This window comes from Oncorhynchus clarkii, chromosome 4 (assembly GCF_045791955.1).
Source record: "Oncorhynchus clarkii lewisi isolate Uvic-CL-2024 chromosome 4, UVic_Ocla_1.0, whole genome shotgun sequence".
Classification (NCBI taxonomy): Eukaryota; Metazoa; Chordata; class Actinopteri; order Salmoniformes; family Salmonidae; genus Oncorhynchus; species Oncorhynchus clarkii.
This window is the reverse complement of record NC_092150.1, coordinates 54,383,837-54,520,435: the sequence shown is the minus strand read 5'-3', so window position 1 is coordinate 54,520,435 and position 136,599 is coordinate 54,383,837. Positions and strand designations below refer to the sequence as shown.

General features: G+C 43.7%; 2 protein-coding genes across 2 annotated transcripts; one reads left to right on the top strand and one right to left on the bottom strand.

The window, feature by feature from the left end:
• Window positions 1-40,766: 40,766 nt before the first annotated feature.
• On the bottom strand, window positions 40,767-92,070 carry LOC139406947 (prolyl endopeptidase-like). The gene is made up of 15 exons (XM_071150135.1): window positions 91,880-92,070; window positions 91,311-91,385; window positions 90,786-90,919; window positions 89,340-89,470; window positions 84,395-84,604; window positions 83,163-83,284; window positions 82,784-82,889; window positions 76,535-76,726; window positions 61,086-61,283; window positions 58,622-58,725; window positions 57,873-58,009; window positions 54,080-54,174; window positions 44,886-45,017; window positions 44,507-44,663; window positions 40,767-42,102 (listed from the first exon to the last, which is right to left on the bottom strand). Exons 1-15 carry the CDS (start codon window positions 92,015-92,017, stop codon window positions 41,808-41,810), a joined length of 2,226 nt encoding a protein of 741 aa, XP_071006236.1. The 5' UTR covers window positions 92,018-92,070; the 3' UTR covers window positions 40,767-41,807.
• Window positions 92,071-115,205: 23,135 nt separating this feature from the next.
• On the top strand, window positions 115,206-129,282 carry LOC139407727 (PR domain zinc finger protein 1-like). Its single transcript, XM_071151581.1, has 7 exons — window positions 115,206-115,232; window positions 117,259-117,537; window positions 121,213-121,332; window positions 122,411-122,663; window positions 125,725-126,761; window positions 128,360-128,488; window positions 128,717-129,282. Exons 1-7 carry the CDS (start codon window positions 115,206-115,208, stop codon window positions 129,197-129,199), a joined length of 2,328 nt encoding a protein of 775 aa, XP_071007682.1. The 3' UTR covers window positions 129,200-129,282.
• Window positions 129,283-136,599: the final 7,317 nt, after the last annotated feature.

Below are 136,599 nucleotides of genomic sequence, written 5' to 3'. Positions count from 1 at the left end.
GATGCAACAATTTCCGCCACTATTTACATGCTGGCTAGACCAGGTGCGGGGTGAGTCTGCTTGCGCCATCATGCACATGTTGATTTTGTCCATCCACACCAGACACGACCAGGACACACAGGTTGAAATATAAAAACAAACTCTGAACCAGCTAGGGGACAGGCACGAAAAGCATGAAACATTCATGGCATTTTAGCTAGCTAGCTTGCTGTTGCTAGCTAATTTGTCCTGGGATATAAGCATTGGGTTGTTATTTTACCTGAAATGCACAAGGTCCTCTACTCCGACATTTAATCCACAGATAAAAGGGTAAACCGAGTTTGTTTCTAGTCATCTCTCTTCCTTCAGGCTTCTTCTTTGGACTTCATATGGCAACCCACTTTAAGGTGCATTACCATCACCAACTGGACTGGAGTGTGGACCTTTCAATCACCCACATGGGTATATGCTCCTAAAAACCAGTGAGGAGATAGGAGAGGCAAGACCTGCAGAGTGTCATGCATCACAAATAGAACTAAGTTCTATTTTAGCGCCTGGCTACGCAGACGCTCGCTAGCAGTTTGGATGCAATGATTGAATAACATGTATGTGTACATTTATTTTGCGACGCTCGCACACGTAACACAAGCCTTGTATTCAGAATGTAAAAGCGTTGAAGCATGAGACTAAACGTCTGTGCTGTTTTGGTCCCGTAGCTACCACATTATAGTAGCGTGACGCGCACCTGTGCACATGCGCAGATACTCTGCGTGACTGTGTGAGAGGAAAGTCCTGCTTCAATATCTGCGGTGCGGTATCTCTATAGGGGAATTCTCAAGCAAAATTTAAACAAATCATTGTCAGAACTGAAGTCCCAGCTCCTGACACCTCAGAATTGTCACCATACCGGCCAACGAGCAATTGATACCCATACAATAAATGACCCCCATGTCACACAAAATATTAGTGTGCTAGCAGGTTGGAGATAAGGATTCAAGATTCACTGGGGTAATTGTTTAAAGAGACTTCCAACTCAAAGTCACTGCTCCAAAGTCTAATTAACATGTAAGTGAGGGTACTTCATCCTGCATGCTCCAATACAAATAGACCTTTAGTGTAGAATGCAGACTAAAACAATCAACATACAAAAACACTGTTATTGAAACACACATTCTTGAGGTTTCCTTACAGATTTTTTCACTTACGACTCTTTTGAGGTCTATGTCGGGTTCAGGTTAATTTATAGTCCATATAAGCACACAATAGTCTGAGCAAAATGACTGTCCTGTAGGGATGTGACAAATGAACATTTTCTTTAATGTTTAAACTGCCTTATTTTTATCGGTTTTCCATTAAAACTATTTGACAATTTCATAAAATTCCATGTGAAATCATATAGCGTGTTTTGACCACTAGGGGGCAATTAAGTTCTACCACAGTCATACAGTAAGTTTAGGAATCTGGAATCTGCCCAAACAGGCAGGTGAAATTTTGTCCCAAAGACAACAGTTAATTCACGCTGACTCTAGTGTTCCTTCCACTTGTTATATGCATTAGCGTCTTACAACAAAAAGTAACCTAGCCAAGTGATCACAGTTCTTCTCCCTGCATTCTCTTTTCCCTCCATTACATGTCTCTCATTGAATTTCATTCAAACCACTCCCTATACACACATGTGACCTGCGCACCCAAGCTCCCATTAGGCATACAGAAATGACTGCCTATAGAAACGTATCTAACCGATGGGGCACACAAACAAAACTGTAGAAAGGCGAAATTCCTTGCCAAATCACGACAGCTTTATCACAAATTCAAAATGGGCTGGTTGATTAAAGTAGGGAAATGTGTTCCAATCACAAGCTGCAGTTTAGGAATTACAGATGTGTCTCATCTATTTAGTTTTTTTTTGTTGCTTTAGTGTGAATTTCTAATGCTGTTAACTGTATGTCTCAACTCCCATTATAAAGGGAACAAGAACCTGTTGAAACTGGAGTAAACGGCAAACAGTGATATTGACGAGAAAGACCTGTTGCAGTCCTTCATTTGGCAAATATCCATGGCAAATCATTTGAAAGATGCATATCCCCTCTTACGAACATTACTAGATCTGCAGGCTCTGCCCTCAGTTGGTCAGCAGCCCACAGCCTCAGTTGGTAAACAGTCAGCTCCTTTAGTGTTACACTCCAAACCTCCTGCACTAGTTCCAAGCCCTGGATCTCCTGTTCAGCTAGGCTCAGAGCGAGCTGCTCGTCTAGGTCTGCAGTCCCTGCCCCTAGCCAGTTTTCAGTCTCCATTCTCTGCTAGCACCAAGTCGCCTGTCCTAGTGTTAGGCTACAAGTTCCCTGCTCAGCTAGGTTTGCAGCCTCCCGCCATACCTGGCTTGCAATCCTCAATCTTAGTAGTAGGTTCCAAGTCCCCTGCCCTGTTGGGGCCCTAGTTTCCTGCCCTGCTAGGCTCTCAAACCCCGTTCCTTGACCCGGGGGGTCCTCTGTCTCCAGTTCTGGGGGCCGCCTGCATCCTGCAATGGAAGACCCTCCGGCAATTGCACGTCTCTGGGACTCAGCCGGCCCCGCCTTTCAGATCCCTGATGAGCCTCGTACAGCAGTCCCAACCTGTCCACCATGGGAACCATCGCCTTCAGCAGTGGTGAGAAAGTCACCAACCCCAACAGCAGCCAGTGAGCTGCCAACAACAGTTGTGGCCGGCCTGCCACATTTCTACGCCGCAGTAGGCAAGCCACCCCCATCTGTGGCCAGCCTTCAAGTGGCCCTGTACCAGCTGAGTTAGAGGATCCTCCCCCATCCTTGTGGCATTCCATGGGGCGGCCAAGGACTGCTTTTGTTTTCCCTGTGCACCGCCCTGACGGGTCGGCCCCTAAGCCCATTGCATGCCCTTGAGCCGGCATCCTCCTGACCCCCATGGTCCTCTAAAGAGACCTTAGTAATCAGCTGCCCCTCTAGTTCGGCCAGATTCACAGTAGGACTGGACCCCACCTGGTCTGGTCCCTTCACTGCTCTGCCTCTCTTACCTGCCTGTCCTGCCAGGTAGAACTAGGCCCTTTCAGGACTAACCCCCCCACTGAGGCATTTAAAGATGGGTAGATTTCCACCAGAAATCCAGGGGCTGCTGTAAAAAAAAATCCATCCCTTTCAACCTGATTGGCCTGCAGCCCTGTCAATCACCCTTCAAGCGTCCACTCATTACAACCAATCAGCGCACTTGGACACACTCAAGGGCTCAGCCTCCTACCACTTCACATCAGTGCATAGCATCTGCTGTCTTGAGAAGAATCAAGTGTTGTGTTGCTGACAGACTTTTGACATACTGTTTCCTAACTGAAGTGCTGTGTTGCTGACAGACTTTTGACATGCTGTTTCCTAACTGAAGTGCTGTGTTGCTGACAGACTTTTGACATGCTGTTTCCTAACTGAAGTGCTGTGTTGCTGACAGACTTTTGACATGCTGTTTCCTAACTGAAGTGCTGTGTTGCTGACAGACTTTTGACATGCTGTTTCCTAACTGAAGTGTTGTGCGTCGATTGACAAGTGAGTGTTGGAAATGCTATATAATGGGTGTAATCTAAGTGAGTGTTGGTTATTTTACCATGTAATGTATCTTAATAAGTAAGAAGTTTGCGGGGATGTTTGCTAGCTCTTAGCTAATTGCTAGCTCTGGAGTATTGTTATCCATTGCAACATCATGTTCTGACTGGACAGCACTATAGTGGGCAGAACCAAAACCAATCAGCATTAAGTATGTGGCGGTGAGGGCATATCCAGCCAACCGCTCAGACAAGCTCCAGCTAGCTGTTTTTTCCATGGTCCTAGTTCTCGCCAGATTTAGTGACCAACAATTTTGTTCAGTAGCATATTGTGTTTTTGCATTACATGCGTACATAAACCAGGGCTGGCGTTATGGGAGGCCCGTGGCCCACCCTACTGTACCTCCTTGCCCGTCCAAATAAAATATTGAAATATTGATGATTTATTTGATCGAGACTGAAAGACGGTTTAATCTCAGTTAAATTTACAGTACACTATCGCTCAAATGTTTGGGGTCACTTAGGAATGTCCTTGTTTTAGAAGGAAAAGCACATTTTTTGTCCATTAAAATAACATCAAATAGATCAGAAATACAGTGTAGACATTGTTAATGTTGTAAATGACTATTGTAGCTGGAAACGACAGTTTCTTTATGGAATATCTGCATAGTCTACAGAGGCCCATTTTCAGCAATCATCACTCCTGTATTCCAATGGCATGTTGTGTTAGCTAATCCAAGTTTATCATTTTAAAAGGCTAATTGATCATTAGAAAACCCTTTTGCAATTATGTTTGCACAGCTGAAAACTGTTATTCTGATTAATAAAGAAGCAATAAAACTGGCCTTCTTTAGACTACTTGAGTATCTGGAGCATCAGCATTTGTGGGTTCGATTACAGGCTCAAAATGGCCAGAGACAAAGCACTTTCTTCTGAAATTTGTCACTCTATTTGTGTTCTGAGAAATGAAGGCTATTCCATGCAAGAAATAGCTAAGAAACTGAAGATCTCGTACAACGCTGTGTACTACTCCCTTCACAGAACAGCGCAAACTGCCTTTAACCAGAATAGAAAGAGGAGTGGGAGGCCCCGGTGCACAACTGAGCACAAGAGGACAAGTACATTAGAGTGTCTAGTTTGAGAAACAGGGGCCTCACAAGTAATCTAATGGCAGCTTCATTAAATAGTACCAGCAAAACACCAGTCTCAACGTCAACAATAAAGAGGAGGCTCCGGGATGCTGGCCTTCTAGGCAGAGTTCCTCTGTCCAGTGTCTGTGGTCTTTTGCCCATCTTAATCTTTTCTTTTTATTGGTTAGTCTGAGATATGGCTTTTTCTTTGCAACTGCATAGAAAGCCAGCATCCCGGAGTCGCCTCTTCACTGTTGATGTTGAGACAGGTGTTTTGCTGGTATTATTTAATGAAGCTGCCAGTTGAGGACTTTTGGTGAGAGTGAGCCCTCTTGCTTGCCTCTTCCTCTCTGCTGAAACTAAAGTATATCACCAGAGAAATAATCAGAGCGAGCAAAGTATGTGGAGACCATTTATCTGATGCTGTCTGGACCAAAAGAATAGGGCATTTCATACTATTTTGGCCAGACAGCATCAGATACATGGGCTACATATAGAGGATGCTGTTTTGCTCGCTCGGATGCTTTCTCCGGTGATATACTTTAGTTACAGCAGAGAGGAAGAGGCAAAGCAAGAGGGCTCACTCTCGCCATAATCTGTCTAGTATAAGCCCAATGCGTTTCTATGGGAATAATATGCAGACCTAAGCTGTTGCCTGCCTTGAAGCCTTTGGGACAATGACTCTCATTGTTAGGACTTAGACATGAGCATCTCGTAATTATATACAGATCTCTGGTTTCAGCCTCTTGCAAATTGGAAAGGAAAGTTGGCGGGTGCACAGTGCATTGCTAGGATGCTGGATTGCTCTAATGTAAATTAATGTTTCGCCAAAATTATCTAATTACTCCTGTCGAAATAAAATACTTCAAAATACTTCACCAGGGAGCATGACATAGCCACACAGGATCATTAGCTTCTTTAAAACGCAATAGCTGTGGAATGTTTCAAACAGTAAGTGTGTTTGGCAAGCCCGCAATTTGGGTAGTACGCGTGGCAATAGCTCTAGCTGATTGAGTTGCGGCTGTCAGTGAAAAGCATCTAAAATGACTGTGAAGATAATGTGTCTTGAGTAGAATTTAAAATGATGCATCACGAAGGGGAGAGAGCTGTGGCGAAGATATGGTGCGTCTCCAGAATGCATGCATATGTAGGAAAGTACTCATTTGGCAATGTCTTATTTCTGATTGTCTTAACTCACCAAGTACCCCACACATTTTTTCTCCGCTTCACACAAGTCAACAAAGTCCGTTTTTTAAATATCCATTGTGAATGATACTATTTGAAAAGTCTTTCCAGCACTCCCTGCCTCGATAATCACCAAGCCTGGGTGAGCAAAATAGAGAGCAACATATCATGATCTGATAAGCCCTTATACTGTATCGAGTAGAAACGTCATACAAAACAGCTTTCTGTTTCGAGCTCAATGGCACAAGAAACTTTGAAAGCCCGGAATAGGCTAGTTGATACAATGTTGCAAGTTCGTTAGTGACTGCTTCAGGCCGGACTCTGGGATACGTTGATACAATGTACAACTTCACTAGCAATAGCTCAAGTGAAGGCAGATAGAAAGGGAGGCAGACAAGCGTAGAAGAGATATGAATGTGTTTGAATGAACCAGAATTTTCATCAGGATATTTTCAACTGTTTTTATTTTGTCAGCTTTAGGCCTAACGTTAGCTAACAAACTTTTGTACATCGCTCTGTTCCGTACACTTGACCTTATTTTAGTGCCCCCAAAAACGTAATACTTCCATGTCAACTGTAATATGAATACCATTGTAAAGCACACTTTCTCCCCTTTCCAGCAAAATCAACGATGAGATCTTCATGCTGCCCATGATTGAAGAAGTCAATGGAGCTCCGCCTGGTCTTTTTAAAAATGGAGGGCAGGGAAGCGAAAGCTACAGAGTGATAGTGAAAGGGGGAGATATGCCGTGTGGGGAAACTGCTTTTTTCACCCGGTTTGTCCAACTTATCACCTCTAAAATGTAAATAAACACTATAAAGAGTTTATATAATGTCTCATTACATACCTATTTGAAGGTTTGTGTCGAATTTGAATAGGGTTTTTAGGGCGACGCTAAAGTTACCTTCACAAGTAAACTGCGGCTGTCACGGTTTTTGAGAGTCATGATGGCTCGCAGTGATGACGTAATTTTTTTAATACAATTGATTGAATTAACTATTGATGAACTCGCGAGTAATTAACTTTACACTCACCATTGATCATTTCTTGTTTTTAATCTGCGAGTGAGGCGCTACCCCTGGTGGAAAGAGACTGTACGGTCGTGACACATCACACTTTGACATACAGCATCAGAGGGGTCAGATTTTTCAACTTTTCTCAAATACTATTGGTCAATTACCATGTCAAACAACGCTGAAAAGAAACTTAGCTCACACCCCGGATTTTGATGCCAACACAGTCACTACAGTCCCATTAGTTTTCATTGCAGCCTCGTTTGAATGCCGCAGTTGCCCAAAATGTGTACGGAACGGTGTTAGCTAACGTTATGTATTTTACTTAGTTGATGATGGAAGTTACAGGCCTACTGCTGCATTGACCTATAGGCTATCTCTGAGTTCTATGTTCTAATTTCTTTAGCTGCCAATGGATCACAGTGTATCAATGTGTTCATCTGGCAGAGGCTAGTGCTCTATGTCACGTTCTGACCTTTATTTCCTTTGTTTTGTCATTATTTAGTATGGTCAGGGCGTGAGTTGGGGTGGGCAGTCTATGTTTGTTTCCATGTCTGTGTTTTTCACCACACGGTACTGTTTGGGGTTTCGTTCCTACCACGTTTATTGTTTTTGTATTCAGTTGTGTTCATGTTGAGTATTTCTTATTAAAATAACCGTGGACACTTACCATGCCGCATATTGGTCCTCCGATCCTTCTCGCCTCTCCTCTTCAGACGAAGAGGAGGAAAACCTTGACAGAATCACCCACCAACCAAGGACCAAGCGGCGTGGTGACAGACAGCGGCAGCAGGAGCAGCGCAAGGAGGAATGGACATGGGAGGACGAGTTGGACGGTAAAGGACCCTGGGCACAGCCAGGAGAATATCGCTGCCCCAAGGAAGAGCTGGAAGCAGCAAAGGCGGAGAGGCGCTGGTATGAGGAGGCAGCAGGGCGGCGCGGATGGAAGCCCGAGAGTCAGCCCCAAAAATTTCTTGGGGGTGGCACACAGTAAGCGGCGAAGCCAGGTAGGAGACCTGCGCCAACTTCCTGTGCTTACCGGAGGGCGAGAGAGACCGGGCAGGCACCGTGTTATGCTGTGGAGCGCACAGTGTCACCAGTGCGGGTGCATAGCCCGGTGTGGTACATGCCAGCTCCTCGCATCGTCCGGGCTACAGTGGGCATCGATCCAGGTGCCATGAAGCCGGCTCTACGCATCTGGTCTCCAGTGCCTCTCCTTGGGCCGGCGTACATGGCACCAGCCTTACGCATGGTGTCCCCGGTTCGCCAGCACAGCCCAGTATTCCACCTCGCCGCACTGGCAGGGCGACCGGGAGCATTCAACCAGGTAAGGTTGGGCAGGCTCGGTGCTCAAGAGCTCCAGTGCGCCTGCACGGTCCGGTCTATCCAGTACCACCTCCACGCACCAGACCTCCGGTGGCAGCCCCCCGCACCATGCTGTTTCTCCGTCTCATCCCTACAGGTGCTCCCGCCTGTCCAGTGCTGCCGGAGCCTTCCTCCTCTCCAGCGCTGCCGGAGTCTCCCGCCTGTCCGGCGCTGCCAGAGCTTCCGTCCCTCAGCCCAGAAGCACCAGAGCCCCTCAGTCCAGAGGCGCCAGAGCTACTCCGTCCAGCGCTGCCAAAGCTTTCCTCCTCTCCAGCCCTGCCGGAGTCTCCCGCCTGTCCAGCGCTGCCAGAGCTTTCCTCCTTTCCAGCCCTGCCGGAGTCTCCCGCCTGTCCGGCACTGCCAGAGCTTCCGCCCCTCAGTCCAGAGGCGCCAGAGCTCCTCCGTCCAGCACTGCCAGAGCCTTCCTCCTCTCCAGCGCTAGCGGAGTCTCCAGTCTGCCCAGCGCCGTCTGAGCTGGCCGTCTGCCCAGCGCCGCCTGAGCTGCCCATCTGCCCAGCGCCATCAGAGTCTCGCATCTGTCCTGAGCCGCCAGAGCCGCCAGTCTGCAAGGAGCCGCCAGAGCCGCCAGTCTGTAAGGAGCCGCCAGAGCCGGCAGTCTGCAAGGAGCCGCCAGAGCCGGCAGTCTGCAAGGGGCCGCCAGAGCCGCCAGTCTGCAAGGAGCCGCCAGAGCCGCCAGTCAGCCAGGATCCTCCAGAGCCGCCAGTCAGCCAGGATCCTCCAGAGCCGCCAGTCAGCCAGGATCCTCCAGAGCCGCCAGTCAGCCAGGATCCTCCAGAGCCGCCAGTCAGCCAGGATCTGCCAGAGCCGCCAGTCAGCCAGGATCAGCCAGAGCCGCCATTCAGCCAGGATCTGCCAGAGCCGCCAGTCAGCCAGGATCTGCCAGAGCCGCCAGTCAGCCAGGATCTGCCAGAGTCATCAGCCAGTCCGGAGCTGCCCCTCAGTACTGAGCTGCCCCTCAGTACTGAGCTGCCCCTCAGTCCCGAGCTGCCCCTCAGTCCGGAGCTGCCCCTCAGTCCGGAGCTGCCCCTCAGTCCGGAGCTGCCCCTCAGTCCGGAGCTGCCCCTCAGTCCGGAGCTGCCCCTCAGTCCGGAGCTGCCCCTCAGTCTCGAGCTGCCCCTCAGTCCAGTGGGGCCATTTAGAAGGGTCGCTGTGTTTAGGAGGCCACGGAGGCGGACAATGAGGCGGAGAAAGACTGTGTTGAAGTGGGGTCCACGTCCCGCGCCAGAGCCGCCACCGCGGACAGACGCCTACCCAGACCCTCCCCTATAGGTTAAGATTTTGCGTCCGGAGTCCGCACCTTTGGGGGGGGGGGGGGGGGGGGGGGGGGGGTACTGTCACGTTCTGAACTTCATTTCCTTTGTTTTGTCATTATTTAGTATGGTCAGGGCGTGAGTTGGGGTGGGCAGTCTATGTTTGTTTTTCTATGATTTTGGGATTTCTATGTTTCGGCCTAGTATGGTTCTCAATCAGAGGCAGGTGTCTCTGATTGAGAATCATACTTAGGTAGCCTGGGTTTCACTGTTTGTTTGTGGGTGATTGTCTATGTTAGTTACTTGTGTCTGCACAGTTCTTCTTAAAGCTTCACGGTCGTTATTTTGTTTATTTGGTTTTGTACAGTTTACTTCGTGTTTGTTGTCATCTATTAAATGATGCATTCACACCACACTGCGCTTTGGTCCGCTTCACCACCATGTAACAATGAGTTTAAGAAACTAAAACTTTATTATTGAATTAAACTGTTTAATGGAAATGTGCAAATATAAATATTCATAACTGGCACGCGGATGGGTAGAAATGGTAGGATAAATTCTAAGCTTCCCCACTCATGAACGGACTATGGTCTTTATTATTACACCCATTTAAAATCTGTGCAAGAGTGTGCGCACATAGGAGGTCCAGTGGAAAACAGGCCTACCAATGGAAATCAAATGCCCAACTGATTCGTTCTGGCGCAAACTATCAATTGGGGTCCACTCTAAGCACTTTGATAAACATTGTAAATATATGTGATTTAATCTTCATTCCCCCTCCCCCCAGAACCACATTTCTTTCAAGCTCTCTCTCTCTCTCCACTTTCTTAGAACGATACCTACACGTCTACTTTCCCTCCCCAGTATATGGAGCACATGCATTTCAAAACAAATCAGAACTGGTGCACTGAGAACTGATGGATTGACCAAAATAAAAACAGGGTCCACACAAATACATGTTCAAAGTTATTTTATGCTATTTTCTTCAGAGGCAACAAGAGCAAAAACAAATGTTTTGTCTAAATAAACAAAATAGCATTTTTGAGTGGACCCTTTAAAATGTAAATATACCTTAAGAATAATCACTTAACACAGCTAGGAATTTGATCAGCACATAAACTCAGCAAAAAAAGAAACGTTCCTTTTCAGGACTCTGTCTTTCAAAGATAATTCGTAAAAATCCAAATAACAGATAACTTCATTGTAAAGGGTTTAAACACCGTTTCCCATGCTTTTTCAATGAACCATAAACAATTAATGATCATGCACCTGTGGAACGGTTGTTAAGACACTAACAGCTTACAGACGGTAGGCAATTAAGGTCACAGTTATGAAAATGTAGGACACTAAAGAGGCCTTTCTACTGACTCTGAAAAACACCAAAATAAAGATGCCCAGGGTCCCTGCTCATCTGCGTGAACGTGCCTTAGGCATGCTGTAAGGAGGCATGAGGACTGCAGATGTGGCCAGGGCAATAAATTGCAATGTCCGTACTGTGAGACGCCTAAGACAGTGCTACAGGGAGACAGGACGAACAGCTGATTGTCCTCGCAGTGGCAGACCACGTGTAACAACACCTGCTCAGGATCGGTACATCTGAACATCACACTTGTGGGACAGGTACAGGATGGCAACAACAACTGCCCAAGTTACACCAGGAACGCACAATCCCTCCATCAGTGCTCAGACTGTCCGCAATAGGCTGAGAGAGGCTAGACTAAGGGCTTGTAGGCCTGTTGTAATGCAGGTCCACACCAGACATCACCGGCAACAACGGTGGGCACAAACCCACCGTCGCTGGACCAGACAGGACTGGCAAAAAGTGCTCTTCACTGACGAGTCGCGGTTTTGTCACACCAGGGGTGATGGTCGGATTTATCATTGAAAGAATGAGCGTTACACCGAGGCCTGTACTCTGGAGCGGGATCGATTTGGAGGTGGAGGGTCTGTCCGGTACCGCTTGCCGTGCGGTAGCAGAGAGAACTGTCTATGACTAGGGTGGCTGGAGTCTTTGATCATTTTTAAGGCCTTCCTCTGACACCGCCTGGTATAGGGGTCATGGATGGCAGGAAGCTTGGCCCCGTACGCATTACTCTCTGTAGTGCCTTGCGGTAGGAGGCCGAGCAATTGCCATACCAGGCAGTGATGCAACCAGTCAAGATGCTCTCGATGTTGCAGCTGAAGAACCTTTTGAGAATCTGAGGACCCATGCCAAATCTTTTCAGTCACCTGAGGGGGAATAGGCTTTGTTGTGCCCTCTTCATGACTGTCATGGTGTGTTTGGACCATTCTAGTTTGTTGGTGATGTGGACAAGCTTTCAACCTGCTCCACTACAGCCCCATCGATGGGAATGGGGCGTGCTCGGTCCTCTTTTTCCTGTAGTCGACTATCATCTCCTTTGTTTTGCTGTCATTAAAGGATAGGTTGTTGTCCTGGCACCACACGGCCAGGTCTCTGATATCCTCCCCATAGACTGTCCTGTCGTTGTCGGTAATCAAGCCTATCACTACCATCGGCAAACTTAATGATGGTGTTGGAGTCATGCCTGGCTGTGCAGTCATGGGTGAACAGGGAATACAGGAGGGGACTGAGCACACACCCCTGAGGGGCCCCTGTGTTGAGGATCAGCGTGGCAGACATGTTGTTACCTACCCTTACCACCTGGGTACGGCCCACCGGGAAGTCCAGGATGCAGTTGCAGAGGGAGGTGTTTAGTCCCAGGGTCCTTAGCTTAGTGATGAGCTTTGAGGGCACTATGTTGTAGAACGCTGAGCTGTAATTCAATGAATAGCATTCTCATGTAGGTGTTCCTTTTGTCAAGGTGGGAAAGGGCAGTGTGGAGTGCAATAGAGATTGCATCATCTCTGGATCTGTTGGGGCAGTATGCACATTTGAGTGGGTCTAGGGTTTCTGGGATAATGGTGTTGATGTGAGCCATGACCAGCCTTTCAAAGCACTTCATGGCTACAGACGTGAGTGCTACGGGTCGTTAGTCATTTAGGCAGGTTACCTTAGTGTTCTTGGGCACAGGAACTATGATGGTCTGTTTAAAACATGTTAGTATTACAAAGAGGTTGAAAATGTCAGTGAAGACACTTGCCAGTTGGTCAGTGCATGCTCGCAGTACACGTCCTTGTAATCCGTCTGGCCCTGCGGCCTTGTGAATCTTAACCTGTTTAAAGGTCTTACTCACATCGGCTGCGGAAAGCGTGATCACACAGTCTTCTGGAACAGCTGGTGCTCTCATGCATGTTTCAGTGTTATTTGCCTTGAAGCGAGCATAGAAGTAGTTTAGCTCGTCTGGTAGGCTCGTGTCACTAGGCATCTCTCGGCTGTTCTTCCCTTTGTAGTCTGTAATGGTTCGCAAGCCCTGCCACATCCGACAAGTTTCAGAGCCAGTGTTGTACGATTCGATCTTAGTCCTGTATTAACGCTTTGCCTGTTTGTTGGTTCATCAGAAGGCATAGCAGAATGTCTTATAAGCTTCCGGGTTAATAAGAGTCCCGTTCCTTGAAAGCGGCAGTTCTCGCCTTTAGCTCAGTGCGGATGTTGCCTATAATCCATGGCTTTTGATTGGGGTATGTACATATGGTCACTGTGGGGACGACGTCATCGATGAACTTATTGATGAAGCCAGTGACTGATGTGATGTGCTCCTCAGTGCCATCGGAAGAATCCCGGAACATATTCCAGTCTGTGCTAGCAAAACAGTCCTGTAGCTTAGCATCTGTGTCATTTGACCACTTCTTTATTGACAGAGTCATTTGTTTATGATGAAATGGTGCTGGAATAATGGAAGCAGCTCCTGTTTTCAGAGTGACTTGTGGTAACTCTCTGCGGTTCTAAATCAACAGTTGTTTAGTAATCCGAAAATGTCAGAAATATTAACTTGCTTGACCATGCTGTAGGTCATGTAACTGTTTTTTACATGCAACATGCTTTGTGCACTTCACTGGACAGAGTTTGCTCATTGTGATGAAACAAAGGTGTGGTTGAATTTATTCTACCACTGTGTCTTCTTGTCTCTGCCTTAGAGGTATACAGTATATCAAGGTCGCAAGGCATATGAACTAACAGGTTATAGAGAAAACAATGCAATTATCACAATACATTTTCTTGGCTTATCCAGTGATTTTACACACGCACTGCTACAGAAGCTAAGAAAGTTGTGGTGTAGCGTAGGCTGTATTGTAAATCACTTACAAAAAAAGATAGCAGTATTTGCAGAATACTGCAGTTATACTGCATTCTAACTATAGTTATACTACAGTGTACTGCAGTTATACTGCACTCTGACTGCAATATTTTTTCATAAGGAAGGCCTAGCGTAATTCTTTGCAAGCTGTTTTTAGTCCTATATAGACAGTTTTCCAGTCCATATCGAGTCCATATGGTGACATGCTTTTCTAAGTTTGTTTTTAAGATTATTTCCCCTGTTCAATTAAGTCTCAAAAAATGTAAGCCTCTCCTATAGCTGACAAGTTCAATGTTCACTTGTCGGTGACAAACAGAATGCATTGTTTACATGTTTGTCATAGGTTTTTTGGGTGGCATGCCCTGTCTTACCTTTTGTACTCGATTGATTGATACATTGTTCCATTTCTTGAACATGTCTTGATATCAGAACCCTCCTTTTTTTAGATACAACAAAGGACCGGATGAATTTAATATTTTATTATACTTCATGCGAACCTCTCACTCATCTCAAATTGCACTATGCTTTACCATCACCACCTCTCTCCACACAGGTTGAACGCTGATGAACGCCGAAAGCTGAACGAGAGACCTCGGTTTATTGTTTTTGTAAAGCTAACATTGTTTCTATATACTTTTCTTTTATTTTGGATTCTGTGGCTCTGTTGGGCTTAGTTGCTATGAGCATTGCTGTCTGTCCCGGGATCCCTCCAGATTCCGCAGAGAGACACCGAAGCCCAGCTAGCCTAGCTGGCTCGGCGGTCTCAAATGGAGGACGCTAATTGAACGTTTCCAGCGCTGCAGGAGCAGTGTTTAATTTTGCTTTGTTCCGGGACAATGTGGACCGTGCTGTCTTTCAATGTAGCAGCTGATTGCCTGCGGAGGACTACAGGGGCGAAGTGGCTACTCTTACCAAGCATGTAGCAAACCTTCACAAGCTACTGGCAAATCCACGCCGCCTACTTTTTATTTTTCTTCCACCCCAGTAGCCGGATGCCGCTCTGGTCTAGTGGAAGTGTCGCCGCTGTGTTGGCTCTCCACAGCCGACTGGCAGGTGCTCAGCAGGGTTCCATCCCCGAAGGGGTCTCCCCCTTCCCTGGAGAACGGAGCTGTTCTCGACCCAACCAACCAGCCATGGAGATACGAAACTCGCTGTGGAAGTCAAAGACAGCGTCCTCTGGCAACGGGAGTCTCCTTGGAGATGTTGAGCCAAGACCTGACAGGGACCAGAAACAGCTTTGCCGCCCTGGATCCAGAGGTTCCAGCCCCGCCTTCCTTGCAGGCTTACCATTCAAGATCGGATCCGGAGGTTCCTGCGTCTTCGTCCTCTGTTCTGTCTCCCTCTCTGGTGGCTTCAACCTCGGGTTCAGATCCTCAGAGATCCCACCCTCATCAGACCATGAGGCTGCCTGAGAGACCGGCCCATTCAACATCGCCAGCTGTCATCATAGGCAGCTCTATGGTGAGAAACATCTCAGTTCCCGAGGCAAAAACTCTGTGCTACCCAGGAGGACGAGTACAAGACATCACAAAGCAGCTTCTGACTTTTCTACGACAGATGCCGGGAGCTGGCACTGTCGTAGTCCATGTGGGATCAAGCGACATCAGGAGGGCTAGCTCGGAACATCTGAACATTTATTTTAAAGAACTGATTTTTGTATTACCATCGTACCATCGTTGGTACACATCTGGCACATCTGTACACATCTGGCTAAAATATTATTGTATCTCTGCTGTAGTCACTTTTATAGATAACTTTGACACCTTCTGGAAACAGGAGATACTCTTGGCTCCTGGACTCCTGTCCAAACAATGACTTATCAATGACCCAAGACCGCCTCAGCTAATCCCTACCATTGTGACAATGAGTCATCATAATGATGCAGCTAATGCACATTATCCTAGGGGTGATGGCAGACACAATGTAAGTAACTTCATTTATGTCCCCCTAATTGCCCTGAATACCTTTGTTAATCCTACAGCCATTGGATGCAATAATCATGAGCCTATGAACCAGAGTTACACTGTTACCACTGAGGCGGTGTGTCCTAGTAAGAAGACCACTTTGTGCAGCTCACCCTGAACTATCAAGTATACTCCTGATAAGCTTTCCAGTAAAGCACTAAAAACAATCAAGCAACAGTGGTAGTCTATCCATAATAAAGTGCTGATCTGCCTTCTTAACAACACTATCAACAAGGCAGGTCCTACAGGCCCTGGTTTTGTCGTGCCTGAACTACGTTTCAGTTGTGTTGTCAGGTGCCACAAAGAGGGACTTGGGAAATTGCAGTTGGCTCACAACAGGGCAGCACGGCTGGCTCTTAAAAGTACACGGAGAGCTAACATTAATGACATGCATGTCAATCTCTCATGGCTCAAAGTGGAAGAGAGATTGACTTCCTCATTACTTGTTTTTGTAAGAGGTGTTGACAAGCTGTAGGTACCGAGCTGTCTGTTTAAAATACTAGCACACAGCTCGGACACCCATTAATACCCCACAAGACATGCCACCAGAGGTCTCTTCACAGTCCCCAAGTCCAGAACAGACTATGGGAGGTGCACAGTACTACATAGAGCCATGACTACATGGAACTCTATTCCACATCAAATCAAATCACATTTTATTGGTCACATACACATGGTTAGCAGATGCTGATGCGAGTGTAGCGAAATGCTTGTGCTTCTAGTTCCGACCGTGCAGTAATATCTAACAAGTAATCTAACAATTTCACAACAACTACCTTATACACACAAGTGTAAAGGAATGAATATGTACATATAAATATATGGATGAGCGATGGCCGTGCGGTATAGGCAAGATGCAGTAGATGGTATAGAGTACAGTATATACATATGAGATGAGTAATGTAGGGTATGTAATCATTATATAAAGTGACATTGTTTAAAGTGACTAGTGATACATTTATTACATCCAATTTTTTATTATTAAAGTGGCTAGAGATTGAGTCAGTATGTTGGCAGCAGCCACTCAATGTTAGTGATGGCTGTTTAATAGTCTAATGTCCTTGAGAAGCTGTTTTTCAGTCTCGGTCCCAGCTTTGATGCACCTGTACTGACCTCGCCTTCTGGATGTTAGCGGGGTGAACAGGCAGTGGCTTCGGTGGTTGTTGTCCTTGATGATTTCTTTGGCTTTCCTGTGACATCAGGTGGTGTAGGGCAGGTAGTTTGCCCCTGGTGATGCGTTGTGCAGACCTCACTAAACTCTGGAGAGCATTGCGGTTGTGGGCGGAGGAGCTGCCGTACCAGGCGGTGATACAGCCCAACAGGATGCTCTCGATTGTGCATCTGTAAAAGTGTTTTTGGTGACAAGCCAAATTTCTTCAGCATCCTGAGGTTGAAGAGGCGCTGTTGCACCTTCTTCACCACGCTGTCTGTGTGGGTGGACCGTTTCAGTTTGTCCGTGATGTGTAGGCCAGGGAACTTAAAACTTTCCACCTTCTCCACTACTGTCCCGTCGATGTGGATGAGGGGTGCTCCCTCTGCTGTTTCCTGAAGTTCACGATCATCTCCTTTGTTTTCTTGATGTTGAGTGTGAGGTTATGTTTCTTAGGTGTGTTTTGGGTCATTGTCCTGTTGAAAAACAAGTGATAGTCCCACTAAGCACAAACCAGATGGGATGGCATATCGCTGTAGAATTCTAAGGTAGCCATGCCGGTTAAGTCTGATTCATGCAGTCTTCTCTGAACAGTTGATGCTGAGATGTGTCTGTTACTTGAACTCTGTGAAGCATTTATTTGGGCTGCAGTCTGAGGTGCAGTTAACTCTAATGAACTTATCCTCTGCAACAGAGGTAACTCTGGGTCTTCCTTTCCTGTGGTGGTCCTCATGAGAGCTGGTATCATCATAACACTTGATGGTCTTTGAGACTGCAAAGTTATTGACATTTTCTGCATTGACTGACCTTGTCTTAAAGTAATAATGGACTGTCATTTCTCTTTGCTTATTTGAGCTGTTCTTGCCATAATATGGACCTGGTCTTTTGCCAAATAGGGCCATCTTCTGTATGTTACAGCACAACTGATTGGCTCACAACACAACTGATTGGCTCACAACACAACTGATTGGCTCAAACGCATTAAGAAGAAAATAAATTCCACAAATGAACTTTTAACAAGGCACACCTTTTAATTGAAATGCATTCCAGGTGATTACTCCATGAAGCTGGTTGAGAGAATGCCAAGAGATTGAAAAGCTGTCATAAAGGCAAAGGGTGGCTACTTTGAAGAATCTCAAATATACAATATATTTTGTATTTGTTTAACACTTTTTTGGTTACTACAAAATTCCATACGTGTTTTTCATTCTTCACTATTATCCTACAATGTAGAATGTAGTAAAAACGTAAAGAAAAACCCTTGAATGTGGTGTGTCCAAACGTTTGACTGGTACTGTACATTGGAAATAGATAGGAATGACCAAAAACTTTGCATTTGAACCAAACACATTTTGGGCTATTTCTCATTTAGATCTTCTGATCTGGCATGCATCTCCCACAACAATCCATTCTATTATGTTCTCACTGTTCTGTAATGGGAGTAAAATATTAATGACAGAGAAAACATATGGGTGTAAAATATAGAACGGTGAGTGAAACATTATATCCCATCTCTTTGGTCAGTCCACAATTTCATGACCATCCAGGGTTGTGACGTTGATGGTGTTTTGACTAAGACGTTGTTGATATAGATGCAGTGACCATCATCCATGACTAATAGAAAATGTACTTTAAAAAACTGTAGTGTGCACAGCTAGTGCATTTCCAGGTAAATGGAGAAAAACACCTGTTTGAAAAGAAAGAAACTCCAGCACACTGGTAATCTGGCATAGTCTTAAAAGAAAAACTCAAGTAATCTCAGAAGAACACAAAAGGGTAGTTCTAATGTATTTGCTCTCAAAAGTTACAGTTTCAATCATTGTAGCTTTTTCATAATTGACATAATGTTTTGCACATTTTACATTTGAAAAGAAGTAAACGCCAAGCAACATTTCAGTCAACAGCGGTGTAATCATTAGTCCAAAAAGTTGCATTTGCAATGAAAACAAAAGTTTCAATAGGACAAATTCAGGTAGGTCCCTCCCTGTTTTGTTCTGTTTGCTTCCATTTAAGAAACATTTTGCAACTGAATCGGCGTAATGAATACACCGCAGATCTTCTTCAGGCTTTAAATGGATGCAGGGTCTATTGACCAAAATGTTGATTGGAATTTCTTAATTTTCAAACACAAAATGTAAAAAGTGTAGATGTACAGATAATACTGGAAGAGCATAAACTAATTGAAACTGGAAAGTTTTGAAGCCAAATATATGAGAACAGACAGAAGTCATAATAGATTGCTCCCTATCAGCCATTTTCCAAATTGGCTCCCTTCCTCTCTCCTCATCTCCTCCATCTACCCTGATGTGAAAACAGACTAGGTAAAATCATTACGGTCGAGTTCTACTAGGCATTTGCTTCCACTTATCCAGTTTTTTCACCTCGGATTCAGTGTACATGAGATGAACAGATGAAGCCATTTTAGACTGTGGCAATGCAGCCCACATCTCACGTACAGACAGTCACTTTCTATTCGTAGTGGAGGCTGCCCCCTTGTGAATGATCAGGAACAGTGACATTTTCAACTCCAGATACACTAGAGGCTGTATGTATCAAGGGTCTCAGAGTAGGAGTGCTGCACTAGGACCCTTGATACACCTGGCCCAGACTAATAACCCTGGGTAGTGTTCATTATGCACCAGACATAAGGAAACATACTGAAACAGGGAGGGAATGTGAACTTCTCCAATAAGAAACTCTTGTTTTCCTGAGCAAAATATTTGTCTATGGTCGACCCTAATGAATATGACCCTGGTTTTACCTGGGTCTGCCTTCGGTTTATTTTGGTATTCCCCAAATAACAAATCCACATTGTTTTACAGTGATTGGTAAATGTTCTAATATTATTGATAATATGATAAGGTTGTAGACTCATGTATCATAGATCTCTTGGGTGAGCGTGGTGCTGTACTGTTTGTAAAAACTACCATTAGGTGAGCTGTGTTGTGTTTGTCCCAATCATTTTACACTTCATACTGTAATGAATAACCAGTTGACAGTTTGATAGTTGCAAATTAATTACTTTTGATTAAAATTATATCATCTATCTTATCATCTATTTTATATTTATCAATATTATGTAGCGTACTAAAAGTCCTCAACTTCTATCCTCAAGAGGCATCTTGGTAAGAGTGTGCAGTACTGAGTTGCTCCCAGTTCCTGAGCTATGCCAGCTTGATCCTTTCATAGTGGTCTGGAGTTACCAGAGGAGAGGGAGGAGGACTCCCTGGTAAACAGTGGCAAGTCTTTTCCTGAGTGGACTATACTGGCTAAATAATTACAATGAAATGAATTAGGAGGGGACAAGGACTCATCCTGTGTTACTCAGCTGCAACCAGAGACATTGCTGTTGAGGGTGGAGGAGACGAGGGCCTCACCGGGGCTGGAGCCCTATTAGCAGGTGGCGAGATGTTTTCCACGCGAGCCGCTGGGATGGAATAGTGGTGGGATGGCGTGGCCGCGGCAAGCCTGCACACCTGGAGAAACCTGTGACGGTAGAGATGGTTGAAGTGGTCCAGAATCCGAGTAAGGCAGCGGTGCAGGAGAGGACCTCAGGTTGGATACATGGATCACCCTCTTCTCTCCAAGCGGACCTGCTGGAGTGACATTAGAGGCCCTCAGGTTGGATACGTGGATCACCCTCTTCTCTCCAAGCGGACCTGCTGGAGTGACAGGAGAGGAGAGAGAGGAAAAGGAGAAAGAGGAACAGGGGAGGGGAAAGGAGAGGAAAAATAGGAAAAATAAAAAAGGGGAGAGAAATGATCAGATCAAGACCTACAGCAAACACAAGGAGAGCGACACTTAAAAGAATCTATGATATTGTTTGCTCGCCCTTATTCTCACAAATGCCTGCTCGATCTCTGAGCAGACCACGAGGTTCAGGACATATCTCCCTTGATACCCCACACCCTACACTATAGTGCACTACTTTTGCCCAAAGCACGTACCGTAACACCAAACATCATAGACATTAGCAAGTTGACAAAAGTGTTGAAGTATTTGAGCAAAGTAACAAGTAGAAAGTGTCACATGATAACAGTCAGTAAGACATAATGTCTCATAAATGATAAAAACCATGCAGCGTACTATTTTGTATTTTCCAACATGATGATGCACTTTTCTCCACACAGCACAACAGCTGATCTGCTATGTCCCTGTGATCAGTGTGTGTCTACTGCCCTCTGGAGTAAACTTGAAGTCAGTGTGACAAGGCCCTGATTCTCATGTAGTCCATGCCAGCAACCCACAGCAGATGCCACAATCGAAGAGGAAAACACTGAAAGAAGTTATGGCATCAGTAACCTACTTCCTCATAAGCTAACTCAAGAAAAGCATTAAGTTATGAATTATTAATGTTCAGATTCCCTTCCATCTACTTTAAGATTCTACTAGAATAACACATGCCTGCCTACACCTGATTTTATTCCTTCCAGTTTTTCCCAGAGATGAGCAACTTTATAGCTAAACCCTTCTCATTTGTGATCTGCATACATCTAATCATAAGTATAATTTCATACAGTGCCTTCGGAAAGTATTCAGACCCCTTGAATTTGTCCATATTTTGTTATGTTACAGCCTTATTCTAAAATTGATTAAATAAAAACAAATCTTCAGCAATCTACACCTCATAATGACAAACATATTTTAGCAAATGTATGAAATATTAAAAACAGAAATACCTTATTTACATTAGTATTCAGACCCTTTGCTCAGGTGCATCCTGTTTCCATTGATCATCCTTGAGATGTTTCTACAACTTGACTGTAGTCCACCTGTGGAACATTTTATTGATTGGACATGATTTGGAAAGGCACACACCTGTCTATATAAGGTCCCACAGTTGACAGTGCACGTCAAAGCAAAAACCAAGCCATGAGGTCGAAGGAATTGTCCGTAGAGCTCTGAGACAAGATTGTGTTGAGGCACAGATGAAGGGTACCAAAACATGTCTGCAGCATTGAAGGTCCCCAAGAATACAGTGGCCTCCATCATTCTTATATGAAAGATGTTTGAAACCACCAAGACTCTTCCTAGAGCTGGCCGCCCGGCCAAACTGAGCAATCGGGGGAGAAGGGCCTTGGTCAGGGAGATGACCAAGAACCCAATAGTTTCTATGATGGAGGTCTAGAGTTCCTCTGTGGAGATGGGAGAACCTTCCAGAAGGACAACCATCTCTGCAGCACTCCACCAATCAGGCCTTTATGGTAGAGTGGCCAGACGGAAGCCACTCCTCAGTAAAAGCCACATGACAGCCCGCTTGGAGTTTGCCAAAAGGCACCTGATGACTTGCAGACCACGAGAAACAAGATTCTCTGGTCTGATGAAACCAAGATTGGCCTGAATGCCAAGCGTCACATCTAGAAACCTAGCAACATCCCTACGGTGAAGCGTGGTGGTTACAGCATCATACTACGTCGATGTTTTTCAACGGCAGGGACTGAGAGACAAGTGAGGATCGAGGCAATGATGAACATAGCAAAGTACAGACAGATATTTGATGAAAACCCCAGACTGGCCCAGCCAGAGCCCGGACTAGAACCTGATCGAACATCTCTGGAGAGACCTGAAAATAGCTGTGCAGCAATGCTCCCCATCCATCCTGACAATGCTTGAGAAGATCTGCAGAGAAGAATGGGAGAAACTCCCCAAATATTGGTGTGCCAAGCTTGTAGCATCATACCCAAGAAGACTCAATGCTGTAATTGCTGCCAAAGGTGCTTCAACAAAGTAAAGGCTATGAATACTTATGTAAATGTAAAATGTTATGTATTTATTTAAATTAGCAAACATTTCTAAAGAACAGTTTTTGCTTTGTCATTATGGGGTATTGAGTGTAGATTCATGAGGGAAAAAAACTATTTCATCAATTTTAGAATAGGGCTGCAATGTAACAAAATGTGTAAAAAGTCAAGGGGTCTGAATACATTCCAAAGGCACAGTATATATATACGTATATATATATATCATGTGTGTGTGTATATATACATATATATATATATATACACTGCTCAAAATAATAAAGGGAACACTTAAACAACAATGTAACTCCAAGTCAATCACACTTCTGTGAAATCAAACTGTCCACTTAGGAAGCAACACTGATTGACAATACATTTCACATGCTGTTGTGCAAATGAAATAGACAACAGGTGGAAATTATAGGCAATTAGCAAGACACCACCAATAAAGGAGTGGTTCTGCAGGTGGCGACCACAGACCACTTCTCAGTTCCTATACTTCCTGGCTGATGTTTTGGTCACTTTTGAATGCTGGTGGTTCTTTCACTCTAGTGGTAGCATGAGACGGAGTCTACAACCCACACAAGTGGCTCAGGTAGTGCAGCTCATCCAGGATGGCACATCAATGCGAGCTGTGGCAAGAAGGTTTGCTGTGTCTGTCAGCGTAGTGTCCAGAGCATGGAGGCGCTACCAGGAGACAGGCCAGTACATCAGAAGATGTGGAGGAGGCCGTAGGAGGGCAACAACCAAGCAGCAGGACCGCTACCTCCGCCTTTGTGCAAGGAGGAGCAGGAGGAGCACTGCCATAGCCCTCCAGCAGGCCACAAATGTGCATGTGTCTGCTCAAACGGTCAAAAACAGACTCCATGAGGGTGGTATGAGGGCCTGATGTCCACAGGTGGGGGTTGTGCTTACAGCCCAACACCGTGCACAAGGTTTGGCATTTGCCAGAGAAAACTAAGATTGGCAAATTCGCCACTGGCACCCTGTGCTCTTCACAGATGAAAGCAGGTTCGCGTGACAGACGTGACAGAGTCTGGAGACGCCGTGGAGAACATTCTGCTGCCTGCAACATCCTCCAGCATGACCGGTTTGGCGGTGGGTCAGTCATGGTGTGGGGTGGCATTTCTTTGGGGGGGGCACACAGCCCTCCATGTGCTCGCCAAAGGTAGCCTGACTGCCATTAGGTACCGAGATGAGATCCTCAGACCCCTTGTGAGACCATATGCTGGTGCGGTTGGCCCTGGGTTCCTCCTAATGCAAGACAATGCTAGACCTCATGTGGCTGGAGTGTGTCAGCAGTTCCTGCAAGAGGAAGGCATTGATGCTATGGACTGGCCTGCCCATTCCCCAGACCTGAATCCAATTGAGCGCATCTGGGACATCATGTCTCGCTCCATCCACCAATCCATTGCACCACAGACTGTCCAGGAGTTGGCGGATGCTTTAGTCCAGATCTGGGAGGAGATCCCTCAGGAGACCATCCGCCACCTCATTAGGAGCATGCCCAGGCGTTGTAGGGAGGTCATACAGGCACGTGGAGGCCACACATACTACTGAGCCTCATTTTGACTTGTTTTAAGGACATTACATCAAAGTTGGATCAGCCTGTAGTGTGGTTTTCCACTTTAATTTTGAGTGTGACTCCAAATCCAGACCTCCATCTGTTGATAAATTTGATTTCCATTCATCATTTTTGTGTGATTTTGTTGTCAGCACATTCAACTATGTAAAGAAAAAAGTATTTAATACGAATATTTCATTCATTCAGATCTAGGATGTGTTATTTTAGTGTTCCCTTTATTTTTTTGAGCAGTGTATATATACAGTGCCTTGCGAAAGTATTCGGCCCCCTTGAACTTTGCGACCTTTTGCCACATTTCAGACTTCAAACATGAAGATATAAAACTGTATTTTTTGTGTGAAGAATCAACAACAAGTGGGACACAATCATGAAGTGGAATGACATTTATTGGATATTTCAAACTTTTTTAACAAATCAAAAACTGAAAAATTGGGCATGCAAAATTATTCAGCCCCCTTAAGTTAATACTTTGTAGCGCCACCCTTTGCTGCGATTACAGCTGTAAGTCGCTTGGGGTATGTCTCTATCAGTTTTGCACATCGAGAGACTGAATTTTTTTCCCATTCCTCCTTGCAAAACAGCTCGAGCTCAGTGAGGTTGGATGGAGAGCATTTGTGACCAGCAGTTTTCAGTTCTTTCCACAGATTCTCGATTGGATTCAGGTCTGGACTTTGACTTGGCCATTCTAACACCTGGATATGTTTATTTTTGAACCATTCCATTGTAGATTTTGCTTTATGTTTTGGATCATTGTCTTGTTGGAAGACAAATCTCCGTCCCAGTCTCAGGTCTTTTGCAGACTCCATCAGGTTTTCTTCCAGAATGGTCCTGTATTTGGCTCCATCCATCTTCCCATCAATTTTAACCATCTTCCCTGTCCCTGCTGAAGAAAAGCAGGCCCAAACCATGATGCTGCCACCACCATGTTTGATAGTGGGGATGGTGTGTTCAGCTGTGTTGCTTTTACGCCAAACATAACATTTTGCATTGTTGCCAAAAAGTTCAATTTTGGTTTCATCTGACCAGAGCACCTTCTTCCACATGTTTGGTGTGTCTCCCAGGTGGCTTGTGGCAAACTTTAAGCAACGCTTTTTATGGATATCTTTAAGAAATGGCTTTATTCTTGCCACTCTTCAATAAATGCCAGATTTGTGCAATATACGACTGATTGTTGTCCTATGGACAGAGTCTCCCACCTCAGCTGTAGATCTCTGCAGTTCATCCAGAGTGATCATGGGCCTCTTGGCTGCATCTCTGATCAGTCTTCTCCTTGTATGAGCTGAAAGTTTAGAGAGACGGCCAGGTCTTGGTAGATTTGCAGTGGTCTGATACTCCTTCCATTTCAATATTATCCCTTGCACAGTGCTCCTTGCGATGTTTAAAGCTTGGGAAATCTTTTTGTATCCAAATCCGGCTTTAAACTTCTTCACAACAGTATCTCGGACCTGCCTGGTGTGTTCCTTGTTCTTCATGATGCTCTCTGCGCTTTTGACGGACCTCTGAGACTATCACAGTGCAGGTGCATTTATACGGAGACTTGATTACACACAGGTGGATTGTATTTATCATCATTAGTCATTTAGGTCAACATTGGATCATTCAGAGATCCTCACTGAACTGCTGGAGAGAGTTTGCTGCACTGAAAGTAAAGGGGCTGAATAATTTTGCACGCCCAATTTTTCAGTTTTTGATTTGTTAAAAAAGTTTGAAATATCCAATAAATGTCGTTCCACTTCATGATTGTGTCCCACTTGTTGTTGATTCTTCACAAAAAAATACAGTTTTATATCATTATGTTTGAAGCCTGAAATGTGGCAAAAGGTAGCAAAGTTCAAGGGGGCCGAATACTTTCGCAAGGCACTGTATATACACTACCATTCAAAAGTTTGGGGTCACTTAGAAATGTCCTTGTTTTTGAAAGAAAAGCAAATTGATCATAAATACAGTGTAGACATTGTTAATGTTGTAAATGACTATTGTAGCTGGAAGTGACACATTTTTTATGGAATATCTACATAGGCCCATTATCAGCAACCATCACTCCTGTGTTCCAATGGCACGTTGTGTTAGCTAATCCAAGTTTATCATTTTAAAAGGCTAATTAATCATTAGAAAACCCTTTTGCAATTATGTTAGCACAGCTGAAAACTGTTATACTGATTAAAGAAGCAATACAACTGGCCTTCTATAGACTAGTTGAGTATCTGGAGCATCAGCATTTGTGGGTTTGATTACAGGCTCAAAATGGCCAGAAACAAAGCACTTTCTTCTGAAACTCGTCAGTCTATTCTTGTTCTAAGAAATTAAGGCTATTCCATGCGAGAAATTGCCAAGAAACTGAAGATCTCGTACAATCCTGTGTACTACTCCCTTCACAGAACAGCGCAAACTGGCCCTAACCAGAATAGAAAGAGGAGTGGGAGGCCCTGGTCCACAACTGAGCAAGAGGACAAGTACATTAGAGTGTCTAGTTTGACAAACAGACGCATCATAAGTCCTCAACTGGCAGCTTCATCAAATAGGACCCGCAAAACACCAGTCTCAACGTCAACAGTGAAGAGGCAACTCCGGGATGCTGGCCTTCTAGGCAGAGTTCCTCTGTCCAACGTCTGCGTTCTTTTGCCCATCTTAATCTTTTATTTTTATTGGCCAGGCTGAGATATGACTTTTTCTTTGCAACAAGGCCAGCATCCCAGAGTCACCTCTTCACTGTTGACGTTGAGACTGTGAAATAACATATTTGGAATCATGTAGCAACCAAAAAAGTGGGACTATCATTTCTCTTTTTTTTTTTAACATGACAAGGACCCAATACACACCTCCAGGCTGTGTAAGGGCTATTTGACCAACGAGAGTGATGGAGTGCTGCATCAGATGACTTGGCCTCCACAATCACTCGACCTCAACCCAATTGAGATGGTTTGGGATGAGTTGGACCGCAGAGTGAAGGAAAAGCAGTCAACAAGTGCACAGCATATGTGGGAACTCCTTCAAGGTTGTTGTAAAAGCATTCCAGGTGAAGCTGGTTTAGAGAATGCCAAGGCTACTTTGAAGAATCTCAAATACAAAATATATTTGTATTTGTTTAACAGATTTTTGATTACTACATGATTCCATGTGTGTTATTTCATAGTTTTTGTGTCTTCACTATTATTCTACAATGTAGAAAACCCTTTAAGGAGTAGGTGTTAGAATACTTTTGACCGGTAGTGTATACACTATATATAGAAAGGTATGTGTACACCCCTTCATTAGTGGATTCGGCAATTTCAGCCACAGCTGTTGTTGACAGGTGTATGAAATCAAGCACATAGACATTCAATCTCCATAGACAAACATTGGCAGTAGAATGGCCTTAGTGAAGAGCTCAACGTGGCACCGTCATAGGATGCCACCTTTCCAACAAGTCAGTTCGTAAAATTTCTGCCCTGTTAGAGCATCCCCAGTCAACTGTGAGTGTTGTTATTGTGAAGTGGAATCATCTAGGAGCAACAATGGCTCAGCCACAAAGTGGTAGTCCACACAAGCTCACAGAACGGGATCGCCGAGGGCTGAAGCGTGTAGCGCGTAGAAATTGTCTGTCCTCGGTTGCAACACTCACTACTGAGTTCCAAACTGCCTCCGGAAGCAACGTCAGCACAATAACTGTTTATCGGGAGCTTCATGAAATGGGTTTCTAGAATCACACTTCACACTTCTGACGGACGAATCTGGGTTTGGCGGATGCCAGGAGAACCCTACCTGCCCAAATGCATAGTCCCAACTGTAACGTTTGGTGGAGGAGGAATAATGGTTTAGGGCTGATTTTCACGTTTCGGGCTAGGCCCCTTAGTTCCAGTGAAGGGAAATCTTAACGCTACAGCATACAATGATATTCCATAGGATACTGTGCTTCCAACTTTGTGGATACAGTTTGGGGAAGGCCCTTTCCTGTTTGAGCATGACAATGCCCCCGTGCACAAAGCGAGGTCCATACAGAAATGGTTTGTCTGACTCCCGAGTGGCGCAGTGGTCTAAGGCACTGCCTCACAATGCTAGCTGTGCCACTAGAGATCCTGGTTTGAGTCCAGTTTCTGTTCCAACCGGAAGACCCATGTGGCAGCGCACAATTGGCCCAGCGTCGTCTGGGTTAGTGGAAGGTTTGGCCGGCAGAGATGTCATTGTGCTCTAGCGACTCCTGTGGTGGGCCCGGCCATTTTGGCAAATCTGACCACAACTCCATCTTGCTCCTCCCGTCCTATAGGCAGAAACTCAAACAGGAAGTGCACGTGCTTTGTACTTTTCAACGCTAGTATGACCAATCGGAATCCAAGCTTCAGGATTGTTTTGATCACTGGGATATGTTCCGAGTAGCTTGTGGAAATAATCTAGACATATTCATGGATATGGTGACTGAGTTCATAAGTAAGTGTATAGGAGATGTAGTACCCACGGTGACTACTAAAACCTACCCTAACCAGAAACTGTGGAAAGCTGGTAGCATTCGCGCAAAACAGAAAGTGCGAACCACAGCATTTAACCAGGGCAAGGCAACTGGTATTATGGCAGAATATAAACAGTGTAGTTATTCACTCATCAAGGCATTTAAACGTCAGTATAGAGATAAATTGGAGTCGCAATTCAATGGCTCAGACACGAGATGTATGTGGCAGGTACTACAGACAATCACAGACTACAAAAGGAAAACCAGCCACGTCGCCAAAACCAATGTCTTGCTTCCGGATAGGCTAAACACATTCTTCTCACGCTTTGAGGATAACACAGTGCCACCGACGTGGCCCGCTACCAAGAACTGTGGGTTCTCCTTTGTCCACATGGCCGACGTGAGTAAAACTTTTAAACGTGTTAACCCTCACAAGTCTGCTGTCCACACATGTTTCAAGATGGCCACCATTGTCCTGGTACCCAAGAATGTAAAGGTAACTGAACTTAATGGCTATCGCCTCGTCCCACTCACGTCTGTCATCATGAAGTGCTGGTCAAGGATCATATCACCTCTACCTTAACTGCCAACCTAGACACACTTCAATTTGCTTACCACCCCAATTGATCCACATCACTCTGCGCACTGCCCTATCCCATCTGGACAAGAGGAATACCTATGCAAGAATGCTGTTTATTGACTATAGCTCAGAATTCAACACCATAGTACCCTCCAAGCTCATAATTAAGCTTGAGGCCCTGGGTCTGAACCCAGCCCTGTGCATCTGAGTCCTGGACTTCCTGATGGGCCGCTCCCTGGTGGTGAAGTTAGGAAACATCACCTCCATTCTGCTGATCCTCAACATTGGGGCCCCAAAAGGGTGAGTACTCAGCCCCCTCCTGTACTCCCTGTTCACCCATGACTGCGTGGCCAAGCACACCTCCAACTCAATCATGAAGTTTCAGGTGAACCAACAGTAGAACCTTGCTGTTTGGCGCCGACAGCGATGGCCACCTCGCTTCGCGTTCCTAGGAAACTATGCAGTATTTTGTTTTTTTATGTGTAATTTCTTACAATGTTACCCCAGAAATTATTAGGTTTTATTACATACAGTCAGGAGGAACTATTAGATATAAGAGCAACTTCAACTCACCAACATTACGACCAGGAATACGACTTTCCCGAAGCGGATCCTTTGTTTGGCCTTCCGCCCAGGACAATGGATCGGATCCCAGCCGGCGACCCAAAACAACGGCGCTGTAGAAGTGGCAGACGGAGCGGTCTTCTGGTCAAAATCAGTAGACTGGCACACCGCGCACATCGCGCACATAGCACACCGCCGTGCACATCGCGCACACCGCCGTGCACATCGCGCACACCGCACACACATCGCGCACACCACGCACACATCGCGCACACCGCACACATCACGCACATCGCGCATCTGACACATCGACGGCCCTGAAACAACTTCATTCGACTCTATGTAAACTGGAAACCACATATAATGAGGCTGCATTTATTGTAGCTGGGGATTTTAACAAGGCTAATCTGAAAACTAGACTCCCCAAATTCTATCAGCATATTGATTGTGCTACCAGGGCTAGCAAAACCCTAGATCACTGTTATTCTAACTTCCAAGATGCATATAAGGCCCTCCCCTGCTCTCCCTTCGGAAAATCTGACCACGACCCCATTTTATTGCTCCCAGCCTACAGACAGAAACTAAAACAGGAAGCACCCGCGCTCAGGTCTGTTCAATGCTGGTCCGACCAATCGGATTCCATGCTTCAAGATTGCTTCGAACACGTGGACTGGGATATGTTCCACATTGCGGCGAACAACAACATTGATGAATACGCTGAATCAGTGAGTGAGTTTATTAGCAAGTGCATCGGTGATGTTGTACCCACAGCGTTTATTAAAACATTCCCCAACCAGAAACCGTGGATTGATGGCAGCATTCGCGCAAAACTGAAAGTGTGATTGTGATTGTGGATTGGTTCTCTATGTCCTGCTGTCTCCTCCCATTGCCCGGTCTCCCTACAGCCCTACAGGCTGTGGAGGCATTATTCTTAACTGTTTTAAAGTCACCATTGACCTCATGGTGAAATCCCTGAGCAGTTTCCTTCCTCTCTGGCAACTGAGTTATGAAGGACACATGTATCTTTGTAGTGACTGGGTGTATTGATATATAATTTAAAGTGTAATTAATAACTTCACCATTCTCAAAGGCATATTTAATGTCTGCTTAAAAAAAATCCCCATCTAACAATAGGTGCCCTTCTTTGCAAGACATTGGAAAGCCTCGCTGGTCTTTATGGTTGAATCTGTGTTTTGAAATGCACTGCTCGACTGAGGGACCTTACAGATAATTGTATGTGTGGGGTACAGAGATGAGGCAGTTATTTAAAAATCATGTTAAACACTATTAGTGAGTCCATGCTACTTATTATGTGACCTGTTAAGGAAATGTTTACTCCTGAACTTGAGACTTCCCATAACAAAAGGGATTGAATACTTATTGACTCAAGATTTTCAGCTTTTCATTTAGTATTCAATTGTAACAATGTCTAAAAATATGATTCCACTTTGACAAACTGAAATAGTCCACCCACACAGACAGTGTGGTGAAGAAGGCGCAACAGTGCCTCTTCAACCTCAGGAGGCTAAAGACATTTGGCTTAACACCTAAAACCCTCACTTTTACAGAAACACAATTGAGACCATCCTGTGGGGCTGTATCACCGCCTGGTACTGCAACTGCACCACCCACAACCGCAAAGCTCTCCAGAGGGTTGTACGGTCTGCCCAACGCATTACCAGGGGCAAACTTCCCACCCTCCTGGACACCTTACAGCACCCGATGCCATAGGAAGGCCAAAAAGATCATTAAGGACATCAACCACCCGAGCCACTGCCTGTTCACACCGCTACCATCCAGAAGGAGAGGTCAGTACAGGTGCATCAAAGCTGGGACCTAGAGACTGGAAAACGTCTATCTCAAGGCCATCAGACTGTAAACAGCCATCACTAACACAGAAAGGCTGCTGCCTACATACAGACTTGAAATCATTGGCCACTTTAATAAATGGATCACTAGTCACTTTAATAATGCCACTTTAACGTTCACAGTTCTTGCATCACTTATCTCATATGTATATACTGTATTTTAAACCATCTATTGCATCTTGCCTATGCCGCTCTGCTCATCCATATATTTATATGTACAGTTGAAGTCGGTAGTTTAGCCTTAGCCAAATACATTTAAACTCAGTTTTTCACAATTCCTGACATTTAAACCTACTAAAAAGTCCCTGTCTTAGGTCAGTTAGGATCACCACTTTATGTGAAGAATGTGAAATGTCAGAATAATAGTAGAGAGAATGATTTATTTCAGCTTTTATTTCTTTCATCACATTCCCAGTGGGTCAGAAGTTTACATACATTCAATTAGTATTTGGTAGCATTGCCTTTTAATTGTTTAACTTGGGTCAAATGTTTCGGGTAGCCTTCCAGAAGCTTCCCACAATAAGTTGAATTTTGGCCCATTCCTCCTGACAGAGCTGGTGTAACTGTGTCAGGTTTGTTGGCCTCCTTGCTCGCACACACTTCTTCAGTTCTGCCCAAATTTTCTATGGGATTGAGGTCAGGGCTTTGTGATGACTCCAACACCTTGACTTGGTTGTCCTTAAGCCATTTTGCCCAAGTATGCTTGGGGTCATTGTCCATTTGGAAGACCCATTTGCAACCAAGCTTTAACTTCCTGACTGATGTCTTGAGATGTTGCTTCAATATATCCACATCATTTTCTTTCCTCATGATACCATCTATTTTGTGAAGTGCACCAGTCCCTCCTGCAGCAAAGCACCCCACAACATGATGCTGCCACCCCCCTGCTTCACAGTTGGGATGGTGTTCTTTGGCTTGCAAGCCTCCCCCATTTTCCTCCAAACATAACGATGGTCATTATTGCCAAACAGTTCTATTTTTGTTTCATCAGACCACAGGACATTTCTCCAAAAAGTACGAACTTTGTCCCCATGTGCAGTTGCAAACCGTAGTCTGGCTTTTTTATGGCGGTTTTGGAGCAGTGGCTTATTCCTTGCTGAGCGGCCTTTCAGGTTATGTCGATATAGGACTCGTTTTACTGTGGATATCGATACTTTTGTACCTGTTTCCTCCAGCATCTTCACAAGGTCCTTTGCTGTTTTTCTGGGATTGATTAGCACTTTTCGTACCAAAGTACGTTCATCTCTGGGAGACAGAATGCGTCTCCTTCCTGAGTGGTATGACGGCTGCATGGTCCCATGGTGTATATACTTGCGTACTATTGTTTGTACAGATGAACGTGGTACCTTCAGGTGTTTGGAAATTGCTCCCAACGATGAACCAATTTTTTTTCTGAGGTCTTGGCTGATTTCTTTTGATTTTCCCATGATGTCAAGCAAAGAGGCACTGAGTTTGAAGGTAGGTCTTGAAATACATCCACAGGTACACCTCCAATTGACTCAAATGATGTCAATTAGCCTATCAGAAGCTTCTAAAGCCATTACATAATTTTCTGAAATTTTCCAAGCTGTTTAAAGACACAGTCAACTAAGTGTATGTAAACTTCTGACCCACTGGAATTGTGATACAGTGAATTATAAGTGAAATAATCTGTCTGTAAACAGTTGTTGGAAAAATTACTTGTGTCATGCACAAAGTAGATGTCCTTACCGACTTGCCAAAACTATAGTTTGTTAACAAGAAATGTGTGGAGTGTTTGAAAAACGAGTTTTAATGACTCCAACCTAAGTGTAAACTTGTAAACTTCCGACTTCAGCTGTATATATTCTTATCCCATTCCTTTATATAGATTTGTGTGTTTTAGGTAGTTGTTGTGGAATTGTTACATTACATGTTAGATATTGCTGCATGGTTGGAACTAGAAGCACAAGCATTTCGCTACACTCGCAATAACATCTGCTAAAAATATGTATGTGACCAATACAATTTTATTTTATTTGACAATGATGGGGTATTTTGTTTAGGCCAGTGACACAAAATCTCTATTTAATCCATTTAAAATCAGGCAGTAACACAACAAAATCTGGAAAAAGTCAAGGGGTGTGAATACTTTTTGTAGGCACCTAAACAAATTACAGAAAGCATTGAGTCTTACATATGATATGGAAAGACATACAATATAACATTATTAAACCAACCATTATTTATACAAATACTTTTATTGAAAGAATAAGGTTAGGGGAATAGATTCTCATTGAAACTGAAAACAAAGTGCAAGTTACATCACTGTCATAACCATAACATTATACACAACCTGTTGCCCTTGCATTCAGGTGCCAAACAAGCAAACCACATCATATTCTCTTTTCTATATGTCCTGTAACCAAGCCAACCATTTCTACAGTAGGTCTCAAGTACATTGAAGCTTCACTCTATCTGTTCTGACAATCAGCCAAATGTTATCTTGGTCTTTGATCTGTTTGTGCTATACAGCCAGTTGTGTACAAAGTACCCAATCGTCATACTTGAGTAAAAGTATAGATACCTTAATAGAAAGTTACTCATGTAAAAGTGAAAGTCAGACAGTAAAATACTACTTGAGTAAAAGTTTTAAAGTATTTGGTTTTAAATATACTTAAGTATCAAAAGTAAAAGTATAAATCATTAAAAAATCATTAAATTAAGCAAAGCAGACAGCACAATTTTCTTGTTTTTAAAATGTACGGATAGCCAGGGGCACACTCCAACACACATTATTTACAAAAGACGCATTTGTGTTTAGTGAGTCCGCCAGCCCAGAGGCAGTAGGGATGACCACGTGTTCTCTTGATACGTGCGGGAATTTGACAATTTTTCTGTCCTGCTAAGCATTCAAAATTAAATGAGTACTTTTGGTTGTCAGGGAAATTTTATGGACTAAAAAATACAATATTTTTTTTAGGAATGTAGTGAAGTGTCAAAAATATAAATAATAAAGTACAGATACCCCAAAAAACGACTTAAGTAGTACTTCAAAGTATTTTTATTTAAGTACTTTACACCACTGTATACAGCCAACTCCTATGTATAGCCAAGCCAACTGCTACTATGGTAACATGGCATGACAACTATCATACATTAGGAGTTAGCAAGACCGTGTAAACAGATATAGGACCAGGCTATATAATTTCTACGACCTGCACCACCAGCTCGGTATGTATAGCAGTCACCACCAGCATCAACCTAGGAAGTTTAGGGAGGAAACCAGTTCATCTGTCTCATACTCCTCACAAAGTAGCTCCTCATCAAAAGCATCTTCCTCCAAGAAGTCCATGACCTCATGGTCCTCCTCATCCTTTAGCACATAATGGGATCATGAATGGAAGGACTGTGTAGCTGCTACAAGTTATCAACCTGTTGGCAAGGTGACAAAGATACATTTTATAATTCTAAAGTTTTGACTCTGACATTTGAGAAACATAATTTCATTTCTCATAGATATGGGTTATACATTAATTATTGCGTTCTCAGCCAGAAGGCTTACTATTTGTTAGGAGTCATTACACAGATAAACATACAACTAATGAGATATCTAGCTAGCTAGGTAGCTAATAATCATAATAGCTACCCTCTCTCTTCTGGCTGGTAGGCTAGTAGCTAAAAATCCAATCACAAGCCAGCTTATTTTAGCACTAATACCTAATAACATATACTTTCAAATTGTAAATTTGAGCAATTGATTTTGTACAGTCATCAAAGAAAACAAACATAAAAAAGATGACAAGTTAAAACAAGTAGCAGGGTTCTCCCCAGGATTTTTTGAACAAGGTGGGAGGGATTTTTTGAACACTTGTAACTGCCATTTCCTGCCATCTAGATTCCCAGCGCCTCTTGTACATTCTTTGGGGAGAAACTGTTAGAGTTGCGTCAATTCGAATCTGGTATCAGGATAAATATGACAATGAGTCACCGATTGTATACTATGTATTTTTTTATTAGCTAAGCAATAAGTGGTAAATGCAATTTTCGTATATACGGGCTCTCTGTCCCACCTCGCAGGGCAAACAGAGAACTGACAGGATGTATGTAAACAGTATTCTTTATACTGTGATAGACATAGTTCCAACCCGTCTGTTGGCCTATCACAGTAGAGGCTGGGCGTGGTTTAAACTTGCTCAGCCTATTGCAGGCGCTCAGGCAGGTCCCCGCCTCTTAGCGCTTCAGTTGATAGATGTAACTGTTGCTGTGAAGAACATCCATGCACTCATGCTCGATACCGTTATCTCGCACCTGGCTCCTGTTATCTAACAAAAGACAGCTTGTTCTAGCAACTCCACGCTCTGAATGTGCCCCCCCCAACTCATTCTCATTGCACAGTTCCTGTCTTCATGCTACTCTCTATTTTTCCATCCCGAGAAAGGCCCATGGCCCTGAAACTGTTAACAATGTTTCAAGTCAGCTATGTTGCATAACACATACATACATCCACACAAGCCAACAGCAGATAATATTCAATCACATATATGGTAATGGGCTATAGTGCATAACACAGAATCCTCATAAAACCGAAGTAGGCTACCTTGGTCCGTTTTGGGTGACTGACTGCAGCTTGAACAACAGTCAACAGGCGAGCTGCCATTAATTACCTCACAGACTGGTAGCAGGCAATCTAGTTAACATCTGAGGAGACCTATAGTGGACTGGAAATACGATGACATTACTGAAGCAGGCAAGTAATTAGAAGAAAACAACTTTGCCATTGTTTATCATATTGTCAAATTAACTTTAGAGAAATGGCAATCGCCATAGCTAGAAAAGTTTGTCAAATATTGCTAGCTAGCAATGCTAACGTTAGCTAGCTAAAATCCGGTCCAGTCCCGCAATCTTAACTAGCTAGCTAAAGTTATATTTAATCTAAAGTCAATCTTGCGACATCACAGTGATGGCAAAGGGTTGTCCTACTAATGATTTGCAGCTCAGAGAATGCTATTAAGTAACTAGAATCAGTCCTCAAGAGAACATTCAAAACAATATTGTGACAAAGCATGCAACCCATAGCATGTCATTTACTTATAATATAAACATTACTATAGTAATGTAGCAATGTGATGTTGTTCCCCTAGATTATGCACCAAGGACCAGTTCGAATAGGCCAGGTCAAGAGGGGATGTTAATAATTTGATAATAATAATTCAGTGTTTTTTAATTTAATTACAGCTGCATAACTAATTTTATTTTTGTGTACAAACACTTTTTCATATCTATATTGTAAATACACTTGATTGTAAAAGTTTAGTATATTTTGGTTTGGCCCATCGCAGGTTCTGTTTTTCCGTACCCCCTTATTGTTCTCTTTTGCCTGACCTTCAGCTAGCGAGGTGACTGAGCCAAGGGTTAACATATTGTGCCTTGTCTCTTCGTGTGCAGGGCAAATAAAAATCCAACAAGCAGACCTCCAGTTGTGGCAGTATCCTAATTATTTCACAACGCAGAACGAACCACGCTACATTAACAATTCATGAATGGTTGCTGCTGCTGCCGATTTCAAGATCCATGCGATGCTTGGAGCTGCTGGGAAATCCACGTGTACCTAGCCTCATTTGCAAAGTGTGCTGTACATGAGGTTCGACTGGACTTCTCTGGCAGGTGATTAGGATTTTTTTTTAAATCGCAGCCAAATCAGACAAAGTGATTGTTCGGAAAACACTGCAAAGGTAGCCATACTGCACAGTCTCTCTTGCTTTTGGGCGGGACCAGCACCAAAACTAGGGGGGAATATTCAAATAAACAAAGATTAATTGGTCTATTATAACCCGATCGCAGGTGACGTTATGCGGTGAGTGTCACGCCCTGATCTAAGAGAGACTGTAACGGCTTTCTTCGGTAGAAGGAGAGTCGGACCAAAATGCAGCGTGGCTATTACGATCCATGTTTATTTAACAATGATGAAACATGAACTGTACAAAAACAATAAACGTAATGTGAAAACCAAAACAGCCTAAACTGGTGCAAACTAACACAGAGGACACTAAGGACAATCACCCACGAAACACCCAAAGAATATGGCTGCCTAAATATGGTTCCCGATCAGAGACAACGATAAACACCTGCCTCTGATTGAGAACCACTTCAGACAGCCATAGACTTCACTAGAACACCCCACTAAGCTACAAACCCAACACACCACATACAAAAACCCATGCCACACCCTGGCCTGACCAAATAAATGAAAATAAACACAAAATACTTCGACCAGGGCGTGACAGAACCCCCCCCCCCCCCCCCAAGGTGCGGACTCCCGGACGCACACCAAAAACCATAGGGGAGGGTCCGGGTGGGCGTCTGTCCATGGTGGCGGCTCCGGCGCGGGACGTGGACCCCACTCTATCAAAGTCTTAGTCCCTCCTCCTCGCGTCCCTGGATAGTCCACCCTCACCGCCGACCATGGCCTAGTAGTCCTCACCCAGAACCCCACTGGACTGAGGGGCAGCTCGGGACTGAGGGGCAGCTCGGGACTGAGGGGCAGCTCGGGACTGAGGGGTAGCTCGGGACTGAGGGGTAGCTCGGGACTGAGGGGTAGCTCGGGACTGAGAGGAAGCTCAGCACTGAGAGGAAGCTCAGGCAGGTAGTTGGATCCGGCAGATCCTGGCTGGCTGGCGGTTCTGGCAGATCCTGGCTGACTGGCGGATCTGGAAGAGTCTGGCTGACTGGCAGATCTGGAAGAGTCTGGCTGACTAGCAGATCTGGAAGAGTCTGGCTGACTAGCAGATCTGGAAGAGTCTGGCTGACTGGCAGATCTGGAAGAGTCTGGCTGACTGGCAGATCTGGAAGAGTCTGGTTGACTGGCAGATCTGGAAGAGTCTGGCTGACTGGCAGATCTGGAAGAGTCTGGCTGACTGGCAGATCTGGAAGAGTCTGGCTGACTGGCAGATCTGGAAGAGTCTGGCTGACTGGCAGATCTGGAAGAGTCTGGCTGACTGGCCGTTCTGGCTGCTCCATGCTGACTGGCTGCTCTGGCTTCTCCATGCTGACTGGCTGCTCCATGCTGACTGGCAGCTCTGGCTGCTCCATGCTGACTGGCTGCTCTGGCTGCTCCATGCTGACTGGCTGCTCCATGCTGACTGGCTGCTCTGGCTGCTCCATGCTGACTGGCGGCCCTGGCTGCTCCATGCTGACTGCCGGCTCTGGCTGCTCCATGCTGAATGGCGGCTCTGGCTGCTCCATGCTGACTGGCGGCTCTGGCTGCTCCATGCTGACTGGCGGCTCGGGCTGCTCCATGCTGACTGGCGGCTCTGGCTGCTCCATGCTGACTGGCGGCTGTGGCTGCTCCATGCTGACTGGCAGCTCTGGCGGCTCCATGCAGACTGGCAGCTCTGGCGGCTCCATGCAGACTGGCAGCTCTGGCGGCTCCTTGCAGACTGGCAGCTCCTTGCAGACTGGCAGCTCCTTGCAGACTGGCAGCTCCTTGCAGACTGGCAGCTCCTTGCAGACTGGCAGCTCCTTGCAGACTGGCAGTTCTGAACAGGCGGGAGACTCCGGCAGCGCTGTAGAGGCGGAAGGCTCTGACAGCGCTAGATAGGCGGGAGACTCCGGCAGCGCTGGAGAGGAGGAAGGCTCTGACAGCGCTGGACAGGCGAGGCGCACTGTAGGCCTGATGCATGGTGCTGGCACTGGTGGTACTGGGCCGAGAACACGCGCAGGAAGCCTGGTGCGGGGAGCTGCTACCGGAGGGCTGGGGTGTGGAGGTGGTACTGGGTAGACCGGACCGTGCAGGCGCACTGGAGTGCGGCGAGGTGGAATAGCCCGCACTGGGCTATGCAGGCGAACCGGAGACACCGAGCGCAAGGCTGGTGCCATGTAAGCCGGCCCAAGGAGACGCACTGGGGACCAGATGCGTAGAGCTGGCTTCATGGCACTTGGCTCGACGCTCACTCTAGCCCGGCCGATACGCGGAGCTGGAATGTACCGCACCGGGCTATGCACCCGCACTGGAGACACCGTGCGCACCACAGCATAACACGGTGCCTGCCCGGTCTCTCTAGCCCCCCGGTAAGCACAGGGAGTTTGCGCAGGTCTCCTACCTGGCGTAGCCATACTCCAAAGAAGTTAGCCCCCCCCCAAAGAAATTTTAGGGGCTGACTCTCGGGCTTCCGTCCGCGCCGCCGTGCTTGCGTCGCCAACTCCATTCGTCTATACCCCTCTTCGCACTGCTCCAGCGAATCCCAGGCGGGCTCCGGCACTCCTCCTGTGTCGACCGCCCACCTGTCTATTTCCTCCCAAGTAGTATAGTCCATAACGTCCTCCCATGTCCTTTCCTCCTTTCGCTGCTGTTGCCCGTTACCACGCCGCTTGGTCCTGTTGTGGTGGGTGATTCTGTAACGGCTTTCTTCAGTAGAAGGAGAGTACAAAAACAATAAACGTAATGTGAAAACCAAAACAGCCTAAACTGGTGCAAATTGACACAGAGGACAATCACCCACGAAACACCCAAAGAATATGGCTGCCTAAATATGGTTCCCAATCAGAGACAACGATAAACACCTGCCTCTGATTGAGAACCACTTCAGACAGCCATAGACTTCACTAGAACACCCCACTAAGCTACAAACCCAACACACCACATACAAAAACCCATGCCACACCCTGGCCTGACCAAATAAATGAAAATAAACACAAAATACTTCGACCAGGGCGTGACAGAGACATTTTATTTCTCTATTTGGTTAGGTCAGGGTGTGACTAGGGTGGGCATTCTAGTTTTCTATTTCTTTGTTTTTGGCCGAGTATGGTTCCAATCAGAGGCAGCTGTTAACGTTGTCTCTGATTGGGAATCATACTGAGGTAGCCTTTTTCCCACCTGTGTTTTGTGGGTAGTTATTTTCTGTTTTGTCTCTTATCTGACAGAACTGTTCGCTTATGTTTTGTCACTTTGTTCAAGTGTTTTTTTGATAATAAAAATAAATCATTAACACTTTTCACACTGTGCTTTGGTCCACTCCTTCCGACGACAGGCGTTACAGTGGGACAAAATTATATCCCACCAGAAAAGGCTGAAATTCCCAGTGATTTTTCAAAAAACAGCCTACACAAAAAGGGTATTATCATAATTTCTGATTGTTATTTCTACCTCAGTGTGGAAATATGAAAAAAACAGGACGAATGCCTTTTTACCTGCCCTTTAAGAGTTTATTGGCTACATATTAGGTAACGAGAGTCACACAATGGACAAAAAAGCACTGTTCAAAATGTTTTTTATTGAAGTTGTGGCATTGCAGTTAGTTGTTTATATCCCTTTAATTGATAAACAATCAGCACATGTCAAGAGGTAGAAATTAACATCAGTCTGAGAGGATATGTGGACACACACGAACACACACTTTCTTACTGCATTACACTCCTCCTGGCCACAGAACAACAAAATAACCTAAATCTAAACCCATTCACGCCAACACTGTGAAGAGTTAAAATCCTAAATGCTAAAATAATTTACCTAGTGATTTTACTGAGCAACAGCCTTCCAAATGCACTCCAAATGATAAATACATACAATTGTCTGTATTGTGTAGGGGGTTGCACCAATTAGGGGCTGTTTCATTTTATGACCGCCTACTGATGACATTTGCAGCCTTAACCTTTGACCTTTAGGCTGATAACTAAGTGTTTTAAGTCCTTCCCTGTATCACCTATCTCTCGACAGAACCAAAATACACATGGAGTATAATACAGAGGAGGATGACAAATAAGAGGAAGAGCTATGAGGGGGATTATGTGCCGGGGCTGGCGCCTGCGGGGTAGGGTACTGGGGACAGAAGGATGAGGGATGGAGACAGGGCGGTAATTGTATACTTCTGCTGTCCTGGTGTGCATCCCCAAAACAAGCACACGCGTGGAGAGGGGGAAAGTGAGGGGAGAGACAAGAGAAAGAGGACATAGAAAATTAGCATGTATGAAGTGAGGGGTGGTTAATACATATTTGTGAAACAGAGCGGGAGAGAAACAGACCAGAAACACAGGTTCAAGTGTGTTGACATTGGTTACAGCTCAAGTCAGAGATATACAAAGAAAGAGGATGAGAGGAGGGAACAGTTGAATAAAAACTTAGTGATAAAGACAACAAGACAACCAGTGAAATAAGAAAGATACTTTCAGGAAGAGTTCCACAAAGAAAGAGAGAAGGGGGAACTAGAACCACAGCGCTCCATGGACCTCATTTGACCCAGGAGATGTTGAGGCAGTGGGCGATGAAGGCGTATGTGTCGGAGGTCTTCCACCACCTCATTTGACCCAGGAGATGTTGAGGCAGCGGGCGATGAATGCATATGTGTCGGCCACCTCCTGGATGACCTTGCTGGTGGGCTTGCCGGCACCGTGGCCCGACTTGGTGTCCACGTGGATGAACAACGGGTTACTCTGGCCCGCCCAGCGGCCCACCACGTGCTGCAGTGTGGCGATATACTTGAGGGAGTGCAGGGGGACAACGCGGTCATCGTGGTCACCTGTGAGGAGGAGGACTGAGGGGTACTGGACACCTTCGCCCTCGGGAACGTGGATGTTGTGCAGCGGGGAGTATCTGGCGGGAGCGGAGAGAGACATCAGGGGACAGAAAAGGGAATTGGGGCATTGGTCAAAGTCAATGCACATTTACATGTGGGTGACCATCATTTAACAGGCAAAAAATAGGGATGTGAACAGAACAACATATCTGAACAAAAATTAGATTGGCTTGGCCAAAGGTACATTTCAACGATGTATCATGTATGATTAGAAGGTTTTGTCAGAAAAACAGGGGTTCCTGACCAATGAGGAAAAATTATACCCATAAAAAGACAGTGTGCTTGATTCTATGTTTGAGCTAAAATACACTCAGATAAACTTTATCAAGGACAAAGTAACTGAGACTGCACAAACATTTTCACACTAACACATGACAACCCCTATTGTGAGATTATACACTGAGTATACAAAACATTAAGAACACCTGCTCTTTCCCTGACAGACTGGTGAAAACAGGTCAAACCAGTTTAAAGCTATTAAAACTTGTTAACTTCATTGAGATAGGGGGCAGCATTTTCACTTTTGGATGAAAAGCGTGCCCAGAGTAAAATACCTGCTACTCAGTCCCAGATGCTAATATATGCATATTATTAGTAGGATTGGATAGAAAACACTGAAGTTTCTAAAATGGTTTGAATGATGTCTGTGAGTATAACAGAACTCATATGGCAGGCAAAAACCTGAGAAAAAATCCAACCAGGAAGTGGGAAATCTGAGGTTTGTAGTTTTTCAACTCAGCCCCTATTGAAGATACAGTGGGATATTGGTCATCTTGCACTTCCTAAGGCTTCCACTAGATGTCAACAGTCTTTAGAACGTTGTTTCAGGCTTCTACTGTGAAGGAGGGGGGAAGGAGAGGGGAATGAGTCAGAGGTCTGCCAGAGAGCCATGAGTTGGTCAAGCGCATTCACATGAGAGGTAGCTTGTCCCCAGTTGGGACATTATTGAAGATTTATGTTAAAAACATCCTAAAGATTGATTCTATACTTCGTTTGATATGTTTCTACGACCAGTAATGTAACATTTTGGACTTTTCGTCCGACCTTTCCGCTGGACTTGCACGCGCGTTTGGATTTGTTTACCAAACGCCCTAACAAAAGGAGGTATATGGACATAAATGATTAACTTTATCGAACAAATCAAACATTTATTGTGGAGCTGAGATTCCTGGGAGTGCATTCTGATGAAGATCATCAAAGGTAAGTGAATATTTATAATGCTATTTCTGACTTCTGTTGACTATACAACATGGCGGATAGTTCTTTGGCTGGTTTGGCCTCTGAGCGCCGTACTCAGATTATTGCATGGTGTGCTTTTTCCGTAAAGTTTAAAAAAAATCTGACACAGCGGTTGCATTAAGGAGAAGTTTATCTTAAGTTCCATGTATAATAGTTGTATCTATTATCAATGTTTATTATGAGTATTTCTGTGAATTGATGTGGCTTTCTGCAAAATCACCGCATGTTTTGGAACTACTGAACATAACATGCCAATGTAAAATTAGATTTTTGGATATAAATATGCACTTTATCGAACAAAACATACATGTATTGTGTAACATGAAGTCCTTTGAGTGTCATCTGATGAAGATCATCAAAGGTTAGTGATTCATTTTATCTATATTTCTGCTTTTTGTGACTCCTCTCTTTGGTTGGAAAAATGGCTGTGTTTTTCTGTGACTTGGTGGTGACCTAACATAATCGTTTGTGGAGCTTTCGCTGTAAAGCGTTTTTGAAATCAGACACTGTGGCTGGATTAACGAGAATTTTATCTTTAAAATGGTGCCTAATACTTGTATATTTGAGAAATTTGATTTGTGAGATTTCTGTTGTTTGAATTTGGCGCCCTGCAATTTCACTGGCTGTTGGCGCCAGCGGAACCCCGTTCCCAGACAGGTTAAATCCACTTAAATCAGTTTAGATGAAGGGGAGGAGACCGGTTAAAGAAGGATTTTTAAGCCGTTAGACAATTGAGACATGGATTGTATGTGTGCCATTCAGAGGGTGAATGGGCAAGACAAAAGATTTAAGTGCCTTGGAACGGGGTATGGCAGCCGGTTTGTGTCAATAACTGCAACACTGACCAGGTTTTTCCATGCTCAACAGTTTCCCGTTTGTATCAAGAACGGTCCACCACCCAAAGGACATCCAGCCAAAGTGACACAATGGTGGGAACCATTGGAGCCAACATGGGACCGCATCCCTGTAGAACAATTTTGACACCCTGTAGAGTCCATGCCTAGACAAACTGAGGCTGTTCTGAGGGCAAGGGGGGGTGAAACTCAATATTACGAAGGTGTTCCTAATGTTTGGTACACACCAATTTATGAATGGTATAATTGCATGATATGATAGCCTTTTGCAAACCTAATTCCCCTGTCGCCCCAAGATGAATGGTTTTGAGCGAGGAGGAGCACTCACTTGATGAGCCAGTCAAACTGTTCCTTGACATCGCAGCAGCCGAAGTCGGTGGTCCAGGCGTGGCCAATAGTGAACTTGTGGAACTTGAGCATGTCCATGACGCCCACCTGGGCCACGGCACAGCCAAACAGCTCCGGCCTCTGGTTCACACACGCCGCTGGGGGACAGAAAGGGATTGACAGACACACACACACACACAGGTGAGAAGTTTGACACGCACCAAAAAGGTTAGCAGGCAGCAAGAGACATGCACACACACAGGTGAGGAAGATCTCAACAGGTTAGGGTAGTGCCAGGGTTAGTTTTCAGACTGGGCGTGAGCTCACTGTCTAAACGCATCAGCAACAAACAATAGTGATGCTATCATTGCGGGCCCTACCTACGAGCAGGCCCCCGTTGGACCCTCCATTGATGGTGAGTTTGGAGGGGGATGAGTAGCCCTCCTTGATTAGGTACTCTGCTGCACACTGGAAGTCTGTGAAGCAGTTCTGCTTGTTGGCCAGCATGCCCGCTAAAGAAGGAAAGAAAGACACACACACACACACAGAGAGACAGAACGGGTGAGTGTGTGAAGTTCAGGAATCAGAATTTCAGACCTGCCAACCCTGTCCAACTTTTTAGAGTATCAGACGCGCGTGGCAAATTAGAGATTTAGCACTCGCCGAATTTGGGTTTTCTTTCCCCCCGCTGTTTGTGAGTCTGATCGCAATTATAGAATTGTACCAAATCAAGTCTATAAAAGGTTGGAATACTTTCTTTCTTGACAGCATTCCATTTGCACATATGGTAAAATTCACTCACAAGATGTAATTAGAAAGAACACACAAAGGGCCTTTATTCTTGGAGTTTTTTATTTTATTAAACACACGTTAGTTTATTAACACAAGTTATTTAGGCACAAAATGTACAAACGTCTTATCCACGATAACTTAAAAAAAAAACTCTGATATGATAAGAACAAATGTTTGAAGCAGAGCATCAGTATCATATAAACATGTTCTCCATAATAAAAACCCAAAAGCTATGACAGGAAACAGGGGGTGAGAACAAATCTTATGGACACCTTTACATGTTCAGGAAGTCATTTCCTAGACAGATTTGCCTGGTAGTTAGCAGATTCAGCCTTACGCAGCAGGGCATCAGGGTAGACTTTTCTGTGGGAAACGGTACCTCTGGCAATCATTGAAACCTTGGTAACGAGGGCACTCAGCATGTCTGTACTGAGGGAGGCTCTGTACTGGGTTTTGTTCTTGGAAACGAGACTGAATATTCATTCGCAGTATGACCAATATCCCCAGCATCACAGCCGGAAGGTGGAAGTAGACCAGGCTGCTCCCCCTTTTCATTGTGCCAATTTCTCTCCAGGCCTGTTCCGTGCGCATGTTGACCAGACTCTGCTTAAAAGGTTGTTGCCTGATAGAGTCTAAACTCATCTTCCACCAGATCAACAGAGGTTCCCCTCAGGAACAACGCAGGGAAAGAGAGCCATGAACAAGTTACGGGATGAGAACTTGGCAGTCTGCCTGCTGGCAATGTCAGCGACCACTGCATGCTGGAGGAGCACATCTCCAAATGGAAATATCAGCAACATGTAGTCTGCTGCAGAAGAAAATACGTTTCTGACATCAAGATAGAAGGTCTGCAGATCCAGCTTGCCTTGGCTTCCTATGTAGGTGGGGGTGTCCTGGCCAATGGACAACTCCTTGTCAGGAAGCTGGTTTTGTCTCTCCAGGTAGAGTGTAGGCTTGACACCACTACTCGTTTCTGCCATCATGGTAGTAACAGTGTCTGGCTTGCAGACGGACAACACTAGTTTCTGCAGTTGAATCTTTAAAGTTGACTTTGCTTCCAGAGGAGCCAGGTGAGGGCTTGGAGGATCCAGGTGAGGGCTCGGAGGAGCCCGTGGAAGCACCAGGTGAGGGCTTGGAGGAGCCAGATGGGGGCTCGGAGGCACCAGGTGAGGGCTCGGAGGAGCCAGATGGGGGCTCGGAGGAGCCAGGTGGGGGCTTCGTAGAGTCAGCTGGGGGCTTGAGCAGTGGTGTTGGCAATGTGGTGGTGGAGGAGGAGGAAAAACTCTTGGGCTGCCTAGCAGAGGGCTCAAGTGAGGACGAGGAGGAGGATGTGGCTGTTGTGGTGGAGCTTGGGGGCACAGTGGTCTTGTTTCCCAATACCTCATCGGCAAAGAACAGTGAGAGGATCCCATTGCTGCAGAAGGCGGTTGATACACTGGCCAAGGGACAAATATCTAGTAGATACCAGCTTCAAAATATTCCTGACATCAGTGTCACATAGGATCTGTAGGTCACGCAGAGAAGTCTTCCTCTTGCTACTCTTGTCAAGATAGTAAAAGATGGTTTACAAGAAAGTCTTCAGTATTAACACAGAGCTGCCTCGACACACTCTCTGCAGCTATGTGTATCAAATGGCAGGCACAACCAACCAAGTACACATTTTCATTTCTGGTCTTTAGAAATGCTGCCACTCCTTTTCCCAGACCTTGCATGACATTATCCACTGCAAAACTCACACAATTGAATCACAGAATGCTCCTCTTCTTCATTTCAGTGTCAATTATGTCAAATATAGCTCTTCTTGTGACTCTCTCGATTCACATAGCTTAAGCAATAACACTACTACCTTGCCAATACTTGCATCGAAGAGCCGTACTACAATCGGATACATTTTGACATCCTCCATGTCGGTACTGCCATCGGTAGCCAGGCTGAAAGGACACCTCTTCATTGCCTCTGTGATTCATTGCTCAGTTTGGATTAGAGGTCGGCATGGCTGATTAATAAGGGTTAATTTAATTTTTTCATAACAATCGGTAATCTGCATTTTTGGACGCCGATTATGGCCGATTACACTGCAATTCACAAGGAGACTGCGTGGCAGGCTGACCACCTGTTACGCGAGTGCAGCAAGGAGCCAAGGTAAGTTGCTAGCTAGCATTAAACTTATCTTATAAAAAACAATGAATCTTAACATAATCACTAGTTGACTACACATGGTTGATGATATTGCTAGTTTAACTAGCTTGTCCTGCGTTGCATATAATCAATGCGGTGCCTGTTAATTTATCATCGAATCACAGCCTACTTCGCCAAACGGGTGATTTAACAAAAGCACATTCGCGAAAAAAGCACTTTCGTTGCACCAATGAAGCCTAACAATGAACATCAATGCCTTTCTTAAACCTGCATATTCAGTTAAAATAAATTCATGTTAGCAGGCAATATTAAGTAGAGAAATTGTGTCACTTCTCTTGCGTTCCAGTGCAAGCAGAGTCAGGATATATGCAGCAGTTTGGGCCGCCTGGCTCGTTGCGAACTGTGTGAAGACCATTTCTTCCTAACAAAGACCGTAATTAATTTGCCAGAATTTTACATAATTATGACATAACATTTAAAGTTGTGCAATGTAATAGCAATATTTAGATTCAGGGTTGCCACCCATTCGATAAAATACGTAACGGTTCCGTATTTCACTGGAAGAATAAATGTTTAAATTGAATAAATGTTTTGTTTTCGAAATTATATTACTATATTCTTATTCTTATTATATTATATATATTATTAGATTATATTCGAGATGATAGTTTCCGGATTTGACCATATTAATGACCTAAGGCTCGTATTTCTGTGTGTTTATTATATTATAATTAAGTCTATGATTTGATATTTGATAGAGCAGTCTAACTGAGCAGTGGTAGGCAGCAGGCTTGTAAGCATTCATTCAAACAGCACTTTCCTGCTTTTGCCAGCAGCTCTTCGCAATGCCTGAAGCACAGCGCTGTTTATGACTTCAAACCTATCAACTCCCGAGATTAGGCTGGCAATACTATAGTGTCTACAAGAACATCCAATTGTCAAAGATATACGAAATACAAATGGTATAGAGAGAAATAATCCTATAATTCCTATAATGACTACAACCTAAAACTTCTTAACTGGGAATATTGAAGACTCATGTTAAAAGGAACCACCAGCTTTCATATGTTCTCATGTTCTGAGCAAGGAACTTAAACGTTGGCTTTTTTACATGGCAAATATTGCACTTTTACTTTCTTCTCCAACACTGTGTTTTTGCATTATTTAAACCAAATTGAACATGTTTCATTATTTATTTGAGACTAAATTGATTTTATTTATGCATTATATTAAGTTCAAATAAAAGTGTTCATTATTCATTCAGTATCGTTGTAATTGTCATAACTACAAATATATACACTGCTCAAAAAAATAAAGGGAACACTAAAATAACACATCCTAGATCTGAATGAATTAAATATTCTTATTAAATACTTTTTTCTTTACATATTTGAATGTGCTGACAACAAAATCACACAAAAATTATCAATGGAAATCAAATTTATCAACCCATGGAGGTCTGGATTTGGAGTGACACTCAAAATTAAAGTGGAAAACCACACTACAGGCTGATCCAACTTTGATGTAATGTCCTTAAAACAAGTCAAAATGAGGCTCAGTAGTGTGTGTGGCCTCCACGTGCCTGTATGACCTCCTTACAACGCCTGGGCATGCTCCTGATGAGGTGGCGGATGATCTCCTGAGGGATCTCCTCCCAGACCTGGACTAAAGCATCCGCCAACTCCTGGACAGTCTGTGGTGCGTTGGTGGATGGAGCGAGACATGATGTCCCAGATGTGCTCAATTGGATTCAGGTCTGGGGAACGGGCGGGCCAGTCCATAGCATCAATGCCTTCCTCTTGCAGGAACTGCTGACACACTCCAGTCACATGAGGTCTAGCATGGTCTTGCATTAGGAGGAACCCAGGGCCAACCGCACCAGCAAGGGGTCTGAGGATCTCATCTCGGTACCTAATGGCAGTCAGGCTACCTCTGGCGAGCACATGGAAGGCTGTGCGCTCCCCCCAAAGAAATGCCACCCCACACCATGACTGACCCACCGCCAAACCGGTCATGCTGGAGAATGTTGCAGGCAGCAGAACGTTCTCCACGGCGTCTCCAGACTCTGTCACGTGCTCAGTGTGAACCTACTTTAATCTGTGAAGAGCACAGGGCGCCAGTGGCGAATTTGCCAATTTTGGTGTTCTCTGGCAAATGCCAAACGTCCTGCACGGTGTTGGGCTGTAAGCACAACCTCCACCTGTGGACGTCGGGCCCTCATACCACCCTCATGGAGTCTGTTTCTGACCGTTTGAGCAGACACATGCACATTTGTGACCTGCTGGAGGTCATTTTGCAGGGCTCTGGCAGTGCTCCTCCTTGCACAAAGGCGGAGGTAGCGGTCCTGCTGCTGGGTTGTTGCCCTCCTACGGCCTCCTCCATGTCTCCTGATGTACTGGCCTGTCTGCTGGTAGCGCCTCCATGCTCTGGACACTACGCTGACAGACACAGCAAACCTTCTTGCCACAGCTCGCATTGATGTACCATCCTGGATGAGCTGCACTACCTGAGCCACTTGTGTGGGATGTAGACTCCGTCTCATGCTACCACTAGAGTGAAAGCACCACCAGCATTCAAAAGTGACCAAAACATCAGCCAGGAAGCATAGGAACTGAGAAGTGGTCTGTGGTCGCCACCTGCAGAACCACTCCTTTATTGGGGGTGTCTTGCTAATTGCCTATAATTTCCACCTGTTGTCTATTCCATTTGCACAACAGCATGTGAAATGTATTGTCAATCAGTGTTGCTTCCTAAGTGGACAGTTTGATTTCACAGAAGTGTGATTGACTTGGAGTTACATTGTGTTGTTTAAGTGTTCCCTTTATTTTTTTGAGCAGTGTATATATACAGTGGGGCAAAAAAGTCTTTAGTCAGCCACCAATTGTGCAAGTTCTCCCACTTAAAAAGATGAGAGAGGCCTGTAATTTTCATCATAGGTACACTTCAACTATGACAGACAAAATGAGAAAAAAAATCCAGAAAATCACATTGTAGGATTTTTTATTAATTTATTTGCAAATGATGGTGGAAAATAAGTATTTGGTCACCTACAAACAAGCAAGATTTCTGCCTCTCACAGACCTGTAACTTCTTCTTTTAGAGGCTCCTCTGTCCTCCACTCGTCAATTAACTTCTGGGCCACATCCTGACTGAAGGCAGCCCATACTTGCATAATCAATGCTTGGAGTTTGTCAGAATTTGTGGCTTTTTGTTTGTCCACCCGCCTCTTGAGGATTGACCACAAGATCTCAATGGGATTAAGGTGTGGGGAGTTTCCTGGCCATGGACCCAAAATATTGATGTTTTGTTCCCAGAGCCACTTAGTTATCACTTTTGCCTTATGGCAAGGTGCTCCATCATGCTGGAAAAGGCATTGTTCGTCACCAAACTGTTCCTGGATGGTTGGGAGAAGTTGCTCTCGGAGGATGTGTTGGCACCATTCTTTATTCATGGCTGTGTTCTTAGGCAAAATTGTGAGTGAGCCCACTCCCTTGGCTGAGAAGCAACTCCACACATGAATGGTCTCAGGATGCTTCACTGTTGGCATTACACAGGACTGATGGTAGCACTCACCTTGTCCTCTCCGGACAAGCTTTTTTCCGGATGCCCCAAACAATCGGAAAGGAGATTCATCAGAGAAAATGACTTTACATCAGTCCTCAGCAGTCCAGTCCCTGTACCTTTTGCAGAATATCAGTCTGTCCCTGATATTTTTGTACTGTACTGGTGGTGCCCCAATCCCGCAGCTGAATCAACTTTAGAAGACGGTCCTGGCGCTTGCTGGACTTTCTTGGGCGCCCTGAAGCCGCCTTCACAACAATTGAACCGCTCTCCTTGAAGTTCTTGATGATCTGATAAATGGTTGATTTAGGTGCAATCCTACTGGCACCAATATCCTTGCCTGTGAAGTCCTTTCTGTGCAAAGCAATGATGACGGCACGTGTTTACCATGGTTGACAGAGGAAGAACAATGATCCCAAGCACCACCCTCATTTTGAAGCTTCCAGTCTGTTATTTGAACTCAATCAGCATGACTGAGTGATCTCCAGCCTTGTCCTAATCAACAATCACACCTGTGTTAACGAGAGAATCACTGACATAATGTCAGCTGGTCCTTTTGTGGCAGGGCTGAAATGCAGTGGAATTTTTTGGGGGGGATTCTTTGCATGGCAAAGAGGGACTTTGCAATTAATTGCAATTCATCTGATCACTCTTCATAACATTCTGGAGTATATGCAAATTGCCATTATACAAACTGAGACAGCAGACTTTGTGAAAATGAATATTTGTGTCATTCTCAAAACTTTTGGCCACGACTGTATAGTTTGTCAACAAGAAATGTGTGGCGTGGTTGAAAAATAAGTTTTAATGACTCCAACCTAAGTGTATGTAAACTTCCGACTTCAACTGTATATCTTAGGATCAAATAATTTAGCATCCTTATATGTAAGTACTTACCTGAGCTTCCTTGATGACTAATGTCAACATCATACTTGCACAAAGTACAATATGCATGATATGATAGCTTGGATTGCATTAAGCATGACCACTTCTCCTGGTATCGAGGAAGGAACTTTGAGACACATGCACTCTACTTTGTAGGGTTCGGGGTTACTGCTGCTGCTCTGTCTGTTTCTCTCAGTTCCCTCACTCTCATCGTCTGACATCGCTTTACTGACTGGCTGCAATAACAATGATTTGCTAAATTAGCTGCTCATTTTGTTATTGCATGGGACCTATGCTAACTTGTTTTTCATCAGGACATGTGCTTAGACAAACATTTTGGATCACACCTGGTTCAGTCCTCTGAAAAGGTATTTACAAAACATTAATAAAAGACTACAGAACATTTCAAATAAATATATGTTTTGTGGAATTAGCACAGATTGCCTGTATGTTTATTCTATTACATGTACAGTGTAGAATGGAGATAATTATCTATAAAAAATGTCTTAGCACATGCCCCCAAGTCTCTATAGTAGAGGAACGCTTGTCACCTCTCAAACAGGGCCAATCACTAGGGCCAATCACTAGGGCCAGCTCACAAGTATTGTCTTTTTAGACACGGTTCCTAATCAACACTAAAAACAAAATCATTTTGAAAACATAAAAACAAAAACAAATGATTGCATCGACACAGACAGCAAACTGGCTACACAGAGCTTAAGTAGGCTAGCGCAAAGGGAATCTGAACGCTGTTCAGTAGGCTAGCGCAAAGGGAATCTGAACGCTGTTCAGTAGGCTACCGCAAATGGAATCTGAACGCTGTTCAGTAGACTAGCGCAAAGAGAATCTGAACGCTGTTCAGTAGGCTAGCGCAAAGGGAATCTGAACGCTGTTCAGTAGGCTACCGCAAAGGGAATCTGAACGCTGTTCAGTAGGCTAGCGCAAAGGGAATCTGAACGCTGTTCAGTAGGCTAGCGCAAAGGGAATCTGAACGCTGTTCAGTAGACTACCTCAAAGGGAATCTGAACGCTGTTCAGTAGGCTAGTGCAAAGGGAATCTGAACGCTGTTCAGTAGGCTAGCGCAAAGGGAATCTGAACGCTGTTCAGTAGGCTAGCGCAAAGGGAATCTGAATGCTGTTCAGTAGGCTAGCGCAAAGGGAATCTGAACGCTGTTCAGTAGGCTAGCGCAAAGGGAATCTGAACGCTGTTCAGTAGGCTAGCGCAAAGGGAATCTGGACGCTGTTCAGTAGGCTAGCGCAAAGGGAATCTGAACGCTGTTCAGTAGGCTAGCGCAAAGGGAATCTGAACGCTGATCGCTGGAAGAGTCCGGTGTTTCAGCCTATGTAAAGGTGCCTATTGTATTTCTTTGCAGTGCATTCATCATTTCAGAATTTTTGAAATGGATAAAATCTCAAATCTAGTGCAAAGCCATTTTAGAAGCATTGCTTCTATAGCTAATACCGGACACTCATTCATTCTCCATCACACAGTCTTCTAAACTCCCAACTTATTTTTTATTATACTTTTGTAATGCTTTTTGTGACGTGGTTCACAACTACAGTTACAGTCTATCAGGTTGCGTGATCGTTGTAATGTTACGTGGAAAATACAACTAATGGGACGCAGAATTAAATGTATATCACACTTACACAAATGCGACCATATTTGCATTTCATTTCTTTCACTAGCAAATGCAAGTGAACTGCTGGCACTTTAGAGCCCACTGAATGTCCATCTTATGTTCGCTAATGTTAGCTTGAAACAATTAAACAACAACCTTTCCACAACACACAGAGTCGAAAAGGGATTTGTCCATGTGTTTACGCATAGCTGACAGTCGGCAAACTCAGCATCACATCAAACAGGAGGCGGGGCAGACGGGGTAGCTACGTCCAATAATGATGTATTAATCTCCATGTCCTTTGACACAAACTCCGTACATGTCTGTGTGTTGCAGCTCGAGAATTGGGATGTTAGATTTACTCAGCGGATTAATTTTTTCTTAAAATAAAAAAATCAGGCCCTATTAATTTCTGCGTACTTTTATCTCGGATCGCGTACCTGCATAAATGGACAGAGCGTAGTTGGTAGGCAAAATTGCGTAGTTGGTAGGCAAAATTAGTGCATGTTGGCAGGTCTGGAATTTATAACCAGAGTCCTCTTCTCTCAAGTGACTGGCAACCTGTGTCTGTGTTACCTTTGTGCCAGGTCTCTCCATACTCCCCTCCTCCTCTGATGTTGGCTACCGCCAGGACTCCTCCCATGTGTCGGACAAAGATCAGCCGTGATACACTGGAAAAAACAACATTTAACATCCTGTTACTTAATTTACTCTGTCTAAACAAGTCAAGGTAGATAGAAAGCATTGTGTAGAAGGGCCAAGATATGATACTCCTCAAAAAGGCGGTAAATGGAAACATTGCTTGCAAATAATGTTACCTTAAACAGCCTTACATGTCAACAATACATCTGTACTAGTCAAGGTATTGCTGAACGATTAACCAAAATGCTGTATGTGGACACACCTTCAAACTAGTGCATTCAGCTATTTCTGGAAGGCCACAGAAAGGGACCACCGAGTGATGAAGTGTGTATCGCAGATAAAATCATCTAAAACTACCAAGTTTCAAACTGCCTTTGGGAGCAACGTCAGCACAATAACTGTTCGTCGGGAGCTTCATGAAATGTGTGGCTAGCAGTGTCACATGTGGTTGTACCTGTAGCTACCAGTATAACAGCCAAATAGAAAAAGTAGCCAACCAGTGAGTTCTAGGGGGAAAAGATTGCAGAACAAGCTCTAATTTAGTGGCCTCTGGTTCATTCTAATGCCTTGATTCCATCCGAAATACACAGCTAAATTATTGAATACTTTCACAACTTTAGCTCCCAGATTGGTAAAATGAGTTGAGGTATTGAACAGAAAAACATGACTTTCCAATTCAAATGACTGAAAATGTTATGTTTTCAGTGTGTTAGTTGTTTTGGATATCGCCTAGGCCTATACGATCAGGACTATTTTCTAAGTAAGATAACCTTTTTTTTAACATTAAACCTGTCTCTTGAGATGCAGTAAACTGTAAATATGACTTGTAAGGTATGAATTGCAACAATAATGTTTGTTCTTCAAATTATGTATTTTATTGGCTCTGCTGCTGTTTTTGCTTGATCTGAAAATGTGGTCGGAGGCTCAGTATGGAGGGTGTGACGCAATTGTGGAGCCTCCAGAGGCATGCAGAGGCCAAATTGAGCTCTGTACTGCATCGCTGTACACCTCCCAAATGTCATAACAATGCGGAAGGCTCCATATAGCTCCGCATTGACATGATTGGGTGACGGTAGATGGGGGCGGAAGGTCCAGTATAAACACAAACTCACTTCCTTGACAACTTCCTTCAAATCAGCTCTGTGCTGCTCTGTGAAGGCCATATCACCGTAAACGCTGCACGGCCAATGCAGACGTCGGATTGACCACGCAGCCAGCCGCATTTTAGGGTAAGGAAACCATTGTGTAATTTTGTCATTTGGGTCAACCAACCTTTTAACAGTTTGGCCTGTCAATCAATTGCTGTGGGTGGGAGGGGGCAGGACATTTGTGAGTCACAGATTTGGTAGGGTTTCAAACCTGTCAATAAATAACTGTGGGTAGGACTTTGAGGGAAGGTGGTAGATTACTAATCTAGTCAGAAAAAGTAGTCTAGTCTACCCTTTTACTACATCTATTATGGCAAATATTAACTCTAGCCTGCTATTTCAATTTAGTTTATTATGGGAAGAAACTAAGAAAAAAGGTTGTGTTCTGTCAAGTAAACATAGATTCCCTGTTGAGAACCAATATAGAATTGTAGGAAAATGGTTTTAAAAATTCTAGCATTTTCAGGGGAGGACCCCCTGACCCCTGACAGATTGTGCACCTCCAATTTTATCAGGCGCCCATGAATAGACCTACAGGTATGATTGAAGAATGAAGCAGGTGCTTTGATACACATACAGCAGCTTTTAACTACTCCATTGTCAATACTAATCAAATCAGTAGGCCTATATCAATATATTTTAATTAAGAGTCTATTGAAGCACCCATGCGACAATCTAATTAACAAAATCTGTCAGTTTGTTTTTTGCGACTCAATCCACCGCATCCGCCTATATCGGCCTTCCGCATCTGCCGTGGAAAGTGGCAGAGCGACAGCTCTGTTAGTCAGACCAGCAGGAATCCCAAAAATCGGTCTTCTCACAAAAAATGTCTGTAATGCCGAGCGGTTTGGCCACTAAGGAAAGATGAGACTCTCACAAACAAAATGGCGTATTCCGTTTTGCTCTACAACCCTCACAACAGTCACAGAACTCGTCTGAAGGTAACCCGGTACTGTTTTTTTAAATGAATGGAAGTATGGAAGTAGTTTTCTGCCAACAACAACCAAATATTTCCTAAGCTTTATTATATGTGACCTGTTTCAAGAACCTAGGTGTATGTCGCACGTTACTACTTCACAGGAGAGGCATTTTAACTTAAACATTTTTTTCATCAAAATGTGCTTTTGGGCAGAAATGCCTTCTGGAACATGTGCGAATACAATTGTTAAATTACATACCTAGTTGGTTTAGCCAACAAAAAAGTCAGGAACCTTCCCGCTAGCCATGATTGGATGAGAGAATGGATGGGCTGGACATGCTGAGAGATGAGTTCAGATTGGTCTGCCATGTAGCATCTTATGTCTTTAACATGAGCTTCTCATATGTGTAGATAATCCTTGCTAACGTGGCTTTTTTGAAAGATGAGGAGAACTGCAAGTGTTGCTACTGCTCTCAATAACATTGCTGCCCTAAATTTATCAGGCGCTATCGACAAAGGTCAGTGGGGAAAAGTTGTGATGGACTACTTTCTGGAGGACGATCGTGCCATGCTGACTCTCTCGGACTCCGAAAATGAATTAGACGATGAGGAAATCCCTGATTAAGTAAAAAATATATATATTTGAATCAGACATTGTAGTCTTCTGATGACAGTAATGGGGAATAAACAATGATCAACAGTGTTGTTCTCATGGAAGAAGTCGACTCAGTTTCGAAATCTGTGGAATTTCCTACTTTCGTCAGAAACTCTTTTTCATTGAAAAGTTATAGCGTACAATTCCATTTGAATTGCTATTTATAGCCTAATATTAGCTAGCTAACTAACATCGAACATAGTTGGTTAGCGTGAGCTACCTGCAGATTCATACAGCATTTCATGCATGGTGGCTGGCTATGACAATCACTTTGTATTGCTAGTACCGTATGGGTTGGGATTTATGGTTCATTGTTTAGCTAGCTTGCTAACTTACATGTCTAAACAGAAGACTCCACTTCTGCAGATGATTACATGACCCATCAAGTTAGCCAGGTGAGTCCGGGGGTGATGACGGATATCTGTTGTATTTCATGAACATGTGACCAGGTCTAAACAATAGAGACCCATCTACTTAGCTAGATGTGGCTATAGCATTTCTTTCACATGACTCATCAAGTTAGCCAAGTGTGTCTGGGGGTGATGACGGACATCTGTTGTATTTCATGAACATGTGACCAGGTCTAAACAATAGAGACCCATCTACTTAGCTAGATGTGGCTATAGCATTTCTTTCACATGACCCATCAATTTACAATGGGTCACATATCACTCCTAGATATAGGACAGACACTTTAATACCTAGTTTAATTTTTTTTAGAGACTGTCTGTTTTTACATTTATGAATGTGTTATTCAACGCATTTCTATGGGCTATAGTAATAAAGCCCAAATTCAAAATTGTATCAAATCATTTTTTACATATTTTGGTATGACCATCTTAATGAAGTGGAAAAAGTAGCCAGCAGAGCAATGAGTCTGTTATCGTCTATTTAGCCGACGAATGGCGCATATGGGAAACACAGGTATTACTTGTGGTTGTACCTGTAGATATCAGTGTGACTTGTGGTTTTACCTGTGGCTAACAGTATGACTTGTGGTTGTACCTGTAGCTGGGAGTGATGGAGATGTTGAACCCTCCGTAGCCGTAGAGGAAGGCTGGGTGAGAGCCGTCCAGCTTCAGGCCCTTCTTATGGACAATAAACATGGGGATCTCTGTGCCATCCTTACTGGGGTAGAATACCTGGAGACAGATACACACTGAGTGCAGAAAACATCCTCTTTCCATGACAGATTGTCCCGGTAAATCCAGGAGAACGCTATGATCCCATGAATCCACTTCAATCAGTGTAGAAGGGTAGGAGAAAGGTTAAAGAAAGATTTTAAGCTATGAAACAATTGAGACATGGATTGTATATGTGTGCCATTCAGAGGGTGAATGAGCAAGACAAAATATTTAAGTGCCTTTGAATGGAGTATGGTAGTAGGTGCCAGGAGCACCGGTTTGAGTGTGTCAAGAACTGCAACACTGCTGGATTTTTCACACTCAAGATTTTTCCGTGCTTATCAAGAATGGTCAACCACCCAAAGGACATCCAGCTAACACCTTGTAGTCCATGCCTCGACGAATTTAGGCTGTTTTGAGGGCAAAACGAGGTGCAATGCAATATTAGGTGTTCCTAATGTTTTGTACACTCCGTGTATACACATTCGGGTGGATATATTTGACCAACGTTTCATCTTTAGCCGAAATGTTGGTCAATTAAATCCACTTTCTTTTTCATTGGCACAGTATGTGAAAGGATACCATCCTTTGAGGGGTCATCATGTACATGTAATATGGTAGGTATCTCACCTGAGTGGTCTGGTAGTCAGAGGGGTCAAAGCCCTTGACGGTGACTTCCCGGAACACGTGGGGATGCAGGGGCTCCTTGGTCAGGTCACAGTGATAGATAACGGCTGGACGGAACAGAGAGGAGGGACAGGTCATTTCATCTTTTTCAGATTCAGTTTATTTGTAGAAAAATCACATGTGAATTACATTTGTACATTACAAGAGACAAGAGAGAGGAAGGGGGTGAAATAGTAGAAAGTGTGTGTGTGTGTGTGGGGGGGGTGTTATCTGGCAAGAGGAAGGAGGTGAAGCAGTAGAACATCTGTGCGCGTGTATGTGCGCGTGTATGCATGTGTATGGGTCTCTAACTAAGAATTGAGGGAAATATGATAGCCTAGCGAGGAAGGAGGTGAAGCAGCATTTCATTTATTTATTTTATTTAACCTTTATTTAGTTAGGCAAATCAGTTAAGAACAAATTCTTATTTACAATGACGACCTACCTCGGCCAAACCCTAACAACGCTGGGCCAATTGTGCGCCGCCCTATGGGACTCCCAATCACAGCTGGTTTCGAACCAGGGTCTGTAATGGCGCCTCTAGCACTGAGATGCAGTAGAAGATCTCAGAGTCCTTATTGCATCTGCTGAAGCCCACCACAGTGTGTGTGTGTGTGTGTGTGTGTGTGTGTGTGTGTGTGTGTGTGTGTGTGTGTGTTTTTGTCTGTCTGTGTCTGATTCACTGGTGGCACCAACTTTTTCAGTTGACGGCACCAGCACATGATTTGGTCGAACCAATTTTGTGCCGCTGCGCAGCGATAATGTCCTGACCTGTGTCCCATAATGTGCCTGGATTCATTCCAAACCAGGCTAAAATTGACAAACCATTTTTTTTATAAAAAGGGTGTCATTTTTTAGGGATTTTGAAGTCACTCTACAGTTGTAGTACACTATGAAAGCAGTTTTATCTTTTGGTAAATTTAGTTTTCCTGGTTTTGTTTTTCTAGGTTTCAGAGTTTTTATTCGGGGGGGGTTCTAAGCTAACATATGGAATTGTTTTAAGATGGTCATACCAAGCATCATTTAGATATTTGATTTTGAATTTTAAGAAATCTTACGGTATCAAAAAAATAGATACACAAAATATGGAATGGAAATATTGAATTTGGCATTACTGGTATTAGCCCATACAAACGTATTGCATAACGTATTCACTACATGGAACAACAGACAGCCCCCCCCAAAAAAGCTGAAGGAAGTTTGTTCTGAAGTGTCTGTCCTATATCTGAGAGATATAAGAAAGATCAGCCAGAGCATGGACTTAAACCCATTCAAATATCTCTGGAGATCTGTAAATAGCTGTGCAGCGACACTCCCCATCCAACCTGACAGAGCTTGATAGGATCTGCAGAGAAGAATGGGAGAAACTCCCCAAATACAGGTTTGCCAAGCTTGTTGCGTCATACCCAAGAAGACTTGAGGCTGTAGTCGCTGCCAAAGGTCCTTCAACAAAGTACTGAGTAAAGGATCAGAATACTTGTGTAAATGTGATTTCAATTATTTACTTTTATTTTTATTAAAACTATTCTAAAAACCAATTTTTGCTTTGCATTATGGGGTATTGTGTGTAGATTGATGGGACAAAAACGATTTAATACATTTTAGAATAAGGCTGTAACGTAACAAAATGTGGAAAAGTCAAGGGGTCTGAATACTGTCCGAATGCACTGTAGTTCCATTCATTTTTTAACTGGCCAAAATGGAAAACCATTGTGTTTGTGAGTCAGCTTTCAATAGAGTGTTCATAATAGTTTGTCGGCCAAACCTTTTGGACGCTACTGACGTTTTTGTGAGAAGACCGAGTTTCAGGATGTCTCATGGTCTGATAAACACTGCTCTAGCTCTGCCACCTTGCACCACAGATGCGGAAGGACGACATCGGCGGATGTGGTGGATTGAGACGCAGCCCATTGAGACGCAGCCCAGGTTAAAGCACATTTGAGGTCTGAGAACAATCAAAATATTTTTGGGCGGGAGCGTCCAAGAACACGTTGTGTTTGGCTAGCAGTGTTTTTGTACTATACAGTGTAGGCTACATGTGATGGCAGAGTTTCCAAAACAAATGCGCTGTCATTGAAACAAATAATCATGATATCAGTCTGCCAGGTAGGCCTACTCTTTCGTCAACATTTAACTGAGAAGGTTTTTTGGGATGCCTTTAGAAATGTATATTCAAACAGTGCACGGTGACAAGATTCAACCAAGACTTCAGATTTCATTTCATTTTTTAAATTCGGCCTCCTGGTCTGCATATCCATTGTGTTTGAATACATCTTGATAAGAAAAGCACATTGTAAACCAAAAACTAACATGAACAAAAACAACACTTATTTTCTCCACTGGCACCCTAGCGACCAATTAAGAATAGGTGTTGCACAAATGTGAGTGCTTGGGTCGCAGTTTTGAGCCCTGGTCTTTGATAGCCTACCTGGCGAGAGGAAGGAGGTGAAGTAGTAGAAGATCTCAGAGTCCCTCTTGCGTCCGGTGAAGCCCACCACAGAGCCCACGTCCAGGGGGAAGGTCCTGAGCTCCTCCCCCGAGCTCAGACGGTACATCTTAAGGACGTTCTTCACATCGTGCAGGAAACACACGAACAGGAGGCTGGAGTAGGTACAGGTGGCAAACACTGGGAGAGGGAGTGAATGAGAGAGAGCGCAAGAAGGGTTAGTCAAACAATCTACATTTTAAAAAACCATGATCATGTGGATAACAGAATACTCCTAGAGAGTATATAGCATTTGTTATTTACTGAGGACCTGATCAAAACCAATAGAGACTGACTGTCGGTCTGGTAGTGCTCCAGTCCTCCCTGTCATAATTAGCAACAGAGGACATGGAACGCATATTATGTCCCGTAGTGTGGTTAATGTAAATCACTTAATTTATGTTCCTTTAACTCCCCTGAATACCTCTGTCAATCTGGCAGCTACCCATGTCAAGATTGGTTTATTGAATGTAAGATATCTAAATAATAAGTAATTTGGCATTACTGGTATTAGCCCATACAAACGTATTGCATAACATTCACTACATGGAACAACAGACAGCCCCCCCCCCCAAAAAAAAAAGCTGAAGGAAGTTTGTTCTGAAGTGTCTGTCCTATATCTGAGAGATATAAGAAAGATCAGCCAGAGCATGGACTTGAACCCATTAATTTATGTTCCTTTAGTTCATATGCAATGATTTTATTATTTCCACTGACATTGACAGTGTTTTCCACAAGCACATGGAGTAGCCAGCCAAATAGAAAAAGTAGCCAGCCTGGTTCCCCCGGGCATTTTTTTTGTTGCAGAACAGGCACTATTTTGGTGGCCTCTGGTACATTGAAATGCTAGATTGTATTTTCAACCAGCAACTATCAGGAAATAACACTGATTACACATTTTCACTTTTACAGTGTTAGTTTAATCAGCTGTTGTACAATTTGTTGTACAAAGCAAATTAGGGAGCCGAATGAACAGCTCTTACCGATGCAATTCAGTAGGCTACTGACGATTCACTCACTTTAACGCCACTGTCTGGCAAGTCCTGTTGGACTTCATATCGAAAATACAAACGAGATCTTTGCTTTATATACGATACCATGAATATATAACTATGTTGTATGATTTATGACTGGAAAGGATATACGAGATCGACTTTATTCAGTCAGTTCGATACCTGGCTACATATGAAACACGCCAGAGTCCAACATTAACTTTTCTCACTGGCTCAGTCGGCCAAAACTCTACTGGCCCGAACAGAATTTCTACTGGTCTGGAAAAGGTGTAGTTCTTAAATGCAGGACCTATAGCAGAGGTAGGCAACCCTGGAAGACCAGGTGTTTTATTTTTAAATTTGATTTATTTCACCTTTATTTAATAACCAGGTAGGAGAGTTGAGAACAAGTTCTCATTTACAATTGCGACCTGGCCAAGATAAAGCAAAGCAGTTCGACACATACAACAACAGAGTTACACATGGAGTAAACAAACATACAGTCAATAATACAGTATAAACAAGTCTATATACGATGTGAGCAAATGAGGTGAGATAAGGGCGGTAAAGAAAAAAAAAGGCCATGGTGGCAAAGTAAATACAATATAGCAAGTAAAACACTGGAATGGTAGATTTGCAGTGGAAGAATGTGCAAAGTAGAAATAAAAATAATGGGGTGCAAAGGGGTGACCAGAGAGATATACCTGCTGGAGTGTGTGCTACAGGTGGGTGATGCTATGGTGAAAAGCGAGCTGAGATAAGGGGGGACTTTACCTAGCAGGGTCTTGTAGATGACATGGAGCCAGTGGGTTTGGCGAAGAGTATGAAGCGAGGTCCAGCCAACGAGAGCGTACAGGTCGCAATGGTGGGTAGTATATGGGGCTTTGGTGACAAAACAGATGGCACTGTGATAGACTGCATCCAAATTGTTGAGTAGGGTATTGGAGGCTATTTTGTAAATGACATCACCGAAGTCGAGGATTGGTAGGATGGTCAGTTTTACAAGGGTATGTTTGGCAGCATGAGTGAAGGATGCTTGCGAAATAGGAAGCCAATTCTAGATTTAACTTTGGATTGGAGATGTTTGGGTCTGGAAGGAGAGTTTACAGTCTAACCAGACACCTAGGTATTTGTTGTTGTCCACATATTCTAAGTCAGAGCCGCCCAGAGTAGTGATGTTAGACAGGCGGGCAGGTGCAGGCAGCGATCGGTTGAAGAGCATGCATTTAGTTTAGTTTAGGTGTGTTGAATTTAGGAAATCACTGAACTGACGCATTAACTAAGTAGCTCAATGTGGTTCCTAGTTGGGACAAAATCCTGCAGTACCTACTGCACTCCCGGAACAGGGTTGCCTACCTTCTCTCTATATTCAGCAATTAATAGGCTACATTTGGTTATAATGATATGTATTAAAAAGCTGTGTAATATAATTTAGCAATGCAAGTCATTACTATATTCTTTAGAATTGCATTGTATTAATTGCATTCATTTTTGTTTCTAAAGCATGTCATTTTGAGAACATTTAAAAATGGGACGCTGCTCCTTTAAGACAAATGTTCCAAGAGATATCTCCATGGCTAAAGTAGGTTAGCCAAGACAAATGTTAGGTCTTTTTGTAGCCTTCTTTCTGCAGGCCATCAACAGTAGCCAGCATATTGCTAGTAGGTTCACTATTGAAGGTTTACTTTTGTAAATAACTTTCCTTAAAATAAAGATGACATGCGCATATTTTCGCTCGGGGGGTTCCTGCAGATGCAGGAATGCCCACATGTAGGAACGCCCCGAATTGCAGGCCGCAATTGCACCCTTCTCGGCCAACGGGCCATCGTTAATGTAGGACCCTGCACGCAAAAGAAAATATATGTGCCAGCAAAGTGGATTTCGAATCCTAGTTACCACATTATATAGGACTTGCAAATGTATGCTCTCTCCCTCCGTGTAAAGAAATTTGATCATGACCACAGCACACGCCCCAGGTACCAAGAGGCGGGACATATGGCAGACTGTCAAACCAGCAGTGTTCCTTGTTATCGCTCACTTTGTGACGGTCAGGTACCTGTCCTATCAATAGGTCGCTAAAAGATGCATGTAGTTTATTCTAAAGGTGGAGGGCTCGGCTGACTTTTCTGACTAGTGAATTGAAAAGTAGCCTAGTTAATTGAAGTGGAAAAAGTATCCAGCTAAAAATGAGTCTAAATAGCTGTATAGCCGACAGCCGGCGCAAGTGGAAAAGGTGGTGGTAAGGTAGCATTCATTTATAGGGACAAGTATAAGTAGCTCTGCGTCTTGGCGAACTTTCGTCATTTGAAAGCCTTATCTTTTGCTTGAACAAGAAACAGCAAACCTTGTATATTTTTAATGTACTACCCTCCTAAACCAAGTACTTTTTTCATTGCAGAATTATCTGACCTGCTATCTTCGGTTATGCCTAAATCTACCATTCAAACGTTTGAAGTCACTTAGAAATGTCCTTGTTTTTTAAAGAAAAACACATTTTTTGTCCATTAAAATAACACCAAATTGATCAGAAATAGGGTGTAGACATTGTTAATGTTGTAAATGACTATTGTAGCTGGAAATGGCTGATATTTTAAATGAAATATCTACATAGGCCCATTATCAGCAACCATCACTCCTGTGTTCCAATGGCACGTTATAGGACAGAGCAAACTGCCTTTAACCAGAATAGAAAAAGGAGTGGGAGGTCCCGGTGCACAACTGAGCAAGAGGACAAGTACATTAGTGTGTCTAGTTTGTGAAACAGACGCCCCACAAGTCCTCAACTGGCAGCTTCATTAAATAGTACCCGCAAAACACCAGTCTTAACATCAACAGTGAAGAGGCGACTACGGGATGCTGGCCTTCTAGGCAGAGTTGCAAAGAAAAAGCCATATCTCAGACTGGCCAATAAAAATAAAAGATTTAAGATGGGCAAAAGAACAGACACTGGACAGAGGAAGATTGGAAAAAAGTGTTATGGACAAACAAATATAAGTTTGAGGTGTTCAGACCACAAAGAAAAACATTTGTGAGACGCAGAAAAAATGAAAAGATGCTGGAGAAGTGCTTGACGCCATCCTTCAAGCATGGTGGAGGCAATGTGATGGTCTGGGGGTGCTTTGGTGGTGGTAAAGTGGGAGATTTCAAATCAAATCGGTCACATACACATGGTTAATGCAGATGTTAATGCGAGTGTTACGACAGTGCAGTGATATCTAACAATTTCACAACCAATACCTTATACACACAAGTGTAAAGGAATGAATAAGAATATGTACATATAAATATATGGATGAGCGATGGCCGTGCAGTATAGGCAAGATGCAGTAGATGGTATAGAGTACAGTATATACATATGAGATGAGTAATGTAGGGTATGTAAACATATAAAGTGGCAATGTTTAAAGTGACAAGTGATACATTTATTACATCCCATTTAATTATTAAAGTGTCTAGAAATTTGAGTCAGTATGTTGGCCGCAGCCACTTAATGTTAGTGATGGCTGTTTAACAGTCTGATGGCCTTGAGATAGAAGCTGTTTTTCAGTCTCTCGGATGTGTACAGGGTATCTTGAAGAAGGAAGACTATCACTCCATTTTGCAACGCCATGCCATACTCTGTTGGAGCCAATTTCTCCTAGAATAGGACAATGACCCAAAGCTCCAAACTATACAATAACTATTTAGGGAAGAATCGGTCAGCAATTATTCTGTTTATAATGGTGTGGCTCGTGCAGTCACCGGATCTCAACCCTATTGAGCTGTTGTGGGAGCAGCTTGACCGTATGGTACGTAAGAAGTGTCCACCAAGCCAATCCAACTTGTGGGAGGTGCTTCAGGAAGCATGGGGTGAAATCTCTTCAGATTACTTCAACAAATTGACAACTAGAATGCCAAAGGTCTGCAAGGCTGTAATTGCTGAAAATGTAGGATTCTTTGACGAAAGCAAAGTTTGAAGGACACTATTATTATTTCATTTAAAAATCATTATTTATAACCTTGTCAACGTATCGACTATATTTCCTATTCATTTTGCAACTCATTTCATGTATGTTTTCATGGAAAACAAGGGCATTTCTAAGTGACCCCAAACTTTTTAACGGTAGTGTACACAAGATGAATGCCTTGAAATGAGTGATGAGAACTACGTAACACTGGAAAGAGAAACTAAAAAGCGGAAGGGTACCATCAAAGTTAACGAACCTGACATTAATTAACTTAAGAGAATAAGTTGTTGAGCAGATCACTACTTGATATACAGACTAGATCAATGCACGGAAATCTGGTGCTTAATGGAAATAGAGGATGAAGGTGAAGATCCAGAGAGAATGGGGAAAGAATTCATGGTTAAAGCAGATCCCAGGCGGCACGGTTTACCAATTTAAACTCTAACTCTAGAGGACAGCGATATGAGAGCCCAATCGTTGCCAAATATACATCCTTTTAGTGCTGTCCCCGACTAAATTAAATCTTGGTCAACCGAAAGTAATCTGTTCTTTCGACCAATTGATTGGTGGAAATGTTTAAACATGTATTTTTCCATATATAGACACACGTAAGGTGTTTTAATAAAATCAACTACATGCATTGAACTTGTCTGATGATTTAAGCTTCCTGTTTTGATGAAATGAGACACATGTACCCCTTTTTCCTCCCCAATTTTGTAATATCCAAATAGGTAGTTACAGTCTTGACTGTACAGGAGTTGCAGTGATGGGACTCGGGAGAGGTGAAGTTCGAGAGCCACACGTCCTCCGAAACACGACCCTGCCAAGCCGCACTGCTTCTTGACACACTGCCCGTTTATCCCAGAAGCACCAATGTGCTGGAGGAAACACCGTACTACTGGCTACCGAAGTCAGCGTGCATGCGCCCGGCCCGCCACAGGGAGTCGCTAGAGCGCGATGGGACAAGGACATCCTGGCCGCCCAAACCCTCCCCTAACCTTGACGATGCTGGGCCAATTGTGCTCCGTGGCTTCCGTCTGGCCTCTCTACCATAAAAGCCTGATCGGTGAAATGCTGCAGATGGTTATCCTGTTTTCTCATTTCCACAGAGGTACTCTGGAGCTGTGTCAGAGTGACCATCAGGTTCTTGGTCACCTCCCTGACCAAGGCCCTTCTCACCCGATTGCTCAGTTTGGCCGGGCGGACAGCTTTAGGAAGAGTCTTGGTGGTTCCAAGCGTCTTCCACTTAAGAGTGATGGAGGCCACGGTGTTCTTGGGGACCTTCAATGCTGCAGAAGTGCCGACACAATCCCGTTTCAGAGCTCTACGGACAATTCCTTCAACCTCATGGCTTGGTTTTTGCACTGTAAACTGTGGGACCTTATATAGACAAGTGTGTGACTTTCCAAAGCATGTCCAATCAATTGAATTTACCACAGATGGACTCGAATCAAGTAAAACCATCAAGGATTAATGGAAACAGGATGCACCTGAGCTCAGTCGAGTCTCAGAGCAAAGGGTCTGAATACTTATGTAAACAATAAATGTTTCTAAAAAAACAGTTTTTGCTTTGTCATTTTTTTAATTTAATTCATTTTAGAACAAGGCTGCAATGTAACAAAATGTGGAAAAAGTCAAAGGTTCTGAATACTTTCCCGAATGCAGTGTATAATAGGCGAAACACAGAGAAGATGCCCGCTACAGGTTCACAATGGTGTATGTTGGTGCATAAAGCCGAGAGAGCTATGGGAGTGTTAAGAGTTATTTTGAGTCCAAACTGTTGCAGAAGACTCTTTATTTACCCCCGCCAGCTGTCCTGCTAGGCACCACAATGCCAAGTCCTCATATTTTCCTCAGAGATTAAGCTTTTCCCCTACATGAGAACCTCACTCGAGAACCCTTATCCAGGTATGTTGAGAATGTTGGAATAAATTTCACTTTTCTGTTTCTAATTTCCTTTGTTACTGCATACATGCACACACATGCCATTTTATCAAGGCTTTTGGATCCTGGAAAATTGTATATTTTTTTGTTTACCTAATATGACTTTCTCTTGGACACCTTCTGAATGACAGGTAACATCTCAATAAACCTGGGCACACCTGGAACTACCCCCTCTCGTTGTCGGAGAGTTAGAGTATGCATTCGGCATCATCTTCAAGGATGATGGATGCACACTTAGTTCTTTTGAGTGCACTGTAACCAGTAGTTTTAAATCTTGTTAATAAAATTCAACCCGATTGTGGGACGCCTCAGTGTGCAGTAATTTAGATTAGACCGAACTACACCACAAGCCTGTAAAGTCGTTGTCAGCAATTGATGTTCAAATATAATCCATTGAAACAACTTGTATTGAAATGAAGAAATGTCAGTGCTTTTTCAGCACACGAATAAACCTTTATTCTTGCTTCTGAACATATACCACAATACTAAAGTGTCTGCTGAGAACAGACATGTAAAACAAGTGTCTATGGAATAAAATGTGTCAAAGTGTAGTTACAAATATTTCTGAACAATAGTTCAACAGTGTCTGCTATGAACAGACATGTAAACAACAAAAGGGTCAAATATAGTGTCAAGAGTGTAGATATAAATATTTAACAGCAATATAAATATTTCAGAACAATAGTAAAACAGACATGTAAATAACAAAAGTGCGTATGGAATCAAATTAAAGTGTCTAGTGTCTGACTTCTGAGATATCTGAACAGAACAAGTTGTTCATTTCACTGTGGTCCCAGTCGTCGTGGTACATATTCGTCATGCGAACTCATGCAGCTGGTGATCGAATTCCTCCCAGAGTTTTGGCGAGAGTTCACCCATAGGTGCCAGGACCCTGTGGGGAGGATGAGAAGAGGGGGGAAATTAGGAGTGTCTGGAGAGTGTGCATGGTGAAGAGGGAAAAATAAAACAGAAGAGAGGAAAGGAGATCAGAGTAAAGTCTGACATTTTTATTTATTTACCTCTGGGACAAGCTGGTGGCATGGAGCATGATGTTGTCCAGACGGAGTCTGCAGCCCTTTTCTCCATTCTTCTCACACCCCTGCTACTACTGCTGCTGCTCTGTGGCGTCGGTGAGGAGCAAGCCAGTGGAGTAGTTCTCGGAGGTAGGCCCAGGATAGAGTTGCCCAAGTCCTGCATGGAGATTGTTCCTAATTCTGCACTGCAACTCAGTGCGGGAGATGGGCTGGGGGCCGGTCACCAGTTAGTACTGGGGACAGAGGTCGTGCTTGGGGCCGGTGAACAGGAAGTGCTGGGGTGCAGAGAACAAAACCAGGTGCCGTCTCCATTCACTGGTGTTTGTTCCTTGAAAATAAAAGTAGAGGGCTATTTAGTACACTTTTCAAAACATTAATTAACATCAAATATCATTAAACGAGACAACAATAGACTATATAATGTTGCAAACGTTTGAGCAGAGTTGAGTAGGGCTGGCCTAGCTACTCAACTCTGCTCAAATGTTTGCAACATTTTGACTAGCTGGACCTTGCTACCAAACATCGACTTTGGGAAGCTTATGTTTTTCTTTCTATGACAAAATTGTTTAATCAAAAGTTGAAAAGATCTTTAGTTAAGTTGGTTGGCTTGCTTCCCCTGCACGACTAGCCATTAGCTAGCACTAGCTAGCACAAGCTGGCTCGCTATTGTTGGCAAAACATGGCTACCCTTTTCGTTAACTACAATAAAAAAATACAACATACCCCATCCTTTGGTGAAGATGACATGTTGCTTCACCTGCCGTAAAAGCCAGCAACATTCCTGGAGAAGCCTTTCCACCAGCATCTCCACTGCGGCCCTTGTTTCTTTTCTTTGCCTTGAACTGGTTTCGAACACTTTTTTTTAAAACAAGTGGTCGAGTCGGACTCCAGCGTCTCCGCAATCTCCCTCCATGAATTGGCATTTACATGGTAGTGTTTATATAATGCATGGCTAGAATCGTATCAGTCAATCGATGCATGACGTTGTCATTCACCATGCTGAATCCACACGGAGTTTCGGGCTGAATCGAAAAGAAGCACCCCTGCAGTTGACCAATCACAGACAGAGGCGTTGAGAAAAAAAATGTGCGCCCAAATAGCCGACAAAACCCGAACCATAATCCAAAACGTTAAAAATATGCAAACTGTACCGAACTGTTTCGGGTGGGAAGCATGCGGCTGCCTTAACAGGGACATGCTCGCATTACCTTATCTCTGCAATTTTTTAAACAATTCTTTACAGAAAATATAGAAAATATTAGAACTCCGATTGACAGTAGCTGACACCATACCAGCATTTCTGATCAGGAAGCACGTACGGCAACTCCATGTACGTGAACCCTACTAGACTACTAAAAGAGGTTATGCCTACTGTTTATGCCTACTGTTGGCCCCAACATTCTGTTTATTGTAAATAGCTTCCTGACCTCTGGCTCCTTTCCAGCCTATTTCAGCATGGCGCTGTATTGAATGGCCACCGTTTTGCAAGCTCTGGCCCAACTTCGCTATTTTGTGAAAAATCGTGTGTTTATTTTTAGTCTACTTACACATAATCTATCCTCTATTATTTCTTACAACCGACAAGAACTCTTGAACATCAGATCTTTAGTTACTTACCCCTATTCTGGCTTCTACATCAGCTAATCTGCCCTGGGCTCTCTCTGTAATTCCAACCCAATTTTCAGGCTACCGAAGAGGAAACCCTGGCGTTACAGAGGCAAGAGAGGGGGGTTCTTGGTGAGATTGAGTCAAAGGGAAACCCTCCATTCTACTGGCACAAGTACTTGATAATAAAATGAATTTGCTACCAATGAGACTCTCGGAATTGCAATATTCTTTGCTTTTCAGAAACATGGCTCTCAGACAAGATACCCCCCACGGCTATTCAACTCGGATTCTCAAGGGCCGCACTGGACAGTGGAGTCGGGGAAATCGAGGGGGGAGGGAGGCGTTTGCCTCCTCATCAACTCCAACTGGTGTGGTAATTCCAACACGATGGAAGTGTCAACCCACTGTTCACCCGTCTTGGAATACCTTATGGTCAAATACCGGCCCTTCTACCTCCCGAGGTAGTTTTCAGCTGTTATCGGGACTGCTGTAAACATTTCACCACAGGACAATAAAAAGAATAAGCTGGCGCTTAAACTGTGCAAGGCTACAAACTATCTGCTATTTTAAGTCGGCATCAATAAGACACTTGATGCCCAACTTTCATCAACACGTCTCCAAAACACTAGGGGCGATTAAATCTTAGACCACTGCTATTGTACCCACAAGCAAGCATACAAGAACCTCCCTCGTCCTCCATTCTGCAAATCAGATCACGACGCCGTACTTTTACTTCCTGTTTACAAGCAAAAGCTGAAACAGGAAGTACCCGCGATTCGCTCCGTTGAGAAATGGCCACCAGAATCAGAGGGTATGCTTTGCTAGTGCTGATTGGAATATGTTTAATGACTCCACCGATAATGTTGAAGAGTGAACCACCTCAGTCACCGGCTTCAATAGAAAATGCATCGGCTGAGCAAGGGTCATAACACTGCATTGCTTGAGGCAAAACTACAGACCCGGGTTTGATCCCAGGTTGTGTCAAAGCCAGCCGTGACCGGGAGGCCCATGAGGCGGCGCACAATTGTCTCAGCTTTGTACGAATTAGGGGAGGGATTGGCCGGCCAGGAATTCCTTGTCCCATCGCGTTCGGCTCGGGCGATTGTGGAGGCCAGGTCATCTGATGCAGCACTCGATCACTCTCCTTCTTGGTCAAATAGCCCTCAAACAGCCTGGAGGTGTGTTGGGTCATTGTCCTGTTGAAAAACAAATCAGTCCAACTAAGCCCAAACCAGATGGGATGGCGTCTCGCTGCAGAATGCTGTGGTAGCCATGCTGGTTAAGTGTGCCTTGAATTCTCAATAAATCACAGACAGCGTCAACAGCAAAGCACCCCCACACAATCACAGCACCTCCTCCATGCTTCACAGTGGGAACCACACATGCGGAGAGCATCCATTCACCTACACTACGTCTCACAAAGACATGGCAGTTGGAATGTAAAAATCGAATTCGGACTCAGACCAAAAGGACAGATTTACACCAGTCTAATGTTCATTGCTCATGTTTCTTGGCCCAAGCAAGTCTCTTCTTCTAGTAGTGGTTTCTTTGCAGCAATTCGACCATGACGGCCTGATTCACCCAGTCTCCTCTGAACAGTTGATGTTGAGATGTGTCTGTTACTTGAACTCTGTGAAGCAATTATTTGGGCTGCCATTTCTGAGGCTGGTAACTCTAATGAACTTATCCTCTGCAGCAGAGATAACTTTGGGACTTCCTTTCATGTGGCGGTCCTCTTCCTTTCCTATGTCCAGTTTCATCATCGCGCTTGATGGTTTTTACGACTGCACTTGAAGAATCTTTCAAAGTTCTTGATATTTTCTGTATTGACTGACCTTCATGTCTTAAAGTAATGGACTGTCATTTCTCTTTGCTTACTTGAGCCGTTCTTGCCATAATATGGACTTGATATTTCACCAAATAGGGCTATATTCTATATACCCCACCTACTTTGTCACAACAAAACTGATTGGCTAAAATGCATTAAGGAAAGAAATTCCACAAATTAACTTAAGGCACACCTGTTCATTGAAATTCATTCCAGGTGACTACCTCATGAGGCTGGTTTAGAGAATTCCAAGAGTGTGCAAAGCTGTCATCAAGGCAACAGCTGGCTACTTTGAAGAATCTCAAATATAACATATATTTTGATTTGTTTAACATGTTTTTGGTTCCTACATGATTCCATGTGTTATTTAATCGTTCTGATGTCTTCACTATTATTCTATAATGTAGAAAATAGCAAAAATAATGAAAAACCCCCAAACTTGAATCGTATAGGGTGTGTGTGTGATATATATAACACACAGAGCTATCGTAGAAAACACTGATGCTACAGCCAAAGACAGCAATAAGTACACGAAGGCCCGCTATGACCCAGGGCTCTGTAGATCATTCCAAAGTCTAGATTGAAAACTAAAGGAGACTGGGCATTTGCCATTAGGACCCTTAGACTTTGGAATGATCTGCTAGAGGAGATCAGACTTGAAGATTCAGTGCCTCTTAAAACCGTGCTGAAGACACACTTATAAAGATGCTTTTAATGTATTATTTAAAATTCTCCTTCATCCGGTCTTTGTTAGTACTTTTATTTTAATATTTTATGATGTATTGAAAACACTATACAAATATTTATGATTATTTTTTTTTAAAGTTATGTGTCATCACTGTTGGCTGCAGCCAAAAAGTGTTTGGTAAAAACCTAAAGTGCATTCGATAAGTATTCAGACCCCTTGACTTTTTCAACATTGTTAAATTAAAGCTTTATTCTACATTGGATTAAATCCCCCCCCCCCCCCCAATAAAAAAACTGATATTTACAAAATTATTCAGACTCTTTACTCAGTACTTTGTTGAAGCACCTTTGGCAGCGATTACAGAGTCTTCTTGGTCATGACGCTACAAGCTTGGCACATCTGTATTCGGGGAGTTTCTCCCATTCGTCTTCTCAGATCCTCACAAGCGCTGTCCGGTTGTATGGGGAGCGTTGCTACACAGTTATTTTCAGGTCTTTCCAGAGGTGTTCGATTGCGTTCAAGTCCAGGCTCTGGCTGGGCCACTCAAGGACATTCAGACATATCCTGAAGGCACTCCTGCGTTGTCTTGGCTGTGTAGTTAGGGTCAATGTCCTGTTGGAAGGCGAACCTTCGCCCAAGTCTGAGGTCCTGAGCACTCTGTAGCAGGTTTTCATCAAATACCTCTTTACTTTGCTCCGTTAACAATTCCCTCGTCTCCCAGTCCCTGCAGTTGAAAAACATCCCCACAGCATTATGCTGCCACCACCATGCTTCACTGTAGGGATGGTGCCAGGTTCTTCCAGAATGCTTGGCATTCAGGCCAAAGAGTTCAATATTAGTGTCATCAGACCAGAGAATATTGTTTCTCTTTTAGAGGTCGACCGATTATGATTTTTCAACACCAATAATTGGAGGACCAAAAAATATAAAAATTGGCCGATTTAAAAATGTTTTTGTTGTAATAATGACAATTACAACAATACTGAATGAACACTTATTTTAACTTAATATAATTTAGCCTCAATATAATTTATCCTTATTTGAACCTCAAGTAAATAATGAAACATGTTCAATTTGGTTTAAATAATGCAAAAACAAAGTGTTGGAGAAGAACGTAAAAGTGCAATATGTGCTATTTAAGAAAGCTAACGTTTCAGTTCCTTGCTCAGAACATATAAAAGCTGGTGGTTCCTTTTAACATGAGTCTTCAATATTCCCAGGTAAGAAGTTTTAGGTTGTAGTTATTATAGGAATTATAGGACTATTTCCCTCTATACCATTTGTATTTCATTAACCTTTGACTATTGGATGTTCTTAGGCACTTTAGTATTGCCAGTGTAACAGTATAGCTTCCGTCCCTCTAGTTAGCGCGCGCTAACTAGCTAGCCATTTCACTTCGGTTACACCATCCTAATCTCGGGAGTTGATAGGCTTGAAGTCATAAACAGCGCAATGCTTGACGCACAACGAAGAGCTGCTGGCAAAACGCACTAAAGTGCTGTTTGAATGAATGTTTACGTGCCTGCTTCTGCCTACCACCGCTCAGTCAGATACTTAGATACTTACTTGTATGCTCAATCAGATTATATGCAACGCAGGACACGCTAGATAATATCTAGTAATATCATCAACCATGTGTAGTTAACTAGTGATTATGATTGATTATTTTTTATAAGATAAGTTTAATGCTAGCTAGCAACTTACCTTGGCTTACTGCATTCGCGTAACAGGCAGTCTCCTTGTGGAGTGATACGAGAGAGAGGCAGGTCGTTATTGCGTTGGACTAGTTAACTGTAAGGTTGCAAGATTGGGTGCCCCGAGCTGACAAGGTGAAAATCTGTCGTTCTGCCCCTGAACAAGTCAGTTAACCTCTTGAAGCTAGGGGGCACTATTTTTATGTTTGGAAAAATAACGTTCCCAAAGTAAACGGCCTATTTCTCAGGACCAGAATATGCATATAATTGACAGATTAGGATAGAAAACACTAAAGTTTCCAAAACTGTCAAAATATTGTCTGTGAGTAAAACAGAACTGATATTGCAGGCGAAACCCTGAGAAAAATCAAACCTGGAAGTGGCTTCTATTTTGACAAAATCATGTTCCATAGCCTCCCATTGCGCCATTTAAAGGGATATCAACCAGATTCCTTTTCCTATCGCTTCCTCAAGGTGTCAGTCTTCAGACATAGTTTCAGGCTTTTATTTTGAAGAATGAGCGTGAACGACCACATTGCGTAAGTGGATAGGTGGGGGCTCTCAGAGTGAATTGTGCACAAAAGAGAAAGGCAGCCATTGTTACTCCCGGTCCTAGTGAAAAGCCAACTGTCCCGGTTGATATATTATCGAATAGATATTTGAAAAACACCCTGAGGATTGATTATAAAAAACGTCTGACATGTTTCTGTGGACATTATGGATATAATTTGCAATTTTTGTCTGCGTTGTCGTGACCGCTCTTTCCGGTGGATTCCTGGGCATAACGCACCAAACTAACGGAGGTATTTGGATACAAAAAATATCTTTATGGAACAAAAGGAACATTTGTTGTCTAACTAGGAGTCTCGTGAGTGAAAACATCTGAAGATCAAAGGTAAACGATTAATTTGATTGCTTTTCTGATTTTCGTGACCAAGTTACCTGATGCTAAGTGTACTTATTGGTTTGTCGAGCAATCGATAAACTTACACAAACGCTTGTATTGCTTTCGCTGTAAAGTATAATTTCAAAATCTGAGACAGGTGGATTAACAAAAGGCTAAGCCTTTTTTTTCCCCTCATCGGCAAATCGGCGCCCAAAAATACCGATTTCCGATTGTTATGAAAACTTGAAATCGGCCCTAATTAATCGGCAATTCCGATTAATCGGTCAACCTCTGAGATAGTTGCAGAGATAGTTGTTCTTCTGGAAGGTTCTCCCATCCCCACATTGGAACTCTAGAGCTCTGTCAGAGTGACCATCGGGTTCTTGGTCACCTCCCTGACCAAGTCCCTTCTCCCCCGATTGCTCAGTTTGGCCGGGCAGCCAGCTCTATGAAGAGTCTTGGTGTTTCCAAACTTCTTCCTTTTAATAATTATGGAGGCCACTGTGACCTTGGGGACCTTCAATGCTGCAGAAATGTTTTGGTACCCTTCACCAGATCAGTGCCTCAACACAATCCTGTCTCGGAGCTCTACGGACAATTCCTTCGACCTAATCAAAACATCTTCATTAGGCTGCCTTTTAAAGATCACTTGTTGGTAGTAGCAAGCAGTGAATGGAAATAATTTTTTCCTCTTTAGTATATATTTTTGTCTAGCTTCTGTATAAAGTATATTATTTGCGTAAAACTGTCTTTTCATTGTCTGTGACCTACCGATGACGTCCTTGTCGTGCTGGGGGATAAGCTCCTTCCAGTTGGCCTGGGCAGGCTGGGCAAAGTTTATGTTGATGAGGCGGTAGCGCGGGGCCTCTAGGTTGGTCTTGAAGGTGAACACTGTGCCCTCATTGGTCACGTACTCGTACTCCGCATCAAAGTTGTCTATCAGCTTCACCCACGGCAACAGGCCTGGAGAAGAAAGAGATACAAGGGGATACAATGAGTGATCTAATGCGATGCACACAGAGGGCCAATCAAAAGATCTGCTTATGGATGGATTTTGCCCATTTAACCAGGTTTTCCCATTGAGCTCAAATTAAGAATATATATATATATTTTTTTTAGCATGTCGACCATCACACCATGTGTGAATTAATTGTCACGTGTGCATACCATGATGCAGGCCCGGGACCCTCCAGTCTTCAGGGGGCCTGATTGGCGTCACACTTTTGCCCCAGCTAACACACCTGACTCCAATACTCAACTAAACATATTCAGTTAAAAATTGCAATTGCTTTAAAATCAGGTGCGTTTGCTAGGGATGGGGGAAAAGTGACACCAAATCAAATCAGGCCCCGGAGGAATGGAATTGTCCAGGCCTGAATCTAACATAATTAACCAATTAGTCCAAAATAAATTCCCAACCATGTAGATTGACTTCAAATTAAAATGTTTGCTGACAATTATTCACATCAGCAGCCTATGCTTTAGCCTAATGCTCTTCTTTTTTTTTTTACTAGAAAATTATCATGATCCATTGGGTAATTTGTCACTTTCAATGATTAAAATAAACACAGTATGTCAGATTGCATTTTACACCCCCTCCACCCGTCGCCTCAAGATTCATGTTTTGGTTCATAGCACTAGCTGCACCACTGAAGTTTAAAATGAAAAGGACATTTTAAAATGTATTTTTGTTGTACTGTTAGATTTCTATCGCTGTTTCAAGTCCAATGGAGTTTGAGCTGCGTGAACCACGAGCAAATTATTTTGATAATTTCATGTTCCCTGTAAGAACCCTGTATAGCAGACCGACGCTGTCATCAACCTACCAAAGGTTGCACCTTAGCAGAAACCTGCATGTCTGGTAGCTTGCCAGCGGTCAATGGGGACCTCGTAAGCAGTTTTACAAGCATTTAACAATTTTTGCCATCTATTTTCCAAACTTCAAATAGGTTAAATCACATTGTTAAAATGTTTTAATTCAGTTCCAAAAGCAACAGTCCTGGCTGAGCCCCACAGGCTATGCACACCATGGCCGCTTCATGGTTACAATTTAGCCAAGAAGTGTCGGTATGCAAGCAAATGAGAAAGCACATGATATAAAACAGATCTGCTTGCGGGCCCGGCTCCACGAGGGGGACAAAAAGGAGCTTAGCCACCTGTGTGCCAACTCAGTTTTAGTTTTATGTCCCAATATAAAAATAGCAAAAAAGTTCAAATGATTGAGTGACTGGGCAGGGGTGCAACCATGGGTGGGCCTGTGAGAGAATTGGGCCACCCACTTGGGAGCAGGGCCCACCCACCACGGAGCCAGGCCCCGCCAATCAGAATAAATGTTTCACTACAAAAGGGCTTTATTACAGACAGAAATACTCCCCAATACTCCCCATCTAATGTCCAGGTGGCTGGTCTTACACAATCCCGCAGGTAAAGAAGCCAGATGTGAAGGTCCTGGGCTGGCGTGGTTACACGAGGTCAGAGGTTGTGAGGCCGGTTGGACGTATCGCCAAATTCTCTAAAACGACGTTGGAGGCAGCTTATTGTAGAGAAATTAACATTCAATTCTCTGGTAACAGCTTGGGTGGACATTCCTGCATTGCACTGTCCTATCCCATCTGGACAAGAGCAATACCTATGTAAGAATGCTGTTCATTGACTATAGCTCAGCATTCAACACCATAGTACCCTCCAAGCACATCATTAAGCTCGAGGCCCTGGGTATTAGGTCCTGGACTTCCTAACGGGCCACCCCCAGGTGGTGAAGCTAGGAAACAACATCTCCACTTCGCTGATCCTCAACACTGAGGCCCCACAAGGGTGCATGCTCAGCCCCCTCCTGTAATTCCTGTTCACCCATGACTGCATGGCCATGCACGCCTACAACTCAGACGACACAAAAGGAGTAGGCTTGACTACCAACAACGAGACAGCCTGCAGGGAGGAGGGGAGGGCTCTGGGAGTGTGGTGTCAGGAAAATAACCTCACTCATCAACAAAACTAAGATGATTGTGGACTTCAGGAAACAGCAGATGGAGCACCCCCTATCCACAGACAGGACAGCAGTGGAGAAGGTGGAAAGTTAAGTTCCTCTGCGTACATATCACTGACAAACTGAAATGGTCCACCCACACAGACAGTGTGGTGACGGCACAACCACTCCTCTTCAATCTCAGGAGCCCGAAGAAATTTGGCTCGTCACCCAAAACCCTCACACTTTTACAGATGCACAATTGAGAGCATCCTGTCGGGCTGTATCACCGCCTAGTACGGCAACTACACCGCCCACAACCACAAGGCTCACAAGAGGGTGGTGCGGTCTGGACAACGCATGACCGGGGGCAAACTACCCACTCTCCAGGACACCTACAGTACCCGATGTCACAGGAAGGCCACTGCCTGTTCACCCCGCCATCATCCAGAAGGTGAGGTCAGTACAGCTGGGACAGAGACTGAAAAACAGCTTATATCTCAAGGCCATCAGACTATTAAACAGCCATCACTAACACAGAGGCTGCTAATTAGAGATGTATACAAAGCTCTCCCGCGCCCTCCATTTGGCAAATCTGAACATAATTCTATCCTCCCGATTCCTGTTGCAGACAAACAAAAACTAAAGCAGGAAGTACTAGCGACTCGCTCAATATGGAAGTGATCAGATGATGCGGAATCTAAGCTACAGGAGTGTTTTGCTAGCACAGACTGGAGTATGTTCCAGGATTCATCCAATTGCATTGAGGAGTATATCACCTCAGTCGCCGGCTTCATCAATAGGCAGATCAAAGACGTCGTCCCCACAGTGATCGTACATACATATCCCAACCAGAAGCCGTGGATTACAGGCAACATCCGCACCGAGCTAAAGGCTAGAGCTGCTGCTTTCAAGGAGCGGGACACTAATCCGGACGCTTTTAAGAAAACCCACTATGCCCTCAGACAAACCATCAAACAGGCAAAACATCAATCCTACTACACCGGCTCTGACGCTCATCAGAAGTGGCTGGGAAAGGGACAAAGGGAAGCACAGTCGTGAGCTGCCCAGTGCCGTAAGCCTATCAGACGAGCTAAATGCCTTTTATGCTAGCTTCGAGGTAAACAACACTGAAGCATGCATGAGAGCCCTAGCTGTTCTGGATGACTGCGTGATCAAGCTCTTCGTAGCTGATGTGAGCAAGACCTTTAAAACAGGACAACATTCACAAGGTCGCAGGGCCAATCTCACTCCACACTGCTCTTTCCCACATGGACAAAAGCAACACCTATGTAAGTGTGCGGTTCATTGACTGCAGCTCAGTGTTCAACACCACAGTGCCCACAAAGCTCATCACTAAGCTAAGGATCCTAGGACTAAACACTTCCCTGTGACGGGCCGCCCCCAGGTGGTAAGGGTAGGCAAGAACACATCTGCCATGTTGATCCTCAACACTGGAGACCCTCAGGGGTGCGTGCTTAGTTCTCTCCTGTCCTCCCTATTCACCCACGACTGCGTGGCCAAGCACAACTCCAACACCATCATTACATTTACTAACTACACAACAGACCTGATCACCGACAACAATGAGACAGCCTATAGGGAGGTGGTCAGAGACCTGGTGTCAGGACAACAACCTCTCCCTCAACGTGAGTAAGACGAAGGAGCTGATGGTGTACTACAGGAAAAGGAAAGCCGAATACACTCCCATTCACATCAATGTGGAAGCAGTGGAGCCGGTCGAGAGTTAAGTTCCTTGGTGTCCACATCACCAACAACTATAATGGTCCAAACTAGAGGTCGACCGATGATTTTTCAACGCCGACACCGATTATTGGAGGACCAAAAAAGCCGATACCGATTAATCTGCCATTTTTTTTTTATTTGTAATGGGTACAATTACAACAATACTGAATTAACACTTATTTTAACTTAATATAAAACATCAATAAAATCAATTTAGCCTCAAATAAATAATGAAACATGTTAAATTTGGTTTAAATAATGCAAAAACAAAGTGTTGGAGAAGAAAGTAATATGTGCCATGTAAAAATGTGTGCCATGTAAAAAAGATAACGTTTAAGTTCCTTGCTCAGAACATGAGAACATATGAAAGTTGGTGCTTCATTTTAACATGAGACTTCAATAATCGAAGGTAAGAGGTTTTAGGTTGTAGTTAATATAGTATTTATAGGACTCTCTCTCTCTCTCTCTATACCATTTGTATTTTATATACCTTTGACTTATAGGCACTATTGTATTGCCAGTGTAACAGTATAGCTTCCGTCCCCCTCCTCGCCCCTACCTGGGCTCGAACCAGGAACACGTCGACAACAGCCACACTCGAAGCATCGTTACCCATCGCTCCACAAAAGCCACGGCCCTTGCAGCGCAAGGGGAATAACTACTACAAATCTAAAAGCGAGTGACGTTTGAAACAGTATTAGCGCACACCCAGCTAAACTAGCTAGCCATTTAACATGGGTTACACCAGCCATTAGGCGGATAGGCTTGAAGTCATAAACAGCACTGTGCTTGCGAAGAGCTGCTGGCAAAATGCACGAAAGTGCTGTTTGAATGAATGATTACGGGCCTGCTGCTGCTCAGTCAGACTGCTCTATCAAATCAGACTTAATTATAACACACAGAAATACGAGCCTTTGGTCATTAATATGATCGAATCCGGAAACTATCATTTTTAAAACAAAACGTTTATTATTTCAGTGAAATACGGAACCGTTCGGTATTTTATCTAACGGGTGGCATCCCTAAGTCTAAATATTCTTGTTACATTGCACAACCATTAATGTATGTCATAATTACATACAATTCTGGCAAATTAGTTCGCAATGAGCCAGGCAGCCCAAACTGTTGCATTTACCCTGACTCTACGTGCAATGAACTCAAGAGAAATGACACAATTTCACCTGGTTAATATTGCCTGCTAAACTGGATTAGTAGTTATATCTAGTGATTATGATTGATTGTTTTTATAAGTTTAATGCTAGCTAGCAATTTACCTTGGCTTCTACTGCATTTGCCTAACAGGCTGCCTACTCATGGAGTGCAATGGTTAAAGCGTTGGACTAGTTAACTGTGCGGTTGCAAGATTGGAACCCCTGAGCTGACACGGTGAAAATCTGTCGTTCTGCCCCTGAACAAGGCAGTTAACCCACAGTTTATAGGCAGTCATTGAAAATAAGAATGTGTTCTTAACTGACTTGCCTAGTCAAATAAAAAGGTATAAAAAATACCGATTTCCGATTGTTATGAAAACTTGAAATCGTCCCTAATTAATCGGCCATTCCGATTAATCGGTCGACCTCTAGTCCAAACACACCCAGACAGTTGTGAAGAGGGCACGAAAACTCATTTTCCCCCTCAGGAGACTGAAAAGATTTGGCGTGTGTCCCCAGATCCTAAAAAAGTTCTACAGCTGCATCAGAGAGCATCCTGACCGGTCGCATCACCGCCTGGTATGGTGACACTGCTCGGCATCTGACTACAAGGTGCTACAGAGGGTAGTGCGTACGGCCAAGTACATCACTGGGGCCAACCTTCCTGCCATTCAGGACCTATATACCAGGCGGTGTCAGAGGAAGGCCCTAAAAATTGTCAAAGACTCCAGAGGCCCTAGTCATAGACTGTTCTCTCTGCTACCACATGGAAAGCAGGCTCCTTAACAGCTTCTATCCTGAAGCCATAAGACTGATAAACAATTAATCAAATTGCTACCCAGACTATTTGCATTGACCCGTTTTTTTACGCTGCTGCTACTCGCTGTTTATTATCTATGCATAGTCACTTCACCCCTACCTACATGTACAAATGACCTCAACTAACCTGTACCCCCGCACGACTCTGTACCAGTACCCCATGTATATAGCCTCGTTGTTATTGTATTGTTACTTTTTATTTAAAAAATGTACTTTAGTTTTATTTAGTAAATATTTTCATAACTATTTCTTGAACTGCATTGTTGGTTAAGGAAGCTACAGAAAGCTTCCGGGGAACCATCGTTTTGGGCGAGGGTACTTGTGATTATTAAGGGGTACCTGTGATGCCCTGAGGAGTGGTTTGGAGGTCGCAGTACCACAGCCGGTTGACCGGGTCACAGCCCTCCCTGATGGACAGCAGCACATAGCGTCCGTCATCGGACACCTGGAGAGAGCGACACTGGTCAAGCACTCTGACCACAAAAGTCTTCCGCTAACCCAAATAAAATACCAGAGAAATTGCTAACAGCAAAATTGTGTGTAGAGGGGAAAAGGATTGGCATAGATGTGAAATGAACAGAAAATATTACTTACATTAAAGATAACGACATTACTCAAATAATGTCATTTCTGCTTCAGTGCCTATTAAAGCTTAGAACCAAGTCAAGCACCCACCTGTCTGTTGAGGAGCGTTTAAGTAATAGTGACTCCATCCTACCTCGACACCGCTCATCCACTTGGGGTGGTCGGAGAACTCAGCACATAGGCAGTCCTGGGACTGGGGGGTCCCCAGCACGTGAAAGTAGAGCTTCTGGTGCAGGTTGGTGGACGTCTCCGTGCCTAGAGGAGAGAGAGACGTTAATGTACCATGTCTGCCCCATTGTGGCAATGGGAGATCCCTAACATATTATAAAACACGCAACGATTTTACTGAGTTACAGTTCTTGTAAGGAAATCAGTCAATTGAAAATAATTAATTAGGCCCTAATCACGACTGGGAATACAGATACGCATCTGTTGTTCACAGATCACAGATTGAGGCTTGGATCAGAAAACCAGTCAGTATCTAGTGTGACCATTTACTTCATGCAGCGTGACATCTCCTTCCCATAGAGTTGATCAGGCTGTTGATTGTGGCCCACTCCTCTTCAAATGCTGTGCAAAGTTGCTGGATATTAACGGGAACTGGAACACGCTGTCGTACACGTGACCTATTGAGCATGTTTGGGATTCTCTGGATCGACATCTGGTGATTATGCAGCCAAAGGAAGAAATGTGACATTTTCAGCTTCCAGGAGTTGTGTACAGATCCTTCCGACATGGGGCCGTGCATTATAATGCTGAGTCATGAGTTGATGACTGCGAATGAATGGTAAGACAATGAGCCTTAGGACTTTGTTGCGTATCTCCGTGCATTTAAATTGTCATCACTAAAATGCAATTGTGTTCATTGTCTGTAGCTTACGCCTGCCCATACCCCCACCGCGGGGCACTCTGTTCACAACGTTGACATCAGCAAATCGCGCGCCCACACGAGGCCATACAAGTGGTCTGCGATTGTAAGGCCAGTTGGATGTACTGCCAAACAAAAAAACGGAGGCGGCTTATGGTAGAGAAATGAACATTCAAGTCTCTGGCAACAGCTTGGGTGGACATTACTGCAGTCAGCATACCAATTGCATGCTCCCACATTTTAGTGGCCTTTTATTGTCCCAACACAAGGTGCTGTTTAAATCAGCTTCTCAGGTGGATGGATTACCTTGGCAAAGGATAAATGCTCACTAACTGGGATGTAAACTAATTTGTGCATAAAAATGGAGAGAAATTGGCTTTGTGCATTTTGAACATTTCTGCGATCTTCAATTTCAAGTCAAGATACATGGGACCCACACTTTACATGTTGCGTTTATATTTTTGTTCAGTGTGCGTCTACGTAGCCAAGATGCTCACCGTCGCTCTTGCCCTCCTGCATGGGGTAAGAGTTGTAGAAGAGGCCCTTGCCGTCGTGGGTCCAGGACATGCAGCTGAACTTAACCCTCTCTAGTTTGTCCTTGAGGGCGACAGCCCCCTCCACCTGCAGGAAGTGCATCTCCACCCAGTCCGAGCCGCTGGCGCTGGTACCATACGCCAGGTATTCGCCATCCTCCGAGAACGCATAGCCTGAGGATTGACAGAACCTGATTTAAAGCCTTTATTTAACCAAGTAAGACTTTTGTAGTGAAGACATAACAGGAGACACTGGAAAGCAGGGTCACAATGAGTTAACCTATGCCAGGATTCCCCGACGTATGGTCCACAGACAAAATTTGGTCGACAGGTGAAGTTCTCTCGACATACAGTACCAGTCAGAAGTTTGGACACACCTACTCATTACAGGGTTTCTTTACTTCTACAATGTAGAATAATAGTGAAGATATCAACACTATGAAACATATGGAATCATGTAGTAAACAAAAAAGTGTTAAATCAAAGTATTTGTATCTTTTTTTTTTTATCTTCAAAGTAGCCACCCTTTGCCTTGATGTCAGCTTTGCAGACTTGGCACTCTCTCAACCAGCTTCATGAGGTCGTCACCTGGAACGCATTTCAATTAAGAGTGTGCCTTGTTAAAATTACATTTGTGGAATTTCTTTCCTTAATGTGTTTGAGCCAAATCAGTTGTGTTGTGACAAGGTAGGGTAGTATACAGAAGAAGTCCAAATTTAGGCAAGAACAGCTCAAATAAGCAAAGATAAAGGACAGTCAAGCATTGCTTTAAGACATTAAAGGTCAGTCAATCTGGAAAATTAAGAACTTTGAAAGTTTCTTCAAGTGCAGTCGCAAAAACCATCAAGCGCTATGAAACTGGCTCTCATGAGGACTGCCACAGGAAAGGAAGACAGAGTTACCTCATTAGAGTTGCCAGCCTCAGAAATCAAAGCCCAAATAATTGCTTCACAGAGTTCAAGTAACAGACACAACATCAACTGTTCAGAGGAGACTGCATGAAATCAGGCCTTCATGGTTGAATTGCTGCAAAGAAACCACTACTAAAGGACACCAATAAGAAGAAGAGAGCTGCCTGGGCCAAGACACATGAGCAATGGATATTACACTGGTGGAAATCTGTCCTTTGTTCTGATGAGTCCAAATTTGATTTTAGGTTCCAACCGCCATGTCTTTCTGAGACACAGAGTAGTTGAACGGATGATCTCCGCATGTGTGGTTCCACCGTGAAGCATGGAGGTGGTGGTGTGATGGCGTGTGGGTGATTTGCTGGTGGAACTGTCAGTGATTGATTTAGAATTCAAGGCACACTTAACCAGCATTGCTACCACAGCATTCTGCATCGATACGTCATCCCATCTGGCTTGCGCTTATCATTTGTTTTACAACAGGACAATGACCAAACACACCTCCAGGCTGTGTAAGGGCTATTTGACCAAGAAGGAGAGTGATGAAGTGCTGCATCAGATGACCTGGCCTCCACAATCACCCAAATTCAACCCAATTGAGATGGTTTGGGATGAGTTGGACCGCAGAGTGAAGGAACCGCAGAGTGAAGGAAAAGCATTCCAAGTGAGGCTGGTTGAGAAAATGCCAAGAGTGTGCTAAGCTGTCATCAAGGCAAAGGGTGGCTACTTTGAAGGAACTTAAACAAATAAATATTTTACATTTAACAGTTTTTTTGGTTACTACATGATTCCATGTGTTATTTCATAGTTAATGTCGTAACTGTTATTCTACAATGTTAAAAATGGTTAAAATAAATTAAAAACCTGGAATGAGTAGGTGTCCAAACCTTTGACTGGTACTATAACACACACACACACACACACACACACACACACACACACTGCATTCAGAAAGTATTTAGACCCTTGGCTTTTTCCACTTTGTTATATTATAGCCATATTCTAAAATTAATTAAATGTTTTCCTCGTCACACTAGACACAATACCCCATAATGACAAAGTGAACAGGTTTAGATATTATTGCAAATGTTTTAAATTTAAAAAACAGAAATAACTTATTTACATAAGTATTCATACCCTTTGGTATGAGTATCAAATTTGAGCTGAGGTGAGCTCAAATATCGATGTTTTGTTCCCCGAGCCACTTAGTTATCACTTTTGCCTTATGGCAAGGTGCTCCATCATGCTGGAAAAAGCTTTGTTCGTCACCAAACTGTTCCTGGATGGTTGGGAGAAGTTGGTCTCGGAGGATGTGTTGGTAACATTCTTTATTCATTGCTGTGTTCTTAGGCAAAATTGTGATTGAGCCCACTCCCTTGGCTGAGAAGCAACCCCACACATGAACGGTCTCAGGATGCTTTACTGTTGGCATGACACAGGACTGATGGTAGCACTCACCTCGTCTTCTCCGGACAAGCTTTTTTCCGGATGCCCCAAACAATTGAGAAAATGACTTTACCCCAGTACTCAGCAGTCCAATCCCTGTACCTTTTGCAAAATATCAGTCTTTCCATTATGTTTATCCTGCAGAGAAGTGGCTTCTTTGCTGCCCTTCATGACACCAGGCCATCCTCCAAAATGTTTCACCTCACTGTGCGTGCAGATGCACTCACACCTGCCTGCTGCCATTCCTGAGCAAGCTCTGTTCAGGTGGAGGCCCAATCCAGCAGCTGAATCAACTTCAGGAGACGGTCCTGGCGCTTGCTGGACTTTCTTGGGTGCACTGAAGCCTTCTTCACAACAATTGAACTGCTCTCCTTGAAGTTCTTGATGATCCGATAAATGGTTGATTTAGGTGCAATCTTACTGGCAGCAATATCCTTGCCTGTGAAGCCCTTTCTGTGCAAAGCAATGATGACGGCACGTGTTTCCTTGCAGGTGCAAGGTAACCTGCAAGGTAACCTGCAAAGAACAGAGATTCCAAGCACCACCCTCCTTTTGAAGCTTCCAGTCTGTTATTCGAACTCAATCAGCATGACAGAGTGATCTCCAGTCTTGTCCTCATCAACACTCACACCTGTGTTAATGAGAGAATCACTGACATAATGTCAGCTGGTCTTTTTGTGGCAGGGCTGAAATGCAGTGGAAACGTTTTTTGGGGATTCAGTTCATTTGCATGAAAAAGAGGGACTTTGCAATTAATTGCAATGAATTTGATCACTCTTCATAACATTCTGGAATATATGCAAATTGTCATCATACAAACTGAGGCAGCAGATTTTGTGAAAATGAATATTTGTGTCATTCTCAAAACTTTTGGCCACGACTGTACACACAGTACCATATAACGAAGTGAAAACACTTTTTTTTTTTTTTTTTTTTACAAATGTCGCAAATCTATTACATAAAATACAGAAATCTAATTTACGTAACTATTCACACCCCTGAGCCAATACTTCATATAAGCTTATAAGCATATAAACTTTGGCAGTGAATATAGCTGTTAGGCTATAATTTTTTAGTCCAAGAGATTTCCACACCTGGATTGTGCAACATTTGCCCATTATTATTTTCAAAATACTCAAAGCTCTGTCAAATTGGTTGTTGATCATTGCTAGACAACCATTTTCAGGTCATTCCAAAGATTTCAGAAGATTTAAGTCAGAATTGTAACTCAGCCACTCAGGAACATTCAGGGTCTTGTGGTAAGCAACTCCAGTGTATATTTGGCCTTGTGTTTTAGGTTATTGTCCTGCTGAAAGGTGAATACATATCCCACTGTCTGGTGAAAAGCAGACAACCAGGTTTTCCTTTAGGATTTTGCCTGTGCTTAGCTCCATTCTGAAAAACTCCCTAGTCCTTAATGATTACAAGCACACCCATAATATGATGCAGCTACCACAACTCTTGAAAATATGGAGAGTGGTACTCAGTAACATGTTCTATTGGATTTGCCCCAAACATAACACTTTGTATTCAGGACAAAAAGTTCATTGCTTTGCCACATATTTTGCAGTATTACTTTCAGTGCCTTGCTGTAAACAGGATGCTTTGGAATATGTTTAATTCTGTACAGGCTCTCTTTTCACTGTCAATTAGGTTAGTATTGTGGAGCAATTACAATGTTGTTGATCCATCTTCAGTTTTATCCCATCACAGCCATTAAACTCTGTTTTAAAGTCAGCATTGGCCAAACTGAAATCCATGAGCAGTTTCCTTCCTCCCTGGCAACTGAGTTAGGAAGGACGCCTGTATCTTTGTATTGACTGGGTGTATTGATACATCATCCAACGTGTAATTAATATTTCACAATACTCAACGGGATGTTCAATGTCTTTTTCCCCCCTTTTTACACACACATCTACCAATAGGTGCCCTTCTTTGTAAGGCATTGGAAAACCTCCCTGGTCTATGTGGTTGAATCTGTGTTTGAAATTCACTGCTCAAATGAGGGACCTTACATAATTTAGTGTGTTGGGTACAGAGATGAGGTAGTGATTAAAAGAAAATGTTAAACACAATTACTGCACAAATACTGAGTCCATGCAACGTATGACTTTAGGCAGTGTTTACTCCTGAAGTTATATAAGCCTGCCATAACAAAAGGGGTTGAATACTTATTAACTCAAGAGATTTCAGCTTTTCATTTTTAATTAACTTGTAAAAATGTCCAAAAACATAATTCCACTTTTGACATTATGGGGTATTGTGTGTAGGCCAGTGACAAATCTCAAATGAATCCATTTTAAATTTAAATTCAGGCTGTAGCAAAACAAAATGTGGAAAAAGTCAAGGGGTGTGAATACTTTCTGAATACACATCATATAGCCTTGCATGTCCGACTAGACAACATGGTACACAGTCAGCGACACACATTGATTGTTAATAAAGAATATATCATGAAGACAATGGCCATCTGTATAGTATTGTCAATAAAGAAAGTATTCTACACAAATGTGTTTTAAATATTAATATTGTTTGTACACATTTCAGTCCCCCACCTTGTAAAGCAACAGTCCCATCCTCAGAGAAAGTGTTTGGGTCCAGAAAGACTGTGGGCTCTGCCTCCAGGCTCTCCTGAACATACATCACACTCTGGTTCTGGAGACCAGTGTTGTAGAAGTGGAAATACCTGCAGAGGGGGCCAGGAATGTGAGCCAGACATCAATAGAACCGCACTACCCAGTATTCCAAGAGACAAGTCCCCCTGAGCCTCTCAGGGCGTTGTCACACAGTTGAGCTACAGTTCGAATCAGAGATTGCCTATTTGTTATTATTTACATTTTAGTTTGGTAGGTTTCACAAAATGTCAAACAAACTAAAATTTATAAACAACACCACGTGTCCATGCATGTCTTTTGTTAAATCCATTTATGATTATCATGAAGCATCACTTGTGTGTCCCAATCTTCATATTACTTTCACTTTGATCTTTCAACATGCAGCAGGAAACAGAGAAAGATGCTCTAACTCCGACGTGAATAGGCTACATTCAAAAGCCTATAACCCCGGTATAGCCCTCGTCTCCCCTAATCTGCATAGGATGCTCTCAAATGCGCTGCTACTCACAGAATGTTTCAGGGATCTCAAGTTATGATGCTGTGTGCATTTAGTCAAATGCTCGCAGTCAAACAACCAATAATAGCGCTCGACTCTGGTCATTTTTCTTTCTCCCCAGCAGCGAACTGCACCAGGGTTCGAATTGAATCGGACCACTACTACCCTTTTTGAGCGAACCATGGTGGGTTGTTTAGTGCGTTTCTGAGTGCAGTGTTCACACCAGTCCAAACAAAGCAAAATAAGGGGGTAAGAGCTCTGAAAAAAAATGCACCAAACCAATTTGATGGAAAGCCACCTTCAAGGAGCAGCTAGATCGTGTTCACAAGAAACCAAACTGGGAGGGCCTACTTGGGGTGTAGTCATTATTTTTAACAACAAACATTTTGAAGCAGAATCATTTTTCTATTTGACAAATGCAGCTAGGTCCCTGCGCCATTTGATAGTTTGCGTCTGTTGGGTTTCTAGTGAATAAACCTCTGGAGCTGTCCAATAAGAAATGCTCATTTTTATTTTTCTGTTGCAGAACATTTAAGACATGTTCTGTTACATGCCCTAATGAACATGACCCTGTGTTTTTGGGTGCAGCAAAAGTCCTCAAAACTCCCACACCTTGACCTAGACAGCAGATCCGACCTGCTTGCTTACAGATGCACTAGGGTCGGAATGACTGCCGTGGACATTGTTCCAGAAAACTAACAGTCATTCAATATTCTCAGTGTACCAGTTGGGATAATGGGACACCTTTCTCACCCCTGGAATGAGGGACATTTCCCAAGCCATATCTGCAGTTTCTTAATTTACAAAGGATGGCTGTCTGACCCTAGTGTAGCTGTAAGCAAGCGGGTCAAATGTGCTCGCTAACCTTGACCCAACCCTACTCCTCTCACCTACTCCCCCTCTTGAAGGGGCAGCTGTATTTGGGGTAGTCGTAGAGCTCCGTCATGCGCTCCTTGAACAGGTCTCGCACCTCACAGCGCTCCAAGTAGGGCAGTGTCAGCTGGTTCTGAGCATTGACAAAAGCCTGGGAAGAAACAAGACATATCAACATCAATGCAATGACCACTAATTCACAGGTGGTGGTGCTGGTTGCAACCTTACCTACTGTGTCAGTAGCCTATGTCAATACCTGCTGGACATTTTTGGTAGATGTGCTGAGTTGGTGACTCAAATTTAATTTCATTTTTTCCCCCCCTTGATTGTGGGGGGGGGGGTTGGCAGTGGCACATTCTACAGTGACCAACTCAGCTAACTTTACTATACCTTGATAAAAGTAATAACATACAAATGAATGTGAATTTCATCAGAATTGAAAATATTGACCCCGACTAAGGACTCCCTGACCGAAATCAACTGGTAACGTTGTGATAACATTCCTTCAACCAGTGTTGAATGAATGGCAAATGGGCGTTTACCTGCGTCTTTTCGCTGTCTGGGTCTTCCAGCCAACTGTACGGGTCTGGAATCTTATTGCCATGGTAGTCGTCCACCTGTGAGAAATAACAAGCAGGTGAAATCCATAATGTGCGGCAGCAGTCACCCAACAACTTTGATCATTTGCTGCTGGATGTTATGCGATAACATGACAGCGCTAAGGTTAGCTTGCTAGCTAGCCAGCCTATGCAAAAGCTTTGCTAGCAGCTAGCTAACATGAGACAAAGCCAACAAAAGGCGAACGAAGCCGAGCTAACGTTAGCTGGCTGGCTGACTCATTCATTCATTTGAGGTTTGGTTATCCATGCCGATAACATTAGCCTACAAGCTAACAGTTAGCTAGCCGATGTTCATTTGTTAGCTCGCGAACTCGGTTCATAGCTAGCAATGTGCATGTGTTCAAATGCCAACTAATTTTAGTAGCCTCAAACTATCTAAATAAACAAAGAGCGCTAGCTAGTTAGCATGTACCGGTACATGGCAAGCTAGCAAGTGGCTAGCTCCTCCCCATTGCCTTGGAAGCGACATGACAAGCTAGCCTGTTACTTACAACTGCCTCGTCACGGTAAGCATTTGGGTACTGGAAAGACATTTTAGAAGTGACTGTTCTTGAATTCCGTAATAAGAAAAGTTGTGTCAAAGACTTAACTAATTGTTTGGATAGGACTTTCTGGACCCGTCCAAACATCAACTTCTTCTTAAAATGTCTTACTCTTCTTCAATGATTTATTGACAGACTACATCCCAAAAGTTGTATTGCCGCCACCTATTGGGTGGGGTAAAAATTAAAATACTCTAACAAAAATATATACAAAATAATAATAATATAACAACAAGAAAATTCTAATAATTTCCACATATTATCCTCAAAAAACGAAACAAAGGTCAATGCACTCCTTCACTTAGTCAAATGTACTCAGATCCCTACACAGGCTCTGGGGCCTGAGAGGGGGAAGCATCTTCAAATCAAATTAAATCAAACTTCAAATCAAAGTTTATTTGTCACGTGCGCCGAATACAACAGGTGTAAACCTTACAGTGAAATGCTTACTTACAGGCTCTAACCAATAGTGCAGGAAAAAAAGGTATGTGTGTGTGTGTGTGTGTGCGTGTGTGTGTGTAGGTAAGTAAATAAATAAAACAACAGTAAAAATACATTTGAAAATAAGAGTAGCAAGGCTATGTACAGACACCGGTTAGTCAGGCTGATTAGGGTAGTATGTAGATATGGTTAAAGTGACTATGCATATATGATGAACAGAGAGTAGCAGTAGCATAAAGAGGGGTTGGTTGGTGGTGGGTAGCGGGACACAATGCAGATAGCCCAGTTAGCCTATGTGCGGGAGCACTGGTTGGTCGGGCCAATTGAGGTAGTATGTACACGGATGTATGGTTAAAATGACTATGCATATAAGATAAACAGAGAGTAGCAGCAGCGTAAAAGAGGGGTTGGGAGGGGGCACACAAAGCAAATAGTCTGGGTAACCATTTGGTTACCCGTTCAGGAGTCTTATGGCTTGGGGGTAAAAACTGTTGAGAAGTCTTTTTGTCCTATACTTGGCACTCCGGTACCGCTTGCCATGTGGTAGTAGAGAGGACAGTCTATGACTGAGGTGGCTGGGGTCTTTGACAATTTTTAGGGCCTTCCTCTGACACCGCCTGGTGTAGTCCTGGATTGCAGGCAGCTTTGCCCCAGTGATGTATTGGGCCGTACGCACCACCCTCTGAAGTGCCTTGCGGTCAGAGGCCTAGCAATTGCCGTACCAGGCAGTGATGCAACCGGTCAGGATGCTCTCGATGTTGCAGCTGTAGAACCTTTTGAGGATCTCAGGACCCATGCCAAATCTTTTTAGTTTCCTGAGGGGGAATAGGCTTTGTCGTGCCCTCTTCACGACTGTCTTGGTGTGTTTGGACCATTCTAGTTTGTTGGTGATGTGGACACCAAGGAATTTGAAGTTCTCAATCTGCTTCACTACACCCCCGTCGATGAGAATGGGGACGTGCTCGGTGCTCCTTTTCCTGTAGTCCACAATTATCTCCTTAGTCTTGGTTACGTCGAGGGATAGGTTGTTATTCTGGCACCACCCGGCCAGGTCTCTGACTTCCTCCCTCTAGGGTGTCTCGGCGTTGTTGGTGATCAGGCCTACCACTGTTTTAACGTCAGCAAACTTAATGATGGTGTTGGAGTCGTGCCTGGCCATGCAGTTGTGGGTGAACAGGGAGTACAGGAGGGGACTTAGCACGCACCCCTGGGGAGCTCCAGTGTTGAGGATCAACACAAGTTGGTGAAAAAATGTGTAGGTGGCAGGGCCTATAGCTTCCTATGGATGCAAACTTTTTTAAACCAAGGGTAATTGTTGCCCATCACGAGAGAGGGTATTAACCAACATTTGGGACCTTTAGCACCTCGGGAAGTATTTTTAATAATTTTTTGGAAAATTCAGAAATTGATTGAAAAAGTGACAGTGCCCAATTTTCCAGCTGTGGGCCTGGTGATTGGATGGGTTACCAGGCCCATATTTTTTAAATGCTTTTTAATACATTTAGGGGGCATCCAGACCTCCATGCCCGCTATGGGAGCACCCGGCTGGCGTAATGAGGCAAATTATGGTACTAGTAGTGCCTTGCCTGTGTTTCAAGGGAATGGCACATATGGCTGGCCACGGATCCGTGGTCTGTAACCGAATCTTGATTTAAGTTCATTGTAGCAACGCTTCGTCAAAGTGTACCGAAAGTCACTTGACTTCCAATGCCAAACTCGGCAAATATCTGGCCCACATCCTGTTGTACATCCTATTGTACGTTTTTCCGCAGGACGTGAAAAAGAATGCTTCTTAGTCTGAGCAGATTCCACTCAGATGAGGCCTGATCTGATGGAATTGTTTAAGCCAAGTGTATTCCTCCTCCGATATCACAATTCTGCACTCCCTGAAGCTATAGTTCGTTTTGTGACTTGCAACACAGAGCTGAAACCCCCCACTTTCCTGGGTTACTTCCAGAAAATCACTGAACATCGTGACTGGGGATCGTCTAGTGCCACTAAATACGGCCAACTTGCTGGTCATGAGAGCCGCAAACCGATCTAATTCCACTGGCTTTAGCCCGCAGCCGTTTAGGCTTAAACTCAATAAGATATTTCAGGAAACTTTGAACATCGGCCCGATAGATTTTTAATGTGGTTGGGGCCAAACCACGGTCTTCAACTTGGCTATACCACCCAGAAACACGTCTGTAATTATCCAGGGAACACAGTCCTTCATCGGCCTTTGCCTTCTGACATAAAATGGAGGAATTCCTGTACTCGGGAAACACTACTGCGTGTATTGTCAATTCATTTCACTGAAGGGTTTTTACCCAGAATAAAGTGTTCATATTCAGTCAAAATTGCATTCCCCTGACCTTCAATGCTGGACGATTCAGAGGCGAATTCATCACTCTCGCTGTTTGTTGAAGTCTCTCCGACGCAGACTTGCTACATTGGTTCCAAACGTGGTTCCCTAGGCTGCCCTGATTCGGCTTGCTGTCTGGCGGTAGACTGCTGGCTAGCTTGCTTCCATTTGATAGTCCCATACTTAAGAGCATGGGCGGACTTTAAATGTTTGTCTATCCGCACGATATTCTGCTTGGAACAGAGCCCACGATCACGTTTTTTCCTGCTCTTCATAGCTTCTTTGTCCTGCCTTCCCGCACTTCCCTTTGTTAGCTCCAACGGCCGCCGACGAACTAACCCTAAATTGGCCTTTTGAGCAAACATTGTTTTATGGAAGAGGTAGGCTTTTGGCACAAGCACATTGGCTACCGCCGGCAAGTGAGCTGCACATCATCGGGTGAGTCAATGAAACTGGAAAGCTTTTTTAGGATTATAATTCCCTCATATTGTACAGTACAGGCCTATAATATTGATGGGTTCAAGACAAGGTCGTTTTTATTGATCTCAGATTCTCAGTTTGTCAGTATCAAAGTAGCCTGTCATTTCAATCGTTTGTATGGTATTTACTAAAGATTCTGGCAGTCTCCAGTCATGTAAAATGACATAGAGTTGCATGAAATGCATTTATAAAAGGCCACATTTCTCCCAGACTGTAGGCTACAAAAAATGGTACTCTTGTGTGTAACAAATGTTCTATGCCACTATGCAAATACAATGGTATGCATGCAATGCTTTATTATAATGTTTATTTTATTTTATATATCATGCAAATTAATTACTTAAAAATCATACAATGGTATGCATGCAATGCTTTATTATAATGTTTATTTTATTTTATATATCATGCGTTCCGGTACCTCAGAGCTCCCAAGGTCACCCCCCACTAGCGCTCACTTTTATTCCTGCCCCTCCCGATTTACAAATTAAGCACCAAGCACAGGTAGCACAGACTTTACCTAACCACCATATATATACTAAAATATCCACACAAGCCATTAGCCAGCCAAACATATATTATGAGTTAAAAGATGATGAACATTAGGCTATATTATGAAGCTATTATTTAAGAACATTGAAGATAAATCACAATCAATAAAACAAATAATTGAGCTAGCTAACGAGTAGATGATTCATGTAAATCTGCATCAATATCTTTAGGAGGCACTGTAACTAACTTGCTTACAATTTGTGATGAGTGTTTGATGTTGCAGAAATAAATAGACCTATGCGAAAACAAAAGGGGGGGTGGCTTTTGTTCATTTTGAGCACCTGCCCCTGAAAGGTCTGTGCATGGCCCTCCCACAGACGCACACACACACACACACACACACACACACACACACACACACACACACACACACACACACACACACACACACACACACAACGATAAAGACACCCACTGTCTGATACAACAGTGTCCTCCTGTGCCCTCCCTCACCTCCTCCAGCTCTCCCCTCCCCCTGTGTCATCAGAGAAACTCCATCACGACCTCTTTCACATCAGGGAGGAGAGAGGGGGATCTGTCCATCCCTCATCCTCCCTTCTTTCCTGCTCCAGTCCTATTTTCCCTTCCTCTTCCTCCCCTTCCTCCTCATCCATCGACTGGTGTGGTGTGTTGGTGTTTGTGTGTGTATGTTTCTGTGTCTGTGTTTGAATAATAGTAGTTGTATCATGCAAAGGATTTGCTTTATACAACTTAGATGTTCTTGTTATTTAACTGCGACACCTGTAAGAATGTGACTTTGATTCATTCTTCAGAGATGGTAATATGACACAGATACAGATTTAATTACATACTGGAGTTTTGCTCAAGGAATTATATATTTTTAGCAGAACAGCCATTTAGAAGTATTTTTTTTTTAAATAAGCATAAACTTTGAATGCTAAACCTCCAATTGAAAGCCTTCATTTTAATCCTGTCACAGAGTCCCCTAATATCAGAACTGTCATGATGGACCAAGAAGCACTTTCAAAGTTGACAAGCAGAACAATAGACAACGTATCTTATGACATCCCCTTATGGTAAAATGCATAGTGAAAGTAGAGAGATAAGGTGTTGTAAAAAACAAGAAACTTTTGAATTGCAGGTAATGGCCTAGGTGTCACAGGTGTTTTTGTTTATTGTCTCGTTTCGCAACATTTCTGTTCCTCTGCTATGGGGGCTGGATTTCTGGCCCTTCCTGGTTGGTCAGAGATGGACAGGAAGTGTCCGAGTTGTTTGTGTTGGTCGTTGCGAGTTTCTTCACCTACTAAGCGGTGTTTTGCTGGTTATTACCCCCCGGGGATGTTACAACCACTATACCCTACTCTCTTCCACCCTACCCCCTATCTCTCTTTCCCTAAATAACCTCATGTCAGGAATACCCTCCTCAACAAAAGGGGGATCTTTTCCTGTTTGCTTATGTCAACTCTAGATAGTCAGTTACAGAGCTATTGTTGTTCCGTGCATCTGTATCCTAAGCAGAGTGGTGTGTGTGTGTGTGAGAGAGAGTGTGCTTGTAAGAAACAGTGTGAGTAGGTTTGTGTCTATGCACAGGAGAGAGTATATGATTTGTGTGTGTATGCTAGTCAGAGAAAGAGTGTGTATGTGTATACATGCATGCATGTGTGTGTGTGTGGGTGTGTCTATCACTCTGAATGAGTAGCCACATTCTCCATTGTCCAGACCAACAGAGTGACCTGTACACACCCTCACAGGAAGCACCTGTCTGTCTGTTGTGTGGCTGGATGAGGGATGACCACCTGCCTTCTTCCCTGCAGAAGGTCAGTGGGTCAGCTAGAACATAAATCTCTGGTCTATTGTGGTGGGTGAGTTAACAGGTTAAGTCACCAACTTGTGTCAGGTTTTTTATACATTGGTATCCTCTTTCCTTTTAGCTACAACAACAATATTGTGCATGGCTCTTAGATTCTTACCAGTTAAACTTGACCTTATACCATACATGCTTGTATCCTAATACTGGTGAGTTGAGACAAAAGGCACATTTCCGTCCTCGGATGGACAATACAATTATTCTTATGACATTAATGGCAACGGATCACAAAATAATGTAGGTTGACCAACAGTTCATTGTAAAACTCAAATAATAATTGTATAGCAAATAAAATAAAATTGTATTTGTCACACGCACCGAATACAACAGGTTTAGATCTTACTGAGAAATGCTTACTTGCAAGCCCATAACCAACGATGCAGAATTTTTCAAAAAGTACTAGAATATTAGCTAAAAAATGAATACAAAATCGAATAAACTATTGTAAGATAACACAATAACACAACAATAAGGAGGCTACCGGTACCGAGTCAGTGTGCGGGGGTACAAGTTATCGAGGTAAAATGTACATGTAGGTAGGGGTGAAGGGACTATGCATAGATAATAAACAGCGAGTAGCAGCAGCGTAAAAAAACGGGTCAATGCAAATAGTCTGGGTAGCAATTTGATTAATTGTTTATCAGTCTAATGGCTTCAGGGTAGAAGCTGTTAAGGAGCCTTTTGAACCTAGACTTTGTGCTCTGGTACTGCTTTCCATGCGGTAGCAGAGAGAACAGTCTATGACTAGGGCCTCTGGAGTCTTTGACAATTTTTAGGGCCTTCCTCTGAAACCGCCTGGTTTATAGGTCCTGCTTGCTGCCAGTGACGTACTGGGCCATACGCACTACCCTCTGTAGCGCCTTGCGGAACCATTAAATGGCAGAACCAGTGTCATCATCCCGCTGCTTCTAAAAGTAGTTGTTTGAGGGATCTCAAGCCGACAAACAATAACAACAGTGCTGCAATGAATACTCAGGGAGAAAAAGGTGCAGATTCACTCGCAGAGTGCGGCAGATGTTTATTAAGCCTTAATTAAGCCTGTTTATTAAGCCCAGGAATCGTGATCACAGGCAGGCAATGGTCAAACACAGGGAGGCAGTCAAAAACAAACAATACTTCACAACCATACCAACAGTAAGAACGGAACTAAATAGGGAGCTGATGAGACCTGGTGAGAAACCAACACAGGTGAAATCAATGAACAGAAATGAATGACAGGGCTACGTTCCAGAACACAAAGAAACAGGGCTACGTTCCAGAACACAAAGAAACAGGGCTACGTTCCAGAACACAAAGAAACAGGGCTACGTTCCAGAATACAAAGACACAGGACTACGTTCCAGAACAGAAAGACATAGGGCTACGTTCCAGAACACAAAGAAACAGGGCTACGTTCCAGAACACAAAGAAACAGGGCTACGTTCCAGAACACAAAGAAACAGTGCTTACGTTCCAGAACACAAAGACACAGGGCTACGTTCCAGAACACAAAGAAACAGGGCTACGTTCCAGAACACAAAGAAACAGGGCTACGCTCCAGAACACAAAGAAACAGGGCTACGTTCCAGAACACAAAGAAACAGTGCTCACGTTCCAGAACACAAAGAAACAGGACTACGTTCGAGAACACAAAGAAAAAGAACACAAGGTTGACTAAGAAAAGAAAAGCAGAACCTTGCTGGTTCTTTAACAAATGAGACCAAAGAAATACCACAATTTCCTGCTGTTTTCCCTCCATGTTATTATTTCAGGACAGACTAATAGTGTCTGTCTTCACTGTCCTGTGTGATGTCTAGGTCCATCAAAGAAACGTGTCCCCCTCAGATGTAGGCCTACACTCACTGACAACAGGATGTCATTGAAGAGCCTGCCAAGGAAATTACAGTGCCCAAGGAAAAGGACCCGCCATGACTGGTGTGCAAATTGCAGGAAGTGTAAAGTGTGTTGTCATCATCTGTGTATGTTTGTCTCATTTTTGTCTCAATTTGAGTGATTCCTGATCTCATTGGTGCGAATGAGATATACCGACTGAGAATAATTAGATATAGGTGAAATAGACAGGCATGTTGGATAATGATATGACCTAAATGTTGCTGAAAGCATCTTACACCACTCTGGGCATGAGTCATTTAGAGTGTTATTGTTTTGTGTTGACTTCACTTATTATTTTTCAGCACTGCATTTTTATAGCACACAGTATTAATTTCAGACGTACATTTCTCTCAGAAGAAAGAAAGGATTAGTGCTTGCCTCTCTTCCTGAGACGAGGGGAAGTTTGTCATTGTTAGAATTGAGCGTGTTGAAAAGGGTAAGAGGGGCACTCGGGTTACTTACAATCTTACGCCATACCCGCTGAAGGAGGTGAGCAGAAAAGGGACAGTATTATAGTAAACAAAACTTCACGACTGCACAGGTGAAAGACTTCCTTTGAAAGCTTATCTTCTCTCCTGCTTATGGGTACTGCTTGTGAGGTCACGCACGCACGCACGCACTCACAAACGGTACAGGGAAGGTAAGTGAAAGGAAGGAATGATGTCCGTTTGGAGAGTTATCTTTTATCTTTTGGTTTGAAAGTCAGACAGAGAGAAAGAGAATGTACTGACTAGAACATCCTCTCACTGTCAACTGCGTTTATTTTCAGCAAACTTAACATGTGTAAATATTTGAACATAACAAGATTCAGCAACTGAGACATAAACTGAACAAGTTCCACAGACATGTGACTAACATAAATGGAACAATGTGTCCCTGAACAAAGGGGTGGTCAAAATCAAAAGTAACAGTCAGTATCTGGTGTGGCCACCAGCTGCATTAAGTACTGCAGTGAATCTCCTCCTCATAGACTGCACCAGATTTGCCAGTTCTTGCTGTGAGATGTTACCACACTCTTCCACCAAGGCACCTGCAAGTTCCTGGACATTTCTGGGGGGATTGGCCCTAGCTCTCACCCTCTGATCCAACAGGTCCCAGACGTGCTCAATGGGATTGAGATCCGGGCTCTTCACTGGCCATGGCAGAACACTGACATTCCTGTCTGCAGGAAATCATGCACAGAACAAGCAGTATGGCTGGTGGCATTGTCATGCTGGAGGGTAATGTCAGGATTAGCCTGCAGGAAGGGTACCACATGAGGGAGGAGGATGTCTTCCATGAAACGCACAGCATTGAGATTACCTACAATGACAACAAGCGCAGTCCGATGATGCTGTGATAAAAAAACACAAAAAGTGAAGAGCACTTTTTGCCGGTCCCGTCTGGTCCAGCGACAGTGGGTTTGTGCCCATAGGCAACGTTGTTACCGGTGATGTCTGGTGAGGACCTGCCTTACAATAGGCCTACAAGCTCTCAGGCCAGCCTCTTAGCCTATTGCGGACACTGAGCACTGATGGAGAGATTGTGCGTTCCTGGTGTAACACAGGCAGTTGTTGTTGCCATACTGTACCTGTCCTGCAGGTGTGATGTCCGGATGTACCGATCCTGTGCAGGTGTTGTTACACGTGGTCTGCCACTGCATCTCACAGTACTGACGTTGCAATTCATTGCCCTAGCCACATCTGCCGTCCTCATGTCTCCTTGCAGCTTGCCTAAGGCACGTTCACACAGATGAGAAGGGACCCTGGGCCTCTTAGTGTCCAACGTTTTCATAACTGTGACCTTAATTGCCTACTGTCTGTAAGCTGTTAGTGTCTTAACGACCGTTCTACAGGTGAATGTTCATAAAAAAAAATATGGTTCATTGAACAAGCATGGGAACCCGAGTTTAAACCCTTTACAATGAAGATCTGTGAAGTTATTTGGATTTTTACGAATTATCTTTGACAGACACGGTCCTGAAAAAGTGACGTTTCTTTTTTTGCTGAGTTTATCTGCTGTTTGTGACTGACCGGGGTCCAAATATCCTGCTTGCCACAATACTGTGTTAGATATCTGAGTTAAAGCTCAGGCCTTAGCTTGGAGAGTCAATGCGTGTCTTCAGGTTTCAGACAAGGTTACTTACCGTCTACGTTTCTCCTTCTGAGCTAGCTATTTGTCTTTAAACAAATTTTGTTCAGTGGTTGCCTTTCATAAGCATGGTTCTGAACCACTTTCATTACATGTCACATACAGTGCCTTCAGAAAGTATTCATACCCCTTGACTTACAGCCTGAATAACAATACCCCATACAAACAATACCCCATAATGACAAAATGAAAACATATTTTTAGATATGTTTGATAATTTATTGAAAATGAAACACAGAAATGTATCATTTACATAAGTATTCAGTACATGTTAGAATCCCCTTAGTTAAATACATTTAGAATTTTAAAAACTAAGTCAGTTATGAATAAATTCTTAGTTACAATGACAGCCTACCAGGGAACATTGGGTTAACTGTCTTGTTCAGGGGCAGAGGAACAGATTTTTACCTTGTCAGCTCAGGGATTTGATCCATTAACCTTTTGGGTACTGGCCCAACGCTCTAACCACTAGGCTCCCTGCCACCCCTTTGGTAGTAATTACAGTTGTGAGTCTTTCTTGGTGTAAGGACCAATGCTGGAGATGAGAAGCAGGTACGTGGAGTCAACATTTAATATGGTACAGGCCAGGAACATTTAATACGGAACAAGACAGGAACAGTGTCAGCACACGGTTATACAACGACAAACAACAATTAATGTAGAAGCAGGGAACAGAGCGGGGAACCAGACAGATATAGGGAAGGTAATGACAGAAGTGATTGAGTCCAGGTGTTTCCAATAATCACTGATGTGTGTGATGTGTGTAATGATGATGGCAGGAGTGCGCAATGCTGGGGAGCCTGGTGCCCTCGAGAGCCAGGGGGGAAGAGCGGGAGCAGGCTTGACACTGGATAAGTCTCTAAGAGCTGTTCACATCTGAATTGTACAATATTCGCACATTATTAATTTCAAAGTTCTTCAAGCTCTGTCAAGTTGGTTGTTGATCATTGTGAGACAGCCATCTTCAAGTCTTTCCATAGATTTCCAAACCGATTTAAGTCTAAACTGTAACTAGGCCACTCAGGTAACTTCAATGTCATCTTGGTAAGCAACTCCAGTGTAGATTTGGCCTTGTCTGTTATGGTCCTACTGAAAGGTGAATTAATCTCCAAGTGTCTGGTGAAAAGCAGACTGAACCAGGTTTTCCTCTAGGATTTTGACTGTGCTTAGCTCCATTCACTTAATTTTGTATCCTGAAAAACTCCCCAGTCCTTAATGATTACAAGCATACCCATAACATGATGCAGCCACCACTATGCTTGAAAATATGGACAGTGGTACTTAGTAATGTCTTGTATTGGATTTTCCCAAAACATAACACCTTGTATTCAGGGCTAAAAGTGAATTGCTTTGCCACATTTTATGCAGTATTACTTTAGTGCCTTGTTGCAAACAGGATGCATGCTTTGGAATATTTATTATTATGTACAGACTTCCTTCTTTTCACTCTGTCAATTATGTTAGTATTGTGGAGTAACTGTAATGTTGTTGATCCATCCTCAGTTTTCTCCTATGCAGCCATTAAACTGTAACTGTTGTAAAGTCACCATTGGCCTCATGGTGAAATCCCTGAGTCGTTTCCTTCATCTCCAGCAACTGAGTTAGGAAGGACGGCAGCATCTTGGCAGTGACTGGGTGTATTGATACACAAACCAAAGTGGAATGAATAACTTTACCGTGCTCAAATGGATATTCAATGTTTGCTTTTTTATTTTAACCTATCAACAAACCTCCTGATCTTTTCGGTTGAATCTGTGTTTGAAATTCACTGCTCGATTGAGGGGAAATGTTCACGGCTCGATTGAGTATGGGGTACAGAGACAAGGTAGTCATTTAAAAATCATGTGCAACATTATTATTGCACACAGAGTGAGTCCATTCAACGTATTATGTGACTTGTTAAAACACATTTTTACTCCTGAACTTATTTAGGCTTGCCATAACAAAGGGGTTGAATACTTATACACTCAAGACATTTCAGCTTTTAATTTGGAAATCATTTGTAAAAATGTCTAAAAACATAACTCGACTTTGACATTATGGGGTATTGTGTGTAAGCCAGTGACACACAATCTCAATTGAATCCATCTTAAATTCAGGCTGAAACACAACAAGATGAAAAAAAGTAAAGGAGTGTGAATACTTACTGAAGTCGCTGTACATCTACCATCTACATTTCCATGCATCTATCATGATTTGTCAATCTGGACATCCCACTATCCTGCTGAGTGGTCTGGAAGTGAGACAAAAGCTGCTGCCCACAATACTTTAGCAAGCAGAGCTCTTCACTTAATAAAACCAAAACTCCTGATGCTCTTTTGTTGTTTCAATTATACAGTTGAAGTCGGAAGTTTACATACACTTAGGTTGGAGTCATTAAAACTCGTTTTTACAACCACTCCACAAATTTCTTGTTAACAAACTATAATTTTGGCAAGTCAGTTAGGACATCTACTTTGTGCATGACACAAGTCATTTTTCCAACAATTGTTTACAGGCAGATTGTTTCACTTATAATTCACTGTATCACAATTCCAGTGGGTCAAAAGTTTACATACACTAGTTGACTGTGCCTTTAAACAGCTTGGAAAATTCCAGAAAATGATGTCATGGCTTAAGAAGCTTTTGATAGGCTAATTGACATCATCATTTGAGTAAATTAGAGGTGTACCTGTGGGTGTATTTCAAGGCCTACCTTCAAACTTAATGCCTCTTTGTTTGACATCATGGGAAAATCAACATAAATCAGCCAAGAAAAATTGTAGACCTCCACAAGTCTGGTTCATCCTTGGGAGCAATTTCCAAATGCCTGAAGGTACCACGTTCATCTGTACAAACAATAGAATGCAAGTATAAACACCAAGGGATCACGCAGCCGTCATGCCACTCAGGAAGGAGATGCATTCTGTCTCCTAGCGATGAACGTACTTTGGTGCGAAAATTGCAAATCCAGAACAATGCCAGAACAACAGAAAAGGACCTTGTGAAGATGCTGGAGGAAACAGGTACAAAATGATCTATATCCACAGTAAAACAAGTCCTGTATCGACATAACCTCAAAGGCTGCTCAGCAAGGAATAAGCCACTGCTCCAAAATAAAAAAGCCAGACTACGGTTTGCAACTGCAGATGGAGACAGAAATCGTACTTTTTGGAGAAATGTCCTCTGGTCTGATGAAACAAAAATAGAACTGTTTGGCCATAATGACCATCGTTATGTTAGGAGGAAAAAGGGGGAGAGTTGCAAGTCAAAGAACACCATCCCAACCGTGAAGCACGGGGGTGGCAACATTATTGTGGGGATACTTTGCTGCTGGAGGGATTGGTGCACTTCACAATATAGATGGCATCATGAGGAAAGAAAATGATTTGGATACAGTGGGGCAAAAAAGTATTTAGTCAGCCACCAATTGTGCAAGTTCTCCCACTTAAAAAGATGAGAGAGGCCTGTAATTTTCATCATAGGTACACTTCAACTATGACAGACAAAATGAGAAGAAAAAAATCCAGACATTCACATTGTAGGATTTTTTAATGAATTTATTTGCAAATTATGGTGGAAAATAAGTATTTGGTCAGTAACAAAAGTTTATCTAAATACTTTGGTATATACCCTTTGTTGGCAATGACAGAGGTCAAACATTTTCTGTAAGTCTTCACGGTTTTCACACACTGTTGCTGGTATTTTGGCCCATTCCTCCATGCAGATCTCCTCTAGAGCAGTGATGTTTTGGGGCTGTTGCTGGGCAACACGGACTTTCAACTCCCTCCAAAGATGGGGTTGAGATCTGGAGACTGGCAAGGCCACTCCAGGACCTTGAAATGCTTCTTACGAAGCCACCCCTTCGTTGCCCGGGCGGTGTGTTTGGCATCATTGTCATGCTGAAAGACCCAGCCACATTTCATCTTCAATGCCCTTGCTGATGGAAGGAGGTTTTCACTCAAAATCTCACGATACATGGCCCCATTCATTCTTTCCTTTACACGGATCAGTCGTCCTGGTCCCTTTGCAGAAAAACAGCCCCAAAGCATGATGTTTCCACCCCAATGCTTACAGTAGGTATGGTGTTCTTTGGATGCAACTCAGCATTCTTTGTCCTCCAAACACAACGAGTTGAGTTTTTACCAAAAAGTTATATTTTGGTTTCATCTGACCATATGACATTCAAATCAAATCAAATGTATTTATATAGCCCTTCGTGCATCAGCTGATATCTCAAAGTGCTGTACAGAAACCCAGCCTAAAACCCCAAACAGCAAGCAATGCAGGTGTAGAAGCACAGTGGCTAGGAAAAACTCCCTAGAAAGGCCAAAACCTAGGAAGAAACCTAGAGAGGAACCAGGCTATGTGGGGTGGCCAGTCCTCTTCTGGGTGTGCCGGGTGGAGATTATAACAGAACATGGCCAAGATGTTTAAATGTTCATAAATTACCAGCATCGTCAAATAATAATAATCACAGGCAGAACAGTTGAAACTGGAGCAGCAGCACGGCCAGGTGGACTGGGGACAGCAAGGAGTCATCATGTCAGATAGTCCTGAGGTATGGTCCTAGGGCTCAGGTCCCCCGAGAGAGAGAAAGAAATAAAGATAGAGAGAATTAGAGAGAGCATACTTAAATTCACACAGGACACCGGATAGGACAGGAGAAGTACTCCAGATATAACAAACTGACCCTAGCCCCCGACACATAAACTACTGCAGCATAAATACTGGAGGCTGAGACAGGAGGGGTCAGGAGACACTGTGGCCCCATCCGATGACACCCCCGGACAGGGCCAAACAGGAAGGATATAACCCCACCCACTTTGCCAAAGCACAGCCCTCACACCACTAGAGGGATATCTTCAACCACCAACTTACCATCCTGAGACAAGGCCGAGTATTGCCCACAAAGATCTCCGCCACGGCACTACACAAGGGGGGGCGCCAACCCAGACAGGAAGATCACATCAGTGATTAAACCCACTCAAGTGATGAACCCCTCCTAGGGACGGTATGAAAGAGCCCTAGTAAGCCAGTGACTCAACCCCTGTAATAGGGTTAGAGGCAGAGAATTCCAGTGGAAAGAGGGGAACCGGCCAGGCAGAGACAGCAAGGGTGGTTCATGCTCCAGAGCCTCCCCGTTCACCTTCACACTCCTGGGCCAGACTACACTCAATCATATGACCCACTGAAGAGATGAGTCTTCAGTAAAGACTTAAAGGTTGAGACCGAGTTTGCGTCTCTCACATGGGTAGGCAGACCATTCCAGAAAAATTTAACTCTATAGGAGAAAGTCCTGCCTCCAGCTGTTTGCTTAGAAATTCTAGGGACAATTAGGAGGCCTGCGTCTTGTGACCGTAGCGTACGTGTAGGTATGTACGGCAGGACCAAATCAGAGAGATAGGTAGGAGCAAGCCCATGTAATGCTTTGTAGGTTAGTAGTAAAACTTTGAAATCAGCCCTTGCCTTGACAGGAAGCCAGTGTAGGGAGGCTAGCACTGGAGTAATATGATCAAATTTTTTGGTTCTAGTCAGGATTCTAGCAGCCGTATTTAGCACTAACTGAAGTTTATTTAGTGCTTTATCCGGGTAGCCGGAAAGTAGAGCATTGCAGTAGTCTAACCTAGAAGTGACAAAAGCATGGATTAATTTTTCTGCATTATTTTTGGACAGAAAGTTTCTGATTTTTGCAATGTTACGTAGATGGAAAAAAAGCTGTCCTTGAAACAGTCTTGATATGTTTTTCAAACATTCTCCCAATCTTCTTCTGGATCATCCAAATGCTCTCTAGCAAACTTCAGACGGGCCTGGAGATGTACTGGCTTAAGCAGGGGGACAAGTCTGGCACTGCAGGATTTGAGTCCCTGGCGGCGTAGTGGGTTACTGATGGTAGGCTTTGTTACTTTGGTCCCAGCTCTCTGCAGGTCATTCACTAGGTCCCCCCGTGTGGTTCTGGGATTTTTGCTCATCTTTCTTGTGATCATTTTGACCCCACGGGTTGAGATCTTGCGTGAAGCCCCAGATCGAGGGAGATTATCAGTGGTCTTGTATGTCTTCCATTTCCTAATAATTGCTCCCACAGTTGATTTCTTCAAACCAAGCTGCTTACCTATTGCAAATGCAGTCTTCCCAGCCTGGTGCAGGTCTACAATTTTGTTTCTGGTGTCCTTTGACAGCTCTTTGGTCTTGGTCATAGTGGAGTTTGGAGTGTGACTGTTTGAGGTTGTGGACAGGTGTCTTTTATACTGATAACAAGTTCAAAAAGGTGCCATTAATACAGGTAACGAGTGGAGGACAGAGGAGCCTCTTAAAGAAGAAGTTACAGGTCTGTGAGAGGCAGAAATCTTGCTTGTTTGTAGGTGACCAAATACTTATTTTCCACCATAAGTTGCAAATAAATTCATAAAAAATCCTACAATGTGATTTAAAAAAAAAAAAATCTCATTTTGTCTGTCATAGTTGAAGTGTACCTATGATGAAAATTACAGGCCTCTCTCATCTTTTTAAATGGGAGAACTTGCACAATTGGTTGCTGACTAAATACTTTTTTTGCCCCACTGTATATTGAAGCAACATCTCAAGACATCAGTCAGTAAGTTAAAGCTTGGTCGCAAATGGGTCTTCTAAATGGACAATGACCCGAAGCATACTTCCAAAGTTGTGGAAAAATGGCTTAAGGACAACAAAGTCAAGGTGGCCATCACAAAGCCCTGACCTCCAGCCTATAGAAAATTTGTGGGCAGACTTGAAAAGGCCTGTGCGAGCAAGGAGGCCTACAAACCTGACTCAGTTACAACAGCTCTGTCAGGAGGAATGGGCCAAGTTAAACAATTTAAAGGCAATGCTACCAAATACTAATTGAGTATATGTAAACTTCTGACCCACTGGGAATGTGATGAAAGAAATAAAAGCTGAAATAAATAATTCTCTCTACTATTATTCTGACATTTCACATTCTTAAAATAAAGTGGTGATCCTAACTGACCTAAAACAGGGAAATTTTACTAGGATTAAATGTCAGGAATTGTGAAAAACTGAATTTAAATGTATTTGGCTAAGGTGTATGTAAACTTCCGACTTAAACTGTAAGTAACTTAACAAGAGAACAAAGCTGAACAAAGCGGACTGTCTGGGCAACAAATAATTCCTCGTCCCCTGGTGGAAGTAGATTAGTGGTTTGTGATAATTGGGGTCTCTCAGGTACATTTGCCCAGTGTCTGACCAGAGAAACAGGCCTCAAGAACAACGGCATCACTCCTCTCTCTCCTTCTGTCCTATCATTACTTCCCTCCAAGGGCATGTTCCTACCTTTCCCCTCTCTACACCTCCACCCAGATTCCTCCACTCGTCTTTGTCTCTATTTTCTCTCTTTTGTCTCTCAGACTCTCTCCCTTTGGGCTCTGTCAACAGAAAAGCTAGGGAGGGGAGTGAGAGAGGATGAGTGTATCAGTTGCGTGTGACGGATATCGCCCTTTTAAAGAAAAACAAACGTGTGCCGCTCTCCTGTAATTTGCACGTTGACATGTGCACTTACGGCATGGCTCAGGGACAGATGTAATGACTGGGGCAGGTTACACTGGAGACAGGTGGAAGTGATGGGCCTGGCCTGTCTGAGTGGCCCTGAGAGAGGGGGAGAAAGAGGGAGGGATAGAGGGGGGAGGGATAGAGGAGGGAGAGAGAAAGAGATGGAGTTGTACACAGAAACTCGGGCACGCACATGTGACCTCACCTAAGTGTAATAGCTCTACTCAAGGTTTCCGAGAGAGAGAGAGAGAGAGAGGGGGAGTGACAGACAAAGAGACGCAGACAGACACTATGGCACCTGATGATGTCATTGATGTTGTCATTAAGTTGCAGTAAAAATCCCCTTTTATTGTATACAACCATTCCTGAACAGTATACTCATCACAGAAAACTGAAACTGAGGCTTCCCCTTTAATGATCGAGTGTTATGAAGAAGAGATCCATAGCTTGATCAAATACTGTACTGTCAGGGATTGGTGACACACACACACACACACACACACACACACACACACACACACACACACACACACACACACACACACACACACACACACACACACACACACACACACACACACACACACACACACACACACACACACACACACACACCTTTTCTCGGTAACGTTATTTAGAGCGAAGTCTGTCTGTCTGTGACTGTAAGGGAAAATCTACCTCCGCGTCAGTGTGACTGCTGATCAGGTTTACTGGTGTTTGTTCAGTGGTTACCTTGAAATATGTCAGGAATCTGAGAGGTATGGGGCTGAAGCTCTGAGACGCAAAGAGCGTGAAAAGGAGGGAGATAGGTAGGGAGGAAGGAAGGAAGGGGAGAGGGAATGAGAGAGAGAGAGAAAGGGTGAGACGGAGAGAGAGAGTGAGAAAGAGAGAAAGAGAAGGGGGAGGGAGGGCTAGGGACAAGGAGCGAATGATAGAGATAGAGAGAGTGAAAAATCTATTACTATTCATAGACGGTGTCAACACTCAACTACAGTGATATGTTTTCCTGTTTCCTCCGAGACCATTTCAGTCTACATGAAAGAGATCTCCACAGCAGTGTGCATTTGTCAGACAGATTGCCACTTCCGATGACATCCATCTTTTTGTTTATGCACTATGGGATGTGTCAAAGTGTTATGTTTATCTTTGTGTTTGTGTGTGTGTGTTTTGTATATGTGTGTGTGTACTTGCGAGTGTACTTGTATGTGTACTAATTTCAAGTGTACTTTTGTTCTTTTAAGTGTGTGTCCTTTCACAATTTTCCGCCTCAACATTTGTCATCGTCTCAGTAATGAGGAGGAAGACAATGAAAGGAGTGTTTTAAAGCATCTGAGACAGAGACGTGTATCACCCGAGGGTACTAAACTGCACTTCCTTAAGTGGCATTTAAAGTTCAAGAGTGTCCGTTTGGGTTATGGTGAATGGGTGGAGGGGACCTGTAGGAGATGTCTTATGTAGAGTATTAATGAGATGAGGATCACACACAGGCAGTCTTCGTCAGTCAGTCCAGTCCAGTAACAGGGTGGGTGGTATCACCAGTGCTCCTTAACAAAGCCGTTCCGTCACTAGCAGCATTCCTCTCAGAATGAAATAACAATAATAACCATTGTCCTGTCAACAGTAGATTAGACAGGAGGGAGGAGGACGATGACATGGAGACAGACCTGATGCAGGGAAGGAGAAAGAGAGAGCATTAGAGAGTTATTTCTTCATTCAACCTCAGGATGAATGGGATGAGGAGAAATACAAATATTTACAAGAGAGAGACAGACAGACAGACAGACAGACAGACAGACAGACAGACAGACAGACAGACAGACAGACAGACAGACAGACAGACAGACAGACCAAAGATTGCGTGTTTGAGTTGCGTCGGTGACAACTGTAGCATTTTAGCTAACATAACGTAACATATCACACTAAATGGAGTGTCACAGATTTACACTGTTTTAAGATGGTCATATCAATGGATCATTTAGCTAATTGATTCGGAATTTTAGGACCCCTGTAGGTATAAAAAAAAAATGTTTTTAATAAAATATTGAAATTGGTCTTTAATTCTGTAGCCCATAGAAACATATTGAATAACACTTTCATAAATGGCAACAAAAAGACAGTACATTTTTATCATAAGGATTATGTTTTTGAAGTGTATATTTTAGTTATTTTTTTTACAAATGTTTCTTGGGCGTTGGCTCAAAACTACCTCCATACTTCCATTCATTTTTTAAACCGGTACTGGTTACCTTCAGACGAGTCCTGTGGCACTGGTGGGCGATGTAGGAGAACACCATCCTGGTGTTTTGTGAGAATCTCCTCTTTCCATAGTTGGTTCATATACATTTGAAGTCCAAACCATTCGGATACATTAGATGTTTTCATGAGAAGACCAACATAGGCGATGGATTGAGATGCAGCCCAAGCCAATTTGTTTATTACGTTGACACACGGGTGCATCAGTAGACTTAAGGATTTTAACGACACATTATTGAACACATTCCAATTATGTTTTGTCAAAGGAGGAGGAGACAGGAGGAGACACTTGGTCTTTCATGTCTATATCTGTCACGCCCTGACCTTAGAGAGCCTTTTTATTTCTCTATTTGGTTAGATCAGGGTGTGATTTGGGTGGGCATTCTAGTTTTTCTATTTCTTTGTTGGCCGGGTATGGTTCCCAATCAGAGCCAGCTGTCTATCGTTGTCTCTGATTGGGGATCATACTTAGGCAGCCTTTTTTCCCACCTTTAGTTGTGGGATCTTGTTTTTGGTTAGTTGCTGTGTTAGCGCCACACAACTTTACGTGGTGGTCAATGAATAAATGTGTGATGTACGCCTACCACGCTGCACCTTGGTCCAATCCATCTCTAAACGATCGTGACAATATCAGTCTAAGAATGTTTCCAAAACCCTTCATGTAATATGTGAATACTTCACGGTTGCTCCATCCAGCTACCTAGGCACATGCCTTCACACTCTGTCATTATGGAAACACGGAGAGACGGCCATTGTATGTCTGGCAAAGAGACAGACTGACTTAATTACTGACACTCAGGTGACATGCTTACATTTATTGCAGTAGTTTGTAGTATAATCTTTGTATAGATCTCAGCTATTCTTTCTGTAGTACATGGTCATGTTTTCAACAACAAATGTACTCATCCAATACCACATACATACCATAGTTGTGCCGCAGAGTGTCATGGGTAAAGTGTGTCTTGAAATGATCACGTTTCAGATAAATGGTTGACCTGAATTCCTAGCGCTATTGACTTGTTATAAAGACGTGGTTATGCACCCCGAGAGACATAACACCACGCATATACAGGTGCACGTGTGTGACTAATAGAGGACGGGTGAGCAGAAGACAGCTCACCCTCCACAGACTGTGATGAATAAGATGTCTGGTGGAGGTGGGGGAGAGAGAGGGAGGAAAGAGAAGGGGACTTGAGATTATACCGCACTTCTTGTCAACGGCTCTAATTATGACCCTGGTGTGGTGTGTAGCAGGATAGGAGACAGGAACGACATGGACACCACACAGAGAGGGGAGGGGGAGAGAGAGAGAGAGAGAGGGAGAGCTTCAAAGTTCACATGCATGCATCAAAGTACCTTATCCTGATATACACACACACACACACACACACATTCTCTTTCTGTTGTAGGCACTTGCCATTGTTTTTTGTGGTGCGTGCCAAGCGTAAATCCTCTCATTTCACTCTGTCAGAACTGCCTGGCTGTCTGGCATCATGCCGAATCAACAGTGGTACAAAACAACACTCCTCAAGTAAGAGGCTACAACACATGACTTTGGTTTTGTGAAACTACCTACCGGGCAAAAACACATTGTGTCATGTAACAATGTCATAGAATTTGAAAACAGTTGTCAACAGTTTGTTTCTGAAGTTAAAGGGGCAGTATGCAGTTCAAACAATAACAAAGCACCACCCCACCACTGTTATTGGCAAACAGCTGAAAAATGGGTCTTGAAGAAATGCAACCATCATCAAATCTACAGTTGCAAGGACTGACCATCCATGAAATCAACATTATAATTTTAACCATGTTTTGAGGCTATAAAGTGTTTGTTTACAATCCCATTGTTTACAAACATTAATTTATGGCTGGTTATGACACCTGCATAAGAGTGTCTAAATCCACAAAACCAACTCCGGTAATTAATTTATGGCTGGTTATGACACCTGCATAAGAGTGTCAAACGTCACAAAACCAACTCCGGTAATTCATTTATGGCTAGTTATGACACCTGCATAAGAGTGTCAAACGTCACAAAACCAACTCCGGTAATTCATTTATGGCTGGTTATGACACCTGCATAAGAGTGTCAAAACTCACAAAACCAACTCCGGTAATTAATTTATGGCTGGTTATGACACCTGCATAAGAGTGGCTAAATCCACAAAACCAACCACACAAGGCAAAACACTCCCTTACACCATAGCCTATGTGTCAACAGTATGTTTTTTTACTGACCTTGTTAAATGATTATTGTAATCGTTCACACATTGATGTCAGACATGAATTTACTCCAATGCTCTGTTGCTGATGACTGGGATGAATGCAGGAGCAGATTTCAGGAGAAGGACAAGACACCCTCTATGTGACTGATGACTGATATAAGGGCTTGTACATGATAGGTCTATCTGGTTTATATGATTATGATGGTCATAATGCTTCTTGACAGTGTCATAAAGTGTATTGTCTTAGTCCAAGTAAAGCGACATAGGGAGATCATAATGCTTCATGACAGTGTCATAAAGTGTATTTTCTTAGTTCAAGTAAAGCGACATAGGGAGGTCATAATGCTTCATGACAGTGTCATAAAGTGTATTTTCTTAGTTCAAGTAAAGTGACACTGGATGGTCATAGTGAGATTATGAACATTATGAAAAAAAACTACTGTAAAGAATTCATTACAACAACAAGAAACAAACTTTCAAACGAAAGGAAACTTATTGTCAGGGAATAAATTATTAGAATAAATATGGATTTGACACTCTTATGTAGGTGTCATAACCAGCCATAAAATAACGCAATATATGTCACAACAGGTGTAAATATATGGGCCATGACAGTGTTATGACCATTTTATTACAAGTTATGTCAGCTATTATGACATGGTTATAACCTGGTTATCACGTGCTAGGGCTGAACAAGCTCTCTTGACCCTGCATTGTATGTGTACATTTATGCCAGTCAAATGCCAAATACTGATGTCTTCATTAACATTATTTCAGACCGCAGCTGTCAAGCAAGGGGGTAGATCCGATTTCTAGACATTCACAAAGCCTTACATTTTGTCCTCAACTTCAGAACACTTCAGCTAAATACAGAATGTTCGCAGATACTTCAAGTGACAGCCGTGACACTTCAATGATGTGAGAGTTATAGACCTAGTCTATGTCATTTTGTCAAGGCAGAACCTGTAGGAAACATTTACATTTAAGCTCTTGAAATTATGGTTGTGGTCGTGTTTTGGAAACTAACCAAAGTCTTGGTTTCAATTTGAATTCAACTCTCAGTTTCAAAGAACTGCCAAGAAAAAGTCAACTTATTTGAATCTTTTCAAACAAACACGGTCTCATAGCCCCTCTCTTTTCCTAAAATCTTAAATTAGGCCCACAAACACAACGTAGAACAACATCGCTTGACATATATGCATTCACACCCAAGGAAGACGGAAAAGGGGGGTTGTGTTAGAATCTCAGGAAAAAAAGAAAAAGGAGAAAGATGTGTGTCTGAAGCGGACATATCTGTGTGACCCGCGACGCACCTCCCGGAGAGAAAGCTCTTGTTGTTCTTCTTATCTCAGCACGAGCCCCCGGGGCAGAGAGTGAGTGAATAAGCGATATATAGATGAACAGATAACTTCCCCCAAGGAGGAGTCTCACACACAGAGGAGGGAGATACGGGAGGAAGAGAGCGGGCAGACCCACACACCCGAGAGAGAGAGAGAAACCCACACACACCACTGTCCCTCAGTTGCAACAGGTACACGCAGTATAAGAATCTCATCAGAGAGAGCGCGAGGGAGAAGGGGAAAGAGAAGGAAGGAGAGGGACCATCAATTACACAGGCACTCGAGGATACAGATAAGCTGCTCTATGTGTGGCTCCTCTCAAGGCTTCACAGTAAGTACTCCACCTCTCCTTTACCATCCCACTATTATTCTCATTCTACTATAGTGTGCGCTGTGTGTATGTAGAAATTAGGACAGCCCAGATTACACCTAAAGTAATTTTTTTGTGTCATAATGTGACGTGTGATGGTGAGACAGCGATAGTGATATATGAGTTTTCATGAAGTTTGTGAAAGTTCTGTATGTTTTCAGTCATACACTGCACAGATTTCACATCACTCCACTTCCTAAATTTACATTTTTGTGTCAATTGGTGTGACAGTGTCATACAATGAAATAGATTTGAGTTGTAGGCTTTCATTATTAGATCTTTGAGTTGTAGGCTTTCATGAAGTTTGTGAAACTATTCGTTTTCAGTCACTCACAGATTTCACACCACTCCTCTTACAAAAGTCTTCCTTTGTGCCATAAGGTGTTAAGGACGTAATGGTGATATTTTTAAAAGTCAACCATTTACAACTTCTCATGAGGCCACAGCTGTGTCTCTTTGGCTCATCATGCATTGATTTCAGGGTGCAGTTTCATAGCTTCATGGTTTCAGAGTGAGCTTTCCCCGTCTGTTGTGAGACTCATTCCACTCTGCGGTGATGCGTACCAAAGAAACGTGAAATGTCATCCATCAATCTTGGTCGATGAGTGTACAGTACAAGAGAAGATCAGTTTCCTCTCCTCATATGGATGAGCATGATACACGTTCTAATAAGATATCGCTGGTATTAAAACATTTATAATTATTATTATAATTATTATTTTATGTGCTATGTTGTGACCATTTCAAAGGGTGTTGAGGAGAAGATGTCAAACCAGTCTACATACATTTTTGGAGGACTTACAATCCATTCAGAAAGGGAATAGATAAGAAAAGTTAGGACACTTCAACTTGAGCCGTATACCATCAACTGGGATAACTTGAAAAATAAGAGCAAAACTGGTCCCCTGTAGCTCCGTTGGTAGAACACGGTGATTGCAATGCTCGGATAGGGGGTTCGATTTCCAGGACTACTCATATGTCAAATGTATTGCCTGCTTGACTAGTCGCTTTGGATAAAACCGTCTGCTAAATGGCATTTCAAATCACCAGCTTCTGACCTTTCGCAACATTTACTCCACCCACACCTCTGCACTTACCACAGGTTTACACCTGCGGTAAGGCGCTCTAGGATTGGCCTTTTTCATACTAACTCTAGTCCTGTTCATGTCCAGTCTTAATTAAAGCTTTTTCACACTACTGAGTGGATCCCGGGCTGTAATACACTGGCTTGGTCACGCATCCATCATAGCTGCTGGAACCGTGCTGGAAAGGACAACGTGAAAAGAGAATGTCCGGGTCGAACACCAGACAGAAAGACAGAGGAACAGACGAACAGAGAGGCAGGTAACTGGGACGAGAGCCAGGTCCCAGTCAGTGTAGAGAGGAAGTCTGGACTGATTCACGGGGAACACTGGTTTCCTACTTGTGAAAGTGGTGGTCACCGCGCCTCGGCTGACGTGCGCAGGAACCTCTTCTTATAGCCTGCCATCGTGCTTTGGATGGTCACAGGATGTTTGGAACGGTGGGTGGCGATGGTGCAGGGATGGGCGCTACCGTTTGAAGTTTGTTTGTCCGGTAGTGTTCGTTGGGAAAGTTAGTTAGGACACCCCTCTCCGACTGATTGACAACACTCTTACCCCTCCGCCATCTCCTTCCGTCTCTGACTGTCTCACACCTCAGCTTCCTTGCTTCTAATTTTAGCTCCATTCAAAACAGAGTAGAGCTTCCTCCTTCAGCACACTTCATCCGCTGTTTGTGATGCTTCATGCTCTTTCAATTCTATAGGAGGGAGGGAGGGAGGGAGGGAGGGAGGGAGGGAGGGAGGGAGGGAGGGAGGGAGGGAGGGAGGGAGGGAGGGAGGGAGGGAGGGAGGGCAGAGAGAAAAGCCTATAAGCAGGTACAAGAAAAAAATGGAAATTGACTTCCTCAATTATTTGGGCTAATGCACATCATAGTTCTCATACTCTTCTGTGGTCTTATTCCTTAGGCCTCCTCTTCCTCCCAGAACAGCACAGCCATGTTAACCCCAGATGGCTCCCCCTTTCCCCACACTACATCGGTCTCCACCCACACCCTGACCCTGACCGACTCGAACCTCCAGGACATAGACATGACCCTCTGGAGTGAGGCCGAGTTCCAGGAGAGGTGCACCTACATCTTGAAGGACCACCCGTTGCACCCGGGTAACCACCCAGAGAACCAGACCAAGGCTGAGAGGTCTCTACCCCGAAACTTGGTCCTGAAACGCTGCCCTGACTCTGCAGAGGTAGGTTATACTGAAAGCGTGAAGACCAAACTTTCCTGGAAATGGGGGATGTGCTTAAAAAATTAAAGTTGAGATTGAGAGAGTTAGTATTTGAATGCAGGTATGTCTGAGTGTTTGTGTTTTCGTGTGTGTGTGGGAGAATGAGTGGGCATTGTGTTTCTTTGTGGGGACCTAGTGTGTTTGTGTGTGCTTGTGTGTGTTTGGGTGTGTGCGTCTCAGTGTGTTTGCGTGCACACAGGTACGTATGCGCACATGCATGAGAATGTATGCCTATCTGTTCATAATGGGTCTGTGTAGTGTGTGTGTGTGTGTGTGTGTGTGTGTGTGTGTTTATGCATGTACATACGGCTGTACTATATTTGTTCTGTGTGTGCATTTTGGAAAACTCCCCTTACATCACTCCCACATCCTTCCATCCTTCCATCATTCCTCGGGAGGAAGATTTCTCTTTGTCTTTCCAGCTTTTCCTCTCTGTGTCTTTTACGCTGTGTACATCTTAAGACAGATGGCAAGACAATAGCCACTGGGAGCGTCCCAAACGGCACAATATTCCCTATTTAGTGCACTGCTTTTGACCATAAGGTTTCCCTATGGGCCCTGGTCAAAAGTAGTGCACCAAATAGGGAATATTGTGCCGTTTGGGGCGCAACCTCTGTCTTCACAGCCACAGCCTGTGATCAGGTGGATACTATACTTTACATTCCCCGTTCCCAATGTCCCTTGCCATTAAACTGTAAAGCGGAGACACTGAGACCTTTGCTACTGATCGTAAATAATCTCCAGTCCAAGAAGTATATCAGCTAGTTTGACCAAGATGAAAGAAAGAAAAGTGGTTGGGCGGGCAGGCTGATGTTCAGAGTCGAATCCTAAATTCCTCTTACGTCAAATTTGAACTTAGTCATGAATTGATGAGTGCGAAGTAGATTTCCACTAAGTGAAATCCGGAGCCTTACTGAACAGGAGACAGGAATGAGACTGAGGCCATGTTTAAATTCTTTCAAAATGGATCCTTCCTACCACCGTTCCTTGACATGTTCACAGATCTGAGATGACTGGATAGGTGAACGTAATGGTTCCACTGGATTGTTAAGAGTATTCAGACATGACTAGAATCAAAGTGTGTCTGATCTAAGGGCATGGGCAGCGCTTGTCAATATGAACAAATTCAGGCTCCCTTCCTATTCCCTCTTTGTCTTTGAGGAGCTTGTTCAGTCAGTCTGTCACGACTTCCTCCGAACTCGGTCCCTCTCCCTGTTCGGGCGGTGTTTGGCGATCGACGTCACCGACCTTCTAGCCATCACTGATCCATTTTTCATTTTCCATTGGTTTTGTCTTGACTTCCTTCACACCTGGTTCCAATCCCATCAATTACATGTTGTGTATTTAACCCTCTGTTTCCCCTCATGTCCTTGTCGGAGATTGTTTTTATTGTATGTGACTGTGCTAGTATGTGTTGGTGTGCGACGGGTTTTGTACCCACTTTGTTATTTTTATATATTTTGGTTTTTGGAGTTTGGTCAGAACTTATTAAACGACTCTGTTTATACCAAGTTCGTTCTCCTGGGCCTGACTTCCCTGCCACCAACACGCACCCATTACACAGTCAGTATCAGAGTTTAATATTTTCCCGGTATTTTACAAATGTTCCATCCCGAGAATAAATAACTTTTCTCCTGTAACCCTGTGTTTCCTGTCAAAACAAAAGGTGTCATTCAAAAGCAGTATAAAGCATTTAAATATGTTTACATTTGATTAGAGCTTTGATCAGCATGAATATTCAAACCTGATGCTACCTGAGCCTGATAAGACCTATATTAAATACATGAAATACATTTACAACATTTAATCAGCCCAAGCCCCATAATTGTGCCGTTATCCAATACATGTTGTATTGTGCCCAGATGAACACATTTATTTTAGGCCATATAAAGAACAGCTATGCATGGATTAATGAAAAGCACCAAACAGAAACAACATTGTTCACATTTAATAAAATACTTAAAAACAGAAGCAGGCAATAGGCTATACAGCTGGCTTCACAGTTCCTTTTCCTGGAGTCCACAATCTCCTTTGTCTTGATCACGTTGAGGGAGAGGTTGTTGTCCTGGCACCACACGGCCAGGTCTCTGACCTCCTCCCTATAGGCTGTCTTATCGCTCTCGGTGATCAGGCCTACCACTGTTGTCATCGGCAAACATAATGATGGTGTTGGAGTCGTGCCTGGCCATGCAGTCATGAGTGAACAGGGAGTACAGGAGGGGACTGAGCATGCACCCCTGAGGGGCCTCAGTGTTGAGGATCAGTGTGGCGGATATGTTGTTACCTACCTTACCAATTGGGGGCGGCCCGTCAGGAATCCTCTTGCAGAGGGAGGCGTTTAGTTTACCAAATGGCGGGAGAGCTTTGCTCATGTCTCTGTGTGTGGAGTAAAGGTGGTCTAGAGATTTTGCCCTCTGGTTGCACATTTAATATGCTGGTAGAAATTAGGTAAAACGGATTGCATTAAAGTCCCCGGCCACTAGGAGCGCTGCCTCTGGATGAGTGTCTTCCTGTTTCCTTATGGCCGTATACAGCTCATTGGTCTTAGTGCCAGCATTGGTTTGTGGTGTTAAATAGACAGCCAGGAAGAATATAGATGACAAGTCTCTTGGTAAATAGTGTGGTCTACCGCTTATCATGAGATACTCTAACTCAGGTGAGCAAAACCTCGAGACTTCCTTAGATTTTGTGCACCAGCTGTTGTTTACAAATATACATAGACCACCACCCCTTGTCGGCTGTTCTATCCTGCCGAAAATCCGTGTCACCATATTAGCTAAAGTAACGTCATAGTCAGCATTGATAATAGAACTAATGTGTTCGTAAACCTGCTACAATCATGCAGTAACGTTACAGTGTACAGTCAGTAAGCAGTTTAGCATTTATGCCGGCAGCGGTGGCAATACATTTGTAAATCCAAAGCTTACCTTGACTTGGAAGAGTGTTGTGTTGGATAGTCATAGCCAGCTAGCTAACATACCATCCCTCTGTTTGACCAGGGTGTTTGAGTAGGCGAAACTAGCTATCTGCATTTAATAGATAAGTAAGTGAAACTGAAAAAAAGACAATCTCTCTCTCGCTATCTCTCTCTTGCTTCTCCTTAATTTTGGAATAAAGACATTTGTTCAAAACTGTTCAACTATTGTCTCTCTCTCTTTCTCTCTCTCTCTCTCTCTCCCTTTGAGTCAACTACTCACCACTGCAGTGCTAGCTAGCTGTAGCTCATGCTTTCAGTATGAGATTCACTCTCTGATCATTTGATTGGGTGGACATGTCAGTTCATGCTGCAAGAGCTCTGATAGGTTGGAGGACATCCTCTGGAAGTTGTCATAATTACTGAGTAAGTCTATGGAGGGGGGTGAGCCTCCTAGGTTTTGTATTGAAGTCAATGCACTCAAAGGAAGACGGAATCTAGCTGTCCTCCGGCTACACCATGGTGCTACCCTACAGGGTGCTGCTGAGGCTACTGTAGACCTTCTTTACAAAATAGTGTTTTAATCAATTAATTGGTGACGTGATTATATTTACTATAGTTTCATCGAGAAAATATAACTTTTTAAATGTTTTAGAATGGTTATTTTTATGAAATTCACTGAGGAGGATGGTCCTCCCCTTCCTCCTTCCTGTGTTGTACAGGTGCTTGGGGTGACCAGTCGGGAGCTCATTCAGAAGGGGACACGGTTCGGCCCTCTGGTGGGCCAGACCTACAGCAATGACATGGTGCCCAAAGATGCCAACAGGAAGTACTTCTGGAGAGTAAGTGAGGGGCATTGTGAGATCTCATTGAGGTCAAATTCTGTTCACTTCTACAGGGGGTAGAGGGATTGCACAAATTGACACTTGTGGTCTCACATCCTGTGTAATGTGTGTGTGTGCGTGTGTGTGTGTGTGTGTGTGTGCGCTTGGGTGCGCTTGTGTTTTTATGTCAATGTGTTATTTTTTGCTTTACTGTAAAGGTTGTGTGTGAAGGTGTGTGTGCGTGTGTCTTCTCGTTGGGGAGGAGGTCACACACACAGCTGTTCGGTTTCAGTGAAGCAGTGCTTTTCCACTCACTGCTCCTCTCGGCAGTGCCATGGTCTCACTGCTGGGAAACACACACACACACGCGCACACACACACACACACACACACACACACTGACTCTCACACTGACTAAGCAAGGAAGTGGCCTAGGGCCTGCGAGCCACGACTTCCACTTGCATACACACAGCTAACGGTTTAGGCCTGCAAACAGCATAGTCATGACACAGACCAACAGACTATACACAGTCCCGACACAATATCTAAACAACTGGGCCACTCCACAGACATGAGATTAACACAGCCATCACATAGACAACCTGGACTCTGTAAAGTCATGAGTCAATCTGCAAACAACACTGCTTCCAGACAAAGACCAACAAACAAAGTGATATAAAGCAGATTGAGTGGAAAACTGTGGTAGAGCACAAATCCAGAGAGAAGGATCTTTTTTTTTTGTTGCTCTCCAGGAATGTCTAACCATTTAGGTGTGCTGCATTGGTACATACTGTAGGTATGACATTGAAATTAGAGTGATACAACACAGTCAGTTGTGAACTGACTCGAGTAGAGTTGTGCTACTGTCATTCCGGTAGAAACAACAACACATTATGACCACACCGGGTACCCCACCACTACCACCACTAACCAAATCCCTCCACACCTTATATGATAGATAGAACAACATCCTGAGTGACTTCCTTTCTCACGTCATATTACTGGATTGATGCCATATCTTAGGTTTCAGAGCCGTGGGAGAAGGTTGTGTTGATGTAGTCATCTAATTCTCTCTCCCTCTCTTGTCTCTCTCCAGGTATTCTCAGAGGGTCGGTTACATCACATCCTGGATGGCTTGGACGAGGAGAAGAGTAACTGGATGCGCTACGTCAACCCGGCCCGTCGTCCAGAGGACCAGAACCTGGCGGCGTGCCAGACTGGCATGGCCATCTACTTCTACACGGTGAGAGCCGTGTCACCGGGCCAGGAGCTGCTGGTGTGGTACTGCCCGGAGTTCGCCCACCGTCTCAACTACCCGCCCCCCGGAGAGCTCTTCACGGAGAGAATTGGTACGTTTTTGAGATGGATTCTGAAATGCAGAGGAGCTACATCTGGCAGCAAGTTGCTGTTTTGTGGCCTCCTCGACTAACATCAGATTCATATAGGAATCAAGCCTGGAACTAATGTACTTAATAAGTTATACTAGACCAGCCTAACGGATCCAATCCCATTTGATCCAATCTAATACAGAATGGGACAATATGGGGTCTGTGGGACTTGTATTCACTGTGGTGAGGGGATGTGAAAAGCAATATGGTCAATGCGTGTTCGACACAACGCATTGAAAGGAGTAGAGAGCCATCCCTAGAGTTTACCAGAGCAATGGGTGGATGTAGGTGGTTATTCGAAGCCAAAAACGCTCAGTCAATGATCCAGTCGACTTACAAACTCTTTGTGTGGGTGTTTACCTAGTAATAAAAGTCACACCCACAGGCCTTTGTGAGGAGAGAAAAGAAAGGAGATAAGATCTAGCTCCAGGTGTCACCAGGAGTGGTTTTGTCTCAATAGGGAGAGACTAATTTCAGGTCTCAAGGCAAAGTTTAAATGTCCCTTTTTTCACACACACACACACGCGCTCACGCACACACACACACACACACACACACACACACACACACACACACACACACACACACACACACACACACACACACACACACACACACACACACACACACACACACACACACACACACACACACACACAACAATCCAGGAGGGGGGGTGTTGAGGTGCTGACAGTTCTCTGGAAGGTTTCCCTTATTCATTTGGCTGCTCTTGAAGAGGAAGAGCGGGAGGAAGTGCTCCATTGACTACTTGAACTTCCTGGCAAGGCGTTCCCGCTGACAGATTGCTATCTCCAAGAGTGTTGGTTGTTAGTTTGCCTGAGTGCTCACCTCTCAGGAAGAGAGGGAGGGGTGGTCCTGTGGAACAAATTGGAGTCTGTCTGTGTCTCTCTCTCTCTGTGTGTGTGTCACCAATCCCTGACAGTACAGTATTTGATCTAGCTACGGATATCTTCTTCTTTATTGAGAGCCTTTTTCAGAGGTATTCTGAATTCAACAAAAAGTTAGGCCGTTAGGTGGAAATAAAAGTTTTGGCTTTGTGACACCAACTCTTAAATTTGTCATAGGTTAGACTAGTGCTGATGTGACACAATGCAATTAGTCAGACAGATAAAGTTAATACACTGATAGGCTTTCGGGAAACTTTAACCCTTTGTTGCTTTGTGTGAAGTCACTGTGTGAGTTCTCACCCCAGTGCAGTTAGTGTGATCATTAGTGGTGACATTCGGCACAAGCAATTGACGGCACGCAAGATAACAATAACATTTCAAAAAGGTTGAGAAGGAATATCATTCAATGTGAATTCCAAAGACTGCATCTCACGATTGTGTCCTGTGGATCCAATGCATCGCACTGGTGACTAAACTTATCACGCTGCAAATGATAGTTTTATGGTACTTTTTCCACAGATCTGTGCTAATCCAGACACTTTTAAGGAAATCCTTCCGACAAACCATCAAACAGGTAAAGTGTCAATGAAGGACTAAGATTGAATCCTACTACACCGGCTCTAATGCTCGTCGGATGTGGCAGGGCTTGCAAACTATTACGGACTACAAAGGGAAGCAAAGCCGCGAGCTGCCAAGTGATGCGAGCCTACCAGACAAGCTAAATAACTTCTATGCACACTTCGATGCAAGCAACACTGAACCATGGATGAGAGCACCAGCTGTTTCGGACAACTGTGTGATCACACTCTCTGTAACCGATGTGAGTAAGGCCTTTAAACGGGTAAACATTCACAAGGGCGCAGGGCTGTCTTCACTGACATTTTCATCCTCTCCCTGACCGAGTCTGTAATACCTATATGTTTCAAGCAGACCACCATAGTTCCTGTGCCCAAGAACGCCAAGGTAGCCTCCCTAAATTACTACCGACTCGTAGCACTCAACGTCTGTAGCCATGAAGTGCTTTGAAAGGCTGGTCATGGCTCACATCAACACCATCATTCAAGAAACCCTAGACCTACTCCAATTTGCATACCGCCCCAACAGATCCACAGATTACGCAATCTCTATTGCACTCCATACTGCCCTTTCCCACCTGGACAAAAGGAACACCTACGTGAGAATGCTGTTCATTAACTATAGCTCAGCGTTCAAAACCATAGTGCCTTCAAAGCTCAACACTAAGCTAAAGAACCTGGAACTAAACACCTCCCTGGATCCTGGACTTCCTGATGGACCACCCCCAGGTGGTAAGGTTAGGCAACAACACATCTCACATGCTTATCCTCAACACGTGGGCCCCTCAGGGGTGCGTGCTTAGTCCAAACTTTACTCCCTGTTCACCCATGACTGTGTGGCCAAGCACGACTCCAATACCATCGTAAACAAAACGATGGTAGGCCTGATCACCAACAATGATGAGACAGCCTATAGGGAGGAGGTCAGTGACCAGGCAGTGTAGTGCCAGGACAACAACCTATCCCTCAATGTGAGCAAGACTATGGAGCTGATTGTGTATTACAGGTTAAGGGGAGCCGAGCACACCCCAATTCACAATGACGGGGCTGTAGTGGAGTGTGTCGAGAGCTGCAAGTTCACCAACAAACGAACAAACTATCATGGTCCAACCGCACAAAGGCATTCGTAAAGAGGGCACGACAACACCTATTCCCCCTCAGGAGCTTTTACCCCCTTAGCCGTAACACTGCTGAACAATTGATCAAATGGCTACCCGGACTATTTGCATTGACCCCATTTTTACACTGGTCCTACATGCTGTTTATTATCTATGCATAGTCACTTTACCCCTACCCCCACACATTGACTCGGTACCGGTACCCCCTGTATGTAGCCTCGTTATTGTTATTTTGTGTTACTTTTTTTTACTTGCGTTTATTTACCAAATATTTTCTTACTGCATTGTAGGTTAAGGGCTTGTAAGTAAGGTCTGCTGTATTCTGTGCATGTGACAAATAAAATTTGATTTGATTTGATTATTTTGTGTGACAAAACTTTACCCTAAGTATGTGTGTCTGTGTCTTTTTTTTGTCCCACAGAGCAAAACAATGTTCGTGGAAAGAGTTCAGGGAAGACGGGGCACAGCATGTCTGAAATCCTGAGGATGGAGCACACCAAGCCCGACCCCACTTGCCCCCGACTCCCCGAATCGGCACTGTCCTCAACCTGCAGCCCTGTCCTACCCCTGTGCCCCTCTGTGGTCTACTCCAGCTACCCACCCATCCCGTACTGTGGCCCCCCCAACCCCAAAAGGTCCCTCAGCAGCCGTGTCAGCCCCCACATGCACTTCCCTGTCAAGCCCAGCCTGGGCATCCCCATCACAGCCCAACATTACACAGTGTCGTCATTGCCAGGTCGCATGTACCCCAGTTCACTATGCAGTCCCTACCTCATACCTCACTTCCCGCTTGGCATTAACAGCCTACTACCTCACACATACCCCCAGTACAGTGACAGAATAGCTCCTCATATGCCATTTCCACCTCACATGCTGCCTTTTGAGGTGTACCCGCACGTTCTGCGCCCATCTGCCAATGTACACAAAGAGCTCCTGCTTGCACTAACCACTACCCCAAAAAACCTCTCACTGCCCAATGGCAGCAGAGATCTGCCACTCGCACAGACCAAAAGCAAAAAAGACCTCAATTGTATGCCGACCAATGGGTGCAAACACCTTGGGGACCATGTGCCTTCACCAAATAATTCCCTCAAAAACCTACCTTTGACACCAACGGACAACTTCAGTGACCCCAATCAATCATCTGCCAGCAGCACTTTCGATGACCAGCCTCTACCAGCCACCTCTTCCATGACAACCTGCCTCGCACCCAGGGGAGGCTCACCGCTGGCGGGCCTGACCGCCTCTTCTGACTACCTCCCCTCCAAGCGCACATCCACCCTCCTGAGCTCCAGTCACAGTGCAGAGGAAGGGGCAGTGGACCTGCGGAAGGCCAGGCATGGTGGACGGGTCATCGGGTACAAGACCCTGTCCTACCCGCTCACACGGAAGAATGGGAAGATCCGGTACGAGTGCAACATCTGCAGCAAGCTCTTCGGTCAGCTGTCCAACCTCAAGGTCTGTCAGTCCCTGATCATATGGCCCATGTCTGAGATTACAAGTACTTTATGCTAATATGATATCATTATTGAAATAGTTTTGCTTATGGAAAGGTTTGTGGTCATACGAAGAACCTGAAAAAACTGCTGATGGGCTAACAAAGTATGAAAAGAACAGTATATACTCCCAATTACACTGCACGCTCCTAATTACCACCTTTATTGGATCGATGGACAACCTGGACTCATGGATAGATGTAACAATATAAATACAAATATGGGACACTGAAACGTGTATGATATGCTAGGTTTGTAATGGTATATATTAATTTGTGGATGTCCATCATCCATTTCCTATGATACAAAAGTATGTGGACACCCCTTCAATTGAGTGGATTTGATTATTTCAGCCACACCCGTTGCTGACAGGTGTATAAAATTGAGCACACAGCCATGCAATCTCCATAGACAAAAACTGGCAGTCGACGGATGAAACCGGGTTTGGCGAATGCCAGGAGAGTGCTACCTGCTCAAATGCATAGTGCCAACTGTAAAGTTTGGTGGAGGAGGAATAATGATCTGGAGCTGTTTTTCATTTTTTGGGGGCTAGTCCCCTTAGTTCCAGTGAAGGAAAATCTTTCCTGTTTCAGCATGACAATGCCCCCGTGCACAAAGCGAGGTCCAAACAGAAATGGCTTGTCGAGATCAGTGTGGAAGAACTTGATTGGCCTGCACAGAGCCCTGACCTCAACCCCATTGAACACGTTTGGGATGATTTGGAACGCCAACTGCGAGCCAAGTCTAATCACCCAACATCAGTGCCCGACATCACTAATGCTGTTCTGGCTTAATGGAAGCAAGTCCCCACTCTTCTTCCCAGAAGAGTTGAGGCTGTTATAGCAGCAAAAGGGGGACTAACTACATATTAATGCCCATGATTTTGGAATGAGATGTTCAACGAGCAGGTGTTCACATACTTTTGGTAATCTAGTGTATGTTACAAATTACAATTCATATATATGTTATGAATTACAGTTTGTATGATATGTTATGAATGGCTTTTCGTACAGTATGTTACAAATTTGCAGTAAGTATGATTTGTTATGAATTATAATTTGTTGTGGCTAACGTTAGTTGGGGGCTAACGTTAGCTAGGCTAGGGGTTAGGGGTTAAGGTTGGAATTAAGTTTAGGAGTTTGGTTAAATGGTTAGGGGAAGGGTTAGCTAACACAACAAGTAGTAAATAGTTACAAAGTTACTAATAAGCTAAAGTTGACCATGATGAGATTCGAACACACAACCTTTGGGTTGCTAGACGTTCATGTTAAAAGCCAAACTTTGCCTTAGGTAACCTTCTGTCTTATGTAACCATACGAACCATAACGTATCATACTAATTTGAGTGTCCTGGATTTTTTTTACTATGTTACGGCTAGTGTATGAGACCAGGCTGCAACAAAGGTGGTAATTGGGTGTATAGGAGCTTTCTGTTCTTTTCATGAAATATATTTGTCTCATCCTCTGTTTTTTGTCTTTCCACTTTTCATTTCCTTTTTATGTCTCTCTCTGTCTATCTTTCTGTTTCCTTCCTTCCTGCTATTATGTTTCCTGTCTCCAGGTCCACCTGCGCGTCCACAGTGGAGAGCGGCCCTTCAGGTGTCAGACCTGCAGTAAGGACTTCACCCAGCTGGCCCACCTGCAGAAACATTTCCTGGTTCACACTGGGGAGAAGCCACACGAATGCCAGGTATACTGATACTTCACTGATATGTCATGCTTCCCTGATACCATCATTCTTCACTATGGTATACTGCACTAAGTTGACAATGGGAGCACAAAATAACACATCATAATATTCCCAAGCAAGCCTGCGTAAAATCTCATAATAATCTTACTCTACTGCTAAAGAAAACACCATTAATGAAGTAATTACTCTCATCCTTTCTCCCCCCCATCTCTCTCTCTTTCGCTTCAGGTGTGCCGCAAGCGTTTTAGCAGCACCAGCAACCTCAAAACCCACCTGCGTCTCCACTCAGGTGAGAAGCCCTATCAGTGTAAGCTGTGCTTGGCCCGCTTCACCCAGTATGCTCACCTCAAGCTCCACAAGCGCCTGCACACTGGCGAGCGCCCCTACCACTGCCCACACTGCCTATGCGCCTACCTCAATTACTGCAGCCTCCAGGTGCACCTCCAGGGTTTCTGCCCCTCAGGACCCAAACCCTCAGGCCCTGTTCCCTCTGTTGAGGAGCTGCACCGTGTCAATGCCGCGATTGAGCAGTTCGACCTGAGCAAGGCTGCGGAACGCCTGGAGGCAATGGCAGCTGGAGCTGAGGCGGAGAAGGGGAACAGCAGCACTAGCGTCCTGCTGCAGGAGATGGAGTTGGGGCGGAAGAGCTCCGACCATTTTAACGGCGCCAATGGGAATATGTCACTAGTCGAGGGAATCCTCTGTCCTTAGGTTGCAGTATCACAGCCGCCCTCTACCTCTGCATCCTGGCTATGTCAAACAGGAGTCAGGTCATGTGACAGTCCACTAATACCCTTTTCAAGCTACTGAGCCGAGGTAAGCCATGGCAAAACGAGTTGTACTGCACTGGCCTGGTTATGCATCCACATACAATGTATAGTGTTTGCAATGTACTGGAAAGGACCATGTGAAAATGAAATATCCAGGCCAGCACAGTACAGCTTGGTTCGGTAATGATAGTGTGGAAAGAGTACAAGAGACAACGTACTTATAATCCATCAGGGTGACAGAGGCCTGATAGTGACCTTTACTGTTTGAAGCAAGGCTTTGTTTCTATTATAGGGATTTTTACTCTCAGGGCAATGTGAAGAGCAGTGGAGGCTGCTGAGGGGAGGACTGCTCATACAAATGACTGCAACAGAGCACATGGAAACCATGTGTTTAATGTATTTGATACCATTCCACAAATTCCGCTCCAGCCATTACCACAAGACTGTCCTCCCCGATTAAGCTTACACCATCCTCCTGTGGTGAATAAGTGGGATTTTACTAGGAGAACATTATTATCAGAGAATATAAACATTGTATTGTACCTATGATATCCTCAGCCTTATTCTTAATTTATTATGCAGTTTTTTGTAACCTGAGGAAGCCACAAAGACAGAGACTTGTGATCAAATGTTTATAACAGAGTTTTATTTCCTACTATCTGTTTTTGTAATTTCTTATTTCTTGATGTGGGGCAATAATTGAAAATAAACAATTCATGCATAAAGAAATAATGTGCCTTACTTTACATTTGAATGTGTTTATTCACATTTGTGTGTGTGTGTGTGTGTAGGCTTGGTTAGGTTACTTTCTTAATGTCATCGGTTACAGTTACTAGTAGTAGTAGGTTGTCCAAAATTGTCATCAGTAACGTAACTTTTGGATTACCCCAAACTCAGTAATGTAATCTGATTACTTTCCATTCATTTTAGATTACTTTCCCCGTAAGAAGTATTAAAAGAAGACAAAAAGGATCCATCAAACAGATGTGGTGTGTCATACTGGTCTCTGACTTGTGGTCAGACTCGCTCAGGTGGAACAAACTTAAACGTGTGCCTTTTTCAATGATGAATTGAATGTCATTGAAAAAACATAAACATTTTATTTTACATTTATATTGTAGTCATTTAGCAGATGCTCTTATCCAGAGATACTTACACAAGCAATTAGGGTTAAGTGCCTTTCAAGGGTACATTGACAGGTTTTTCACCTAGTCGGCTCGGGGATTTGAACCAGCATCCTTTCGGTTCCATCTACCACACTTAACCACAAACATCCTTTCTGAATTTAAAAGTAACCCAAGAAGTATTCATCTTGTGTTTCAAAAGTATCTGTAAACTGATTTACAATATTTTTGATAAATTCATAAATTGCCATCAGATTACATTTAAATGTAATCAGTTCTCCCCAACCTTGTATGTGCATGTGTGCCCCATTAGGGAAGTTTAACCCACATTGTATTTCAGAGCTCTGGTAAGGAATGACATCGCTGGCACACACTCACAAAGACAGTCTCCCCTCTCTCTCTTTCACACACACGCTGGCCTCTCTCTTGCACAGGCTCATGAGCGCTCTCTCTCCCTCTCTCCCTCCCCCTCTCTCTTCCTCCCCCTCTCTCTCTACCCCCCTCTCTCTCCCCCTCGCTCCCTCTCTCCCCCTCACACTCTCTCTCCACCTCTCTCTCCCTTCAGGACACCACTGGCACTTTGGGAAAATCCGGTTTTCATATAATAATTCAGGATCGGATGTTGATCAGGATTCAGTGTTTGAAATGGGATAAGCAGAGTGTGTGTGTTTGTGTGTGACCGTGTATATATTTTCTCTTAAGTGTATCACTTCCAGTTGCCAGCAGTAGTTGAACTCATTGATACGGGAAATTGCTCACACCCACACACTCTATCGCCCACACACTACCAATGAGACCAATCTACGGACTCCCCAGAGGTGTGAATGATGCAATATCACTCCGTATGGAAACTGAAACAGAGTATTACACATGGGTAAATGATTCAGTTAGTTTCCTCCAACAATCCAGTAAATTGCTACAGGGTATGGATTTAGTTCTTTCCCCTTTTCACTCAACCCCTCGCTCATCACATTTCCATTATATTTTACATGCTGACATTTTTGCATATTTTCACTGTTTAATGTCTTTTCATCCTACAGTATATTAAATATATATTGGGTGGTTTAAATCATGTTGAATTTCATAAGACATATTTCATCACTAAGCTAACATATGGAAATGTTTTAAGATGGTCATACAATGGATGATTTAGCTATTTGATATTGAATTTTAGGACCCTCCAAAATATATTTAGGTACCTCCTAAATATATTTGTAAATTATTTGATAAAATATAGAATTTGCCCTTTACAACTATAGCCCATAGAAACGCATAGAATAACACATTTAGAAATGGCAAAAGACAGTAGCAAAATAAATCATAAGGATTTAAAGTGTCTGTCCTATATCTAGCAGAAGTATGAAAGCTCAGGAAATACACTGTACTTGTCAAAAAAATTGGACAGACCTACGCACTCAAGGGATTTTCTTTATTTTTTATATTTTCTACATTGCAGAATAATAGTGAATACATCAATACATGAAACAACACATATGGAATCATGTAGAAACCAAAAAAATTCTTATACAAATCAAAATATATTATATATTTGAGATTCTTCAAAGTAACCACCTTTTGCCTTGATGATAGCTTTGCACACTCTTGGCACTCTCAAACCATCTTCATGAGGAATGCTTTTCCAACAGTTCCCACATATACTGAGCACTTGTTGACTGATTTTCCTTCACTCTGCAGTCCAACTCATCCCAAACCATCTGAATTGAGTTGAGGTCAGGTGATTGTGGAGGCCAGGTCATCTGATGCAGCACTCCACCACGCTCCTTCTTTGTCAAATAGCCCTTACACAGTCTGGAGGTATGTTTTGGGTCATTGTCCTGTTGAAAAACAAATCATAGTCCCACTAAGCTCAAACCATACGGGATGGTGTATCGCTGCAGAATGCTGTGGTAGCCATGCTGGTTAAGTGTGCCTTGAATTCTAAAAAGAATCACAGACAGTGTCACCAGCAAAGCACCCCCACAACATCACACCTCCTCCTAGATGCTTCACGGTGGGAACCACACATGCAAAGATCATCCGTTGCTGCCGAGAGTGCCTAGAACCTGGAATCCCTGTTCAACACGTTCCTTCATGGATTATCAGAGGTGGTTAAATACAAGCTCGCAGCCCGGAGCTGCACATGGACCTCAATTCTCTCATAGCCTTGACCATAAGGATTGATGGGTGGCTACAGGAACGTAGGAGGGAGAAAAGGTCTGTTCCCAGTCACACTCGTTCGTCCACCTCGCCTCCGGGGAATCTCGGAGAATCTGATGTCACCCGAGTTCCCACGGGAATCACTGAGGGCAGTGGACTCGTCTCCTCCGGAGCCCATGCAACTGGGCAGGGCTAGATTCTCTCCTGTTGAACACTTGCACAGACTGAGCACCAACAGCTGTCTGTATTGTGGTACTACAGGACATTACATGCAGTTGAAGTCAGAAGATTACATACACTTAGGTTGGAGTCATTAAAACTTGTTTTTCAACAACTCCACAAATTACTTGTTAACAAACTAGTTTTGGCAAGTCGGTTTGGACATATACTTCGTGCATGACACAAGTCATTTTTCCAACAAATGTTTACAGACAGATTATTTCACTGTATCTCAATTCCAGGGGGTCAGAAGTTGACATTCACTAAGTTTACTGTGGCTTTATACAAATTGGAATATTCCAGAAAATTTGGTCATGGCTTTAGAAGCTTCTGATAAGCTAATTGACATCATTTGAGTCAATTGGAGGTGTACCTGTGGATGTATTTCAAGGCCTACCTTCAAACTCAGTGCCTCTTCGCTTGACATCATGGGAAATTCAAAAGAAATCAGCCAAGACCTCAGAAAAAAAATTGTAGGCCTCCACAAGTCTGGTTCATCCAATTTCCAAACGCCTGAAGTTACCACGTTCATCTGTACAAACAATAGTACGCAAGTATAAACACAATGGGACCATGCAGCCGTCATACCGCACAGGAAGGAGATGAATGTACTTTGGTGCGAAAATCAATTCCAGAACAACAGCAAAGGACCTTGTGAAGATGCTGGAGGAAAAAGATACAAAAGTATCTATATCCACAGTAAACGAGTCCTATATCGACATAACCTGAAAGGCCACTCAGCAAGGAAGAAAACACTGCTCCAAAACCGCCATAAAAAAGCCAGACTACGGTTTGCAACTGCACTTGGGGACAAAGATTGCACTTTTTGGAGAAATGTCCTCTAGTCTGATGAAACAAAAATAGAACTGATTGGCCATAATGACCATCGTTATGTTTGGAGGGAAAAGGGGCATGCTCGCCAGCCGAAGAACACCATCCCAACTGTGAAGCACAGGGGTGGCAGCATCATGTTGTGGGGGTGCTTTGCTGCAGGAGGGACTGGTGCACTTCACAAAATAGATGGCATGATGAGGCAGGAGAATTATGTGGATTTATTGAAGCAACATCTCAAGACATCAGTTAAAGCTTGGTCGCAAATGGGTCTTCCAAATGGACAATGACCCCAAGCACACTTCCAAAGTAGTGGCAAAATGGCTTAAGGACAACAACGTCAAGGTATTGGAGTGGCCATCACAAAGCTCGCACACGCTCTTTAGGCCAAAATACATTATTTGGCAATCTCTGCGTATGTGAAGGCCTTCTTGTTTCACACGAGTATCCAAGCAATCTCATGTGACTCACCACCTGGATTTGGTCTAATGTAGTCAAATTTTAAATTGTGTTTTTTATATTGGATAAAAGTAGAGACTCAGAGCTACAAAATTGTATTTCAGGCACTGCATTTTTGAGGAACAATGGGAAACTAATTCTACTTTGAAAGTTATTAAACTTGTAAACTTACTATTGAGAAATTGGCCTTTGAATGTTTTGGTATCTAGTGAAAAGCTCCTCTTTGTCTACACCATTCAGCATCATTCACACCCTGTTAAGCGTTAGCCCCAGCCATCTCGTTTCACTCTCGAAGCCTTCAGAGCGCACACTTAATGCTCTGGCCGATAATTTGTTTACCTCTGGATAACATGAAAACTGCCTAACTGGCAACCATTTCATTACGCTTTTTTTGCCAACGTTTACTGACACCGGACATATTCAATGGATGTTGTACACTTTCGGTTAAGGCATGTAGTTAGCTAGCTAGGTAAACAATGAACCTAATTTGGTAAACAACGTGTAAACTTCACAAACGTAACGTTAGCTAACGAGTCAGCCAGCTAACGTTAGCTAGTTAAACAACAATGAACATAGTGCCAAATCATGTCGTTACTACCCTGCATGAATCTGCTGGGAGCTAATCAACCTGGTTCAATGTTAGCTAGCTAACATTAGGCTCTAACTAGCAAAGCACACTGTTCTGGGATACGAATAATAACGCCATACACGTAACGTTAGATGGAAGTTGGCGCCAACAGAGATGACAGTATCGAGCTGTTAAGAAACTTAGCAGTATTTTTTTTTTTTATGTATTATTTTTTACATTATTAGCTCAGGAAATGTTTTGTGTCATTACATACAGCCGGGAATAACTATTGGATATTAGAGCAGCGGTAACTCACCAGAACTACCAGCATTACGAGTAGGAATATGACTTCCCTGTAGCAGATCCTTTGTTCTCTCTCCCCGGCGGAGAAGAGGCACTCGAGGCGACCTGCTGGTTTGACTTAGGAGGCACGCACACCACCCACCACTTCCGAGTATATAACTCGCTAATGTTCAGTCTTTGGATAATGATGTTGATGAGCTTAGAGCATGGATTTCTTTCCAGAGAGACATCGGGGTTTATAACATACTTTGTTTGACGGAAACATGACTCTCCCTGGATACTCTGTCGGAGTCGGTACAGCCAGCAGCATTTTCAGTACATCTCAGACAGGAATAAATATCTCTCCGGGAAGCAGAAGGGCAGAGGGGTGTGTTTCATGATTAACGACTCATGGTGTAATTCTAGGAACATACAGGAACTCAAGTCCTTTTGTTCAACCGACCTAGAATTAAATGCCTACCATATTATCTTCCAAGAGAATTCTCCATCATTGCCACGGCCGTTTACATCCCACCTAAAGCCGAAACCTTGACGGCCCTCAAAGAACTTCACTGGACTTTACGCAAACCACATATCCTGACCCTGCATTTATTGAAGATGGGGATTTTAACAAAGCAAATCTGAGGACTAGGCTGCCGAAGTTCTATCAACATATCGACTGTACTACATTCGCTGTTAAGACTCAACCCTTGCTATTCAAACTTACAGAATGCTTACAAGGCCCTCCCTCACCCTCCTTTTGGGAAAATCTGACCACGACTCCATCTTGCTCCTCCTGTCCTATAGGCAGAAACTCAAACATGTAGTACCCATGCTTCAAACTATTCAACGCTAGTCTGACCAATCGGAATCCACGCTTCAGGATTGTTTTGATCACATGGACTGGGATATGTTCCAGGTAGCTTGCGAAAATAATCTGGACACATACACTGATACGGTGACTGAACGTATAGTAAACGTAGTACCCACTGTGGCTATTAAAACCTACCCTAACCAGAAACCGTGGCTAGATGGTAGCATTCGTGCAAGACTGAAAGCGCGAACCACCACATTTAACCATGGCAAGGTGACTGGTAATATGGCAGAATATATTTAACAGTTATTCACTTGAGGATAACACAGTGCCACTGACGCGGCCCGCTACCAAGGACTGTGGGCTCTAGTTCTCCATGGCTAACGTGAGTAAAACATTTAAACGTGTTAACCCTCGCAAGGCTGCCGGCCCAGACGGCATCCCTAGCCGTGTCCTCAGAGCATGCGCAGACCAGCTGGCTGGTGTGTTACAGGCATATTCAATCTCTCCCTATCCCAGTCTGCTGTCCCCACGTGCTTCAAGATGGCCCCCATTGTTCCTGTTCCCCAGAAGGCAAAGATAATTGAACTTAATGACTGTTGCCCCGTAGCACTCACCTCTGTCATCATGAAGTGCTTTGAAAGATCAAAGATCATATCACCTCTACCTGCCACACTAGACACACTTCAATTTGCTTGCCGCCGTAATTGATCCATAGACGATGCAATCGCCATAACTCTGCACACTGCCCTATCCCCATCTGGACAAGAGGAATACGTATGTAAGAACGCTGTTTATTGACTATAGCTCAGTATTCAACACCATAGTACCCTCCAAGCTCATCATTAAGCTCGAGGCCCTGGGTCTGAACCCTGCCCTGTGCAAAT

Excerpts from the sequence above, each read along its gene's own strand:
- LOC139406947 (XM_071150135.1), bottom strand. The coding sequence starts at position 92,017 with ATGTTTGGACGGGTCCAGAAAGTCCTATCCAAACAATTAGTTAAGTCT. Across the intron at positions 89,471-90,785 it reads CCCTTCAAGAGGGGGAGTAG|GTATTTCCACTTCTACAACA; the intron begins GTGAGAGGAGTA and ends CCCCCTCTGCAG. Across the intron at positions 44,664-44,885 it reads CAACGGGGGCCTGCTCGTAG|CGGCGTGTGTGAACCAGAGG; the intron begins GTAGGGCCCGCA and ends TCTGTCCCCCAG.
- LOC139407727 (XM_071151581.1), top strand. The coding sequence starts at position 115,206 with ATGTGTGGCTCCTCTCAAGGCTTCACA. Across the intron at positions 115,233-117,258 it reads GCTCCTCTCAAGGCTTCACA|GCCTCCTCTTCCTCCCAGAA; the intron begins GTAAGTACTCCA and ends CTTATTCCTTAG. Across the intron at positions 126,762-128,359 it reads GTCAGCTGTCCAACCTCAAG|GTCCACCTGCGCGTCCACAG; the intron begins GTCTGTCAGTCC and ends TCCTGTCTCCAG.